Source organism: Camarhynchus parvulus, chromosome Z (assembly GCF_901933205.1).
Source record: "Camarhynchus parvulus chromosome Z, STF_HiC, whole genome shotgun sequence".
NCBI classification, from domain to species: Eukaryota; Metazoa; Chordata; class Aves; order Passeriformes; family Thraupidae; genus Camarhynchus; species Camarhynchus parvulus.
This window is the reverse complement of record NC_044601.1, coordinates 18,661,794-18,805,972: the sequence shown is the minus strand read 5'-3', so window position 1 is coordinate 18,805,972 and position 144,179 is coordinate 18,661,794. Positions and strand designations below refer to the sequence as shown.

Genomic DNA, 144,179 nt, shown 5'->3' with positions numbered 1-144,179 from the left:
CATTAAAGAAACTGTATGTAGCAAGGTTGGAGTTGGTGCCATACTTTATCCTGTGTAAGTCATTTTATTTAGAACAAACGAATGAAAATACACAAACCAAAATACTAGCTCCATGTTCTGTCTTTACTCATGTAAGGAAATAATAAGGATGGCAACTGGTCAAATCAAGCATCTGTCCAACAAGCAGAAGTTAGCATGAGGTGCTTCAGAGCAGGATACAGCAAACTTTAGCACCCTAGACCTTGTTACTGGCAATTCATGGACTGGAGCCTCTCATTGGAAGTTGAATCAAGATCCACCTTTTTAATAGTCACTGAGTAACCTAGTTCTGTGGTTTTGCTCAAATCTCTCCTTGAATTCCCTTATGCTCAAGGCTTCCACATTTCTCTGCAGCAATTAATAGGACAATGTTACTTATAATGGCATAGAGAAAAAAAAGTAATTTTTACTTCTCTTAAAGTTATTGCCTAGGATTTCCATTAAATGCTTCCTGTTCCTGGTATTACCAGAAAAGCAAGGATGCATTTCCTTTTTGCATTTTCAGTACTGTTTTTTATGTTACAGATGCCTGTTCATCTCATTGCTCCAGACTTGTCTCTTATCCCACAGAACCTTCCAAGTCAATTAAATTTCTGTGTTTAAAAATAGCTCCACATGCCTAAGAATCCCTTGTGACTCTTCCTGTGAAACCTCCTCAGACAAGGTGACCATATATATATTTAGGAATCAAGATTAGTGTTTTTAAGTGTATTCAAGGATTTATACAGTAGCATAATGCTATTTTTTGTTTTGCTCTCAGCTCTTCATATGCAAGCATTCCTTTTGCCCTGTTGGTGGTTCATCATGTTCATGTTCTGATTTGTTTTGGAAGTGTTGAGCTAATGCTGGCAGCAAGGCTAGAGCAACAGGGAAAGACTGCGTGAGTGGAATGTTCACCTTCCCAACACATGAGAGATGCCTAAGGGAACATCTGAGTGCCTGAGTTCCATCAGCTCCTGGGAGTTCTCCCCGGATAGCAGTGTCAGTAAAGCCAAATCCACAAAAGGGCTGTAAGTGATGAATAGTGGAAGAAGCCAGCAATGAAAATAAGGCACAGAAACCAAGCACCAATCTAGATCCAGGCTGCTTCAAGGCAGTTCAACTTAATTTGCTCCTCTTTCCCCCCTCGGATTTGTCAAAAGAAGATTTCATTGATGATTCAGTCTAAGCTGTTCTGTAGAATCTATGTCATGCAGAATGAACCAAGCACTAGCCTTTAGTATTTTCTCCTTTGTGAAAAAATGAAAATAATCCATTTTGTTTCTCTGTCATGGTTTTTATCTTTCTTTTCCACATCAATCATGTACTAGTTCCACAAGCTCTCTAGGCAGGTTTCTGATGCACTTAAAAGGCAAGAAAAGGCTTTTTTTTTTTTCTTTTGATAACTTACTTTTCAAAATCTTTTCTAGGTTTTTTTTTATTTTGGCTTCAGATTTGTCTTGTCAGGGCTAAGAATATTTTCTGGTTTTTTAATATATTTCTTCCACATTCTTTTTATGAAGGATATATTTTTAACTGCCTCTCTTATAACTTCCACTTTTACTTGTGAAAAAAATATTTTTAAAATATAATTTTAAAAATTATCTTGTGAGGCACTGCAACAGGTTATGCCTCATCCCTAAAAGTGAGCCAAAAAGTGAGACTGGACAGGGCTCTGACCAACCTAGGCCAGCGAGATGTGTCCCTGCCCATGGGGGGGGTTGGAACCTTTCCAACCCAAAACATTCTATGGTATTTTGGAAGAAGAAGAGTGTGGGTTTTTGTAATTGTAGTGTTCCTGAAAGCATGGAAATGGGGACACTGCAGCCTTCCTTTTCTCTAGCTTGAAACTCTTATTAGTTCTACTGGTTGACTTAATTTTAGGAGTTTTTAAGTCTTGATGTTGCTTGACCCAAAAGCATACCGTTAGCTGCTCTGTATGGTCTAAAGTATGCTTTAGACTATACACAGTCTAAAAATGAAAAAGAGAACCCTAGAGAGTCAGGTGAAAATAAACTTGAATTTAGTGAGGGTTCTCTGACAAATAGCCAAGACAAGAAGTTAGATAAATATAGGGGACTATCACTAGTTTTTGTTCTTAATTTTAGCACAGAAAGAAATGTTACAAATCAAGTATGATTTCTTTCAAAACAAAAGCATGCAAACCAAATAGTAGTAGTGGTAATAATCATAATAATAATGCAAAAATATAATAGAATATTCATTATTCAGCTTAGGCTGAGAAATACACTACATAAGTAGATCTATTTTCCTCCAGCAGATATGGTACACCTTTTTTTATGCAGTTTGCCAGCATACACTGACTACTGGGTTATTACTACTACTGTTACTGATTGCATGACATGGTTTATTTGGAATCCATCCTCACATTTTTGCCATACACACTTGCTAGTCCTATCAATCATTTCCAACATGAAAGACACATTGTCTAACTCCTGCCCAGCTGCTCAGATTTTCATGTTACTAATTTGAATTATTTACAGTGTATGACCTTACCCTAAGAACCATGCAATACAGTATATTGTTTCCCTCTTGGCAGTGTTTATAGCTATAAGAGAGGAGCTACTGTAATTTTTGAAAATTGACATAGTATCTTTTTATGATGTCTTGTTAGCACATGCTGAACCCATTTACACTATCACCTGCTTTTAAACTAGATACCATGAGCTGTGGAGAATTGTTGGCTGTTGCAGCATGTGAAGATGTAATTCAGCCTCATGCATCCTCTCTTCCAGGAGAGTTGAGCCAGAGAGAAATGCCCAAGAAATTCCATGCTGTTAAGCATGTCTCAGATTTGCTTTGTGAAAATCCCTGTCATGCACTAAACGAGGCATTGAATAAACCGTGAATAAAAATAGCTTTGTAATGCTTTTAGGTTTCTGGCATATCTCACCAAAATCTGGGGAGCTAAGGCAAAGTGGGTCTCCAATTTTAGGGAGATCTCCTACTGCTGACCAAGTAGCCGTAGCAGAAGTAGTGTTGTCTCATGGACCAAATTTTTATCACTGCATTATCCACTCTTTCTCAGAGCAGATGCTTGTTGATTTGTGCCAAAATGCACTACGTTCAAGCCAATGACATCCATATGAAACAGTTAATCTACTATACCACAGTTAATCTACTATACTGTGTGGTCACCTCTTTCTTGTGCTTTGAAGGGTGTCATTGCGTATGAGAACAAAATATTAGGTAATGCTGCTTCAAGAGCAACTGCAATGTAATTAAACCCCTATCACAGTGACAATCTACAAAAAACTATCTTACAGAGGGAAGGGGGGAAAAGTACAGGGCTTTTTTTTCCTAGTGAAAGCTGCTACGGGATTTCTCTCAGTGATACTCATTGTGTTAATATGTGGAGTAGCTTTTGCATCCATATTAATGTAACTGAATTTATAGAAACTGACTATGTCTGGTTAAACTTAGACAAGGCCTAGAGCAAATACCTTGTATTATTTATTTTTCTTCATCACTCATTTTAGCATTTCAGCAAATATCTGACATCTTTGTGTTTAGAAAATAATTTTGCCCAGCAAACAAAAAAGAAGTGTATGTAATACAATTGCTTAAAATGAGTCATTTGGGGGTTGATCCAAAGTCTTTTGAAGTCAATGAGAGGTTGCCATTGACATCAGTACCTTTTGTATCAGATCCTCCAAGGGACAGATATAATAAAAGCTGAAGACAGAGAATAAGGTAAAGCTAAAAGGTAGATAAAAGGAGATGAAAGGGGAGAAAATTGCCACACACCCAGTTTCATACCACTTGCAGTAAATCCATTAGGATATTTAACCACCTAAGATAAATAAGTTTCTCTTTACCATGGTCTATTAAGTGATAGGGAGAATAAACACACAATATCAGAGATTTTCCACCAATGCAGGCTACCAAATCACATCCAAAAGTAATGTCCAAAAAACGTTGCACTTAGAGAGGCTGTCATTGAGTCACAAGACAGTGCAGGCTGCAGTGGAGCACGTATGAGACATTCAGTGTCTTCCCATGGGTGGGGCTTTCTTCATCACCTCTCTTCACCCAGGCAGTGGAATGCCAAAGAGCTATAACATACCACAACTCAAATGCCTTTTCAAATATTATTCTCTTTTCATGGCTAGCTCTTTTCTTCTTGAAAGAGCCTTCTTCCAAATACTATCTTTAAGTACATTTTGCTTGTTTGTTTGTTTATTTGCGAATTTTGGTAGAAACCATGGTCTTTCATTTGTACCCTTCTTCAGCATCTATTCTTCAGCACTGTGTTTTAAGTATGTATTTTTCAGTTGGAACAAGCTGAAGTTTAAGCAAACATAAAATAATTTTTCTAGCTGTAGATGGCATTTTTAAATATTAATATGCATTTATGGAAATACATGCTGGTGAAAGGAATCTCATTAATATCAAGACAATCTCCATCAATGTAGTTTTGAGACACTGTTTTCTGAGCTATATGTTTTTATAACAGCATGCACACTTCCTGTAGCTCTTGCCTGTATTTTCTTGCTGTATATACATAGTCCAGCTGGGAAGAAATATGAGTGCCTCCGGCTGAAGGCAAAGTCAAATACTAGGCCTTCATGTATCTTTGAATTTATAATAAACAATCCCACATAGACAGCAACAGTCAAATACATGCAGATAGCTTTTAATATCTGATTCATTTAAATGCTCTTAATGTTCATATTTGTATCAACCTTGAACTTCATATTCAGCTCCTAAAAAACACTCTTATTTTACTTTCTTAATCAATATACCTTAAATGCCTTTCTACTGAGCCAATAAATATTTAACAGTTGTGTCTTTCATTAGATTTTTCTAATAGCTCTTTCAGAATTTTCAGATTTGAGTGTAAGTAACAGAACACAACCAGCTAGTTATGGTATGTTATAATCTGAGTAATGTGAGGTCAGGTTTATTTTGAAAGCTCACAATCTAGACTTTACTTTCATGATTTATTACATCACAGCTGCAAAAATTTGGCATTAAGTAGGACTAGGACTACTTTACACAGTGCCCTGTGAACACATGTACCTGAAATAAAGGAAATGACAAACACCTTCCCCGAGCAGTGCTAAATACCGCTGAAGATTTAGAGAGCAGAAGCACTGACCTATTTAGGATTGTCTGCTGGGGGACTGAGCAGGCTTCCCATCCCCGTGCCCTTAGATGGAAAGAAAGAATTTGACAGTGCCATATTGAAGTATTTAATATTTCTGAAAGGTTTATAATTTTTATCTAACCCTTATTAAGGCACTCTAAACAAAGGGAAATGGTATCAATCAATCAAGACTTTATTTTTGTGGATCAAGTTCCAGACAATCTGGCCTATGGTAACTAAAATTATCAGTAAGGGTCAAGTAATGCCTATTGGTAAATTTGGCACAAGTGTGGGAGCATCACTTTTGTTTGTACATAACTACAGAACCTCATGTTTTTAAGGAAGGTTTAATTGATTAATCAAGGGAACCCACACAGGTAAGGAGGAGCATGTATTAATGTAATTAAATATTTATGCAAATGAAAAATCTTGGGTATTTTTCCAAAGACTTAATGAACATGCTGAAAATTTTTACTCTGGTCTAAAGGTGAAAAAACATGTAAGTCAAATTTTTTCCCTCACTATGAGTTTTATTTTAAATGAGTTTCAACTTGTATGATAAAACTGGCTAAGTGGATAAGATTTCCTTTTAAATTTCTTGCAGTTTATACCTACATTCAGTTATCAAACTAAAATTTACAAAGTACAGTCATATTTTCTGAATCATAAGCATTCTGACAGAAATTCATACTGATAAGTATTAAAAACCATATTGACTCATTAAAAATGAATAAACTGTTTTTCATTGTGTTTCTAGAACAAATAGATATGTGCTTACACACCCTTATTCTCTGAAAATATACATTCTCAGCAGCATTTATAGATTATATATCAAGGATATAGTCAAATGAAGGAAGAAATAAAATAATATTTGGCCATCTTTTCTCTCTGTGACACTATCTACAAAGCCTTCAACAGATTAAAATTTGTTATTGTGCTAAAAGACCTCAAGTCAACATTATGAGCAGGGCAATGTGCATCAATAAAAGGGGACTTTTGAGATGCATGTTCAGTAATTTTTGGAATATTTTGGCTTTTGTTGTGTGCTGATTTTGGCTGGAATAGAATTAACTTTCCTTCACAGCGGCCGGTATGGGGCTATGTTTTGGATTTGTGCTGAACACAGGGTTGATAATACAGAGATGTTTTTGTTGTTGCTGAGCAGAGCTTACACAGAGCCAAGGCCTTTTCTACTGTTTGTACTTCCACACTGGTGAAGGAGTTGGGGCTCATGAGAGGTTGGGAGGACGCACAGCTGGGACAGGTGACCCAAACTGACCAAAGGGATTTCCAGACCATGTGACATCATGCTCAGTACATAAAGCTGAGGGGAAGAAATGTCATTTGTCTTCCCAAGTAAGTGTTATGCATGATGGGGCTCTGCTCTCCTGGAGATAGCTGAACACCTGCCTGCCAATGGGAAGCAGTGAATTCATTCTTTATTTTAATTTGTTTGTGTACATGGTTTTTGTTTTTTCTATTAAACTGTCTTTATCTCAATCCATAAATTTTCCAGCTTCTAGACCTCTCCCCAGTCCTGCTGGCGGAGGAGTGAGTGAGCAGCTGCCTGGAGCTTGGCTACTGGCTGGGGTTAGACCATGACATATCATTAGACAATAATGGCTTCTTTTGGTGGGGTTGGTTTGAGATTTTTTGCATTAATGGCTCTGGTTTTCTGAGGTCAATCAAGTACGTGATGTAACCTTACCATGCTGGAGTTGTGCAGTCTGTTATTTGCTGCTTTTTATTTTTTATGCTGAGCATGATTTTCTTTATGGCAAAGAAATAATTATAGAGTTGTCATTGTATCCCAATACCTTTCAGAAACCGTAAGAGGTAGACAGAGTAAATCTGGACTTTTCAAAACAGTAATAGCAGCTGAACGAAAATTATTATAAGGTTCACTCACATGACAGCTATTAGATAAGAAATGGTCTGAGTGCCAGAACTCCCCCCTGTGAATGTTTAGCAACTGCTAAGAAATTATAGTGATGCTTCTTAAAAGCTTTTCCATGATATTACATTTGAAACCAAAATATTATAGTGTCAAAATGTGAGGAAAAGACTTCTCTTCAAATGCTAAAGCTCTGCATCCCAAGTCACCACATATTTGTCATCTCAGGACAGCCAAGCATTCCTCACTGCATAGGCCAAGTGGCACCATGAGCTGGAAGCCCAGAGGCCATCTGGCTGCTGTGAGGAGGGTTCAGCAGTGTCTCTGGATGTCTCTGCTCATGATCCAGAACCTCCTGCATGTTCTTCTGGCCCACGTGATGGGGAGAGAGCCCAGCCTGAAGGTGCTGAGCTTCTGGAATGGGTCTCATATGCTTGCATGTCAGGGAAGGGATAGAGGGAGGTCAGATGCATTCCTGTTGGATCAGGCTGCTCAGGGCCAAGATCAGTTGGTTTTAACTCAGTTCCCTCCAGCTCTCACAGCATGCTGAATGCTGCAGCCCACTGATCACCCTGGTGGGCCCACATCTGTCACACTCTGAGGAACCAAAATAAGACAAGACCACACACATTCCAGATGTGGTCTCACAAGTGGAACCTCACAAGTGAAACACCCAGCAGCCCCAATCCCACTTTCTCCTTCCACACTGATGGAACTGCTTACAAGTCTGGGCATGAGTTCCACAGCCTACATACAAGTGCTGTTAAGAGATGTCCATGCCCAGACATGGACATGTGTCTGAGATATCCATTAGCTTTGTGCATAGGTGAAGTTCGGGAATCCTGTGGCTTTCTGGAGTGGCAGCTGGAAAACCATGCCCCTGACATCCTTGTACAGGCAGCTGAGTCTCTCCATCAGTGCTCTCTTGTAGAAAGACACTCTAGGAGATACTTAAATCCTGAATATTGGGAGATACCCTAACAACTTTCTCTGTCTCTTTCAAGGCAAAGGTGATGGCCTCAAAAAAATTCACCCTGTGGCACACACTGGGCCACCCACTTGATTAAGCATGTGCCTTTATCTGTGATTTTTATCAGTCTCTCCATCCTAAACACTCCTTGCCTGCACGAACTTCACTGCCAGCCCATTCTATATTTGTCCTCCCTGCCATGAACACCAAAATGTCATGATTTAGAGTCCTGGTTTACAGATATGCCAAATAGCTGTACTTAGCATAGGGTATGTGGGGGGGTATGTTGAGTGTTTGCTCTTGCATTTCTGAGGCATAAAACTGCCAGAAGGAAACTGAGAAGGGAAATTTGCAGGTAGAGTAATAAAGGAGGAAAAGACATGCTGTAATTCCACCAATTCCATTGAATTTAAAAGCAGAGTAGAAATCTAAGATAATAAAGCTCCTAGAACTGGTATGAATATCGGCAGTTGGGTAGAGGACAGAAGAACTCCCAGAGCCCGTGCAGAAGAAGGGGAAGAGTGGCTGCTCTCAGGCACAGCCAGCGCTGCCTGACAGCTGCTGCCTCCCCAGCAGCCAGCAGAGCGGCTCCGCAGCAGCCTTGCTCCCCTTGCAGAGGGGTCAGCAGAAGGATAGAGAGGCAGCACTGACTGTGTGGGTGGCACTGTGCAGGTTAAAGCATGCTGCTCTGTAGAAAAACTTGTTTCATTAGCTCTCATATTCAGCAAAAAGTATTTTTAATGAACAGCGGTAGCAGATCACCAGTAAGCTCATGGAACTAACAATAATGTGGTACTCGATTATTCTATTTGTCTAAACACCTTCACCTCTAGCCCTTGCTTTTCCTGCCAGTTTCGACTGATGTTTTTAGGGGCAGAACTTATCAGGCTGCAGGATCTTCACAATTATTAGGAATGTTTTCCTCGACAACTGTTCTTATTAATCATGAAAGTCCCACGTCATGACTCAAAATATATATACTGTTCAGTACAATTGACTGATTTGGAGCCCAAAATAACCCAGATGAGTAGGTGAGCTGTCAAAACTGGCTCAGCACCACAGATGTGTCGAAAAACAAACTGAATAAACAATGTGAACAGAAACCAATAAGGTATTAACACAGGGGCTGACAGCAGGTGTTGGACCTCACAGTTGGCCACATACAAATAAAATCTATGAAATGTTTGGAACTGCAATAGGCTAAAACAATTTAGGGATCAGTCCAGTAGTTTAGTTTTGGTTTGGGGTTTTTGTGGCAGAGAGGACATAGCTCACACCAAGCTCTGGAAAAAACTGGAGACTGTAGTTCTTTGTTTATGCAGACCTGTACTAAATGCCAAAGCTCATTTTCCAAGTAATATCTAGATTGTTTTCATCTGGTCCTTCTAAAACTCAAGCATAATCTCCTCCTGAACCCAGTGAGACTTAGGGAGAAGGACATTTCTCCATTTCCTTGTTCCCTGACTTGGCTTCAGAAAAATCTTCTCATGGCACACACTATGGAGATATCACACTATCCTTGTTTGGCTTTCTGACAACACTGAAACAGACACTCCTGTTTTCCTGATCAATGGTACTCGCCTCCAAGCAAGCTGTATTGCACTGTGAGCTGGTCTCTGTTGTAAAAATGCACACATGATGTATATAGATGCACACACATACATTCATTTATATTCCCAGCACAGCAGATGGAATAATTCTGCACCACGTATATTTTTGTGCTGTTAAGGTGCACTGTTGCCTTGCAAGCAAAACAGTAGATCTTTCATTTGCCAGTGACATTGCACAAAGTGCTTATAATTCAGTGTTAGTTTATCAGCCGTCCAATCTCCCACTCCAGGGAATGTGTCAACCATCAAAAGGAGTGGAGGAGGTGTGCTGAATCTTAATGGCTTCTATTTCATCAGACTCACTTTCTTAAGGGCATTTAATCAATGAGGACAAGTAGTAGGCAGATTTTTAAATAAATGTGTCACTTTAGGTTAATCCGCAGTACAGTTGAATGTATTTGTTTATGTGATTCCCTGAATATGTTCCTCTGCTGCTCAGCTGAATTGATAATCTGTAAATCAAAACATGTTACAAGTCGTTTTAAACTAGCCCTTGAGCAATGACTTCATTTGACCTACTGGTATCTAAACCATTCAGAAGTTTCAAATCCAAGGGTGTTTAATGTCAGTTTTGTGTTCAGCACAGTTTCAAGTAAGCTTTTTGGTTCAGTGAATCCAAATTGGGTTTTGGTCATTTCAGGCTTATAGGAATATTTTTGTATAGGGTTTTTATTTTTTAATGTGGCAGGTTTTTCTCTTTTTATTTCTTTTGTTTTTTCTTTTCCTTTTGAGAAGCAGTCTTTGGGGAAAAAGAAGATCACACCCATTTGCAATATTTAAGCATTGTGTCATTATTACTCATCGGTCTCATACAGCAGTTAATGCAACTGTACAATAGGATAAAACAAATAACTTTTTAGGGGTATATTTACTATTTTTTAAAAAGCAGTGAAAACAGAAAACCAGATAAAATTGATCAGATGGGTATGTAGATAAATTCATTTGAACTCATGCAGGTGAAAAGCAGCTACCCATGAGTTCTGATTTATGATGTTAACTCCCTGCTAATTAAAGCACTGAAACCATTTATCCTTCTCACTCGCATATGAGACAAAGATTAGTGAAAAATTCATGGAGGAAAAAAGGATCATGCATTAACGTAAATTAATCCTGTTTAGTCTATTGTAAAACATACCTCGATTACAATTATACCAATACATACCAGCGTTCAGAGAGAGGTAAACTGGCACACTAGTGGGAAGAAAAGCTAGCCCATCTTTACTTCAGACTTTCACTGATGCAAAACATTGGCAAGGTTGCTTTGTTTTACACTGATATGAGCAAGATTATAATCAAACCTAACAGCTAGATTGTATGCTATTTGTTCTACTCAGCTGTGATAACATATAAGGCCTGAATGTGCAGTCAAAATCCCCGTGGAGACCAATGCAAACTTCACCCAGACAATGACTACAGGGCTGTACTGTAATAGTGCAGAAATTATTCTGTGCTTTAGCAGAAAACTTGGAGTTACAGTCATTTTTTGGAGGTCTTTTGCAGAAATACTCTGTAGATTGAAGTGTCTGACATTGCAAAGGACATCTGTGATTATGAGAGGCTGCTTGTGTTATGTAATATAAATCATTTGAGCATGGTTATCCAACCAGAATATGACTTTCCAGTCCATGTGAGGAGTAATTAGATCTGTGAGAACACACCATGTGCAGAGTAGTGAAATGAAATAAAATAAAATGCATCAACAAATCTCACAGACAAAACAGGAAATAGGGCTGAGGAGGTGTTACAGGTGATCTCAGCAATATTGTCATGATTTTAAGGGTGATTTTTACATGACCTTAACCTTCACAAATTCTCTGTTTCAAAACTACGGAGCACTAGCTTATAAACATATATATATAATGAGTACTTTCATATCTGTATTTATCTACCAATTTGAATCCCAATTTCCCTTTTCTCCATTGAAGTTAAATTAAACTAATTCCTGTGCCTTCTACTAGTAATGTACATTTAGCTTCCTGAGGCTGCAATCTATTTTACTTTCCTACCTTGCAGAAGGGTTTGAAGACCCCAGGTAAAAAACACTGCATCACTTAGGGAAGGATCTTTAATATGGATCTGAATGCCATGTAAATCAAACCATTTGTAAACTATGTTCCAACCTCTTTAAACACATCTCCATGTTAGCTTTAACATCATTATGTCCCATTGTGATGAAAATGGACTTTCTGTATCCTGTGATAATGAAAATAGCCACTTTATGCAGTTTCTGTCTGCAATTATCCCAGCTTTTCTCAGACTCTAGAGGAATCTAAGCTAATTGCTTTGAGACTTTTGCTACATTTCCATAAATTCTTTGTTAATTTTTCATGAGAAACTGTTATTGCATTTGGCCTTAAAGTTCTCATTGTATTCAATAATGTAAAGAAGTCATTATGAAAACATAACCAATTCACTAGTGCCTCCATCAAAGCTCACTCTTTTATCTACATGTATTCTCAGGTGAGACTGAATGACTCATCCAAACCCTTCAATGGTGCTTTTTTTTTTTCTTTTTATATTTTGATACACACTTTTCTTCATTTGAGTTTACTCAAAGCAAATTTAAAAGTGGTTCTATGTGGTGCATAATCTTGTCATTATGGGACCTGAACTGAGCTTGTCTTATCTCAAGGCAAACTTCTCAATGCAAAAAGCAGCAGATTTGCATTCATTTTGGTGGCATCACGCCAGTTTACACTCCCTACAGCACCAACCTGAATGAGATTTGTGCTATAACAAAAACAGCAGCGCAGGCTGCTGAGATGCCACTTCAAAAAGTAAATAATATGAAACCTGCTTGGCCCCCTCTGAACCCTGAAAATCACTAATAGCAATGAAAGCACCTATGCATTTTAAGAGCTTATTGAATGTTACTGATTTTCACTTTTAGCTCTTTCTGTTGTGATCATAAAATACTGTCATTTTTGTAATCAGATACATCACACTGCCAGCTCTGAAGCTGCTAAGGCAATCTGCAGTGCAAGACACATTTTCACAATTATTTTCTCTTGAATGCTGCAACAGAAGAATACATAAACTACTGAGAAACAAAACAAAAGTACTAGCGTGAAAAAAAAATCACACTGAAAATTATGATAGGCCAGTATTTTTCTAATTAAAGAACCCCGCTTAGAGATATGGTTTATGAAAGCACAGGTTTTGCTGATATCAATAGAAGCCATTATAGATCAGAACTGAATCATTTAATGACCTATCTTTCTCTAAGGTCCTCTAAGGTCTGGTTGCTGAAAAAGGCAAGGGATTGGAAGCAAACCTCAGAAATCTCTAAGGTTTGACTCGGAAACTTGCTCAGAAATCCCACTGCTTATCCTAAGCCTTTCTAAACCTCTTTCGTGTGGTAATGAAGCAGATGATCATTGCATGATTGGATCCCTTATTCTTTTTTAGGTAGGTGGTCTAAAAGGAAAGAAAACCAATATTACTTGTGATATTTATCTTAATATTAAATTAAAATTTCTTAAATAAGTAAAATGTTAGTGCATTTTTGCTTTTTCACCAAAAAGATAAAGCTGGCTTCAATCTTGTCCACAGATTAAGTTTTTCACATTTGTTACTGATTTTCCAGTGCTGGAGACTAGCAATTCAAGACCTGTGCCCTTCCCATACCTCCTAGGAGGTGTGGTGCTTTATTCTCCAAGGAAGTGGCAGTTGCGAACAGCAATATTGACAGCATATGGCACCACTCAGGATGCCTGAAGTGGATGGCATGTTGCACTGGAGGGAGATTTACTCTGTTGCAGCTCTGGTTGTGCGTGCTCCCAAGCAGGCACATTCCGAGCCTCTCTCCAATGGCAGTTTTACTGCTGCTGCTTTTCAAGGATTTGCTTCCACTGATGCTAATAATGAGACAAGTAAAAGAAGTAGTACAGTAGCTACTAGAATGAGATTTTGCCTTATAAAGAGTCTCAACTACTGGGGTTTTCATCACTGTAGCAATACCAAAAATAGTGAGTGGTATTAGGATGCTAAGCCTGCCATGTGTATGATTTCAAAGCACTTCACTACTTCACCATCTCTGCTTTATCCAGAGCACTGGATATATAATTTTTTTCCCCAAGAGGTACATTCACTGTCTCTGCTGGTTTTCTTGCATACAAAATTGGGTTTGCTTTGAAAGAGAGAAATGATTGAAAGGCCTGTCATCATCCAAAAGTAACCTGTAAGAAGATGAATGGTCTTAGCTCGTCTGCCTTTCTTTTCACCATCTTCTCCAGCATCTGCTCCATGCAGCAAATTTGCCCCCATGCATTCAGAGTGAATCAGGGAGAAAAAATGGATCCACTGGCAGGTGGATTTCCCAATACATAAGGGATGTGCAATCATGTTTTTCGTCGCAGTAGCTGAGTGGACCAGAGGATACAGGATATTATTTGGGGTGGCTAAAGAAGATGTTAACTGAGAAGGGTGAAGCAAAGACTACAGAAGAGAGGTGCGGCATGAAGTGCTGGGAATGAAGAGATGTTTTTATGTCCTTTCTTATGTGTATAAGACATAAAAACACCTGCCTGAATGAATATGTGCGCACATCTGTCTACCCACAGAATTGAGCAGACAGATGTGCACACATAGATTGAAAGAAGGCAAAGAGGAATGGAAAGGTGCAAATAAAGGAAGCACTTCCAAGATTTTTGCTCAAGAGTACAGCAATGGCCGGTGTTTGTTGTACAAATGGTTGCAGCAGCACAGGAAAACAGACTTTGAACTTCTGGGGTATGTTTGGCTGCGCTTCCCTAAGCAAGTCATCATGCTTTGTTTGCACACAGTAATTGCAGCAGGCTTTAAGACTGTAGCTTCCTTACTGGCAACAAAAATTTCACTTGAGTAAATTCAGTCCAGCAGATCAGGTTTATTGCATCCTGAATATATTCACAGGTTTATAACAGGCTAGATGATTCCTTCTTTTGTAGCTGGGTTGTGTTGGAGGGGTTTTTTACATGTCAGTTTCTTTCTAGCTTGTTATTTTGTTGCTCTGATATTGCCTGGGCCAAGACTGCAAATGAAGTGATTACACGAGCCAGTGAATGTGACTTGGACTTTTTCCCTTTTCTTTGCTTTAGTATCCACTAAATTAATGAGAGAAAGATAGGTGTTTGAAATCTTGGAGGGGGGAAGCCAGAAACAAGAGCAAACACATACATTAAATAGCCTTGTTTTTTTCAAAATCCTTGGTGCTTAGTTTCAACCTATCAGGCACTAAAGATTATTTAGGGAAAATATACACAAGAAGAACATAAAAATTTCCCTGAATTGTTGACTAGCTGTAAGACTGGTCAGCAAAAGCAGCACCAAAAAAATAAAAAGAGCCCTTTCATTCTTACAACAATAATTGTTTTTCTATTAGCTGAATGTATGGAAATAATCCCTTGAAATATATATATTTATATATAGTACCTATTTTCATATAGGTGTGGAACCATCACGTTCCAGCTAGCCACAATGTGAGGACAATTGTTCATTGAAAGCTGTTGGAAAGATAAAGTTCACATGCTTTCAAAAAAAGTCTCAAAACAAAACAAAAAACGCCCTGAAAATTTTGACTGTTAAAGACTGACATTATCCATTGTGTTGTTCTCTACTTCAGTGGAGGATCTCGTAGAAATGCTGTTACAATAACAATGAGAAACACATTGCTTTACATGAAGTTTCATTTGCGAACTCCCTGTGGCTAGTGCATTTCTTTCCCAAACTGAAAGAAATGAAGTGTCATGTGTATCAGCTTGTTCTTCATTGCTCACATTCCTCTTTATGTTGATGAGAATTTTTCAGTACAAGCATTCAAGAATGGTACTTTACTAAAGGATACTGCCTTACAGTTAAGCAGACAGTATTGTCATTGTTTAGCAGCTATGGTAAACTGTGGAGGCAGTCCTGTTGATTTTATTAAAAAGAGGCTGTCAGGATCTATAAATCACACATCATTAACTGCTTCATTAAGACTACAGCAGCTTTGTGAGCCCTAAACTTGTAACAGTTGCATGACAATACAGGTAAATGCTCACTGGTCGAGACATGCAAGTATCTCCAGTGACTTGTTCACTGTATAATTAAAAGCCAGTACTGTTTTTTAGGACACACTTTTTTCGAACTACAAGCATAAATGCATAAAACATGTTCACTTAGAATTGATTTGATTTAAGTTAAAAGCATTACTTTGCAATGAGGTGTGCAATCTCACATCGTCAATCAAAAAAAGGCAATAACATACCAAAATGTACAGTCATTTAAGTATTTTCATACGGTTTGGGTTTTCTTTACTGGACTATGAAGCAGCCTATGTGCTGAAGCATTGTGAAGCAGAACTGTTACAGACATGAGCAATGTGAATCATATTTATTTAAGAATTCAGAATTAATGGAGTATTAATTATGCAGAGAAAATTTTCATTTTCCTATTATTTTTACTGAGTCCTGTCTTGGTATGAGACAAGTTAGAACGACATTTCCACTCTTGCTTTTCCCTCTTCTCCTTCAATAGACCTCTCCTTCCCTCTCTCCCTGATTATTTTGTTAAAGCTACCAGCTCAGATGCAAACATGGCATGGATTTTGAACTGGACTTTGGAGCCTGATAGACTTGAGTAGATTTGGAAACAAGCATAAAGATTTACACTTCATGAATTATGTGGCAGCCTTCTGGGTGGGATGCATGAGCAGTCCTCACAGCACCACCAAGCTTTTCCTCTCTCTTCTCCGTGACCTTTTTGCCCTCTTCCATTCATGGTCACCACTATTTGTACACCCCTGGGAAGAAGAAGTGGGAGCTGGTCCAGCAATTCATGCTGCTAGCTTTGGTTCAGCCACCTCTGATGCCTTATCCCTCAGAAGAGCTCTCTGACACCGGGAGACCACTCATGTTCTGCAAACACACGTTCGCTGGTGGGAAAGGTTTCCTTCTGTTGTTAGCCACCACAGATTTCCAGCCCTCCTCACCTTGTGAGCTGCAAGCACACAGTGCATGGGGTCCCTGCAGGGAAGATCCTGCCCACTACCCCAGTGGGTGCAACCTCCTCCCATAGCTCTTTCACCTGGAGCATCTCGATCCATTGGGACACCCCAAGAGCTCAGCCCCACAGCTGACCCTGGAACTGCCCTGGCTCAGGGCCACAGGGTTTTGGAGCAGTCCCTGGGCCGTGGCTGGAGGACGGATGCTGCAGCTCCTCATCACCAGTGATGCTCCAAGCCTGGGTGTCCCAACAGGTCTGTAGCAGCATTCCTGGGACCCAGCATCCTGCACAGACACATCCAGCAGCAGCAGCAGCCTGCACCCCTAAACCACTGCTCTGGCTACCTACAAGTGCTCCCTGACAATCATAAAACTGAAATCTGTTTTCTTTTCAAAGAGAACAAGAAAAGCTTTTCTGATGACCTGGCAGCCCTGTGTGAGTCCCAGTATGATATAGCTTTAGGGTTATGGTCAAGAGAGGAGCAAAGGCCAAAGCTACTGTAAGAGTCACACTTTTCTCATTTTTTATCATGGATCTTTTGGAGGCTGCTAAATAAAATAAATGCCATGGCATTGTATTCACTGTTATCAGTGTAGGAGCAATATGCAAGGCATAATTGGCTGAGGTTACGTCAATAGTTAATTTGAAATTTTCTAACTTAATTCCTTGAAGCTTTACTAACAATATAAATGCCACAGTTGTTGCCATAAATTATTTTTTTTGCCAGCAAACATACTGGACATTCCTTGGAGCCAGTACATGAACATCTATATGGACATTCTTGCAGGGAAATATTCAAATTATTATTTTCAAATTGTTTGTTTGTTTGTTTGTTCGTTTCTCCTCTGCATTTACCTAGAAAGATGTGCAGACAGATTTCTAGTCAGTCACGGTGTATTCTTTCAAGGTTAAATCCCAGATCTCATGGGGAATGTATTTTTCTCTCTGTAAGGTGTAAATGTTTCTAATAATGTTCTAATCAAGAAAAAAAATCTTACCAATAGCACAATGCTGACAGGTATTTTTGCTGAAGGACAGCATCTGTATAAGGGTCACCACTCACAACAGGCTTAGAATTTATAAGAATGTCTGGGCCAGAAAACTTTGGCTAGGTTATTCTTTCTATGTTTTGGTATACTAGCGATTACTGAGAAATAAGATCAGCTATAATTTCTCAGCCTTTGTCTTTAGTGCTGTTCAAAAGTGTCGAATGCAAAAGAACAAAGTTCCATGTCTTTTTCCTGTCATTATCACTAGTGAATAGTTGTGCTCTCAACAGTAAAAGCACTGGTTGGGAGATGGTGGATTTTGTGCAGACTGGAAGGGTAGTCACTGTGCCAACAATTACAGGACAATAGTTTTCACTTTGACCTTGCAATGACCTTTACCATGAAGTATAAACCTCTTTGCTGAAAGTAAAACATGAATTCCTTCTTGTCTCTCCAGGACAGATAACCTACGACATGGTACTAAATTCAGTATGCCCAAGGCCAATCTCTAGCCAACCTACACAGAACAGCACACATTCTTTCCTCTAAATTATACTATCATTCAAAACAAAGCAACCAAATCCAAACCTACACCTTGGGTATAGGCCCATCTCTTGCCCAGCAGATGCAGGAGCCCTGGCATTGTGTCAGTATGGATGGGTAAACCTAGTGCCCAGCATGGTCCCCAGGTCCCCTTAATTTAGCAGTACAGAAATAGCAGGAGGATTATTCTGATGCTTCTGAAACTCTTTGGGGAGTAAATCTACTCCTTCTCTGTTAATTTTACTTAGAAAACTTGCAGAAAATACGAGGAAGGTCAGTACATCAGCATCTGAGTAAGTCAAATCATATTTTACACATTTTTCCAGCTCAGCTAGCATATTCCTTTCACAGCCTTATGCTTTTCCTGCAACCTGTATCCAGTTATTAAGTTGAAAAAAAGAGATGAGAAAAATCCAATCAGTTCAGATACTCCTAGCTAACCTGATTGTGTGGAGAGCTGTTTGTGTCCAGAGCAGGATGACAAAAAGGTTGTATCTGTGGCAAATCAAGGAGCACTAAATGCTACAGAAAGTGAGCAAAACTTAATTAATTGCTCCTGCAAGGTACCATTGGGCAATTCAACGGTAAAATATTTTTCCTAAGAGATCATCCTACTTCAGAACAGCTGAAAACCCCAACAATCTCCAATTATGGACTGCAAACAAAAAACCATGGAACTCAGTATGTGTAAAACTTTGTGACAAATGATTGCAATTAAAAAAAAAACCCAAACAAACAAACTGGAAAAGAACAGAAATGTTTTTCCAATAGGTGCATAGCAAGCTAAAGTGAAACTGCCCTGTCCATCCCATGCAATTACAGAAACCTGCAGACAAAACAAAAAGATTCTATGGAAGCCGGAAGTTCATGCCCAACATTCTTGCCAACGCTTTCCTGGTAAGAGAGAATCATCATCATCATCATCATCATCATCATCATCATCATCATCATCATCATCATCATCATCATCATCATCATCATTTAGTGTACTAAAGAAACCCTGGTGTTTTCACATGCTTAAGTCATGCAAAACTAAAATGCCTCCATAGGAATATGTAGATATCACCATAACATTTTTAATATAGAGATATAAATATTTTATATTTATATATATATTTTTTATATATATTTTTAAATATATTTACAGTAGACATATGCTGGCTGGATCACATCATGAAATAGTCTTCAGAACTTACACCTTACACTTTAACAATAGTTCAAGAATCATCTATATATGATGGCTTATATGACCAGTATTTTGGCTGAGAAGAATTTTTATAAGACCCTCTAGGACAGTTTTTAACACTCTGCCTTTCTAAAGAGTAATGTAAACCTCCCTTGCTGGAACCTTATGCCTTAATTTCTTAGTCTTCCTATACAGCGATGAGGTAAAGTTGCTTTCCTATTTTGGAGGGTTTTTTCCTTTGTTTTAAGACTTCTGCCTCTGATCAGATTTTCTCAAAACTTCCATGTTTCTAGCAATTCCATTCTCCTCCAGACTTACTCTACTCAGACCATAGTTTGAAGTGTAAATGGCCAAAGGACTGGCAGGGTACAGAGCTGACTTCTCCCCACTGCTCAGTGGAGAGGGATTGTTAGTTAATGTGTTCCATGCTGTTTCATATCCCAGCATGATATGTTGATGTGTTCACAAGAGCATGACATTGTTGACATTGTTCACTTTGATCCATGATAAACCCCTACAGAGTCACTACCTAACCGCTACTCATACAAGTTTATTTTCCTCACCTATGCATGATATATTTCACATATCTTTTCCGCTGTACTTTTCCAGCTTGTGAAGATTATTCAGCAGTCCAGTCCTATTCCATTCCATTTTGGGAGGAATCATATCTTTTTAAAGAGTATATACCCTATTTCAATATGTAATTTATTGATTAATATATTGAAGTGTGGTCTCATAGCAGCTGAATAGGAGTCTCTTCTCAGTCCACACACTGGTTTGACCAAGAAGGTCAAGAAGTTATTTTCAAAATACAGACTACCAGTCACATTTGTTCCTACTTCACAACAGCTTAACAACACCACAATTCTGACACTTGTGTTGGGGAGTGTTGGGTAATACACAGCCAAATTATATATTGACATAGTTTGTCTCTCTTAACTACAGTCAAAAATAGGTATCATCTCATGTTATTGTCCCAACACCCTCTCAGAGAAGAAAATGTAGTTATTTTGAAATTATTTGTTCTCTCTTTGTTGACAGTTACACTACTCTTTGTGATGACTAATGATTTTTAGCTTTGTATATATTTTTAAAATATTTGTACCTTTGTAGATTTTTAATATATAGTTTTATGGTTTCTAGCACTTCTCCTGCCCTTTCTCCCAGTAAGCTAACCCTTACTATCACATTCTTGAAATTATGTTTAGTCTTATTCTTAAGAAGAGGACTTCTGACAAGACATCTTATTTTCCAACAGAACTTAAGAGACATAACAAAAAATGGGGCTAAGAAGCCCCTGGACCAACTCCATGGGGCTGGCCCAAGGGTGGGTGACTGGGACCACTGATCTCCTATTGGATGTACCTGCTAGATATATTAACTAATTAACCTTATGAAAATTGTAGAAATACTTTATCATGTGTGTGCAGAGCCACATTTGGGCCTCTGAAAGTTTTCATTAAAGAGTTGTTTTTTTTTATTATCACTATAATTCTAACAATAATCACTATATTATCACATATATATTGTCATTATTTATTATATTATTTATACATTTTTCTATTTGTTATTATTTTAACACCATTTGGAGAGTTTTTATTTCAGGCAACACTTGTTCCAAGTAATTACATACAGTGTGTTTTACTATTTGTTGTAGCATTATTCTGTGAATTTAAATATGAACTCACCTCCTAGCCTCAGCTAACAAGCTGCACTAGCCTGAATCCCATTTTCTTCACCATGCAAAGGTGGTGAAATTATTTCTCCACCATGGCACAAAAAAGAAAACCAACTAGTACAGTTTCCCATTTTGCTTTGACAAAGAATCCCTTTTTTCACACTTGCACAGGCACAAAATAAAAATTCAGAGACTTTTTAAGCACCTTGTGGGAAGTCAGAGGTTTCAAGACAAAATTTCTACCATAAGCAATTTACTCATCTCTGCTCTCACAGCATGTTTGGCACATAACTTCGGAACCATCATAACTTTCGAGGTTTGGAAAGAAAACAAAAATCAGGAAGTGCTGATAAAAGAAAGTGAAAAAAGCCTATCAGCAACTAAATAGGAGTCTCCTGGCATAAACAATTTCTCCCTTAAGGCCCTTGGCCTTCTTAAATTTCTTCTGATGTCAGGCTGAAAATTCTTGTAGCTCCTCAGCAAAAAGTTAAAACACCTGATAAGTTTCAAGGTGGAACTAGACTGTGGCTTCAATTTCATGACTGCTTTAAATAGGGTCATGATACTTCAGCAGATGCTGAAGCAAGTTAAACTGTTATCAAAGCAGGTATCAAGATCTTTCATCAAAGCCATAGAACAACTCTACATGGCACAAAATTCAATCACTTACAGGGTCCTTTTAGCTGTATGGAAACTTGAATCCCAAAGAAGTTCTGTTTTCATATTTATCATGCATTTCACATTCATCATGCATTATGTGTTTATTTATCAGGTGCTTAATATTTATGTTAGGTACATATCTTTAATCCTGGTAAAACACTACTTGAATCTAGATATAGGATAGCCTGAAAAAAGGACAAAATATCTACATGAATTGCTCTGCCACAGTGGCCTTACTAAGTGTCTGTCCAACATCACTGTGCTAACAGGAGTCTGAACAACTCATCAACATATCTCCAGTAATTTCTCAAATAAAAGAGCTTTCTCATTCTAACAGTATATTCACCATTAATAGTTAAAAAAACCTGCTGTAATCACACAAACATATAAAGATGGAATTCCTCAGAGTGCTTCTGAAGGCTAGAATCAATGGCAATTGCTATAATGCTATTTATACGTCTCCATTGTCAGGTCCCAGGCACAGCTGGGGTTTTTTGGGATCTGGTCCAGAGTTCTGATGTATTTCTGGGGACCTACAGCGTATACCAAATTTGTGTACATGGCCAGGATGTATGTGATACACAGAACATGCACACACTTCTCATGTGGCACTGTGAAAATACAAACCCCAACACACACAAAAGCCACAAGCTCCTTGGGTAGGCAGATGGCCTTTATCCACCAAGTACTTGTTATTGGTTTTCAGCTTAACATTAATTGAACCAAGCAAAACTTCATTTATAGATAAGCATGTTTTAAAGAAATTAAGTGGCGGTGGCTTTGCAAGTGCTTTTTCTATCATGGAAGTAATGTGTTAGAAAATGTATTAGAAAAAATGTATTAGAAAATGATCATCTCGCACTGATTAAGGATGGAACATTTTTCTCCACCAAAATGTGCTTTATGTCTGGGAGGCTGCAATGTGTCTTGCAAATGGCTTCAGTATTTCACACACAAATTATATATTTCTCACTTCCATGTGTTTTGTCACTAAGAGAATGGAGATGTCAGAAACTTCAGCTCAAAAAAATGTGCAGAGAATTTCTGTCCAAAGCAGTCGTTTCATTGCACTCCAACCTTTCTTCAAGGGCTTTAATCCATTTTGAGATGTTTCTCTTGTATTCCCATAGCAGGCTATGACACAGTTAGACAGACATGAGGAAACTTCAGCCCCGTGAACACTTGCTCAAGAGGGACATGTAATCCCTGGCAGTAGTGCTTAATCACATTCCTCAGTCAGGTGTCAAACAGAGCAAAAGCACAAACACACAAGCAAGTTTTGTTTAGAGGACCTCAAAAAACCAGCCAAGTGGCAAATTTGGACATCTGTGCTAGACTGTGGCTGTCCTGTTTTTTCAGTCTAATCTGTCAAGATAACCATTTCCCCATTCTCTTAAACAAACACAGACTTCCTTGTTTAAACACTGCAACAGTTCTAACAGAGCACAGGTTTTAATCATTCTCTGCTAAGTACACTAGCAAGAGGCTCAGAAAAGAAGCAAAACATCTTAAATGTAAGCTGCTGATTTTGCTGTGTGCAAAAGAGCAGGGCATGTGACCCTCAGATTTCAGATGAACTGTAAACAGTGGGCTTGTAAGAAAAAAAATGTGACTCAAAAGGAGACAAGTTTTTTTTTTTGGCCCCTTAATTAAAAGAGGCCAAATTAAATTCAATTCTACTCTGAAAAAATAATTAGAGTAATTAATCTGGGGAAAGGGTCACTTTTCCTATAGCATAACCTTTTCTACATCTTCCCTTTATTACCTAGATTACATTAATGTGCCAAAAAAAAAGCTATTCCATGAGCATTATAATGACAAAATGGGATAAATGCAGCACATAATTCTATAGATGGCCACTGATTTTAATATCAAAATCTCAGAATATATGCCTCTTACTGAAAGACTGTTAGATACAGACAATCAAATAAATACAATTAAAATCCATCATCTATTTTTCCTGAATATTGAGTCATTTTTTATTCTCTTCAGTCTTTTCCCCTCCTTTTCTCTTTTATTAGTTATGATTAATTTAATTCACATCTGTATTATTTATCTTAGATTTTTATTGTTCTGCATGTTGTTCTCTTGCCTCTCTTCAGTAACTATTTTTGTCTCTGAAAGGAGTGTTTCTTTTCCATTCATTCTTTAATGCTTTTATGCCTATCACCCTTTACTAACTCACACACTTCCTCTCCTTTTCCTGTGATCTTTCTTTTTTCTTTTGTCCAATTCTTTTCATTGCATTCCACTTTTCTTTTTTTTTTCCTACCACGTTAATTTTTCTTTATCCTTTATCCCCAAAGTCTCTTTTTTCTTGCCATTGAATCCCTTCCTTTATCTCTTTCTCATCAGGGGATTTCCCTAATCTTACATCTTTTCCTACCCAGCATATGGTGTCTCCCACCCTCCCATTCCTGATGGGGTCCTTTTTCCTGTAGTGCTTCAGAGGCTACATTTACATCGACAGAAATGCTATTCTCCCATCTTACCCTTTCACCTCTTACTTTATTTACACTACAGCACAGGCTGAGTCTTACCACATGCCTGGCAGTCAGTCTACCCAGGGTCTGGATCTTAGGATTTCTCTACAAATGATCCTGAATATTTTCTACTCGTGAGCCACCCATGTGTAATGAGGCTGCATGTTCTTTTTTGGGAGCCTCCTTCTTACTTGTGAACAGGGTCTTGAACAAGTCAGGGAAGAAGCCCTCCATCACAAAGTTTCCTTGGTAGTTCATATAACCTTCTAAGAGCTCTTCTTTCATGGCACTCTTGTCAAAAGTGTTTCTCCTTAGAAACCATTGTTAAAGAAAAGAACAAGGAAGGAATTTTTAAAACACTTTATTATTGGACAATAAAGGAATCACATCACAAACAAGAATACCTGTGTTTGTCTCTCACAGAGTTTATCCCTCCCACAGTGACTCTGCAGGCTCAATATCCAATTCACGCAGCTGTACTCCTTTCTTCTTCTTTGTTACTCTCATGTTTTCCAAGATCATCTTATCACTGAAGCAGGGACAAAGAGCAGGTAGGTCTGGAGAAGATACACATCTCCTCCTAGACTTTTGCTCACCTGTCATGTTACTCATCACTTTGTTACCCTGGTCAAGATGTTCATACCTAATTCTCAGAGACAGACTGAGACAACTGGCTTCCATTAGGCAGTCTAACTGCTCTTGGCAAAGACAGCAAATAAAACATCTTCTTCCACTTCTTAGATTCAGGCTAAAAATAATTAGGCATCTGGTATTATAGCACAAGCTGGATAAAACAATCCAGAAGGAAAGTGTCATGGATAGTGAATCTGAAACACAGCCTGAAATGAGGTACAGACAAAACATCATGTTTTCTTGCACAGTGATGTATAGACATTACTTCATGAGTGATGTACAGGCACTGGAAATAGCATGTCACATGCCTGAAAAATATTTCTCCGACCTACAAGGTGATCTCCTCAGACTAATATTTCAGTTTGAATAAAATAGTAACTCTTAAGTGTTCCAGTGACACAGCTGCTCTTTTTGCTCTCCTTGCTGAATAGTGCCAACTTTCAAGCTACCTTTCAGAAAACAGTAGCAGCTGAGGATCATAGGCAGTTCAGATATGGAAAAAAGTGTAAGGTGTGAATCAAAGTCCCAGCAGGCATAAATTCTCAAAACCCCCTGGAAACAAAAGACTGAAAATTCACCTGGAAAGTATGCCCATAGAAATATTGGTTATAGTCATGAGGCAAAAGTGAAAAACCAGCTCTGAACTGACTAATTGAGCGTGGGGGAAACAACAAAACAAAACAAAAGAAGCAAAACCTGGCTAGGGCCTGTGACCCAGGCTCTGGTTGTCTCCAGAGGTGAGTTCCCCTCACACCAATCTCAGCAAACCCAAACTGCAATTTGCTACAGTGGTTCTGAAAGTGCCACATGCAGAACAGCTGGTTGTCCACACTCCACATCTGAAAGCATCGATTTAAAGCTTTGCAAAGATTTCCAGCTGCACTTACACAGAAACCCTTTTGTTGCTGAAGAGTGTGAGCATACTTAGAAAATCACTGGCCTTAGAATTGACTTGAAACAGATTTTAGACATTTCTAAAATTGTACTGTAATACTCTGTGCTTACAAAGACATATCCATCTTTGGACCTTCTTTAGATGCTACTATCTTGATATTGTTAAAAATTTCATGCTTCACAATCATAAGTCCTGTTTTAGACTATTTCTTTGCTCGACTGTGTTGAGGTCATCTACACATCATTGCTCTGTGGAGTCACCCACTTACTGTTGGAAAGTTCTGCTGAGGGCTTTTATGTTTATGCAACATCATGATGCCTTCCATTAGTTCTGATAAGACGAGTAAATTCATGGAAGGATCACAGACTAGAGAAAAAAGATTCAGATATCCTTCCATGTATTCCTTGCAATCCTGCCCTACAAGGGGGTCAACTAAACAATTTCGTAATCCATCAAACATTTGGACATTCTGAAGTTATTAGTCACCTAGGGAAATGTACAGCTTGGGGGAAAGGGCATAGTTCCAACATGAATGCAAATATTAGTGAAGGCTGAGGTTATGAAGTTAAAGGATTTTCTCACAAAGGGAATATTGTCCTGAAGATTTAAATGTCAAAAGTATATGTGGGAAAATACCATCTCAGTGGAAAAACATGAGCTTTTCATAGAACTAGATGCAAAAAAGCATGAACTAAGGAATACAGAGGAAGACAGTAAAGTCCTGCAAGAGTCCAGAATTGGAATATAAACATCAGAAGCATCAGAAGCATCAGAATAGAACAAGTGATTAAAAAGGAGAAATCTGAGAATGAAGAAATAGTGTCCTGTCAGACACGGTATATGTGTCTGACTACACATATTTCAAACTGGTATGACAGCAAGCATAAAATTTGTCCTGATGCATCCCAGGACTACCTTGCCTTGCTGCTGAAGCACACCCCTAGCTCATGCTCAGATTGGTCGCCCACCAGGAACCAAAGGTCCTCTCCAGACAGATCTCAGCTTGTGCTTTTGCTTTGGATTACTGCATCCCAGGAGCAGGAATTCACGTTTCCCTTTGTTGAATCTTGCACATCTCTTTACAACCCAATCTCATCTCTCTGTACAATGGCTATTCCTTCCTGAGTATGTACAACTCTGCCTGTCATGTCACACACGAACCTGGAGCAGCAGGTACACTGAGTGCCATCATCAGGGCCAGTTATTTGGATGTTGAGCATGGCTGGTCCCAGCATTCACCCTGAGGAGCTCTGTTTATGAGTGGCAGACAATTTGAGCCACTGACTACCACCAGCCAGCCAGGCAGTTTTCCACACTCCTCATGGCTCGTAACATAATGGGTTGCCAGCCAGAACACAATGGCACAACTGCATCAAGCATGCTGCTAAACTCTAGGTAAGTGATATCCTCAGTTCTCTGCTCACCACTAAGCAAGTTGTTTCACCAGACATTGTGACAAGAGAGGTCAGGCACCATTTATCATTGGTAAATCTGTCTTGGCTTTCTCAGTCACGCTTTTGCCCTCCACGTGCCTGGATAAAATAGCTCGCAAGAGGACCTGTCCCATAATTTTCTCAGGGACAGTAGCAAAGCCTGTGACATCCTCTATCTGCACCTGCTTTCATCTCATTTTGATTTCCTGCAAGTGTTTTCAGTTTAACACCACATGTAGTGGACAGACACAAAGGAAGGGCCTCCAAAGTTTGTGTGTAGCACTCGGCAGGTCACACAAATTGGCACAGCAAAATCAGTTGCTCCTGTAACACCTAGGAAACTCTTTAGACATTTATTTGGGTCTTACAGCATTCTACAGGTGAGCTTGAGAAACAACTGGAAAGCTGTAGAGAGAAAGGGAAGGGAAGGGAAGGGAAGGGAAGGGAAGGGAAGGGAAGGGAAGGGAAGGGAAGGGAAGGGAAGGGAAGGGAAGGGAAGGGAAGGGAAGGGAAGGGAAGGGAAGGAAAGGGAAGGGAAGGGAAGGAAGGGAAGGGAAGGGAAGGGAAGGGAAGGAAGGAAAGGGAAGGGAAGGGAAGGGAAGGGAAGGGAAGGGAAGGGAAGGGAAGGGAAGGGAAGGGAAGGGAAGGGAAGGGAAGGGAAGGGAAGGGAAGGGAAGGGAAGGGAAGGGAAGGGAAGGGAAGGGAAGGGAAGGGAAGGGAAGAATCCTGTCTGAACTGTGAAGAATGTCTTCAGCCCATGTGTCAGGACAAGGACCAGTGATTGTGCCTCTCCCCTTTTCCCAGGAACTCCATACACTGTGCTGCTCCCTGCGAGGTCCTGCATGGCTGCAAAGTCAGCACCTTCACTAGCCTGCCCTCCATGAGAACACACTCACATCTCTTGGGGGCTCAGCTGCCTGGGAGGCTTTATTTATGCAGGCAGGGGGTACTGGCTGACACCTTAGGATGTCTCTGTTCATGAGCTGAATCTCTTGTCTGAGCACCTTAAAGACCCAGGGGGAAAGCTTGTTTGATAAATTTAATAGAACAGATACCTGGGTGCATTTTCTAAAGGACAAGACAAAAGAGGTCTTACAAAACAACAAAGCTGTATTTTGAACATATGCTAAAAGAAGAAATAGATTGGGTAGAACAACATAATAGCAAAGGAATTAAGTTTCGGCTAATATATTTCTATGTGGTACATTCCTGCCTTTACTTGTAGGCAAGGCTATTTCACCTTTTGCACTGTACAATTAGCTCATAAAGTCACAGCAAGGCTACATTCTTTTCCAGAGGAATGTAAATATTAGCTATTCAATAGTGAGATGGATTCAAGGCCTATGTTGGCACAATCGATACAGTTTATGAATACTTAGTTTATTAGTGTCATATATAATTAATTAGACTTCTTTAAAAAGCAATTTGCTAAGCTGTCCAACAATACAGCAAAAAAAAAAAAAAAAAAAGTACTTTGCTAAGAGGCATAATTTAAAAAAATACTAGTTACCAGATTAAAAATATGAGAAATACTTTTCTTCAGAACCTACAGTTCAATTGCAGCTTTGTCTTCACAAAAATTCACAACTATGTAAGGTGGAAAGACAAACAAAAAATGTTATTTTAAATAATAAAGGGTTTAAAAATGTAACATACTACAAGAGATATTTCCTAGTTAATAGAGGTGGTAAATGAATGCATTACTTAGTTCATAATGATTTAAATATTGCTTAATAATTAATGCGCCACTGTGCTAACGTGGCATTATAGAGAAGAACTAATTCAAAGGCAATTAGTAGTATTAGATGAAAGTTTTGCTTTGGGGACTTTTATTATTTAGAAGCTATTTTTTACCATCAGCTGAAACTCGATAGCTTACAGTTAAGCTTAGGCAGAGATGCATGTACTCGAGCTGGTGAGTCCTTGCAGCTCAGAAAGAACTGCTCCCTGAATTCAAGCTGTCCCACGGCTGTGCGAACATTTTTAACCCTGCCATCCCATCGGCGCTGTAGCTAAGATATAAGGGAAGAATGTAGCATCCTGGCATTGTCTTGCACTCCAGTACTATGGAGAGGCAAAGGTTAAGAATGAGGAAAATTAGGCAGACAGCCCTGTGTGGCCCAGAGAAAGGCTATTCTGTGGGGACCAACTCCCCTGACACAGACGGGAGAAAGCTCTGTGAATGAGATCACTTTGACTTCCTTTGCTTACATGCTAATGTGAGCTTTCTTCCTTAGAGCCGGACCAGTTCAGCCGTGCGAGTCGGGGCCAAGAGCCGCTCGCTCCCGCGGCCCCGGCACCGCGCTGTGCCCGCTCCGGGGCTTGGCCCGGCACCGCGCTCTGCCCGCTCGGGGGCGGGGGCTGGCTCCGGGGCTTGGCCCGCACCGCGCTCTGCCCGCTCCGGGGTCAGGACTGGGCCCGGCTCCGGGGTTCCGGGCCCGGCTCGGCCCACCCGGCTGGCGCCGCCAGGGCCTCCTGCGCCCGGGAACCCGCCACGCCGCTGCCTGCAAGAGCCCTGAAGACAGGCCCACAGGACCCAGGGGACGCGGGCTGGATTTCAGAGCACCTTTCAAGAATTTATGAAAACCACATTTGTGCACGCCAGCCCTCTTCCACAGCGTTCGCTTTGGACAAGAGGGCAGCACCCCAACATTTGGGATGCCAGGGATCACGTACTAGTCACCGTGACCATTTGCCAGACAGACAGTCTTTCTTCTGCTGTTTCTTTGGTGACTTTTTTTTTAATCCTTGGATTACTTTCCCGTCAAACTCTTTTATAGTTTGCTCACTGAATTATGTTCACTCCAGAGAAATGAATCCAGTTCCTTCTGTTCCCACAGTAATCATCAATTCAAGCTGAAGTGAAAGGGTCAAATTTAGAGGCAAGAAAACAGTGGTGTAAATTTCTCATTAGCAAATCAATGCAAATCTGTGAAATTCAGTGTCATTGAACCACAGTCAGCCCCGCTTTAAGTGTAAACAAATTCCATTAATTTCTATGGGAATAGAATATTTTTTACACTCCATTTTATCCACTGTGCCAAGTTGCCTCTATACCTTTGACACTGTTATGAATTTGAATTTATTGGGGAGGTCAGCATCTCTGGCACAGTGACTATAAATCTCTACAATTTACCTGCTGAGAGTGGAGTGGAGCTGAAGTAGCAAAAAGAAAGAGTCAGTATAAGAAAATAAAGTTAGCCACCATAACATTTTCACCATCCCTTTGAACCTTACTGGTGGTGGCAGCTTCTACCTTCTCAAAATATGCACTGCATTACCCTATCCAAACACTCAAGGAAATGATGAGCAGATGCCTGGGAGAGCAGGACATAAAGCACCCAAAAGGAGGCTGCGGTGCATAGCAAGAAAATGCCATTCCTGCTGTCCCAAACCCTGCCCTTGCCTGGCACTGTCCCTCCAGACTGAGCGATGCTTCTGAGGGAAGAAAAGCAGCAGGACCTCTCTGGAGTATTGGCTAACCATGTGCTGAAGGGCTCTATGTTATGTTACATGTATTAAAGTCCTCTAGAAAAATTAAATATACTGATGAATGAGGAGAACACAACACAGCCCCCAAAACCTAAAAAATGTGTTCCGATCAAATAAAGACTGACCTCACAGCTGTCCACAAGCCTGTGCTTCTCTGATCCTCTTCCCAGAGAATCCCTGTGCCTGGCGTGCCAGGGAGGGTGCAGGCCGTGCCACCCTCACTGCAGTGATGAGGGCATCCACTGCTCCTGCAGCATGAAGGGAAACCTGACACAGATGTCAGCCAGGGCTGGGGTGTACTCTGGGCTAGTGGTCAACAGCAGCTCATAACTTTTACATCCACATTCTTTCTCTGTTTAATTCAAAAGTAACTGACTTATTTCAAAAGCAGTCTTTAAAGCTTCTGCACTTAGGGGGAACTTAGTGAACTTTATTTCACTTATGTCTTTGAAAATATAATATTTAGACATATTTAGATGTCTGAAAGTCCATTTAGGTTTTACATATATATGTGCATGTATATATACTTAAATATCTATACACATAAAGTCTTAAAAGTAGACGTATATAATATGTATCTGTACATACAATATTAGAAATAAGAAAAACAGAGCAATAAGTACACTTGACTGAAATTTGGTTGAATTACAAACTTTTTTATGAGCCTTTTGTCATTTAAAGTTCACATCAGAGCCCATTTTCACCTCTTTTTCAAAAGATCTTACCAATAATACTCTGTCATATCACAAACCCACTTGTAAGAGACTTCGATTCTTGGGTTGGATGGATGCATCATTCAGACTGGGTCACATTCAGCAGTAATGTTGTCAAGGTCAGCCTTAGTTGCTCTTTTTTAATATTTGTTTTTCACATTGTCCAGATTTGACTGATATTGTTTTGCATTTTTAGCACTTTTATCTCTGAAAACCAAGATGAAGAACCTTTATACCAGATTCATCTTATCATCTCTGAAATAAATATGAACAAAGAAAAATGTGAAGCGTAAGCAGTTTGGAAACAATGCCATATTCAACACTGGAAGTATTTAGTGGATCAGATTCTAGTTGGTCCCTTTAGACAGAAGTGTTTCTTCTGCACACACACACACACACACACACACACACACATACACACATGCATCTCATACTAATATTTCATACTAATATTCTCTTAAAGGAGGTTTGTGTGCCCAGGAGCCTCACAAAACTTCTATCAAGGCTAAAATGAATTTGAGAAGAAACCAGAACGGGATGATAGCACCTAAAGGTGTCAAGGTCACCAAATTGTATGCCAAACACATAAGTACTCACCCACATTTCCTGCCATAGCTATCAATATATATTTAGGCAGACCTTCTAGTCTGGAGCAAGCATCTAGCTGCTGTTGTGCATCTGACTGCCAAACAAACCTAGAACTGGAGCTTGGTTTGTAATCTGCAGCATTGCTCCTCTTTTGACATTCACTAAATGCACTTTTCTGGAAATGGTTAAGATTTACAATAAATTTCAGAACTGCAGATGTGAGGACACAGCTGGAATAAAGTTATTGTCTCTGAATATTTTCAGTTTCAGACCTGGATTCCAATCTAAGGAGACAGTCAAGGTTGGATTTACTGCCGTCAGTGTCTTGTGAGTTGCCAATTGTATTTCCCATAAAAATAGCAGGAATTTTTTGGAAGCAGCTGTTGTGGAAAGATTTTTTTTTTTGCTGTCCTCCAGATTGATTTCAGCTGGTTTGCCTTTACCTACCCCATACTACACTCAGACTCCAGGAAATGTACTTCTGTGTGCTCTGTGGAGCAACTGAGAGATGAATCTGTATCACCAGCAGTCTGAAAAGACTCACCTTGCCACTTGGCTCTGTGGTAGGGTTATAGATGTGAAATAATGTAATGGCAGACAACTGAGTGGGATAGTACCTAACACAGAAACTCCCAGCACTATGGTGAAGGCTCTCTCTGCGTCCCTGCTGTACAGCTCCATCCCTTCTCCTGGGAACCACAGGACTATCAAGAGCAACACACACAGCTGCTGGATATTGTAAGACTCCAAGTATGCAAAGTAACTGCAAACATTCAGTTAAAACCTCATCTGGTCTTTGCAGATCTGCTCTGATGGAAATCACTTTAGTCTAAGCTGGAGCATTCTGCATTGCTTTAATTTCTAGTAGCTTTTGATGACCCCCTCTGGGGTGATTATTCTATTAGGATTTAACTTTGTAGTGCACATGCTCTCTGCCTTCATACGTACTGTACATATTACTACATTCAGCCAATGCTTCAGGAATTAATTAGTTGCTGACTTCTAGTGAAATTCTTTAGATCTAACCGCCTGTTTTTGAGGAACCTAATTAAAAAACTTGTTAAGGATTTATTCCAACTCTATGTGGGTAACATTTACATCCTGGTCCTGTCCCATTCATTATTTGGAACAAAAGCTGAAACATGCTGTTGCTGCTGGTGCTGTCAAACCAATGCATCAGGTCATAGTGGCTAAAAAAGATCTGAGCATGTTCAGCCCTGAGAAAGGAAGGAGGAAGGGAGCTTTGACTGCTGGCTACAGCTACGTGGTGAAAGGATGAGGAGAAATTGGAGCCAGACCCTTCCCAAAGCTAGACAAGGGAGGATGAAAAGAAAAAATATACAAGATGGAACATGGGGAATTTCAACTAGGTAATTTTCACCATTAAATACTGGAACAGAAGCCTAGAGAGGAGTGGGATTTCCATCTTTTAAGATAAATTTCTTCAGCACTGACCAATCTCTTCTAATCAAAACTTTTTTAAGCTAGATATTGGACTGTACACCTTCACAGGTGTCTTCCAGGAGAAATGATTCTGTGATTCTAAGAGCAAAATAAGGAGGTAGATTTAATAAAGTATGGCTGAGGGTATACATTTCTCATCTTCCTAAGTTGTTTCCTAAAAAGAACCTTAAGGACTCTGTGTCATCTGCTGTATTCCAAGTGTGTCTAAAATCCCAAGACAATTCACAGCATTAGATTAAAATGTCAAAGTGCCTCTAGCTCTAAGGGACTACTTCTCTTTCATGCTGGAAACATTTTAAGCTTGGTTCCTGCATACCATTTCTGACAAGGGAAGTCCTGCCTCACAAACCTGTTGACAGTCAGGGGACTCCTGTATATGAAAAAGCGTGATTAAAGCAGACTGCTCCTACATGGCTTTCCAGAAAGCTTTTGACAGGCACCTTCACCGTGCCTTTTAAAGATGTATAAAACACACATAGGAAAGACTACCCGGCTAAAATTAGGAAGTTAAAGGCAGGAATAAATGGGATGTTCTACAGCAGAAAGATAGATATTAATCCCTCCATCTTCAGAGGATATATTATAAATAGAAAAGTTTCCAACAAGAATGGCAAGGATGTTTAATAACTTCCATATAGGAAAAAGGGAAAAAAATTAGGGTGGGAGTCCTTAGTGTGGAACAGAGATGCTTTAAGGTGGAATTTGTCGGAGACTATAAAATCGTGGTAAGTATAGAGGGATGATGAGGAAAGAAGTTATTTCACTATTGCTTCCAGTATAAGAATCCTTGGTCATCAAAAAAAGGTAAGGACTGTTTCCAGGACACAGAGAGAGTCTTTCTGTGATTGGCAATGTACGTGGGAAAATCCTTTGCAAAGGAGAAACATTGTGAATATAAAAAGCTCATACTGAATTCAAGAGGAGATTGAAAAAGACCTTTGATGGCAAAGAAAGAAAAAATGTTTGTTAATTGTTGCATAGAGATGCTACACTAGAAACTCCCTGACTGAAAATTGTCAGAAGATAGAGGAACATTAGCATTGAAACATTCCCTACTCTTGCTCTTCTCCAGGCATTTAATCATGGCCATTTCTGATGACTGGACTAGCTGAAAAGTGTTGAGTTTATGTTCTCTGACCTTCCTTTGGCCAGGCAAGAGATCCATCAGAGATCCCAATGCCATGCCTGAGTGCAGCTGACTCACCCATGTTTCCTGACGAGCTCCCCAGGCAGCGCTCTGGATTCCTGGGATGGCTGAGGCACAGAGGCACATGTCACCTCCTGAACAGCCTAGGCATGTCCAGGGGTTGCTGAGGAGCCTTGGCCATCAGGATAGACATCAGCTCAACTGAGATGATGAGACTGGGAACGTGGAACTACTGGTGGCCTCCGCTACATGTTCTGAACCTTCCTACGGCAGGAGAAGGTGGATTTCCAGAAGAATTCAAGCTCTTTGCCAGAATCGCAAAACGTGCTTTTCAAGATAGTTACCAGATGCCTAGCTCCCCTTGACTGCAGAGTGATAGCACTTCTGAAAATACATGAGACACCTATCTACATCTTTAGGTGCTTAAATCTCTCCAGAGTGCTGACCCTGTGCCCTCCAGAACTTAAAAATAACTCTGCCTAATTGGGCTTCTACTTGACCCTGTGTGGTTTGAGGCCTGCTCCATCTGCATAGGCTGACAGGGCAAATGAAAATATATTAATCTGAAGTGAAAAGCACTTATTGCAGATGGAGTGGGATCCCTTGAGGTACATACCTGATCCCAAAGTTATGGACAGGCACAGCAATTTTAATATTAATGCTATGTTTTAAATAATAGAGAAGGTAAGACATTATCAATTTATGGCTTAACAAAATACAAATCACACTGTTTTACAGCAGATTAAAGGATTGCAGTCTACAACTTTTCACGATTCTCTATTAGAAGAGTACTTGTACTTGTAGTGGTAAATACTACAAGACAGGAAATTTCCATATGTGGGCTGTTTTTCCTTAACAAAACAAAGAGAAAGGAAAGAATGAAATTGTTTGGGACAGGCCTCTCCCTGCAAGTGTATTTGTTCAGCACTAAGCTGAGCAGGTTGGAAGCTGTGGTGGGCAGGATAAAATAATTTAAAGTCCAAACAAAAGAGTTCAGAAAGACAAAAGACTGAGCAGGAAGCATGTCAGAGAACAGAATTACACAAACTGTGTGTGCATGTGTGCCAAAGCTGTACCTGATCACCAGATGATCTCACATGTATGCATACTTTTCTAAGCATCTCACTATTTTTTTTCTCAGAGAGCACTTTTGTTATCAGACATTGGCATTCCCATGTTTGGCACACTCAGGACTTATTTCCATGCCTTTGGTATTTTTTTTTTCCCTTTCTTGTTTTCCATTTCAGTATAAGGCACTGTAACAACAATTTTTTTGGCTGGTGAATAGGCAGAGAGATCTTCTTGTCCAACCCAAGGATGCATTCCCTCGCATTTTCAAAGCAGATGATTAACTCTACTAGGCTTTGCCAAGACAGTGGGTGTTGCATAGCTATATCCTTGTGCAGGTCTTTGAAATTATTCTCTCTTGATAACTAATTGCAGCAGCTGACCTTCGCAGTTTCACATCCATCCACAGTTTCCCAGCAACAGTGCAATGCACCACCTACTATGCCAGTTATCCACTGACCATTATTTGCAAAACTGCACAAAAACCATTTACTTAGTACGCTGCTTTAAATTCAAAAGCAGGTGAATGGGCAGTGTTGTGATCCTGGATCTGATCCCTCTCATCTGACCTCAGTGGTGGCCCAGAGCTTTGGGATATTGCTACCACCAGCTACCCTCATTACCTTTTTAGAACACAAAAGCCATGTCTGTGTGAGCAGCAGCTGGGCAGGTGGTGTGGCTGTGCCCAGCCTGGCCCAGGAGGGGCAGTGCTAGCTCTGTGCCATGCTGCAGGACATGTCCCCAGCACAGCAGGCACATTCAGCCATGAGGCAAGCAGAGCACGTGTGACAGGAAAACTCCCCTGTTCTCCCCCAGCCTCAGCAGAGGTAGGCTGCAGTGCACTTGAAAGGCTTCTCTGGAGCACAGCAATTATCAGTGGAGTGTTTACTGGGTCACATCAAATGGAAACAGAATGTGTTCAGAAATACTACACAGGGCATTTGATTAGCAGTGGAGATGAACCTGTACCAGGAACTCGGATTCAGAGAATTCATGTTCAGCCTTTGTGGCTGTAACTGCTCAAGTCAGGATGCCCTCTTCCCCCAGCTATTTATTTAGCTGAAACACGTAATGTTCTTGTTAGTTCAGCTAGGGCTGGATATTTCTTTTTTCTCTGTTCCAAGAGAAGCATTGTTTTACAAAAGAACAGCTTGAGTCTAAAAGTAAATAGGTTAGAAAAATAACCCATGCCAATGGGCAACAGGAGCACTCTGGATGGTTAAGTAAGAAAATAAGGGTTTGATTTTAGGTACCCAACTTGGAAAGTATTTGCCTATGTTCCTCACTCAGTCCTCTCACACCCTAATTCAATTCATATTACCTTTTCTTTACAGCAGAATGGTGAATCCTAAAACTGTATGCTTGTAAACAAACTGGGGGGAAAAAAAATCACAGCTGCACCTTCAATGGTAGTTGTCTAAGCTCATGACAGTGGTGGAGACATGACATATTCTTTGCATGTATTTCCTTTGCATGGTGTTTCCTAACACTGAATATACAAGTGCATGAAAGCGAAAAATGATCCCCAGCAGCCGCGCCAACCTCATTTGAACATTAGATTATTCACTTTCCCAACTAATCAATAATTGTTATAATTAAAATTGATAGTTGCAAATAACATGACAGAGTGCTGCTGCCAGAATACTGATTGTGTATTTGGCTTGAAAAGATAGGCAGTAGCGTGGAACACTTATTTTCCAATTTGCTTTTAGCTGTGTGCAAATTGCTTGAGCTGTATCCAGCTGATTTAGACCTTGCCTGGAGGTACACTAGATTAATTGGGAGCCACACATTCATTGCTTACAGAATGGACTCTGTAATTGGTGAAATTTGTTAGTGCCAGTTATAAAATAACTATATAGTTCTGCTTTTTAGTCGTCTTTTCATTACTCTTTCAGGAAAAGGAAAAAACAATTAGAATCTTTCAGACGTCCAAAATTGCTTTTAAGTCTTTATGTAAAACCACCAGTGTGACTACAGTCAATATTTTATGCAAGCTAACATTAGTGTGAATATAGTATTGATTTTTTTTCAAAACTGAAAAGCTCTTCAGCATACATAAGAGGGATTTCTTTGTCCTTGTTGTGACTGAACTTTTAGATAATGAAACCATTATATGCTTAATACCCAGAGCTTTCAAAAATAACTTTGTTCTTTTTTTGTACCTTAACTAGCTTATTATTAACCTAGAAAAATTCATTGTTGTTTGCTGGCACCCAAAAGCATTAAAAGAGACTACAGCTTTTGTTAAATCCAGGCTCCTTTTTTGCCTATGTATATATTATAACAACACAAAAAGCCTATAGCTAAATACATAAATATAATGGACTACTTCCAAGTTATATATTCTCGTGATTATTGATGGATTTAAGACTCAATGCCATGACCTGGGCTTTTTTCAGTTTCCCTTTTTCATAACTTTACCCTAAGATGAAGTAAATTCTGAACAAGTTACTTTTGTTTACAACAGCTGTTAGGCCGCAGATGTTCTGCACCTTACTCGTGGTGCAGAGCATGGTGCAAGGCAGTGGGTGGAGTTATTCCACAGAAAGGGTCCTGGCCCTGAACACCTCCCATCTTTGTGAGGGGAAAAGATGCTCTCAAACACATTGCCACCTTTCAGCTTTGTAAGTGCTCAGGAGACACACGCAATAGGGCCATGCAGAGAAGACCCTTGCAAAGCTCTCATTTACAGTTCCTGTGACTACACCAAGCCTACAACCTTTCCCTAGCACAAAACATTTGAGCCATTGACCAGTTACAAATAAACTGCATACTCCAAAGACAGTCTCTACTTTGACAAGTATTGCTAAAAAAGGCAAAACAGAGATGGCCTGTTATTGGCCTCATGTAGGAAAAATTAAGCAGACCACGATTTATTAAATATCTGAGGGTCTGAAGAGAAAAGGGATCCACTGAAAAGTGGTCTTTATTAGCCTCACTGGTCACAGAACTATTTGTTGTTGTCTCCTTTCCTTAGTGATTAGCTAGCAATTTGCTTTTGATGGTGTCAGAAGATATGGGTAATTCAGCTGTTGATTTGAGTAGAGCATCTGACCTTGATGTTATCACTAGGGACTAATGGATAGCAAATTTAAGCAGCAACCCAGGGGCAAAGCATAATCTAAAAGGGGTGCGGGATTGTGAAAGGGAGATGGTGGTATGGTCTGTATCCCTAACTGCTCTTAGCCACCCTGATAAAGCCTCCTGAAATATGTCCCCTGTTTGCCTTGCAGATTAAAAATTGAGAAGGTTTTCAATTCATATCCTGCTGATCATTGTATACTAGTTAAATGAGTCTTAGCATGAGTCAGAGGGGTAATAATATTATTGCTAAATGTTGTCTTCATTAAATCAATGACTTATTTTGAAATTTACTTTCCCTGTCAGCTACCAAATCCTACGGAATCCTGAATGATTTGGGAATTAATTTTGTCCTTTTGAAAAAATGGGGTGGAAGGCCCCAAAATATCAAAGCTGAATTCCTGCAAGCCTCTTTTCCTCTTTCAATTCAGCAAGGTTTAAAACAAACACACAAACAAACAAACAAAACCACTACAAGGAACAAAACCACAAGACTGCAAAACATTATTAAATATATAGAGCACTTAATATGAAATTATAGTACCAATTTGGAGCTTAGGAACATATGGAATACTGCATCCTGAAGATTCAGCTGAACTCATCTAAGCTATACACTGAAGTGCTAATATTTAAAACTAGAGCAGCCAAAACAAAAGGAAGTACAAAAGCAAGGACAGCAACATATCCCATGATGGAAATATCCTTCTTACAGTGAAAAATACTCAAACTGACTTCTTAAACAAACATCAGCCTATTAATGAGGAGATATGGGCCCTTTACACTGGTGACTAGTAATCTAATACTGTCATTTAACGGAGCCCAAAAGAATGTAAGAATTGATAATGGTAACAAGCAATGAAAGAGAATCGCACCAAAGGTTTCAACTTACTGCCATGAGAGGAAGTGTAACTGGAGACACACACTTCTGGCTTGCCACATACAGTCCCTTGACTGATAATTTTCTACTCTGCAATGAAGTTCTCTTTCTCTATCATTTACTCCTGCCTTCAGATGGCAGACAGAGAAGGTGTATTCTTGCTGTATAGCAGCCCAAAGCAGGAGAAATCATGGCCTTTTGGGTGGCACTTCAGTAATGAGACAGGTGTAGTGCTCTCTAAAGACAACTTTTTGTTAAGGCCACGCTTGAACTTTAAGACTGACCCGTGCTTTATCCCATCTTATCCTCTGTAAGTTTCTCAGATGTATTAGGGTAACTCATCTCTCTTCAGACAGTAAACACCCTGTCCCTTGATGCTGCAGGCCTGTGCCACTGAGGAAAGCAGAGCACACAGAGAGGGCAGCTCATCAGCTCATAAGCTGCTGGCATGTAGCAAGCACTCAACAGCTCCAGAACAGTCAGATCTGCCCCGAGGGCCATTTGCTCCATGTTAACTCCACAGTGAAGGTCTGCCTGTCCAATGCCAGAGCTTTCTTTGCTAGGACTCACTGCAGTTTGTAGTGTCAGTGTCTGGGCACTCACCTGCTCCTGCTCAGTGACTTCTGTGACACCACTGCTCCTTGTGCTGCTTGGGTGACCTTGCTGGACCCACAACTCTCCAAAGCTCTGTATTTCACTACAGAGCACACACCAAAGTCTTTAGAACAGACTCAGAAGTTTTCTCCCAGGTCTCTTTTATGTCAATGCCTCCTGTCCTCCCTACATATCAGGGCTAGATTTAATTGTACCCTCCCCTTTCTGGGTGCACATTGAGCAAGTTGCCGGGCCAAAACACTGATGTACATGTCCTGCTCTCCTTTTATACAACTGGATTTTGGTGTATGTTCACTAACCCTTTAGAAGTAGGACAGGTTTTAAAAGCTTGTGATCTAGTGTGAAGTGCAGATATAAAACTCCAAAGCTGAGCAGTCATTGCTATTGGAGAGCTATTTTATTGCCAACGGGCTACAAAAGAAACCCCTAAGCAAACTGGTATCAAACCATGCATATGACATATATATGTGATCCTCTAATAAAGGGCAGAGTGAGTACATGAGCATCTGAGAGAGTACATGTGCATGCACTCAAGGAAGAAGGAAGGAGCTATACTGAACAGCAATTTTTACTTGCTCTGCCTCAAGGGACCAAATGCTTGTCTGAGTTGCAGAAGAGTCTGCCTAAGCCTAATGAGAGGTGTTCTAGCATAAAGAACTGGACTCTTGCTATTTTTAATCTTGCTATTTTTAGTGTTTCCTTTCTCTAGCAGTTTCTTCTACACTTTCTTTGGGGAAATAATCCAAACATGGGGACATACTCGTGACAGATCAAAGGGAAACTGGTCAATTGGTTTCATGAAAGCCACAAGTCATTTAGAGTTTAAGGATTTGGTGATTTCTCTGTTCAGGGAATCAGCTTCTTTTCAATCAGGAAGATAATGAATTAGGGCTGCAGATACTTGTGGCAAAGCTTGGTATTAAATTGTTATGTTCCAATGCACGGTATGGAACATGTTGTCATTGACATTTTAATGACCTTTTCTGTCTGGAGCTCTACTTGAAAATCAGTGGCTTGATGAGGCTCATCACTGCAAATACTTAAGCTGACTTAGTGACAGAGTGGGGAAAGGTATGAACAAAAGGAAATTATAAAAAGCAAGCCTTGCTCTGGCTTTTATAAGCAAAGGAAGAGCAGAAATTTCCGCTGCTTTTGCAGTCCATGTAGCCCTTGATGTGGTTCCTCCCACTCTCTTCTGCGGAACAGAACCCCAAAGGAAGAAGGCAGTCAGCTTGCTGAAGCAGGCAGCAGAGCTGACCACTGCTGAATAGGGAGCTCATTGATGAGAAACATGTTCTGGATACAGAAGGTGCCCAGTTTGAATACATGTATTAAGAGCCAGCTCCTTTTACAGCTAATTGTACCTTTCAGTCACTCTCGCTGGAAGGAGAGAGGGAAAAAATGCTCCTGTATCCTCAAGTTATTTTTATTGTCACTTGGACTCTCAAATAAAAATTTATACTGTTGAGGAAACAAGGATTAAAAAATAAGGTAAAAAAAAGGACTGTTTTCTCATGGTGGCTGTTAACTATGCAGGGGGCTCTTCAATCTGGGGCTTTTTATTCCACACCTCATTTCCACTGTTTCATTTGAAACAGATAAAGACAAAATTCCTCTTTAACCTTATATTTGTCTATTTTAAAAAATATTAGCAGAGGTCTTACTGAAGGCCTTTCCCGACATAGCATTCTTTAAGAAACAGCCTAAACACAAATCCCTTAAGAGCAGAAATGGCACATTCTTAGTCATTCTAAAGATGTGGCCAGGGCTGGGGGCTCCTGGAGGCTGGCAGGTCCCACCCCGCTGACCCCAGCAAAGGGGAAAGACTGCTGGGGTACAGCTGTAGCCCAAGGCATCCGTATCCCTGAGCCAGAGATGAACAGCCGGGACTGAAATGGGAGTCCTGGGCTACTGAGAAGGGGCGGGGAGCTCTGTGGGAGGCTGGGCAGGGAGAGCAAGGCTTGGTAATACCCTCAGGCCTTGGAAACAATTAAAAGAACCGAAGTCATTTACTTGTCAAGATGGATGCTTTAAAATTAGTCTCCTGTATTAAGGGTTTAAAGAGGCTTTCAGAGAGCCTTTGCCTACTGATCTAATTCTACTTTTTATCAGGCATTGCTGCACTATTTCATGAGGAAATCCTGTAGCATTACTGCCCAAAGCAGTAAGCAAGCACTATCCTATCGTCAGGGAACTCAAATGATAGATATAATTAATTAACATGCATCTTTGTACCATTCAAAATGGCCATGGAATACTGCTGAAACATCTATGAGGCTACTGGAACTGAATTACAGGTATCAGCTGGGTCTGCTGGAATTCTTTGTTTGGAACAAAATCTACACTTTCATAGCCTTAGAACATTTTTCTATCGTGTTAAAGTGAAGATTAAGTTTTCTTCATGACAAATATTTCTAGGCTGCAAGTAATAATTACCTTTGCTAAACCTTTAAGTTTGCTAATTTATCAGTCCAGATGAGAAATTTCAGAGTTGCAACTGAAGTTGAAAGCTGTATTTAGTGTATGTTGCACAGAAATTACTAACAGCCAGTGTAAGAATTTTAATGGTGTCTGTCTCCCCACCACTGGAACATACACAGCCTCAGCTGATGTCTCCTCTCCTTAATAAAATCCTCTTGTATTTCTTGGTAAAGGTAAGATTCGACCCCCTCCAAAAGAAAAGAAAAAAGAAAGAATGACAAAAAAGAGGGAAAAAAGAGAGGAAAAAAAAGAGCCAACCTTGGCAAAAAGGCTAAAGCTATGAGAACTTAGGAAATACTGACCTAGAAAAAAGAAATCTTCCCGAGGGAGAAGTATAGTTCACAGTAATGCTATAGGGTGTTTAGTGTAGGGAGCTACATGAAGTGCTAAAAGTGAAACCGGAGCTCTTTTCTAAAGCAGAACAAAGCTGGCATATTAAGTAATGACTGTATGTCTCCAGTTCCCTCTGATTCAGGGAGATAAAGGCTCAGACTTCCTATGTGGGCTTCGTATCATTCACAATTTCGAGTCATTGGATGGTTTCAAAATATCTTTGAAAACTGTAACATTTTTTGTCAGTTACCTTAGGCTCCTTGTTAACCAGTGCTCTGTCCTAGCTATTCATGGCATCTTGTGTTATCACCTGTGAGGGGCTGTTGCTGTTATTAAGAGGTAGCTATAATTATGAACTGCACTGTATGAATTTGGAGTGAAATATGTTCTCTGTCCCAAACACTGTAGGCTAAAGAGAGGCAGGATACATTAACACAGTCCAAGATAAAGGTGCAGGTCAACAGACAAATTGTGATAAAAGGAAAGAGAGAGAACTAATCAAGGGTCAAGCTCACAGATGTATGCAGAAAGCTTTTAGATGTGCAAATAGAGTTTTGATGGTGTCAGATGGATGTAAGAGGGCTTCTTAAGCTGGCAAGTCGCACAGAGAGGGGAGAGGAGCAAAGAGAGAGAGAGTGGTAAGCAAACACTGGAGTGAGATTTTGAGACAGAAACATGAGGACAGTACTTCTGTCAGTTGTGACAGTGACAAGACTCTGATACCAGGAATGAAATATGAATTAGACTCCCTGCCTGACCCTCACTGGTTCTCTGAGAAGAGCCAGGGTGGAGAGTTGTTCAAGGGCACTGTAGTGTCCTTTGTTTATGCCAATATCAACGTGTGTGTTTTAGGATGAATTCAAGGATTCTCTAAATTCATGTCCTTTGGGAGTCCTTGTCCTGACAGCAGAGTGACAAGTGTAACTCAAGACCAAATGGTTAAGCCCAACCAGTGCACCTACCAGAAGCAAGGATGGGATGTGTGGCACAGAATTAGCTTTGTGACTTCTCAGGTGTTCCCCAAAGCCACAGGGAATTCTAAAATTACAAAACTGAAATTATGTTTCTCTTAGCTCCCATTTTCACCTGCTCTAGGCTAGTCCTGGTAGCCAGCCAGCTCAGTTGGTTAGACCCATGTCCTGTTTCAGCCCCTAGAGCTATGTGATGGCTCAGAAAGCACCCCGCCCTCCTTTACTGTTCACATCCATTTTTCTCCCCCTGCAAGCCTTACAGGCAGTAGCTCCCTCGCTGGGTTTTTGAGTCTGTGTGATGTGCTTGTACTGACAGACTTTTCATTTCTCCAGCTGCATTTACATGGACAGACTTAGAAACTCAAATGAGTGTACTGCATAAGTCCTGTTTCACCTTTGCAAGACATCTAGCAACATCTGGATGAAAGACTGAAGCAAGGTCACTGTTAGCTGCTGCTGGAAGGGCAGGGTGGTAGAGGTCAGCTAGAGGTAGCAAAAACTGTAATCCTATCCTGTGGAAAACAGAGTGCAAATGTATCTGTATCATGATGATTCTGCTGCCCCTTTTCAGTGACCAGCCTCTGCAGCTCTTAGTTCCCAGTGTTTAAATTGTCTTCCTTGTATTGCTGCTTCAGTTTGCTCTTCCTTTGGATGCTCACACAGTGGTGAAATGACCCTGGCAGCTGCACATCAGTGCTCAGACGTGTGGGTGAGCACCCTGTGGGGAGTGCTGAACCAGAGAGTGACACTGTGGCACAGCCTTTGGGGAGGTCAGCATGATGAGTGTTAAACCAAAAAGAAGGCTATGAAGCTAGATGGAAGACATAATCTTAAGTGGAGGAAGACAAAAAATGGCAAGAGATGTTAGCCACTCTTACAGACTTCAAGAATACAGTAAAACTATAACAGTAACTGTAATTTCAACTGTTGCTTACCCTGTATCAATCAGACTAATTCATTCCAGTTACTTATGACACTCAAACCACACTAAAAATCACCAATAGTGTGAATTTATAAGATCTGCTTTACTGTGGTAGCATTAATGGTTTAGGCGGAAAAAAACAAAAGTCAATGGTATGTTTCAACACAAAAGCCATCTGAGCCTTTACTATAGAAGTAATAAGGCATTTATTATTTCAGGAGCCCTGCATTCACAATATCCCCTTTTTCAAAGAAAACACCCCTTCCTTCCCATTTTTTAATGAGGCTAACTTGTAGTATGTCACCACTGTGAGACTTCTGAATGTGTTCAGAACAAGACAATAATAGTAAGCCACAGATGAATGATGCGTAGTAAAAATCAATAAACCTTATAACTATTCACTAAGGGAACTGATTTTATGCCTATAAAAATAAAACAATTATAGCAATATTAATGGCAGATTCATCATAGTAATATAAAAGTCCAAGTGTGCTTGTCTGTTGGGAATCTTTAATTCATCCTTCTGTATTAAGTATTCACAAGGTAGAAGAAATGGAACCAACTCCAAGAACAATCTTTAACTTGCAGTAATTCACCCTGTCAAAAAAAACCCCAACAAACACAAAACAAAAACAACCAGTAAAACTTTAAAAAACAGTTTTGACAATCAATGCAACTGGGATATGCAGAAAAAGAAAAAAGTTAAAGCCTCAAAAACCTGACCAGTAAATTTGATTTTTTTCACATCACGATTACTGATTTCATGTTACTGTGTACTGTATTAACTGCATTGTAACAAAACAGGTGGTATAGCCACATAAAATATTTATCTTGTGGTAATGCAGTTAGACACAGCAAAGGAATTTTTCTTTTTAATTGACAGGTCCTCTGTTTTCAGGCATCTATTCATTTTTTGGGGGAAGGGCAATACAGATATAATAGGAAAAAATTTACCTATAATTTATAGCATACAGAGCTGCTCTAAAACAGGTATTAGAGACTTCAGTTCCACTAATACCATCCAAAGTGTTACCACGGGCCTTTTTTGAGCCTATCAGGGTCAACAGAAAGAGGTCCATCTGCCATCTGGCTTGGACCCTGCGTTGCCCACTGGGAGAGGACACTGGCACAGGCCCAGCAGGAGCACAACTAGGAGCTGTGCCATTGCTGCACCCTCTGCTATCTACAGCTATGACACATCTTTCAAAGTGGCTCAAGAACACCCAGAAATAAAATTAAAAAAAATTTTAAAAATCAAAGTTTTTTCATTATTCTGATTGCCAAATTATTTAAGGCAAGTAAAAAAATGAAAGCATTTGATATAGGTTTTACATAAAATAAACTAGGTTACAGCATAAAACAAGTAAACAGGTAATGGCATTAAAGTCTCTCCTCTAAATCTGGGTAATTGTAAACATTAAAAAAAAGACTGCAGGACTATTCAAGTAATAGAACAATCACAGATGTCTTCTCATATGCAGGCTATTAGGTTATCTGCCATTCAAGATTATCAAAAAAGACATTTCATTATTCACAGATGCTCATTATCTCCATTTAAAATCTATACATTATATACAACACAGTTTTTGTGGTACTAGAATCCCCATGCCTTCCAAAGGTATATTTTTCACAATACACAATTACAATGAAACAGTGAGTACAGTAACATTTTACACTGATGCATCTTAATAGGAACCACCAAATAGACATCTACATTGTACCAAAGTGTCATCACAGTTAGCCTCTCTGAGAGCTTGTGGGAAATACCAGAAGGGTATGCAAGGTTCAGGCACACTGATACATAACATTATTTATTTACAATTGGAAAGGAAAAAAGAGAGAAGAAAAAGGAAAGGAAGAAGAAGAAGAAGAAGAAGGAGGAGAGAAAGGAAACAAACAGCCTTTTGTGGTTAACGCCTTCTAACCATGACAAGTACATATCTCCATTTAGTGTGTGGTTCGCAACTTAGCAGCAGACCCTGTGTGCGAGCCTTGGTACTGATACAAAAAAAGTAAAGAATATATATATATTTTTATATATATATGTATATATATATATACGCATATATATATATATAAAAACAGAAGTCTAATTACAGCAACATTTGTTACTCTGTGATAAAATCTGCAATTTACAAAAATGAAATGACTGGTTTTTGCCTGCCATTAAGGCATTTCAAATTAACACCATGGAACTGATGTCTGTAATAAAGCGCTTCCTCATGTGATCCAGTCACATGACAATGTTCATCCCCAAATTCATCATTCTCTGAAAAGAGAAAAAAGAAGGTTTTAGTAAGCAGAATCCTTTCCTCACACTTTTTTTCCTGCACCTTAAATGCATCATGAAATGAAATCTGTACAAGTATTCTCAAACCCAAGGAGAAAAGACAGCAAGCCCTGTCTTCTTCCCTCCCCTGCCAGAAACAACACCCTGAGAAGTAACCTGTGTCAGGATTTTTTTTCTGTGTTCTGGTTCCCTATCATCCATCAGCTCTTCCAGGGTTACAAACATTTCTTACTCAAGTAATTCTAGCTAATGTTTGCCTGTTTTAGCATCAGCTTTCAGACAGACACCTGTAACATGGAACTTCATGGTTCTATTTGATGCATTAAACTCTAAGTCTTAACATGGCGACAGTGAATGAAACCCTAATGTTAAAAGATGCTTTGGAATTTTCACTTGATATGGAACCATCATAATACAGTAGCTTTCCTCTTGACAACCTAGTAAATAACTGAGAGGCTTTCAGGCACATAAATGTATGACATGGGTGTGCAACTTAAATACGAAACCATCTCTAATGGGCTCCCAAACAAAACACCCTAAAAGCAAGAGCAGCAAGCCAGGGAGCCTTGCAGAATAGATAAAATCCTAAGTTCTTCTGGTCATGCATGGAACCAATTGAACATTAATTTTAAACTCATTTTATTAAAAATTTGGATCTTATATTTCACGATCTCTTGTTTTATCTTAATACCAGTGCTTAAAACACTCTATGGAAAATCTCAGAAGACAGACTACTTGTTCTTTCTTAATGACCTATGTTACAATTAAAGAACACAACTAAGGACAAAATGTCATTCTAAGGAGAACAAAATTGCAATTAATCCAAACTACCAAGTTTTTCCTCAACTTTAAAAACTTGTGTCATACAAGGAAATGCACACCAGCAGGCTAAAAAAAATCTGTGATTTACTTTCTCCTCTCTATGTTACAATATATAATTTATTGGCTATTTACCTTCTTTGTGCAGGAAACATACCAGATGCAGATGCCTGTGCAGCCACCTGCTGAGTGGCAACAAGGGCAGCAGAGGTCAATCCTGCAAGACAGAAGAAACAAAGGAATGTTGATGTACCTCTGGTTTTAATGGATTTTTGTGGTCAGAGTAATGGCAGGAAGGATCTCTAAGGCAAACAACCAGAAAATGTAGGGGGTTATCACTACATAAATAACAAATATTGCAGGCAACATTGTTAACACAGTCTGCCTAGTATAATCAATATAGCTTTCTGTAATAAAGTGAACTGTCTTTGATAGATATTCTACAAGAAATTACAGCATTTCTACTTACTGCATTCGTTTCGAAATACTGCACTGCATGATGCTAAGTGGGTTGTATGAGAGTTCATGAATAGGAAGCTCGGTAGAAATAATAGGTATCAGGAAACAACAAGAATCAAAAGTCGCAGTGAATTACAGAAACGGCATGCCAGCTGCTCAGGATACAATACTTTCATAATAACTTACCATTTTTACAGTTTTGCTACTGAACAAGCATAATGCATCCCAAAAGGCATACGGAATCACTGAATCACACTGAGAAATGTCAAGACTTTTACACAGGAAAAATAAATGCTGAGGCACCAAGTCAATGGAAAGAAGAAATGTCATTTAGCCACCAATTGTGGTAGCACATATTTTGCTGCATGGGAGGAAACCTCCTTTTAATTCAGCTAGAGTCCATGGCTAGAGAAAAAAACATTCAAAGACCGGTATAAAACCTAGGGAGAATAAATTGTATCTCACTGTGCTGCTTTTTCCCTGACTGCAACTTTGTGCATGGCATTTGCCAAAATACAAAGAGTCCTCTTTCAAACAGTCGAATTATAACAAGCACAAACCCTTGTGACTGCAATGCCTTGTACATAAAATATGTTCAGTATAAAAAGCTTTTGTCTTTGCTACACTTCCTCCATTGCTTACACAACCCTAATTATACAAAAAGGAGGTTGTTTGGTTTGGATATTTTACTGCCTTTCAGCCAGTTAATGTCAGTTTGCAGGAGGAATCAAAACATTCATGTGGATGACAGCCTAACTGGTACATCTTTAATAACGCTCTGACACCCAGTTTTGGAAACAAAACTTGGTATTTCTCAGACATGAAGCTATTAATTTATTGCTAGTACATGCTGTGAATTTTCAAGCCTTCGCCCTAAACGTAAAGCACTTCTGTTCTAACACTGCAATCTCTATTCAAAATGCTTCATGTAAGCATAATTTCCAGTGTCAAGGCAACAATTCCATGAGGCAAGCTAATCCCACCCATGGACAATTTTCTGCTCACCTTGAAATGGGTCATACTGTCCAGGTATAAGGGGGTAGCCCATTCCAACGTGTGTATGGTGGTGGGTATGGAGATGCCGCTGGCTGAAAGGAGAATGGCGGTCTCGCTCCCTCTCTGCTTCCCGCTCACGCTCAGCTGGTGATTTTTCCACAGGCTAGTAACAGAAAGTGAAAGAAAACTGATGTAAGAACTTTAAAAGGGATGAAATCGCAATAAAACCATGTGCTACTACCTGTCAAAAACTTTTTGAATACAAATAACTGAAGCTCACTTTTTCTGAAGCAGTATCTCTACTGGAGTATTTGCACTTGATTCTAATCTCAAGCTAATCTTTCTGGATAATAGAAGATTTCCCAAGGCAAAAGGTTTTGAGGCAACACACTGCATCTTGAAGACACCATGGTGACTTCTAGTTTTGGGCTTCCTGAAGTTCAGCTGGCTTGCCAATGCCTGAACAACCTAGGTGAGCCGCTGAAAATGCTCAATGTTCTAAAGCTCACTGGGGATCAAGTCTGACTGAATAGCAGAAAAACTATTTTTAGAAAATAGAATGAGAGCCAGTGACTTGCTCACAATTAAAACCAGCAACAACTTATCTGAAAGTGAAATAACAGTAATTGTTCCAACTTTGTAAATCTCATTTGTAAATCTTCAGAAATTGGGGATGGTAATCAGCTACTTGGAAGATGTGAATTCTTGGCAAATACAAGGAGGGGATATTATCACATCCTATAGCCCAACCTCTCATTTCATTATGTTTCTGAACAGGAGGTTCCTGTTTAACTGCAAAAATCTGTGCACCAGGAGGTATCTCTGAATCTGTATTTCTACATTAGTCTATTCAAGACAGGAAACCTCAGCACAGAACTGTGCTTGATGTGTTACTTCCAGTTTATGCCACAGAAGCATTCTGACTATAATCTGCTTTTATTATAAGCCGTACTATAAAGAAGAATCATGCACTCATAGCTTGATGCCAGATTGTGTGCTTCCCACAGTTATGTTCCTCCTCTCCCCCTTCCTGTATGTGACACTCTCCAGTAAGAACAGACAAAGCCTTACAACAGGTGACTTGCTGCGATACTGGTTGGCATGCTGCTGGAGCAAATCCAGTGCTTTGGACTCAGTGGTTGATTTTGCACTGATGCTTGGGCTGGTATTGACCTTTTCTGCCTCTTCTCTCCCTGACATCTTCCCATAAACTGGATAATGAAATCCTGGAGAGAGATAGGCCCCTGTGGGTAAACAATAAATACCACATCAAGTTACTGGTTTTACATTTTGATTATATCAAGGTAGGAGGAGACAATATCAGGACTGACAATTACATCAAAAGTAGATCACATGACTACCAAATGGCACGACTGCTCTTCAATTTCATCACCTAATTTACCCTGATGAATGGAGGTTATAAAGAGGGTTGAGTTGATAACCATTTCAGACATTTATGGGTCCTATTTAAGTAAAAGGAATAGTAACTATAATGGTTCTGACAGTAAGTGCTTAGAATATTTTTATAGTCAATAAACTATCTGTCAGTCTAACAGCAACAGCAGACTGTCAAGTGTTGAGAAACTTGAGAGTTCATAAAAGGAACATCTTGTATTAAACCAGTTTCATCTACAGAACATTCCCCAGTGGAAGCACAAGCAACACAACGTCATCCACGAAGCTTTTAATTTAGCCTAGCTACTAACAGAAATATTAAAATGCAGGCTTTACTGAACCTGAGGATGCAAATCTTAACTAGCACACATGGCAGGTTTTGGAATACATACCAGGATAGCTGTGCATTAGGACAGGAGAGACTGCGCGATAGGCTGGATGGTTGGGATCGTACATCTGCGGATACGGGTAAGCATGCAAGTACTGGATGTATGACTGATGCTGACTCATTGGTGAGGAAACCGCTACTCTAGCACCCCGAGAGTCCTTCCAATTTACAGGAGTCTTTTGATCATCGTTTTTTATCTTGCTCTCATCCACTGATTGAGAATCGGAACGCTTGACCTCTTTGGGCTCCTCTTTAATGCTTGCTAATGAGACAGGAAGGTTAGGCAGGGAACTTTCCTTGTTAGGTGTTTTTCTAGGGCTGTCTTCTTTTAACTTTTTCTCACGATCAAGTTCTTCTGATTTTTGCTGATCAAGGTATTTGGGCTGATAGACATAATGATGCCATGTTCGTGAATCTGGATCCTAATAAAGAGGAGAAAAAAATTGTTCTGAACTTAGAGGTAGAACTAAGTTTGTTATTGATATTTCCCACATTTCAGTTAATGTATTTTCAATACCATATCCCCATTACATAGAGGAGAGGTTTGCTTGCCACAAAGTGCCTTGAGCTCAAAGTCAAACCAATATTCCCATGAAGAAGCAAGAGTCTATTATCAAAATTTAATTCAATTGCTTCATCTTATATCCTTCTTCATGCCTTTAACTAGTTTAATCATGAAATACATGTGCAATGTAATGAAGTTCTGAGACTATGTTATTCATAAAACATTTTAATTAAAGCACATGAAAAGCTGATCTAGCTGGCAAGATTCTAATGCTACCTCTGGTATTACAAACATCCAGGAATCAGTGGAAGTCAAACATTAAAGCAGACTTTTTCAGCTGACAATCTTATTTTAAGTTTGTAAAGTTACAGGTATGCAAGTATTTATTGGATCAGGAACACATGGTTTAAAGAACATGTACTGGGCACTGTAAATACTTTTAAAAATAATGTATTACACAGACCAGTTTATAAACATGTTACAGAACTGGAGAGGGGAGATCTTCACAACACTACACCAAATCGCTACGGAGAAGTAACAGGAAGACTTCTTTTTCTGGTACAGGATATGCAAGAGCTAATTGTCAACATTTTCTCCAACTGACAGACATTTATGGCACATGCCACAGAAATATAAGCACGCAACTAAATGCTTGGACAGAATGGCTCAAATACTCACTTGAATCAGCAGAAATCTTCTCCTACTTAGGGCTGTACCATCCCACTTCCTTTAGAGCTCTCTACTCCCACTCCCCTGATCCCACTATACCTTGAAAGACAGCTTGTAAGGGTGAAGTCTGGGATGTACCATATGCCAGAACATGAAAGTATCAAGCATTGAGGCTCTAGTTCAGAGCACGAAGACAGTTGCATTGCCTCAAATGAAGGCAATGTGACATCTACGAGGGTCAGCATGAAGCCACTGGATAATATTCTGGTCCCACTGAAGTCAATGGCAAAACTACCACTGACTTCAATGGAGAGAGGATTTCATCCATTGTGTAGGTCTGTAGGGGCTTGAGGTTGGTTGAGGAGAGAAGGGGAACTTAACTGCTTCAGAAAGGTCACCTTGGGTTAAGATAAAGAGCTGTGCTTTAAGCCAACTCTTCAAAGAACCAGCTCACCCATCTTTAGTAAATGCCAACTGTTATTTAACAAAAAAAAGAAATACTTCAAACCATGTTTCAAATCTACTTAAAGTCCTCTCACAATGAAAGCTGCTTATTTTGCTTGAAATTTCTCATTTCTGAACTAAGCAAACTGCTTACCATCTACATCTAAAAGAGAAATCTAATTCTACTTTATTCATGCATATAATTTAAAATTGTCTGTTCAGGTCGTAAGCCTGTGCTCTGTCACCACCTTACTAGACTTTATAATTTTTTTTTTTGTTCTTTTCAAACAGCTCAACTGGAAGGTTTATTGGTCTATTCACAGACTACAATACAATCCAGCATGAAAAAATGATGGTGGAGCTTGTTTGGCTGCAGAGGTAAAAAAATGTAGCAGAAAGTAAATCTCACGACTTAAAAGATAAACCAAGACACTCTTGTTCCATTTCCTGTGATCTCACCTGTTTAAATCTTGTGGTTGGATCTACTCCTGTTTGCTTCATTGAGTCCATAACAGATTTCATCTCCACAGCCTCCTTTATAAGCTGGTGGTTTTCCATTTGTTTGGCTTTGAAAGTGTCAGACTGAAGCTGCTGCTGGTGATTGGAAAGGATCTGTGATTTGCTTGTCTCCTCACCTTTGTTAGGAACTGATGACCCTATTTTAGTGTTATTTTTGCTGGACTCTGGAGTTGAAGGGGCCTTTGAAATAGTGGCAGATGGAATATTCTTCTGCTTGTTGTCATCCTTCCCAATCTCTTTCAAGGGAGGGTCATTCTTCCTTTCACAGTCCCTCCCACTTTGTGCCATTTTCTGTTCTGCTAGTCTCTGGTCCTCATAGTATTTTTCATACTGCTGCCTGTAAGCAGGGTTGGAGGCCATTAAGGACTTTTGGTCCATATAGAGCCCATAAGCATACTGTCCATAATAAAGTGACTGAGCAAGTGCAGGGTGTCTTTGAGTTATTACTGACTGATGTTGCGGCTGCAAATTAGAGGAAGTGCTTTCGCTTTTCTTGGCATCTGACGATTCTGCCTTCTCTTTCTTTTCAGCCTCTTCCTCAGCCTCTTTTTTAATCTTCAGCCCCTGTGGGGTACCGCTGTTCCCGGCTGCTGGGGCACTGACCTGTCCAGAGTGCAAGTAACTTGGGGAATAGTAAGGATCGTAGCCATGGTAATAGGGAGAATGAGACTCTTTTGCTTGAGCTGATTGTGCTGTGGTCGAAGAATGCCCTTTTACAACACCATCTTTATTAGAAATAATATCTGATGGAGAGCTGGCCTTTGACCTCATGCCCTCTGACCTGCTGTCAGAGCCACCATCATCAGCTGCATCAGAAATATCTGAGTAAGCAGGGCTGTTGGTTTTAGCGGCCGTGCTGTCTGCACCATTCTGTGTCAACACGTGCAGTGGGGCCATGGCAGATTGTCCATTCACCAAAGTGCTGCATTCCATCCTGGAGGCACTCCCTATGGAAGGGCTGGGCGCATTGTCTGTGAATGTGTAAACTTTATCAGCTTCAGCCTTAATACTTGCCATCCTGCTCTCTTGAGATTCTGACAGTCCATTAGCTAGCACTTCATTCTTGTTGAGATGGTCCTTTAAAAAATGTCCAGATAAGTCTTTTCCAGACCCTTTTGAATCCTCCAGCTTCCCCAGCTTAGAATCCATCTTGGGGCTGCCCGTCTCTTTGCTTTCTTTGTCCTTCAGCTTTCGCTTCTCCTTTTTCTTTTTGTCTTTGAGTGATGTGAGAGCTGGGTTTACAGTGCTTGGCTCTCCCATAATTGTGGGCTTTGGTTGAATGGGTTTCAGTGGAGGGCTCTTTGGTGTAGCCTGAACAATAGTAGTTGTTAGAGAGGGCAGTCCTGGTATTGTCCCTGTAGTGGTGGTTGTAAAGGCTGTAGTAGGTATAGCTATTAACTGGGGAGGAGTTGGTGCTGGTGCTGGGGCAATGGGCCTGGCCGTTTTCAGCTTGGAAAGATTTTTATCCACTTTGCAATTGTTTGATTTCTTACCTTTATCACCTAAACTCTTCTTGTCAATTAATCCTTCAGCCTCCAGTTTCGGCATTTCAGTTTGCAAATTGCCATCTGCTACTGAGCAATTATCCAGTGTGGCTGCCATGTTAGAAATTACTGGAAGGCTGTTCAATTCACTGTTCAGAGCCTTCTTTTTGCCAGAACTCTTGCCAGTTTTGGAACTGATAACTGAACCAGGGCCATTGCTGGTCAGTTCCCTCTTTCCCTTGGGGGTCCCTGGGGTAGCAATGGAGGAAGGAGATGTCGGTGCTTTTAGTGGATCAAAGCCTGGCAAATTTGTGCTTTGCTCACTGCATTCAAGTGCCACATTACTCAGTGCTTCCTCGCAGTCTGAAATTTTGTCTTCACTGTCAGGCTCAAACTCCAGTTTGTTTTCTGGGTCTAAGTGTGCATGAGCCTGATGGTAACGCAATCCATTAATGTGCTTGTACTTCTTGTTGCAGTTGGGGTGAGGACAGTCAATCAGCACTGGGGAAGAGCAGCCTTGGTCCAAAAAAGTAGTCTCAGGTTTCCCCTGTGGCGTGGTGGGAGTGCTTCTAGAGTTAGTTCGAATGCGTTTTCCAGACTTATTGTCCTCTGAGCTGGAGTTCAAATCCAGCTCCATAGGAGGCTTAGTTTTCCTCTTGTTTGTGGACGAGGGGCTGGCTTTGACTTCATCCATGGTGCAGTTTGGGGGTGTTCTACGCCCACTTGAGTTAAGGCTGCCCCTCCTCCCCTTCCCATTGGCACCACCTCGATTTTTATTCTGAAGTCCTCGGGACTCTGCGAAACTCGCATCATTCCCAGGTACAGCTGCAGCTGCAGCGGACCTTGCCCGCTTTCCCCTGCCCCGTCCTCCGCGCATTTCCAGGTCACTTGTTGGTGATTCACAAAACCTGTACAAACAATAGATTCCATCAGCAGGAGCCATGAACTGAAAAAATAACAACCACCACCATGTCCCGTAAAAGAACCTTCACACATGTTAAAGGAAAGATGTCTTTCTGACAAGTGAGAATGTTACAGTGTCAAAGGCAAAGTCATTTAAAAAGGACAAAAATGGTAAGGACATATCCACCTGGTGAGAACAATGAAGCAAAACATTTTCCTAACTTAAAGAAATGCATTTTTAAATTAACTGCTCTCTAACTGAATCCCATGTATTTCCTCTTCCCTCTCAAAAATACTAAAGTAAAATAAAGAAGAGCTTCCACTCCACGTTTCACTCTGGAAGATAGAACTACTTGTTTCACTCGTGCATGTTTTCAATTATAACCCGCTGTGCTTTATTAATCTCTGTACGGTCTCTTGCCTGAGACTGGGGGTTAAAATACAGCAGAGGAAAAACAGACTCAGAATGTTTGCCTACCTTGGAGGGGCCCAGTCATGCTTTGTGCAGTCCAACAGTGTTCCCACGTAAGTCTTGTTCCTCCATGTAACATTTACCACCAGGACACCTGTCAGTGAGCAAAAAATAAAGTATTATCACACATAACAACAATAACTGGGATAGGCTTTTTGTTTTGCTCTTTTGTTTTTTCTTTTTCCTGTCCTCTCCTCACAAAGTAAGACATTTACTCTCATTTGCTTTCAAACACTCTGGTCTATATTCTTCCTCTTTTCTGGTTTCAGTGACCTCAAGTTAAAACCCATAGGAAAGACTGCAAACGACAAAGAACAAGAATGAGTGCACCCGTGTGTGTGTGCAAGACAGCTTGCCTGTGTGACGGCGTGTGTGTAATCAAGATACAGCTGACAGAAGGAAATGGGTTTTGCCATGTCCTGCTGTAAAACAGCAACACTCACCTCTTAATTTTGCTATTATTGCACATAATTGCTTTCCCTTGGCAGCCAGCCAGCATAAACTAAGCACCAGTTACAGTGTTTAAATCAGAAGGTGACTGAGAAGAATAATCTGCTTTGCTTTGAACAATATGATAATGATGCTTCTATTTTGAAATTACTCATATCCAAACATACAAACATATACACGTATGCACTGCAAGTTTTGTTCAGCAGATATAGCTCAAAAAAATGTATTATTTGCCTTGCTTTTGCTTCTGTGGAAAGTGAGGGACTAGATATGAAACTTCAACCATACCACAGTTAAGGTAGGAGTAATTGCAATATATATTTATATAGGAAAAGGGATCCTTCAAAAAACCTACTGTAATTTAATTGCTTTTCCACTTGTGATTCCACTTTTATTAAATGCAAATTTGCCTGCCTAAAGCAGAATTCTAATTTTGTTTTATTTGAATTATCCCTGTAAAATTTATGAATGATAAGGTTATTGTAAGTAACAAGAAAATAAATGTAGGGGATGTCATTCAAATGTTTTCAGGTTGCCCTCAAACGCTTCTTCACATAATTTATCATCATGTTTATGGACTAGCCAGCATAATGACCCCTTTAATTCATTAACTGCCACAGATAAACAGAAGGTAGTATTATTGAGCCAGACATCTCTTCTTATTAGAACACACACTGAAATAAGAAATACATTTTATCTAACAAAGAAAGGCACACTACAAAATGTTCCAAATTTATGAGAGGCGTGAAGACACCAACTCGCAGCTGATAGCCTTGTTTTTCCTCTGCACTTCCCTTATTCTATCTGCAGCGTCTCTATAATAGAAATGATTATGGCATTGTGCCAGAATGTTTCCAGCCCATCTTTTTCCTTTGTCTTACCAGTGCAATTTCTAATTTTGCACTAAAACCATCCCTCTCTGCTGCACTGAGGCGAAGTTAACACACAAGCACAAGCAGCAGCTTATTTCCTCAGGGGTCTTTTTGCAGCAGGGAAGTATTTTAAATGTTGTTGGCAGAGGTACCAAGGAAGAAAGGATTTCCTTGAAAATTCTCTGTAAGAGATTTGAAATTTATCCCCCATATGGTTTTTCACTGCAATTAGGCAACTGGAATTTTGCACACTGGAATGAACTGGTCTGAAGCATGAAAGACAAACTGCACTTCCAGCCAGTGTCAGTCAGGTCCTAGAAGGACCATGGTGAAGATGTTTAAGGAGAGACTTGATGTGGCACTTAGTCCCATGGTCTACTTGACAGGGTGGTGTTGGGTCATAGGTTGTAATGATGATCTCAGACATCCTTCCCAGCCTAACTGATTCTGTGATCAGGGTCAAAATGCCATGCTGTATTTTTATGACCTATGCAAACTAAGCAGCCTGCAAAGACACCAAGGCTGCTTTATGTTGCCCCTTGCTTAGGCATGGAGACAGCCAGGAAGTGCTGGGGTCCAGGGAGAAGGAGGAGGAAGAGGAGAACAACCCAGTACATCCAAGAGGAAATATCTGTTGGTAGGAATGGGGTTTCTTACAATGAGCAGCTCTATGTTCCCACTTGCCATTCACAGCCTAGAGAAAAGAGATTGTATAGGTGTTTCTCTGGCAGCCTTGATGCCTTTCTTCCACTACAACAGCTTGTCATCTGTGACTCTGTAAGGCTCCAAGTGAAAACCTTGAGTATTTTCCACTGGTAAACTGTATTATGGCAGGCAGCCCATCTATGTGCACACAGCACAGTTGATCCCTCAACCCCTCATACCAGCATTTATCCAGTCTCCTAAAACTACCAAGCAAAGAGAGCTCTCTGACATCCCATGGAATATTACTGAAGAACTAACTTTGTCATTTATTCTTCTGCAGCTAATTAATTTTTATCCTTTTTTTAAAAAGTAGTTGTTACTTTGTGGGGATTTTTGTAGTTTGGATTATTATTTTTTTTAAGGGGGCTGGTTGGTTTGTTTTGTTTTGGGTTTTTTTGGGGGGATGTGTTAATAAAGGTTTATTCTTACCTATCTTCCTTGATATTTGTAATCTTGCCTATCTCTGTGTGCACTTTATTAATTTATTTATGTACCAGACCTAGGGATAGTTGTTACCTATTGACACAAAAGAGGGCAAGGTAGAAGGCATAGAATAGTGAAAATAATAAAAGCCCCTGAAATCAATACATATTTCAATAATTCTATGAAGACATTTAAATGACCTTCCCATGTAAGAAAGTCTGTATTTCAAAAGCAAACACAAGTAAGCTCCTCCCTTAAATCTGCTACATATAGCATCTCATTAAATTTGTTAGGCTTAGCAAAGGTCCCGTGCAAGTAATCTCCATGTTGTGTTAGCTGTGGCAAGGAATACATTTCCTTTCCTTAATGGACAGCACATTGCTCAGCCACACGAAAGTCTCCACAAAACTGGCAGGGAAGGTAACTCATTTACTCTTCCAAGATTGGTAACTCGTTTACTCTTCCAAGATTATCACAGAAATGGGTGAGGAGAATAAAAGTAACATGGGAGGTAGGGATCTAAGGAAATGTGCAACTGGGAGAGGCTTATTAGGCCAAGGCACCAGAACATGAAAATGGAGATGACTGAGCTGGTAATCCACACAATGTACTCAATGCAGTGCTAAAGAGAAAGGATTATTCTTCTAAATCAGGGTGTGCTGTTTGTCCTGGCACAGCGTTCAAGCTCAAAGCAAGAACCTCTGCTGCGCCTGCTCTGTCTCAGGGGCTAGAGCAGTGCCCGGCTCACTCCCAGTATCACCTCTGAATACACTGGCCATGCACTCAGGGATGCAGTAGCCCTTCTCTGGGTCATTCCAGCTCCTCTCTGTGCACCTGTGTGCCCATGTACCCCCTTCATCTTGTGAAGGAACACACCACACACAGGACCAAACCTCTTGGGGGCTGTGCCAAATCATAAGAAGTTCCTGTAATGAGACTTCCTATTACATCAGACTACATATAATTTAGCAATAACCTATTGAACATTGCCTGAACAAGAGAGAAAATGCAAAGACAGTCTGAAGAACCAACAGGTTTCATACTATCTGAAACAAGAGATGCATTTTCACCTTATAAAAAGCCCAAGAGGCTAAACTTTTTAAAATACCCCTCACTGAAGAATGGGGGGAAAAAAATCAGGTTTGTAATGAAATGTACCTGAGGATATTTGGACTCTCTAAGATTCTAATTCAGGAGGAAATTTAGCCAAATGTCTAATTCTGTTCTTGTGAGGTTGGATCAAAAACAGTGAATATATACTACACACAAATGCTTCTTTGAGAAACTAGGGGTGTCATCTTAAAGAGTTTGACCAGAGCACAGTTCACAAGAATTGAATGTAACAAAGAAAAACTTATCTCCCCAAAATACAGATATAAATTTCTTGGTTTAATTTGGTTGATCATTCCATTTCCAAACTATATAACTATTCACAGTTACAGTATATCTGAAATTAACAATACTTTCTGTAGCCTTCCGTGTCATGTCCTACATTAAAGCAAAAAAAGAATATGAGAATTAAATGTTCTTAAGTTACCATCCATGCTACTCTTTATCATTAAAGAGTAAACACAGTAAGTACAGAATGTTTTATGTGTGGGAATTACAAAATGGTGTTATAATGTAAGAAAATGGGGTAATGTTACCCAGAAGTTTTAGAGTTCACCTACTGTAGTTTTTCTGTCAAAATCCATTATTAGGCAAGGCAGGATCATAGGCAAAAGCATTAATGTATGACAATGGCACATCCAGGATGTCATCTGGTGCCCACCACCGTCAATAGAAGCTCCTCCTTTAACATCAAATGTTGTCAGCCTTTTAGGAACAAGACAAGATTCTGTATTTTGCTGTTTTCCTTCACAGTATGTGTACCATTATGAGCTCTTTTTCTTTACTCATCATAATCATAACAACAATGTTAATGGCAAAAATTTTCAGGCAGGTAAAACTAATGCATGCCTATAGGAGCACAAAGCCATTTTACATAAGCACTTCTGATAGGTAACGTACAAAACAACTGTGATAATTTCTACTTGAATTTTCTTATGGAATGAAAAGTCACATGTCACTAAAGTAGTATATAACAAAGTAATTTCAGAAATCTACAGCAAAAACCTCACTTTTTATAAGTTCTGTGGATATGATGCCTCTCTTCTTCCCCTGTCCCTTCTTCCTCCTTTTCAGTGACTGCCTAACAAAGGCCAGAACCAAAATTTGCTATTTACTATTAACTATATCTCGTAGAATGAAATATGTCATTACAAGTTGGAAATGAAGTAAATAACCCTGTTGCTAAGAAATGCAGATGTGCTATTTTGACATAAAAACATCAGAATCAAAGGCATTTTCAGTACCAAGTAAGGGTATTGTTCATATGGATTACTCTGGCACTGCACATTTAGCAGACACATCTACACTCTTGCAGACGTTCCTTCATTTAAAGACAAAAAACCCCTGAAGTACCTAGTCTAAAAAAATTCTAATTTCTTTGTTTTCTTGACTCTGTTTTCTGCAATGATCATAAGCCAAGAATGTTTATGTTTGTATCCAAAACTTTGAAAATGAGATCATGTGATGAGGAATCAAATTATCACATCACTACCTTAAATATGGGCGCCAGCTTGTAAAAATACTGGCTTTAGAAAACAAACATGTTCAAATTCCAATACAAGTAGGCGCTACTCAATTAATCAGATTGGAAAGCCTGACTTAATTTTTACAGCATAGGCTGCTTTTTTGTTCAGATCCCAGCAAATGCTACAAAATCCTGGTTTAGTGCAAACTGATTATTTCACCAGGGAGCTCAGCAGACCAGTTATCTGAGAGGGTAAGCCTTCATTTTTGCAAAAGGCGCTGCTCCCTCTGCTCTTAGTAGACAATCTGGCCAAAAGCATCTGTAAAATTCTGGAGAAACCAGATCTGCACAAAGTCTTTCTGAACACTTCTTTGTTGAAGAATATTTATATGATCTTTCAAAACTAGGAATGATTTGTCTACTTTTCACAGTCATCAGAAGTGATGTATATTTAAAAAGTCACATATATTTTAAAAGTCACATAAGTCACTTACCCTTAAACATAAGTGGAAGCCTCTGTTGTCAAAATTCCAAAATTAAGTTCTGCCTACTACCTTTACTATCCTGAGTATCATTTTAAAACAATTTTTCCTGATGCCAGAGGAAGATCTCTAAAGTAAACTACATTTTCCAGAATTATTTTAGTAAGATTACTTTAAAAGGTTATTATGATAAATTCTTGTAGCAAACATGTCTGTGGCACAGTAGTTCTTCAAGGCTGAGATGCAATCCTGGTATAGAGAAGCATCACAGCATTACTTGATTACTGTTACAAGTATTACTTGTAACACTACAGCATAATCAATTCCTTGTATTTTCATGATTAGTGAATCCACAAATATGTTTGCAAGTCAAATTTGATTTGCCTCTTGTCCTTGCCATGCCAAATACAGATAATACAGACATACCTGGGATAGCCAAACCATGGCATATCTGTCATCAGTGAGTACACCACCCCCACCGATTAAACATGTTTTATTGCACATCTGGCACTGCAATTTTTCTGGTCCCACACGTATCTATTTGACATCACTCCCTAACAATAGCTAAAATATATGAAATGCAAAAAGCTGCAAGATGAAAATCTATATTCTTAGTATTATCTCAAGATTTTTTGTTGCCACTGGCTTAGTAAAAGCAGTACAACTCATTTGCCTCACAACCACCATATCTGCCACATCATCATCAATCCCACATCCACATCCACACCTGCAATTCAACCAGGCATAAAAAACAGAGAACAATTTTTATATTAGACTTGCAATGCAAATGCCTTATTCCTCCCTGATTGCTTCCATCAAGAAAGTAATCTAAAATGATCAGTAAACAATCTCCGTATGAAGCCACATCTTATAGACTGAATGCTGATCTGGGAGATGTACAGTTTATATACTACTTTAATCACACTCTCTGTCTAGCATGGCACAAGAACTTAACTACATCTACAGCAGGTGCACATGTAACCGGCATCAACATCAGCCAGCCTGAGGATGTAATGATTGTCAGGTGGCCTGGAAATGCAAGATTGGTGGACTGGTGGGTTTGCTTTCTTTTGTTTTGGTTTTTGCTGGTGGGATTTTTGGGCCTTTTTTTTTTTTTTTTCTTCCCCAAGAGCCCTGTTGCAGTACAGAATGTTTGAAAAGTCACTTTAACCACATCCTGTAATCAGACCATCTGGAGCACAGATCTGCAATTAGTCATCCTGGGCACTGGACTTTATCTGAACAAATACTGTACAGCAATGAAGATGAGAAGATTGGATAGCATCAAGGAAAAGAAGCATAATGAAATACTGCTGTTGTAGTCATAAACCACTGAGGCGCTTAGCAGTAGTGTTAATTCTGCATTCTGTACTTTATGAAAGCATAGCAAGTTTAAAGGTTAGAGGGCTGAGAAGCTAAACCCTGCTATATTAGTTAATGTTGCCCCGCTGCTGGCTAAAGCTGGACTACAAACTACAGTGTCTTCTGCAGCAGCCTAACAGACTAAGATCACATCTGTGTGATTTCCAGTAAGTTCTGAGTAATGACAACCTACATTTCATGGATATTTTATTTGAATGTCATACCCTTTCTTTTCTTTTCATTTTGAAGTAATTGGTAAAATAAAGGTAATATTGAAAGTAGGAATTACCACCTTGGTTTAAAAATAGCTGTTTTATAGAACCTATTCCCTGAACTGTCATTACATACTCCCATTTGGATTCAAAAAAGAAGCAGCAATTATACAGTGAGAAGTAGCTCTTGGAAACATGGAGCTGGGCCATCAAGCAGACAACTTTGTAATCCCACCTAATAATTACTGTAATAGATTTTCTTAATCTAGAAGTTTATCCCAGTGCATATAAAAGAATAAACACTCCAATAACTGAGGAAATCCTGTTTCCCCATGAGCCCATGTGCTTAATACACAAAAGAACACAAGCTACTTCCATCACTGTCATGTCTCCCGCATCCTTTGTTCTGAAGCCTCATGGGCTGTATTGATTTGGGAAAATCATTGAACTTCTTGGAAAACTAGACTCTAGCTTATTCACCACCATCTATTTCTTTCTCATGAAGACAGCTGGTCAATATTCAGTTGAACAGTCAGCTAAAAGAAGTTCTGGTTTCATTTCTTTTTCCTGCCTCCCTAGCAACATTACCCTTTTCCAGCTTTAGTATAAAAAAAACCAAGCATGTTAGGAAGACACGTAGCTGAGGTTAGCTGAAATGACAGTTTCTCTGGGCAAAGCTATAACTGAATTGCTGGGGGCAGGTTAGTTCTGGAAGATAGGACAGCATCTAATCTATGAGCTCATGTCCCTTATTAGTTATAATGATAATTTACATTTTTTTCAGTACATATATTTCTTCTAAAGCTAGTCTGCCTAACAAATAACCAGTGACCAAGATCTAAATACAAATCGAAAGCCAAAAGAAATATGAATGGTCCTAATCAAATATAAGGCTAAATTTCACACTCATTAAAAGACCAATAAAAGTCTCAAGGAAAGCTGGGTAGTACCCCAGAAATTACATCAGATTGGGTCCCAAATGGCTTGTTGATTTATCGTCAACTAAATAGTTCTACTAAAATATGAGCTACTTAGAGTGGTGATTTTGAAAACTATGAAGCCACAGCAATCCACATAATTTTATCCTGCCAGATTTTTATCAAAGCGATTAGAATTTGGCAGGATTAGGAAAACTTTTGGATAAAATGCTGTTAACCTCTTGAATGTCAGACCACATGATTGCAGTGTTTACAAGAAAATGTGCGCTTAATCTTATTATAAACTAACCATAGGCTTCTACCTTTGGAGTACAACTAAAGAGCTAGTTATTGTGCAGCCCTTACCTTTTCTTTGGCCAGAGTAACTGAACAACTTTACTGTTTCACTTCAGCTTAAGAATAAAACTGCAGTCTTATTTTGTTTCAGCTGATACTAAAAATGCAATTTGAAAATAATTTAACATCTGTGTGTTCTGAAGAAAACTGTATCTGTTTCAGAAATAAAGTATTCAATTTCTAGCAGATTTTTTTTCCTTTTTTACTTCAGTAATCATAACTGTGATTCACATAGCCTGACACTGAAAAGTGTCACAGTCTCAATTTTAGAAGAAGGAAATGCTGTTCTGTAATCCCCTGAGCTTCCCACTCACTTCTCAAGGAGTGTTATTTCAGCTCCTATGTTGCTGGCCTGTTGAACACATGGACACTCTTCTGACTTCTTGTGGAGCAAAAGAACAAGAAGCCCCACAATCCGCTGCCATTGCTCATACTCTAGGACCATATGTCACTTGAGATAAGCAACAGAATACAGGGCTTTTCAACTAATCTGTCACACTTGCTTCCTGCACTTTATATTAATTACAGGAACTCTTCAGCTACTTACTTCTCTCCCAAACTCTTTCTCCCTTAAGAGCAAGTAAATAGCAAAGCAAAACAATTCTGGAGCATGGTGGAAAGAGCTATTGTTTCAGTACAAGAAGTAGGGCCAAAAAAAGGGAAAACCAAAACAATTTTTTCTCACCCAGACAAGCATTCAGGAGTTCCTTTTAAGAATTATCTGCCTCATTTCCATTCTTCTTCTCAGACACCAGACCACAGAAATACTGTTTTCATCAGCAGACTGTTGAGAAACAGCTGCAGAAATGGGGAAGCTGGTATAAATTTATGTGTGTATGCATGTGTGTGTGTATCTATAAAAAAAAAAATCTGACAAAACCCCCAAAACCTCTTAAGGAGCTCAGACCTTTTTTTTTCTTCCTAAGGCAAGTATTAGGGCATCTTTTCTTCCTAAGGCAAGTATTAGGGCAGTAGATGTTTGTCTCCCAACTCTGAACTCTGCTACTGTAGGAACTCGATGAGTAAATCCCAAGCAAGTAACAGATGCCAAAATGCACATATAAACCTTCAGGTGTCTTTGATGATTTGTTTCCCTGCGCTGTACATTATGATAAAGAACTGCCAGGTGCAAACACTGTTACAATTATTTATCAAACAGTAGAGTAGCTAATGAAACATAAAGAAATGGAAGACAGAAGAGAGACAATTTATGGAAAAGAAACAGCATGAATATAGAAACAATTCCAATCCCAAACCATGAAAATTCTTCCAAATCTGTAGACTGCAGATAGCAGAATTGCAGTCGAGCCAGACAGACAATTCTGCTCAACCTCAAAGAGCTGCTGCTGATCCATGTACCTCACTGGGACTGAGAAGCAGAGCCCCTTATAAATTATGATGCTTTATTTAAAGTCAAAGCATTTATTTGCTTTTGTGCCAGCTTTGGATCCTTTTCATCTCTAGCTTCCAGGCCCAAGAGAGACCACACTCCTGTAGCTCTGCTGGCAGCCAGCTGTGGGCCTCAGTAAATCATAAAGCCTCCTAACAAGCCATTCTTTACAAAGGCCAACTGCAGTTAGTAGACATGATAACTTCTCTATTATTCCACTCACTAGAATTTAATACAGCAATTTAAAGCAATGGCTGAAAACATTGAAATCTACTGAACTGCATTTTACATCTTTCTCTCTTTGTATTAAGCTTCACTGATTTAATGAAGACTTCATGTCTTCAGCCTGGGAAAAGGGTAAGTAAACACCTACAACAGACACATCCAAGACAAAGGGGAGGGAAATAAAAACATCTGGGATTTCATCTGCAGACCTCCCTCAGGTTTTCTTGCAACAGCTAATGGGAGACAAATAACTCTTCTTTCATTTAGTTTGTGGGACTCACAGGGACACATCCTTTGTATTTGGGGATATAAAACATGTTAAGATCTTAATACAGTAATATGCCACTAAGAAACCTCATGGCAAAATACGAAAAGATGAAAGTGGTGCATAGGCAAGCAGTACACAGGAGTTCTATGAAAATTGCAAGTGTGAATGATGAATTCTCTTTCTTCTAACTTTTTCCCACTGATGCACCAAAAAGGAATCAGATTGGCGTGGCAAGGCCCAGCACTCCCATTTTTCCTCTGTACAAAAAAGAGAAAATAAAGAACCTCAAAAATCTGGGGCTCTTCCTACATAGTTGCTATGGTTTAGGATTTGGTGTAACCTAATTTCAGGGTCTTCTGTTACTATAGCTAACAGATTATAAACCAAACTACGCTTGAAACTTCACCTTCTAGGTTTGAAAACTTGAAACTACATAATTTTTTGCATTTCTTATACCACAAACCAGTTATTTTCTTTGAAAAATAGTAGGCAATGCTATCCTTCCCATTCCTTGCAGCTTTGTGGTGGAAAAGATAACCCCAGCAGTCAGAAGTGTTTCAGTTACACACTTAAGATACCAGTTCAGTTTTGTAAACAAGCCTAATGAACTGTGACAAATAGTGTTCTCCTTGAGCAGAAGTAAGGTAAAAGGGCTTTTGTTAGCATCTACTGAAGTGAAGTAGTAATTTTGCTGGGACAGAACAAAAGTGAACTACTTGTCAGCTAACCTATTTCAGTGGTGTCAAAATTCTGCAGAGAAGTTCACCATGATTTTCTTTCCTATGTTTTAAATTATCTTCCAAATGGGCAAACTAGTAAAGCATCTAGTTAACCAGCTGGCTTACTCCAGGTGCTTGACAATACTGATGCAATGCAAAGGCAAGCTACCAGCAAAATGAGTACCCACTAGAGATGAGTATACTTTCTGTGAGACTTTCCTTCTCGTGTCAGCAACTGGTTCAACAATTTCCCATGCACATCCTTTGTGCATGCTGTCCCAGTTTCTCCACTTATTAATAGCAGCTTGGATAGTTTAATCAGGCCTGCTGTGATGTATGTCTCTACTACAGTTTCTCTGGGCTTTTTCATGCACTGGAGCTGATCAACCTTTGACCCTCAGAGGTTTAGAAACAAAACCATTTAGACACAGAAGACAGCCCAGTGTTGCATAAAATGTAGGCAAAGACTTAGGACGCTAGGAAACCTAATATAATCAGCTAAAAAATCTCTGTTTCTTTTGGCATAGTAACATCCCATAAAGGATTATCATAGGCATGCTCTCCCTCATCAAAAGTACAACCAGCACATGACAGAAACACATATTTCTACACTGGGAGTTTTTTTTCCCATGTCACGAAGGCGCGCGGGGAAGGATTGGGCTTTCAGACATAACTTAATTATTTCTTTGATCAGACAAACAGTTTCAAGATAAAGCTTGCTTTACTCCAGAATCTATACACAAATTTCTGTATAAATTATTGACTGTACTTTGGCCTCATCTGAAATGTTGGCCCCTGAGGCTGATAAGCTCTGACCCCAGGTGACACATCCAGCCCTCTCACAAGAGGCAGGAACATTATTGCTTTGCACTGAGGACTGCAGCCCAAGAGCCAATCAATCAAGCTCCCTGACAGCTTTTACAGCCTTCTCACATTAGGCCTAAGTCAAACTCCAGGGCTCCTATTGTTCACATTATTCTTTTCTTCCTCTGCTCTGATGAAGTTAGAGCAAGTCCAAGGCTTCAATGAGAAAGAAGGGCTATTATGAGCAGCTCAGATTTTATTGACTCTGAGCTGTACAACAATGGCCCCAAAGCCTTTTTCTTGAAAGCAATATATTACTAATTGCTAATAATCATAGATAACAAAGATCAGTCCTTAGACTCAGACTTACGTGAAAGAAAGGTGTAACACTGAAAGAGACAGAATTGTCATCTTTACATAATAAGAAAGATTTTGGAAGGTAATTCTATGCACACCAAGAAGAATAACCTTTCAGTCACACAGAACTGTCATACACATGTTGTCATGTACCATAATATAGCTTGTGTATTAGAAAACCAGTGACCATAACAGATTTGATTAAAAATACCCCTAGTGGAGTTGTGCCATGCTAACTGTGGACAAATGGATATTTTCTTCTTTAGTCACCCTATAGTATTTCAAGATCAATATCACATTGTGCTCAAAATGGAAAAACGCTTTCAGAACTAATCATGATGTCATCTTTCCTAGTGTTGTTTCGAGGGGTCTGAAGATCATTTAAGTGGGACTTCTACATGTGTGATGTGGAAGAACACTGATTTGTCTTTGAAAACATTTACCCTTCATTATTACTCTTAATTTTAAACAACTCTGTGTGATTTCAGCTGCATGCATAAATCTTAATGCCACCAACAGGTGCTGTTGCCACATTCACAAAAACCTTTTTCCTATAAGAATTTCAACAATTGTGTAACATGATTAGATTTTGCAGTTGGCAACGTCTTCCTTCTCTTTTTGGGCTGTTTGCGGGGGGTTATTTGTTGTGTTGGCTTTTTTTGTTTGGTTGGTTTTTTGTTTGTTTGCTTTGTTTTGTTTTTTGTTGTTTGCAGGGGGTGGTGTGGTGGTAGGACTTTTTAAATAAACTTAGCTGTAGCCTTAGATGATTCTGCCATTGTAACTTCAGCTTTTAGGAAAGGATCATCTCAAATTACTGACAAGAAACTGGTAGCCATAAGTGAAGAATTATTTACTTTCTTAAATCTGAACACCAGTACTAAGGTAGTGAAATGTATTTTCAATTAAACTGTTTCATCCACATATTTTTAGTGCTCTGACTTCACAAGTGCACTGAACTGGTATAAGACCCAGAGAGCTTTCTGGGAAGGTGCTGGCTGAAAGAACAGCAGTTTCCTTCTGCTAAATCCTCTGACACAGCAGCTTGCCTTTTCAGCTGTCATTCAGTCCAATGTGGCTTTTCATACAAAACCAGAGGAGATCAAGTGCAGACTAAAAGCTTGTTTCAAATGAAGGATTCCACTCCCTCTCTGGCTTTCAGCTGAAAGCATATCTACGCCCTGAAGAATGAGAAGAACTCATAATTCACAGTCCATCAAATAGCTTGTTTTCAGATTGTGGGGAAAATGAAGTTTCACAGTTATTTTGGTGGACATCTGAATAAACAGAGCAGTAAGTATTGGTAGTGCTGGAATAGCACAATAAAAAGTAAAAATATAGCGGGCCTTTCAATTTATTTATGTAGACACTGTGGATCAAACAGTCATAGTATTAGTAACTCAGGTTTTTATCTTTACAAATGTTCTTTTATTTCCTATCTCTTAAATAGTACTGACATTAAATTTCTTGTCCCTAGAGGAACATAAAACATAACTGAAAAAAACAACCAAGTAGTGTGAAAACGTAAGCACTGCAGCATCTGGGACTGTACAGGACTTGTAGTGTGCAAGGATTCCTATTTACAGTGCTATCAATTAGCTCTCACTCCCAGGCACTGTGTTAGGCTCGAGTGGTTTTTTTTAAGGGAAATAAATGTAATGCTATTCTTGTCAACTTACAAAGCCAACAAGTAATGCTGCTATATTTAAGCTAAATGCTGTTTTTCATGGGTACTCTGAATGATATCTAATTTGGAAAAATGACAGTGATTTTGCTGAGCTTTCCAAAATCAACACCCATTTTAGCTGAACAAAACAAAAGGCTGCTGAAGCACATTTATCTCCCTGATGATGTATATTCACTAAATACAGGCCATAACCTACCTACTCAGAGCAGCTCGCCTCACCTACAGATCCTTACCATTTAATGAACAATTATAGCCAACAAATCTTTTACCAATAGCCTGACGGCTGTTCTTCATTCATACTCTGGGCCCAAAAGAGAAATTTGTCACCTTAGATAAATTTTACAGATGTAATAGGTAAATGCAATAAAGAAAACAGGGCTTTTTTAAAACAAAAACCGACAGAGCAGAAAGCTGTTCCTCAAGACTGTGCGCAGGCGCACGGGGCTTCTGCTGAAGTGAAATAGACAATGAAGGTTAGGAAGCATGAAATGACAGCCTTCTTTGCTTTTCAGGGAACGTAAATTTTATTCACAGAACGTAAATCTCAAAGTCATGGTTTTCAATCTGCATGCATGAACACACAAGATTGATTTCAAGGAGATTTGGAAGTATTTAACTCATTGCTCAGAGATGCAAATCCCGTCTTGTACAATCATTATTGTAAAAATAAGAGAAAAAAGATGGGTGACATTTCAAGGGCTCTGCCTATACATTTTCATTTTTCAGATAGTCACAGATCATTAAGCTTCCATTTCAAATATGGACATACCTGTATTGAAGCACCCAAATAAAGCTGTGTAAATTCTGCATGTATTAGGGCAGCTTAAAACCATTAATGAATAATACAGCTTAAATGACAGACAATCCTGAATGTGTTTGCCGCAACATAAGATGCCCATGACTGAACAGCCCTCCCTAAACGAGCAGGAAAACATAGTTCAAATGCTTCAATAAACATGTCAACAGACCTAATGTGGATGCAGTGCTGAAAAATTTTTGGAAATGCAGATAAATATTTTTTGACTTTGGCACATCTGTTGTTGCTCAGAGTGGTTTTCTTATTATTCAGTACCTCTTTCATGATACTTCACTGCTTATCATAAAACCAATCAGGCAGAAAAAACTGTTGTTGCTAAATTAAAAATCCCAAACCACAGATTCTTAAACATGGTGTGTCAAGTTAATACAATATACCATTAACGAATTCTCTGAAGTGCAGCCTTTTCTAACAGAAAACAGATCTATTCTCGAACACAGATGAGCTTCCCCTGTGTCAAAAAACACAAACTGATTCTGTTTAAAACAGAGGAAACTGGTCAATTTCTATCTCAATAAAATTTATAAAGCAATAAAAGCTTTGTAGTACAAGCTGTGTAGTTTGTTTCACTTCCTTGTCACAGGAATTAATGAGGAAAATCCTTCCCTTCATTCTGTTATGCAGATTTGTGCTGGAGAGCACACCATACACTGACCAAAAGCCCCAAGGGCCTAATTCTGATTTCCACACCTCACCTGCTACTTCTTCTGAATTTTGGTAAAAAAACATTTTCATTTCCCATCTTTGTAATGACAGTGCTTGTAAACTCAATCACCACTACACTGTGAGTGCTTAGTAATGCAGTAAAATTGATGGGGGAGGGGGGGGGAAGGAAAGGAACGTCATGTCTGAACTAGGGTCATACTAGTATTATCCTTCATTCTCTATTTCTGATACTGAAAATATCAACAAATTTGAATTTTTGCAACCCCTGCCTAGTAGCAAGAGGGAGGGGGAAATGAACTGAATGCCTGAAAATATATGCCTGTAACAGCAGGAGCAGAAAAGACTGATAAAGATTTTATGTACAGCATTCAGTCAGATTAAGTACAACTCCTCACTCCATGTTTTATTGTCATTTATGTTCTTTCTGGCCACACGAAGAAAGCTGCTTCTGACAGGCCACAAAAGCAAGGCTTCTGGGAGTGTTTTGTTCTTTCTCTTCAAATCCTCTGATGCATTAGTTTTCTGATCTCTCTCCTAATATAAAACTACAGCTCACTCCTTACATGATCGTCCTTGTCAGAACAACTTCCACTCAGACAGCAGCTAATCCACTACAGCTAATGGTTTCTGTCAGGATGGAAGCAAGGGAAATGATGCCATCATTTACTACATGGAATAATCTGCATATCTCAAATGGACCTCCTCTTTCACGAAATGCCAGTGTGATGTGTCAAATCCTTATAAAATCTACCTCCCTCAGTCCTATGTGAATGTGGTTTCATAAGTACATTTAACCAATGCATTTTTTCTTATACCCCTGAAGATTGTGGGGGTTCAATGGGGTATTCACCCTCCTACTGGCTGGGAGGCAACTGCATGGTAAGACTGCTCTTCTCCTTTTGGCTCTCCATGCTATTTATAGAGTTAGGATCTTTCAACACACCTACCTGCCTTACGAAGAGGAGTCTAGTATTTCAGAAGACAAGGTTGCCTGAAGAGATTGGTAATCACCCACCTTAAAAAGTTGAACAAGGAAAAGTGTTGGATCCTGCATCTGGGACAGGACAGTCCTGGATATACAGACAGACAGGAATGAGAGCTGACAGAAGAAATGAGTGCAGGAAGGGTCCTGCATCTGGGGGTCCTGGTCAGTGACAAGGTGAACATGAGCCCGCAGTGCCCTGGCAGCCAGAAGGGCCAACATTGTCCTGGGGTGCATCAGGCACAGCATGGCCATCTGGGGAAGGGAGGGGATTGTCCTGCTCTGCTCTGCTCTGCACTGGGGCAGCCTCACCTTCAGTGCTGGGGGCAGTTCTGAGTGCCACAACACAAGAAAGACATTGAGCTGTTAGAGAGGGTCCAAAGGAGGCCATGAGGATGGTGAAGGGCCTTGGGGTGAAGCGTGTGATGCGTGGCTGAGGTCACTTGGTCTGTTCAGCCTGGAGAAGAGGAGACTGAGGAGAGACCTCACTGCAGTTACAGCTTCCTTGGGAGGGGAAGAGGAGGGGCAGGCACTGATCTCTTCTCTGTGGTGTCAGTGACAGAACATGATGGAGTGGCCTGAAGTTGTTTCAGGGGAGGTTTAAGTTCAGTATTAGAAAAAATACCCAGAGGGTGATTGGGCACTGGAACAGGCTCCCCAGGGAGGAGGTCACAGTACCACCCTGACAGAGTTCAAGAAATATTTGGACAATGCTCTCTGGCATGTGGTGTGACTCTTGGGGTTCTTGCATAAGGCCAGGAGTTGGACTTGATGATCCCTGTGGGTCCCTTCCAACTCAGCATATTCTATGATTTTATGAAGATGACCATCTGAAACCACAAAAGTAATCAGCAAAAACTGATACTGTACTTGCATTTTGTTCTTTTATGCTTCCCGTGCAATATTCACCATCAGATTAAGGGCACTTAAAAGAAAGGGTAAAGTAGAATCTCTCAGATTCAGGGCATTTCATCAGGTAAAAAAAAAAAAACAGCACTGACAAAGGAAGGGTGGCAGTGGGGAAAAAAAGTCTGACCTCCATATGTCTCCACCCATGAGCTCCCTGTTGATGAACCACATCTCTAAGCAGTAGACAACCAAATGCAGTAACAACAGATGCCACAACAAGAAGTTTGTAACACTTCAGGAAGGTGTGAAAGGAATGACAGTTGGCTGCCTTTTTCAAATCTCTGGCAGAAGCCTCTCTCGTCACCCAGAAGGCAGCCAAGGCTGTGGCACCTTTTCCTCGCAGTTTCATTGTGTTCAGAGGTTCTCTCAATGAACTTTGAGTGTTTTATTCAAATAATTGCTTAGAGGCTGCATTTCTTCTAGCAGACTTCCCCCTGTGATCTAGACAGAGAAGAGTACTAGAGATCAATCTAAAGGCCACACATTTGTTTCAACTCTTTAGGGATGCAAGAATATAGATGTCTTTTGCCTCTTTTGGGAGCTGAACAAAATTAGGACCGGTGTCCACTGGTAAAGGGATGTTTTCTCCTGGAACACCTTTCCAGTTCTGGTTGAAAATCTTCCATAAATGTCATTTTGTGAAAGAAAATGACAATTATCTATGAAAACTATAAGGAAGGAAGAAACTTGCCTTTGAAACAAGGGACACTAGTGAAGATTTGAAGACTGCAGATTTAATAACAGGAACTGATATATTCTTGTAAACAAAGATCTGAAACTACATAAAATGGCTAGCAAACTACTTAAAAAAAAAACCAAAACAAAAAAACTAGGATTTTAATATGTTCATGGAATAGATTTGTAGAGGGTTTGTCTTTTTCCCTTCATCAATCACATTAGTTCAAATCTAGTTAGCATCTTACTTTTGAGAAGCCTTTTTTCATTTTGCATAGGCCCATGCACAATCAGAAACATTTGCTTTTTAGTAGGAAACCTTTTGCAGATAGACAGATAAAAAGACTGCTTGGTGAACGGAATCAGATTCCAAGGAAGAAGGCTGGAGGACAAGAGCTACACCAAAAGAAATCCACATCAAGTTTTTGTGATCTCTTTCCAGTTGAGGATTGGTAAGCTGGTAGAAAACTGCTACCTTTACCCTTCATTTGGATGTTTTTAAAATAGCAGAATTCCATCAAAAAACCTCTAGGGCAAAGATTCTCTGTTGCTCAACAGATGCATTCTAACTTTCCCGTAAGATTTGCAAGGTTATATTACTTTGAGCTTCTGTCCTCTGAAAAAGCCCTTTTCTCCCTTAATAAAACTCCCAAGTGACTAAGAACTATTTCTAAGAACACCAGAATCTGCATTTGTTCCATTAGAAATGCAAACTTGACCAAAGAGTTCATAAGGACTATATGTACATTGTTTACACTGATACGATCCTGAAGCTATAAGCATGCTCATGAAACCATCTGTATTTCATAAATATCAATTTAGCAACTATTCCTTTTAAAAAGTTTTGTGTACTTTTTCTGAATTTTTCAATTATTTTTAATCACCTATAGACTAGTTCAAAGACTTGACTCTACTTCAGACAAAAAAGACAAAAGGCAAATCTGGTAAACTTGAAAGACTGGCAACTGTAAATAAAACATCCTTAAACCAAAAGACTGCAAAGAGATTATTTCAGTAGCTAGACTAAGGTAGTTCAGAAATGATTCCATGTAAAATTACATCCACTGACTATATTACAATTACTTTTAAATTTCCCAAGTCAACAGCCAGTGCTTTAGAAAAGTAAGACCTATTTTTTTCTCTGATATGTCTTAAGGGGTTTAATATACCCACTCTCAGTATCTTTGGGAATTGCTGAAAATGAGCCCATAGACCTCCAAGGATGGGGGGCTGTACTTTACAGAAGGCTATCAGAGACACTCGGAGAGTAAAAAGATAATTTATTGTCCCCCATCATTTAACCATCACATGACAGTCAAGAAAGAACACTTCTAGTAAGATTTAATCCAATTTCGGTATTTGTGTTTGAAAGCAAAGGCATTTCCTAAAGAACCTTCCAAATTTATCTGGATTTCAGAGATTCACAATGATCATAAGGATCATTGAGATATAAAGGATGAAACTGTGTCTAGATTCTAAACAGCTTTAAACTTACTTTTCTGACTCTACATTTCACCTGTCCTGCCTAGAGAATGTAGCAGGCACAAGCAAATGTTATTTGCTTATTGGTTAAAGATTTTTTTCTTAAAGGTCTTTGCAATGGGAGATTAATAAATTATCTGCCTACATGATTAGAGAAGTACGAGGCTTTTTCTTTATGTCTGTGAGATAACATCCTCCTTTAGAGAGACTGGACAGAGAGAAAGGTAAAGCATTTGTAAGCTAGTTGCTCACTGCCAAGGAGATTCATGGTTAGATAACGAAATGTCTAATGACAGCTCTTTGACAAAACTATATGGCTGACCAACTGAGAAATTAATGAGATACTTAGACTTCCTAAAACTTCAGGAGTGTAAGGGAAGACTGTGGAAAAAACCCTAATGAAGGATGAATCAAAAAGAACATTAGTGGTTGTCTTATGTTGTAATGCAAGATGTGGCTGGGGCTGCGTATTCTATTACCATTTGTTAGAGGTGGGGCAGTTATTTTCTGTTAATTGGGCAGTTTTCTTTATCTCTTCCACAAATACATCCTCCCTCCAGAAAATATCTTCTGTTAATGGGCCACTGAGTCTCACTGCATGACTGATAAAATTACATCATCCCACTGGGAGATGCTCCACCCAGGGAGAGGAGCCAAGTCAGGATTCCTACCTGCATATAATCAGAGATTTGGTACACCAGGAGAGCCTTTTCCCACTGGATTCCCTGAGGACGACCAGGCCCATCTTACACCACCACTGGAACCTTCAGAGGAGAACTGCACCCTTCTACAGGATCACTGCTCCAACGGAACCACACCGGTCACTCCAGGAGGGCTGAAGCCACCATCTAATCGGACTGCTATCAACACCCTGACCCACAGGGTGTCAGGTCGTATTCTGACTCTGTCAGTGTTGCTTTGCATTACTGCATTTTTATTTTTTCCTAATAAAGAACTGTTATTCCTATTCCCATATCTTTGCCTGAGAGCCCCATAATTTCAAAATTATAATAATTTAGAGGGAGGAGGTTTACATTTTCCATTTCAAGAGAGGCTCTTGCCCTCTTTGAAAAGACATCTGTCTTTTCAAATGAAGACAGTGGTAAAGCCCACTATTACTCTTTTTCTGCCACAGGGAAATCAGCTACAAGGAAAACAACACAAAATAGGAAAACATTAAATACTATTACCATTGGATGGTAGGAAGAATGAGAAAAGTGGGAAGATTAAGAGTTAAACTCTGTCTCTGAAGGCTATCTGCCAACTATCTAATGGATAGCATAAATAAAATAGACCTAGCCATGTCTTTGAGACCTTGAAGAGTTGGGTTTTTTTAGCTCTCTCTGAGTAAAACTCAGCCTCAGCACACGACCAATAGCACTCGAAGAAACAAACAAAAATGCTAATGAAGAATGAAATGTTTTACTGCTGGAAAACATTCCATTGAAAATCGTTTGATAAACTGAAGAAGAGCAGTATATCCTCATTGCTCTTCCAACTGAAACCAGTGGAAGATTAGTGTTATTTACGTGCCTCCCTCAGACTTGATGGCATTCTTGTATCTCAATATGCTGTACTATGTTCACAACACTGCCTTCCCTCACTCCTCCTAAGACAGCTTTGAAAAATTATGTTGCAAAACGCAAAGTTACTGGAGAAGCGTTCTTCAAAATGATGAGGTATTTACTCGTTAGGTACTGGTATGAAAAACTAAAGCTGAAGCCAAGCGCAAGGGTAACTTCCCAGCAAAGAGTACCTGCACTCTCTCCTTATTCTTCCTTTAGCTGTGGGGATTCAACGGTTGGTCTTCATTAGGCTGTCCATAAGAGAGTTGTTATCTGTTTCATATTTGGTTCCCATGAGCCCTTGATTAATAGCTGTCTGCTATAATTTATATATAGTCCTTGTTTAGGCAGTACAATTTCTTTATTATGGCCTTTTTAAAATATTTCACTAATGCTGTTCAACTAATTTTTAATCTAAGGGAAAAAAAAAAACGGAGGAAGATGGCACACTATGTCCTAATTTCCTAGGAAATCTCCATGTGAGAAGCAAAAAAACCCAAACCAAAACAATAAAATGAAACAAAAACCTAAAACAAAAACTAGGTCCAAAAGTATCCTGCTCTCAGAATTGGACTACAGAGCAAAGAGGACTTCAGGGGTTGCCCAGTCCACCCCCCTCCTACTTCTGAAGCAGTATCAGCATCTATCCTGAAAAATGTTCATGTAGGTTTTCCTTTAATGGAAGACTCCACAAGCTGCTAGACAACCTATTCCACAGCTTCATTATCCTTGATGTATCTCACTTGAATCTCTCTTGTCAATACTTAAGATCATTGTTTCCTGTCCTTTCTGCCATGGTCAGAAAGAACAGACCAACCTGTGATAAACAAGACCTCATCTGGCTTCATCTTCTCTTCAAACCAACTAAAAAAACTCCCAAAACAACAAAACCCCCCAAAACAACAAAAAAACAAGACATGAAAGAAAAAAATCCCATGCCAATAAATATTGTGATATGTGTTCTAACCTATGCTGTGGGGTTTTATTCTAGCCTTTTCCAGTCAAGATTTGAGCTTGAATAGAGCTGAGGGCAAAATCAAACTTATTAAATCCTGTGATTAGGAACATAATGATATTTACTAGTCTATTTCCACTAAACCATAAATGCACTGTGGCTGACCCAGGCATTCTGTCATAAACACTTTATACTACAGCAGCAGTTAAATATTACATATTTTCCAAAAATAATTTCAAGGAATGTGTGTGGAGGGTAGGGGCATTTTTAAGGACCAACTAGGAAAGACTGTTTTGCATTGCTTTTGATAGAAACCTCTTGTGAGGTCTTCTAAAACAACAATTCAGCAAAAAGTGAATGTGAAGCCACTGAGTCAGCCGCTATAAGCCTTTTTTTTTTAAAGGCAGCTTTCAATGAATCCATTTTAAATGTTTCTCATTCCCCTTCCCCAGTTATTCTCATATAAAAAATCTGCCTCCCAACCCTTTCTCTTTGGAAATTTGGTAACCATAGTTTCTGTGTCCTGCTGAGACTTGCTATGTAGAGCTGTATTATACCTGCTATTTAGCTGCTGATAGCAGTGTTTCTGTTGCAATTTATGAGAAATGTCAGTCGAAGGCAGAAAGTATTGTACACACTATATTTTCCCAGCTGGATATCTCCGTGAGCAGAAAGCAAAAACATGAATACACATGCACCATACATTTGGGGGAGGGTGGGAAGGAGACTGAGGGGAAAAAAGGCTGCAGGTTAGATGTGATGTTGGGTGGTCCAAAGAAAATGAGCTTGTCAATGGGAAGGTACATCTAATATTATTAGAGAACACCAGAGGTTTTTAACGCAGTCCGTAGTGCTATAGCAGTAATACAAAGACGCCACTGTTGACTCTGCAGATGCCTTTTTCCTTTACACATGGAAGTTGTACTGTGGCATTTTGAAAACTGTCACATTCAACTATCTGCCTCTCTAACTCAGGTCTGCAGGTTCTTGTGTAATGTTTAGCACAAGGACATTTTAATCCTGAATACAGTTTAGCCACTTTAACAATATTTATACCTGAGGGTGTTTTTGGGTCTCCCCAGAGAGAAATGAAAACCAAGTCACCAAGCACAGGAAATACAATTGTGTCTCATCGTGTTCTTCAGCAGTACTTACTACGATGATAGTGATATCATATAGCAATATGTTCCCTTGGGAAAGTGTTTTTCCTGGATAACAATGATAGCAATTTTCATGCTGCTTCATTGCACTGACAGCTGAAAGTCGTAAGGCTTCACAAGAGAGGAAGTCCAGTTCAGCGAAGAGAGAGATTAAAGCAAAATGTTGGCTCTGTCTCCAAAGAAATGATGTAAAAATAATTTTTTCTTCACCAGAAAGTATTGAAGATTACCGTAGAAGGTATACACCAGAGCTTCCTAGTCATCAAGCACTGCCTCTCTGAAGATCAGCACTTCATGACCATGACATTTTCTTGAGAGTGTACTATATTAAACCAAAGGTTTCCAGGCAAATAGTTTTAAAAATCCCCTGATTTATGTATACTTCACAGTCCACACTATACAGAAACATGACTCTGTCAGTAAGGAAGTACTCTAGAAGCAAAAGTCACCAGTAAAGAAAGGACAAATTTTTAGGGCAGCAAAATCATTCATTTTGGAGCACATATTGCTTAAACAGTCTAAGTGACTTCATAAACTCTAGTCACTAGCAACTAGCTTACAAATTTACAATTAATCTTTGTCATTGCCCAGATCACCTCCTCCATTAGAAGCACAGAACTGAAAATAATGAAAATCCCAAGTCTGCTGAAGTTAAAATACTCACAGTAGAACAGAGGATAGATCCAATTACCATTTAAATAACAACATGAAACTCTTTGAAGGAAAGGCCTTTTGACCTCAAAGATCCAAATGCTGAGTGAGCAGTAAAAAACTCCGTTCTTAAAATTTCCAGGGAAAAAGTGACAAAAAAAAAAAAGGACTATGACCCAGGCTGTCAGTCATGTGCTTAAATTTCTAGCATTTTTTACTGTTAAATGTAGCCCTCTTGGTGTGTAATTAGTGGCTACATCATCAATACCACAGTTAATAAAAGCTTTAGTAACTTTTTCTTGCAGGTTGTTCTGGTGAGGAGGTGCCAAGAGCAGCATGAAGTGGTGAGGGACAGACCAAAGGTGAATCATGGGTTGTATTTTTCTTCTTTCTCCCTTGTAACTTTAAATTTAGGATATCCAAGTTTTGATCACCTAACACGTGGTTATTACTACAGATTTTGAAAATATAAATGTCTTGTTAATTTCAAATACAAAGTAGTGCAAGGTCAAATGGTATTAAAAATCTCATTTGGGCAGAATTACAAGCCCTGTGCCTTTTGAATGGCAAAGAAAAACAATAAAATTGTACTGAACTGCAGTTCAAATTTCTGTCATTTTTTAATTCTTTCTCTGGAGAGCTGTGAATGAACGATGCTTTGAAAAGTGCTTTAGCCTTTGACAGTCTATGGAGTTTGCTGATGTCACATTTCCTAATTGACACAACACAGGGTCTGCATGGCACACTGCTACAACATTTGTTTTACAAGTGCACGTTTCACAGGAAGCCAGTGATTAATTTCCCAAAGACTTACAGACATACATTTCTAAAAAGGGAAAAATGAAACTGTTACATATCCATACAAATCAAAATTTACAGAATCGTGGCAGCCAGCCAGCAAAACCACTTCAGGTCTGCTTCCCCATCTGTTTGGCCTGTTAGCTGAAAGAAAATAAAATCAAATTGCTCCTTCTGTAACTAATTCTCAGAACTCCCAAAAAAACCCAACTTCCATGACACAATATTAATAACTCAGAATGCCCTACAACAACCAGTAAACCTTGTAAGCACCGTGTAATGTAGACACAATAGTTCAGGAAGAGATACTGAGACAAGGAGAGTTCAATCCTCCCCAGCATTGAAAAGGTGCCATGCCAAGACATTACTGCTGGTCACGAAAGGGACCTTTTGACCCTTCCAGCAAATGGTGCCCTCCTGCAGACCAACGTGGCGAAATCCTGGCATAGGGAATGCCACACCCTCCCGTACATCAGCGCCTGCCCTCGCTTGAGGCTCTGGACCTTGAAACAGGGAAGGTAGAAATAAATGTGTGTCAAATGGTAGAAGAAATGGAAGGTAGAAATAAATGTGTGTCAGCTCCTTGGTCACCTGCAATCACAGCATTAATGTAAATGAAACTCGTGCTGGCTTAGGCAGGTCTGTGAACTTGCTGGCACAGGGAGCACGCACAGTCCCTGCTGCTGCCTCTGCTACACGGGAGGCAACTCACACTGATCAACTGGCTGAGCAGCTGAGGTCAACAACGCCTTCAGCTATTTGTCTCCTGGAGCCCTGACAAATGATTTTCATTTTATGGCAATGTACCATGTCAAAATCATTACTTTTTCCTTTTAATCTTTAATTTATAAATTAAAAACCCGTCATAAAAACTCTCACAGCTTTTTTCTGTCTACCATTGGAATGGTATAAAGTAATTAATATACTACAGGTTTCTACTTTACAGATTAAAAAATAATTTGACTAGGAGCACTTTCAACAGCTGCCCATAAATCAGCCCACTCTCAAGAGTTCAACTTAAGAGTTATTGTGTCTATTGTGCATCTTAAGGTTCAAAGACAGATTATTCATGCATTCATTCATAGCCAAGAATGTATCCCAGCAATGAAATTTACCCTTCAAAGCTGACCCAAGCTTAACCACAGGATTGACTAAATAATTTAATTGCACAATGATGTGCTACATCCCTTTACTGAAGACTGTCGTTTTAGTGAATTGAGCTAGTTTTAAACCAGTGGTATATTAATGGCACATATTCCAAAAGTGTAAACAGCTGCTGCCCACTAACAATACCAAACTGAATAATAGGAATGCAAACAAATCTTCTGGTGCACACTTAGCTTTTTTTTGCAGTACTTAAAAATTGTAGTGTTACAAAATTACTTCTGTGAAAGAAAGAGGCAGAAAATAGATGAAAGCAAAGCTGTTATTTACAGAGAGCCGCTAATAGCTGAGTAATGTTGCCAGTACAAGAACATTAGTTCTGTCACCTCCCTTTCATACCCCACAATTTATTTTCCATTCTGCTTAAAAGGGTTTCTACCACGAGATGCAATGATGAAAAGAACAGCCAGTGTTCTTCTCTCATACTACAAAGTCAAGAGTGCTGAAATAACTTCTCCTCACCTGTTAGGGTAAGCTATCTGGTGCAGCTAATTCAGTGAACATTCCAGTCCTCTCCTAGCCACATTAAGCCAATGCATCTAGACTGAAGATTAAGGGGAAAGGAGACAATTACATTGTGTGTTACTGCCAAATATCTAAATCCCTCTGAAGCTGAAAACAAATTAGCAGCTTTGCCTGCATCAAGCTGTCTGTCCAAATGAAGGTTCCTTTTCACAACAGCATTACTACCTGGGCTTCTCAAAGATAATGCTTTGGGGATACAAAAACATTTTCGCTAAGTTATTTCCTGTCACTTGCTTGTCTAGACCAACAGAATAATTTGTAATGCAATCACCACCTACTGCCTTGAAGCAAAATCAACTACAGATTTACTCCTGCCCCTCAAGAGCCCCTCTTCCCCCTCATTTATACTAATTTCATGTGGCACTTGTGTGGGAAGAATCAAAGTAAAAAGAAATGGCATTAGCCTATCCATTCATATTTCATATGAAAATGCATCAGTTACTAAATCTGAACCTCTGTGCTGCCTTTAAACTTTATCTGAGGTAGAAAGGGGCTATCAGTTCTTGCAGAAGAACCTTCAGTGAGTAGCATCAAATAAATTACTAAAATGTTACACAACTTCACCTCCACTGTCAACAGGAAGGTGTTTGCAGGGGAGGTGCAGTCATTCAAAACCCATCTCAAGTCAGCCGGCACCTACAGTTTCCCTGTTCAGCAAGTGGCACTACATTGGTACAACAGCGCAGCAGCTGAGGCCCACAGAAGTGCTGGAACAAAGAAAGTTCAAGGAAACCAGTCTGTCCAGCTTTTGAGATACATACATTACCCCCCCAAAAAACCATCAAAAAACCCAAAACAACAACAAAACCAAAGCAAGCAAACAAACAAACAAAAACTAAACAAAAAAACCCCACCACCAGCACAAATATATGTATGTATGTATGTATCTCTAGCAACACTTCCACCACCACCACTGTTGCCACCTTTTCTCCCACCCTTGAAGTATGTTTGGACATTTTCCCAGACAAATCTGCTTTTAACCAACCTTGACTAGGCAGTTTAATGAAAAATCAACTTCTATGTAATTATGTTTCAGACCCCAGATCTTTCACTCCCATCTTAAGTAACCTGCACCCTGAAAGAAATCGGGGCCGGGGGTGGGGGGGGGGAGGGCTGCAAAAAGTTGATGAAGTTGAAAAATCTCAGAAATTAGATACTGTCAAACAACTAAATAATTTTTCCATTGAAGAGTCACATGTGCTTAAAAATGCTGAATTTTAAATTTTTATAAGAATATCAAGGAAATTTTTTTCTTTCTTTCACACAACAGCAGAAAAATGAAAGACTTTTTCAAATGTGTGAAACTATATGGGGATGTCATCCTCTACAGCATTCAGCAAAAAGCAATCTTATCTTCATTAAAAAAATGAACGTTAGTAGCATCTATTGGCCTTCCGTCTGGTTATATCACTTCTAAATAAAGGCGTCTGGCTGGAAATTGCTGGAACCCATGAGCCATTTTTTGGTTTTGGTTTTTTTTTTAACATTTTTTAATTGCTCAGGCTTGTAACCAGTGATTCTTCCTAGTCTGAAGCTTTATGAATTCTATTAACAGCTAGTGATTCTTCTGGATGAAATTGGCCTGGATGCAGACGAATTTGTACTGCCTTCACTGTCAAAGGTGACAGTGACATGCGAACAAAATCCCTCAAACTCAATTTATTGCAAAACTTTCTCCACAGAACCTACAGTCTTAACTTTTAGGACTTTCAGAACATTGTAGAGAATAACCTAAAAAGTAAGCTTCTTTTTAAAATCTGTAACACACTATAAGTCATACTCTGCTAAAAGCTGACATCAGTTTCTCTCTTCCCTAAGGGAAACAGCTCTTTTAGTGAAACCTGAGACTCTTCTTACTGTTTCCAAATCCCAGCTAGAGTGGGTCACATAGCCTCAGGGCTTTCAAAGATCCACAAAAGCCAGCTCAATATGAATGCAAGGTTAAGAAGTACAGGTTCGGTCACTGCAGGGGAAAGTAAACAGGCAGTAAAACATAATTACTTGCTTCAACCGACTTAAATGAAGAAGTTTTAACTGATGGGGAAAAAGAAAACCCACCACCTCTAGATTAATTGAAAATTGATTTGGAACTGCCCCCGCTTGAAACTGATTTTCCACAACACTTATCCTCAGTGTTAGGGACTGGCGACAGAATTGCCATCGCCTAACAACTAATGTCAGTTCCATTTTATTAACGGAGATCATCATACTGTTAGCTAAATTACTACAGAAACAGCAAATAGCCTGATCTTCTTCTAACACTCAAACGGAAACAACAAAACTCAAACAAAACAAAATCACTTAAACACACGAAATATTGACCCAAGTGTAGGCCTAGTAAACATCCCAAATAAACTTAACGGACATCTTAAACCAGAGGGAAAAGAAAATAGTAGGGGGAAAGAAGGTTCTTAAGGCTTTTCTTGAATATTATTCTTGATTCTGATTAAATCTTTAACAAGGATGGTAAAAAAAAATCTGCCCTTAAAAATTAATTCTACAGTCTTTTATTTCCATAGCTGTATCCCCTTTAGGTTCTATTAAGATTTAAATTTACAGCTAGTATACTCAAACCAGTGCTAATTTTGATGGATGTGTAAGTGTTTTGCTTTAGTTGATACTCCTTAAAAAAAAAAAAAAACACAAAAAAAACCACCAACCCCGAAAACCGAAATTAAAGCAAAATGCTCTAATACTGGTCTTTTGTTTTTCATCCCAGATGTTTCTAGGGGATTTTATTACCCTAAATTTCATAGCACTTGAGGATATAAAATTGATGAACTTCAATTGTGCTTTCCATTGCAACACCAGCTTTTGTAAATCCAGACCTACTTTTTCAGACTAAATCAAGAAAGCTTTTTCCCTTAAGCTTTTCTTTTTTACATATATTCTTTTTCTTCTCCCTCACCCTCTACATTTTCGACCTCTGTGTTTTCTGCCTCCCTCTTCTAGAACAAAAACATAAGCAGTAATCTTTTATTAACCCTGAAGGTCAAAGGGCTGTTTTCACTGTTCAAAATTTTTAATTGAGTTTTTCCTTCTGCTTTTTGGATTGCTAATTGCCACCAAAAACTCAAGATTAGTAGCTAGATACTACTACATCAGTAGCAACTAGAAAGAATTACAAATATGCCTCAGGATACCAAAATTTAACTGTCCACTCTTTCTTTTAAAAAAATGAAAAGCTGCTGATCTGATACTGGAAAATTAGTCCCGATGCCAAAAGCAGCTTTTCATGACATAGCCTCAAACAGTGGAGAAAAAGGATTATTTTTTAAATTTATATTAATCTATATTAGTACAAACATACAGCCTTATCAACTGAGAGAACCTCTCATTCACCACTGTACAAGATTGGTGCCAATTAGGAGAGTAGAAAAACTGGAATACAACAGCTTGTTCTAACTATTTAAATTACGTATAAAATTAATACTGACCAAGAGAACATCTTTAAATAAGTGGGTTAATCCCTGAAGCACACCAGTTAAAGATGCCATTACAGTTGTGCTTTCATTCCTTACTCCAATGGTATTTATTCAGTAAGGAAACACTTGGATGCATACACACTTCATTAGCAGCCATCTCTCCCCCTGCTATCTACAAATCCAAACATCACATGTTCCAAGTATTTCCTACTGAAACAGTCTCACTTCTAAGCAATCTGCTGCTACTGAGATTTTGCTTTTGAGCAATAAATGCTCAAAACTGTTGCTTTTCTTGAAGAAGCTCCAGTGTTCATAACCTCACTGCTTGAGCAGGCTCAGTTTCACATTCAAATAGCTCCAAGCAAATGTTTCCAATCTCAATTATCCTCCTTCCTTTTTCTAGGCACCCTCCCTGCCCCCATATGCTTGTTTGTAAAAGGGATAATTTTCTATGTATGTACAAGAAGCGCAGGGAGTCTTCCTCTGTAGGAGTCTGGCAATATGCAGAGTTTTATGTAAGCACTGTCTGGAATTTGTTAAGTTTTTTCATTCTCTGCTTTGGGTTATACCAAGAGAATTACACCCAGATCCTCACTCAGTTGCAAAATGTAGCATATGCCAGGTCCCTTTACATAAGCTGTCTGTTAGTACCCAGGCTAAATAAGACACATCTGATGTTTTTGGCCAGTTATTGGGACTGCATTGTGGCTACACTTTGCTTAGCATTACATCAGTATATTAAGAGTGGACCAACAAGAGAAGCATTAGGCAGTACAGAAATCACACATTCCTCCATGCAACAGAGACGTACAGCCTCTCTAAACAAATCTGTAGGACTAGCACTGGCTAGACCCTGTGGGGTGTTTATGTTCAAGGAGGAATGCTGACATTTAAATACCAAATTTAACGTTTAACAGCACAAATTTCCTAAGTGCTTTTCTTCCAGTGTTGGTCTGCAGTTTCCAAAAATCTGAAGCAATGGTATTGGGAAGAAATGGAAAGGGTGATGAGCTCGCTTAACTTCTCTCCTGTACTTAGAAAGACTGGAAATTAATAAAGGTTCTGTTTTCACCCCTTTTTTTTTTTTTTTTTTTTTTTACAGCTCTTCACTAATCTGTGGTGCTTTACATCACTTTTACATCAAACTGCTTCAAACTTAAATTTATGTTTATATGAATGACTAATTGAAATTTTTGGGAAAAGGAGCTCTTTGCAACAGAATCAAAATTAAAACTCAAGAAAGTCAAAAATATTTTCCATCTCCCTTCCTCTGCCAGCAGGGACCATCCATAACCTATTTTGAATTTCTGCTTCACTGATGTTCATACTGACATGATTTATGTACTGTTTGCTGAGAACAAAGAGCCTGAAAAGGTTTGGTTATTGTGACCCAGCTGATTCAGGGCAACTCACTGAAGCCACATCACAACCATGTGCACCTGGTTCATAAAGTCAGTCCCAATGGTTTAAAACCAATCGAGAGGCTTTTGTGGATACTCTAAAATAACTATTTTCTTCATTTATTTTAGATGAAAATGGCATAAAACAGGCTACAAGTAGTAGGCACTCCTTGGCTCTAGCACTGGCCAGCACTCTATGTTTCAAGGAAATACACAAGAAACAGTGTAGAAGTCAGAAGACAATGCCTGAATTTATGTCCCTAAACAAGTGCATACTCTGACAAGGTCACACAAACAGCTGAGATTATCAAAATGGCCCCTTCAGACATGAGAAATCTTGGTTTAACTACAGCTAAATCCATCCTGTGGTCTGAATCCTACAATTCTTAAAACTTGTTTCAGACAGTATGTGTACATCCCAGATTCCTTCTGTAAAGTAGGTAGAGCTCCCACAAACCACAAACATTTTTATGCAAGAATGTGGCTTTCCATTGTGAGATGCAAAGCATATCTCTTCTGCTACAGGTTTCTATGTAACACATAATACACGTCAGACTCCAAGTGCCTGAGATAATACAATGAGACAGCTGGAAGTCTATAAAAAAAATCACATATTTAAGCCTTCCTTAAATCCACCGATTTACTGGGTCTGGCATCACGTACAGTCAAAAGAGCAAAAATTAAACATAGTGTGTAAAAATATAAATACATGTAAAGGCTTTTTCTTGACAGAGGGCATTTTGATAGTGGGTGATATTCATACTAGGTCAGCAGACAACCCATGCAGCAGGAGAAAACAACTGGATTTTAGGTGTTCTGTTAATGTAGGTAGCCAAAAGCCCTACTTATCTCCACAGACCACTTCTCTGTAATGTGGACATAACACAGCCTAATTTTTGAGCAGTAGTTATCTTTATGCTTCTGTTGTATAAATAGACAATTCTGAAATAAATATAGTGGTTAACAATACCCAACCCCTGTACCCAGCGAGTCAATGGTCTACATCACACAGAAATGTAAATGCACCCAGTATAAAAGCAAACTTGTTACAAACCTGTAAACCTGATACAACTGTATCACTTGGTTTAATAAAGCCTATTGCCTCTCTCAATAAACGTTGCTTGAGTTCAAGACAAAAATGTGATTTAACATGTTTCTCTAAATTTCTACGAATTGTTGTAATGTTCTTTGATAAAAATCTCCAACATCTACATTTATTTCCTTACACATTTGACATGGCTTTCACCATTACAAGTTTCATTGTTTGATCACGCCTCTGTATTTGTGAAAGTAAGTAAGTTTTTAAACCACAAAAATTGCTAACAGGGAAAACAGACAGCCAGACTATTCATTCTTCTAATTCTATTTCTGTTGACACATACACACCCTTACTTACACACACATGCACAAACACGTATCTAAACAAAGATATTTAAAACAGACTGTTGTTTTAAAGTAGTCTTTGCAAAACTAAGACCACATAGTAAGGCAGAGAGGAATCCACATCAGCTCTGTGCAACAGATAACATTTTCAAAACAAACCATCCATATTAGTTGCGAAAGTGGCAGGCTGGAAAACTGTACACACAACAAATACCAGCATACCTCTTTGTCATCTAAGCCTTCTCCTTTCTACTAAATTTCTCTAAAAATTCTGCAAAATAGTGTCAGAACTGATGCTGTGACAAATTTGGAATACCCTATCAATGGTCTCAGGTTTTTGAGATCCAACAGATTCCTGTTTCTTCTATTTGGCAACCAGTCTCAGGTCATAAAGACCAACAAGCTAACACTGATTAAAAAACACAAGTCATTTCCCCATTATTTGTTACTGTACAACAGCAGGTTGCACCTCTTCTGCACAAAGAGGAAGAATCTCACCACATGTAGACAGCTTGTTCTGCACACAAAGGCTGCAAGGGCTGTCTCCTACGCAGTTTTCAGTAAAAAAAAGACATCATCAGAACAACTGGTTCCCACCTAAAGGCAGACTCTACTACTAGATGCAGAACTAAAACCAGGACGTGACCTGACTGCGTGTGAGAAGCCGAAGAAAAACGAGAGCTCTAAGCAATTTAGAAAGTTGGTTGGTGGTTTCCCTTTTTTTCTGGGTCATTTTTATTTCCTCCAGGCAGTAAGAAGCAATTATTGCTCACTTAGAAATTGTTTTCCCAGAAGATAATCACACAATTTAGCAAGTACCTGATTCAAGATAAACTTTTTTTCTCAGTATAGCAATAGAGATTTTTAGCAACTGTTTCCCAGAACATCAGAATAATCAAACAAACCAAAACACACACTCCAGTTAACACTACCAAGCTGCTCTCCGTGAAGGACTTTTACTGCAGATAGCTTCTGGTGTCAAATATCCACATCAGGTGCCAGTTTCAGGTTGACTTGCCCACGTAATAATTTCTCTTTCCTCTCCCACAGGATAGCCTCAGACAGTCCCTTCAGTGCTCTGTTTCACAGCAATTACCACCATTTTGGACACATTATCAAGTTATATCCAAACAAGGCTGTTATGCAGATGACAATGCCTATGGCATACATACTAGCAATTAAACACTACACAGCTTAGTGGAGCAACTGAGAAATGCCCATGTGAAAACCATGTGAAAACTCAGTCATTTAAGAGTAACCACCTATGGTTTGTTACCACACCCTGTAATTAAATGTCACAGACTTCAGATGCCAGCTGCCCTCTACACCTCTAAAGATTAAAACACGCTGGGAAAAATGGTCTGTCTGATTTATTAAATCAAGTCAACTAAATAAAGTGGTGTGGAAGTAATGAAAAGAGCTGTAACAATGCCCCTTTTGATCTTTCAGAATTTTGTCTGAAATCAAGATTGCTTTCTTCCCTTGCCCCCTACCCTTGAAGAGATTATCTTAAAAATATGACTCATAAGCCTGAACATTATCCTTTTTCTGACCTCAAAGAACAAATGCAAGAGATTGCAGCAACTTGCTCAACATACATAAAAGAAAACTGGTTACTTCAGATGGCTTCATAACAGGAATTCTCAGTATATACCTTCTCTTTTATGAAGTATGTTTTACATTTATGCTAATAATGAGTTCTGCATAAACTATTTGATTTTATCTTTCTCCACTCAGCTACTATTCTTGTTGTGATAACTGTGATTCACCACATCCTTTCTGTATTTGCATTCCCACAACTAGTTGGTGCAGCACACAAAGGCTGCTCAGCAGCACACTTGGTTCCTATGAGTATGCAGCCAGCCTACAAGCCTATCCTTATCACATCATAACTCATTTTACAGAGTGGCTAAACTAGATTCAAAATAATTCAAATATCTCAAAACACAAGCCAGGATTAGAAATTTTCATACCTTCCTTAGCTTGTTCAAATTGTTTTATGTTAAGAAACTATAAGATATATAGACAGCCAGAGAAATGGCAGTTTGCATGGGTGTTTTTATTTACTTTTGGAAAGCAGTAAAGGGAGTGAAAACTAAAGAAACACATAAAAATCACCAAAAAAATTTGTATGTCATCATGAATGTCCAGACGGTTTTAGATGTGCCTAGTTACAAAGACTTTGGTTAAAGTTAAGTTAAAGGTGGATTTACATCAGTTCAGGAAAGGCTGTGCTCTGCCCTAAAGTCAAAATCAGAACTTGAGAAAATTAGTATCAGATAATATTTTTTTCTATTAAAGGTAAAAAGAAGACCCATCTGTATGCTGTTTCCTAGAATTTGTCAGAAATGGCCCCATGCAAGCTTTTATACATCTGCTTTCCTGAACATGTCATAAAGCTTGTCATAAATGCTTGTCAAAAAACATGTCATAAAACACATAAATATATACTTATATGTGTGCTCCAAACATCAAAACTTAATTAAAATGCAAAAAACATCATTAGGAACTCATTTTTCTTAATACAGTGTTGATTGCGGACTCTGGGATAAAACAGTCAAATTTGTATTATTTTCTTCAGTCAGCAGGGTCTGAAACACTCAAACAGAGCATGGTACAAACCACACAAAATGATATCACATCAACTATCTTCAGTCTCTTAATCTACACTCTAGCTATATTTCTAGAGTATTTTTGAATCCCATTTTATCTATATTTGTAGTCACTCATAGCTGTAGTGTACACAAAGAGTGTCTGTAAAGCTATGAAAACACACACACTCATAACAGTTTCACTCAAACAGTCACTACTGAATTGAGTTGTTTCACAAAATTGTTTCAGACAAAACTAGGAAAAGGCTAAGGGAGTTCATTTCCATTAACTAACAAGAGTTTTTAAACCATTAGAGTGCTGAGATACTGGTAAATGGAATGTCACCCTGACCAGAATGCACTTTTTTTAATACTTCATTTCTAGTGCCAAACCTTTCGCAAGGAAGGCCTCTTAAATTCAGTGGGGGTCAGAAGTTTAGTTTATTCAGCAAGAATAACACTATTAACAGCTACTGCTCTTTCATGTCAACACAGTTAACACCCACACATTCCAACTCTGGTTAATACAGGCCAGCCAAGAAAGATTGGAGTTGCTAAGGGCAGTCATCTCTGCAGGGATATTTTAAACCAGAATTTATACTGTGCTTTAAAAACAATCTAAAAGGATCAATCTACCTTATGAATCTGCTGTAGACATACACAGAGAGAAAGATGGATGGATGAAAGCATATAAAAGCAAGTAAATCTGACTCTCTCTATTGATTTTTGAGAGGACAGCGTAGAGCACTTTGGTGAGGTCTTATATATCACTGCAAAGGACAAAATGCCATTGTGCATACGGTCTGAAGCATGTCAGGATTTATCATGAAGTGCTGCATCGCTGTATTCTGTCATTATATCATTTTGTAAACAATCTTGTTTTCACTGTTGAGGGAGGTAGATCACTAAAAATTAAATAATCCTCAAAAGAAAGATTTTCACACAGCTATAAATGAAAACATCTGCTATTATTAAATGAAAAATTGCAGAAGTTTAGTGTACACATGCAGTATTTTTAGCAGGAGAAAGCTGGAATTTTAATAATGAGTTTTTGAAATCCAAAATGGAAAAATCTGCATATCACATCATAATCCTCTTCCTACTTACTTTGCTCTAAATCATAGCAAATCATAGCAAATCAATGTTTAGTGTTCCCCAAAGCTCTTCAGCACTCCTACTCGGACAAATGTCTTCAAAGGATATTAAAGAAATCAATCTGGTTTTGATAGCACTTCTTCACCACATGGAATGCTTTTCTTCAAAGCTGAAAGCTTTCCTCTTAAAGCATATTTTAGATAACCAAAAAGCAAAAATAATCACATCAAACTGAATTTTTGCAGGGTCTCTGGGGCCTCTATTATTATGTAATCATGGCATTTCTTATCAGCTGAAATATTCAGCTAAGTTTTCATCTAAACTATTCTTATATCCACTCCCATCACATAAACACCCCCTCATGATGTTCATTTAAATAGGACATTTATGCTATTCTATTAGTAATTTCTTCATATGCTTTTCTTAATTTAGCAAGAGGAAACAATTCTATTATTAGCTAGGGTTACACAGTAGGTCATTTGGAAAACACAGCTGCTTTAAATAATAAAAAGACCTGCCATTTGTTTTTAAAACAAAAGCTCACTAACTGAACTGTAAAGCTGTGACTGCCATAGCATTAATGGTGCCCCAACAGACTACCCAGCCTTTAGCCAGCACCTAGGCAGATACAGCATACACATCGCCAACACATCTCAGAGACAAACCTATTGGAAAAAACAATTTACCTTCTTCAGTTTCATGCCACACAATTCCTTCCAAGTTCACGCTGGTCCCAGGCTCACAGGGTCCAAGGCATTCGGGTTCTGTTACTACTCCAACCTCGCAAGTATTTACACCCACTGACCGTGTCCGTACCAAAAGCTGCTCGACTGGTGCTGCAATATTGGATGAAGATGGGGAAAAGTAGGAAGGCAGAATCTGAGGTGTGATACTGCTGGAAATCGGAGGTGGAGGTGCAGGCACTGTAAACAGGGGATCAACCTGAAAACAACAGACAAACTTACTATAATGGTGCTGTGAGAGATAAAAAAATAAAAATAAAATAAACTGATATGAAATAAAATACATAAATGTTTCTTTTAAAAAAAGTAATAGAAAGTCCATTTTGCCAAGATTGCACTTCTTTATGTAGGGATTTGGTGTATCACAGGTAATTTTAGTCTTATGAGTTCAAATTTTTTGGCATTAGCCCAAATGCCGCACATGAAAAATTAAGTACATAAATATCTATTATACATGCTAAACAAGGCAACTTGCTAAGTTTCTACTAGACTATTCCCTGTCATCATAGACTATTAGTATGAAATAATAATAAATTTTTAAAACAAGGATTAAGTTAACTTTTATTCTTGGCACCGACAGAGACTGATTTCTGGATGGAAATTAATTTTGTGAACTGGGAACTTCATTTTCTATTTACAGAAAAAAATTATAAAGACAGGTACAAAGACACAAATGGTATTCTTTCATAGAGAAATTAGTAGTTGGAACAATTCTAATATCCATATAGCAGCAAATGCAATCTCTTGTCATCTGATAATTTAAAACACATTAGGATGACCCACCTAGTACATTACAGATAACATTTAGATCTTTCTACTTGGAATAACAGAGAAGACTTTTACAAGAATCAAGCCAAACCATCTAATTTCTCAGGGTTTCCAAAATGCGTATTTAGAAGAATGCATCTTGCCAGACAATCAGTCTGAACACAAGACAATTCACAGAGACAATATCAACGTATGAACTGAAGAAGTTATCTCTCCCATACGACTTCCAATCTACTCAGGAGCAGATTCTCTATATGAAGATCTGGCTGAGGGTTTTCAATATTTCACTCTGGCTCTAAGGTCCCTTGTCCCATAAAAAACAGCTAGATGAGGATATGAGAGTGCCCAGTCAACTAGCTAAACCCCCTGGAAGTTACGTTCATTTGGCCCATTGGATCACAGATATCATGCAAAGAAATCACTCTTCAACCTAATGATTTTTTAAAAGTAGCTGCTTTTTAGCTGCATTGAAATAGAGGACCAAATGTCTTCATGACCATGCTGTTTTTAATTTTGGACCTCATAGGAAGACTCAACAGAGAAGACATAATGACTCACTGTACATCATCTAGGTTTTGCTCAAATGTATATTAACACAGAACAAAGTTAATTTTCCTGCTCGTAAAGCAAAATGGGGATACAAATAAAAGGACAGACTAAAAGGTATTACATATGTATCACAGATCAGCCCACTTCATCAGATGGACACTTTTTGTAATGAGAACATAAAATGACAAATTAGGAAGAATTTTTTTAAAATTGTAACAATTGTTATCATTGGCCTTTGTAACGATTCTGGGTTTTTTAGCATTATTCATAGAAGCAAACTAAGTACCAAGGCTTTTAATCATGTGTGCAAGCCTTATGCATGCTAAATAATTCTCAACTTCAATATTTTCAACTTTGTGAAAATATTTTGCATGATCTTTGTATGACCAGCCTAGGTTCTGACCTCAACTACATTAGAATTAAGCAGGAGAGGGGAAGGACCTATAACCACAGTCTTCTCCAAAGTATTCCTCATTAGAGGGGATTCTTTTTATTGAGAATAAAACCTTCAGGTTAGAGGTAAGTAAAAAAACAAACAAACCCAATAAACCGAAAAAAAACTAGAACAAATGAACAAAACAACAAAAACCCAAAAAATTTTATAACCACAAACAAACAACCAACCACAAAACCCCACAACACCAAAACCAAAACAAAACATAAATACTGGAAGTGTCCCTAAGGAGTAAAAACCTACTAATACCATCAAAATTCTACTGGTTAAAGCAGAGTTCCTGTGACATAGAACAATGCACTCAAGCAATGATGTCTTTATTCTTCTCTTTATGCCAAGAGAGTTGCAGAGTTAAAGCACAGGCAGAAAGCTTTGCAGAGCAGACTTGAATGCACACAGGAAAGTCAAATATCAACTGACCCACAGCAGCAGCTGTTACTTGCAGTATCTAATAGCACACATCACACAAAACCACAACTGTGGATGCTGTGCGTGGGCAGACACTGATCCTGCGCTCTGCAGCTCCTGCTGCCTGAAGCCAAGTGGAGGCATCACACGTTTGGATGGCATGGAGCCCTGCTCTCTGGCACTGGCTGTGTACTGGTGCTCTGTCAGTGGAACCAGGTCAGGGCATACCCTCGCATCATTTAGGGGTTCTTAACATACCTTACTTCAAACCAGAAGAGAACTAGGCTCAGTAGCTGGTAGGTAAATGGAGCCTAGCACTTAGGAAAAGCTAAACCACATCCCATTATAAACCCAAAAAATGCTGATGAATAGCCTCTTTGATAGTTTACATGGTGTTCTGTAAAGCTGTGCAAAACCTCCTACTACACATGCAACATAATTCTTCCATAAAATAGAGTTATCACAAAACCAGAGGAAGAAAATTCCTAAGTGTTTTCTGTGGTCATACTAAACTAGCCAATGTTTTAAATTAATGTAGGCTAAATTGACAGATGTGTTTCCCATTTTTGACTATTATAAACAGTGAGGGGGAGCTAACGAAAGCATGGATCTGACAGTGTATCCCATTAAGTTCTTTGTTACAAATATTTGTGCTCAGTTCTGATTTATTTAGACCTGCTAATAAATGTTCATGTTTTCCACTAGAAACATTCACTCAGGACAAGGCCAAATAGGGGCATCTGCACTAAATGGGACTGCTTCTCTGTGAATTAAAACACTAAACCTTTGGCTGAGAAATAAGTGGACACTTACTGTCTCTGAGATACAGGTTCATTGCACAAGTATGTCCTTAGCCACAAAAAAAAAGCTTAAACATTGCTCCAGATTTCCATGTTTTAAAATTAACCCATCTTGTTTGATAATCATAACAGCACTGTTAAGTGGTGGTTCTTAGAGATCATTGTGGTGACACAATTGTTTTCATGAATTCTCCAAAGGGCACTGAGGTAAGCTATTAGAGGCAAAGAGAGGCAGGAAGGCCGCCATCTCCAGTGGAGAAAAAGGCACATAAGATTAACATCTGGTGGTGGCAGTCTGTCAAACTGAGGAAAGTTAATGTCAAGAACAGATGCTCTGCAGTTTCTCACTGTTATTTTTTCGTTATTATTCCCAGGTGTTGGCGCATACTGAGCAGCAGCCTTGCTGTTTATCGCACAAGAGATTCCAATATGAGATTGAAAATCTGAATCTGAAGAAGGCTATTTACATAGATGCTCTCTTTAGACACACAACCAAAGGAGTACAAAAAGATAAAAATATTCAAGCAATATTTTCTTCACCTAATTCCAAGAGCTTTTGAGAGCTGATTGGTGACAAAGGCTACAAAGCTGCAGTGTTATTCATGGCAGTTTTCCACTGCCAAGTGTTTGATCGTATCAGGGAGCTATGATGCTTAGTAGCAGAAAGCTCACAGAAAATGAAGACTGCCTGCCAGGCAATGTAGTCACTGCTCCTTGGAGCAATCCTTTATCTGAATATTTACAAAAAAAAAAAAAAAAAAGTCTATTTTGGTGTTTTGGTGACTGCATAACATTCATCAGTAGGAGGCAAGACTTTCTAAAAAGCAAAGTTGCCATTCAGTTACTCAGGCACTTTACATGCTGGAATCAAGTTCTGTGTATCAAAACTCACCTTCTTGATTTAAAGAAGGTGTGTCTTTGAAGATATATCTCAATGATAACATAGTTTACCTATCTAAGACCAAAGTGGGTCATACACTATTGCAGTGTCATGCACCAGGTGATTTTGAAATGTACATGCCAAAAAAGCCATTTAATCCATCCACCAACACAGCCAGGAGAAAGGCAGAGGAGCAGGCTTCAGGCTAAGTACAAGCTCTTCCCAGAAACCACTACTTTTTAAATGGTGAAAAAAAGAAAAATCTACTGTAAGCACTCCCAGTGGGAATGTCTGCCCTAATAGAAAGAGTATGAAAGGAAGATCTGAATCCTATTATAGGATCTAACTAAAAAACCAAGCCCGGCCCTTTGCAAACCTAAATCCTCCCTCTAGAAGACAGCAACATAAATGCAGAAAGGACTAAGAAACTTCCAGCCTTGAAAATTACATTGACAAGTTCTTTAGAGTTATGAATTAATACATCACAGAATTACTATGTCTGGAAAAGAAAACAGAAATAAAGGAATTCAGCCTTATCTGGAAGTTTTGAATCCTACAAATTGCTTTCTTTAGATTTTAAGGTGAAAAGAAGACAAGCTTGTTTATACATAACGTATACTTGCCTCTATCTTAATTTTCTAAAGCAACATGATTCCAGAAGACCTCATTGTAGTCTCATGCACATCATCACAAATCAGAAGCCATTTTAATGAAATTAACCTAACTGCTTTGGAAGAGAACAAATACGGGAGAATGTGACATGAGAAAAATGTCTGTGTGTTCAGAAGCATGTCTGCACTTCCAGATAACTCTCCTCACGCTACAGATCTTGCCCCAGAGAATTTACATATTCAAAACCAAAAGCTATTCCTTCATAGTCTACCATGTAACAGGAATTACCACGTGAAGAATCTCCATTTTGTCTCAAAGATCTCATTTGCATCTCAGTTCAGTATTTCTTGCCTGTAAATCATATCAGAGGCCAACTCAGAAGCATTGTGACATCATGCTTAACAGAACTGATATTTTGTTCTCTTCAAATATTCTGCATCAAACTGTTGGGGGGAAAAAAGGTCAGTCCCATAAAGGACAGCACAGAAAAAAATAAATACTGTAAGACATGGATGTAGAAAGAAATTTCTGCCATAGGACAGACATATCTATTACATACTTTACATTCAAAGCTCAGGAAGGTCAGAGGTACTAAGAAAATTACTTCTTTTGGTGAACTTAGTTGAGAATCACAAGAGCTTAAATATAAAAGAATTACAAAGGTGATTCAAACTGCCTAAATTTCATCCAAATATCACACTTTGAAACCTTGGTTTGAGAATAATCTTTTTCTTAAAAAATATTTGTGCTTTACAAATATTGTTCCGCAAGCAAGAAATCTGATGTGTAATTGAGTTGAACTGAGTAACACCAGTAGCATCTACTTGCAGTTTCCAAGTATTTCCCACTCTTAAAATTAACTTCTTCACTTCAATCAGCTGAGTAGTTGGAGAGTGCAAAAAGACATTAGTAGAACTGTCACTTTTTTTCCTAGTAAAGCAGCAAATCACTCACATCTGGAATGATTTCAATATTCTGAACAGTTGCTATTAAGTGAAAAAAAAAAACCCAAAACAAAACAAAACAAGCTACTTAAAACTTATTCTGCTACTAAGCTTTCAATACAGGGAACAAGGAAGAATAGCCCTCCTTGTACCAAAGATATTCTCTGTCACTCGCATCAGCCACATTAACCAGCACAAACTCTGCAAACTCATCTTTTGACAGTTGCATGTTCTTTTCATATGGTGACCTCCAGACCTCCTCAGACTCTAGGTGACTACGTGACATTATGGATTTGCAGCACCTCCACAGACATGATAATGCTAGTATTTTATTTTTAGAACAGTATTAATGAAGACTATGATGAAAAGTCAAAGTTCTGAGCAGGGTCTGGTCTAATGCAGCATAACAGTGCTGTACAACAGGCAAGGAAACTTCCTTGTCCTCTCTTGGATCCTCTCTTGGATCTCCTGTTCTAGCTCAGATGAGCGGGATTTCCCAAGCCATTCACCTATTTTACTGTGAGAGAGATTAGCATTTGACAGCTGCCAATGATAGCCTTTTGCCAAGGCTGAGTCTGTGAAAAATTGTATGTCAACTCTAATGCTTGGCAGAGTTCTGGGAGGATGCCCAGATCACCACCTGCACATTTCTTGTAGAGACATTTCTCCTCATTCAGCCTATGTAAATCACATTCGTTGAGATAATTGTCTCTAGAACACCTTACTGCATTGAATCTTGATTTCTCCTGGTCAGTCTGCACTTCCAAACTTTTCTTCAGTCAGCCACTAAGATTTGCATTAATACAAAAAGAAATAAGTACTAAAATTCAATCAGGATATCTATCCTGTATAGAGAGGTACACTATTCTACAATCAAGAAAGGAATTTATTCTGAACAGTAAAGGAAGAAATTTCTCTGTATTGTCTGAGGTTAGTTAGAAACTGTATAATGATGTCCAGTATCTGTCATTGTCATGCAACTGAATATGGTAAAAAACAAGGCATGTCCACTTGATGCTGAAGGTTAGATACTGCTTTATGAAGTTATATGAGCTTTTAGAAGCTTTTCATTTTAACAATGACAATAACTTCTTTTTATTCCAAAGTTTCTGCTACGCTCAAACTTTCAGGGTTCTGAGCCTGAAAATAGACACGGTATTTGCTTAATAGGTCTCATAGCATTATAAATAAATATTTTCCTCAGTTTTCCTATGTTTATTTCTAATACATGAGAGACTTCCAACCTGAGAAAAGAAGAATGGTTGGTCCATGACAAATCAAGACTACAAGAGACCAAGGAAAATTTTCTCATTCTCAATTGTATATAGGAAGATAATGGTTAACTTGATGGCATTATCATTTAATTGCTCCACTGCAAATTTTCATTCCTAATGTCCAAACAAATAATGACCTATGACTCCAAAGCAGAAGTTCTCCACTGATGGTTTCAGTTACTTGATGATGCAACCACAGTCTGGTGGAAGAGTGGCCATTTCAGCCATTCTGGAATACAGAAGACATTTAATAAAACATTGTAAGTTTTTCCAGGACTCCAGCACAATATATAATAAAGTGGCAACAAAACTCAGGAGAGAAATGGCTTATTTGTACTTTTTTTTTACTTTCTGCATGTCAACAGCCCACTGTTGCCTTTTACCCATTTGCTGACCACTCACTTAGCCAGTGAGGAGTTGCACACATTACGACTGAGGCGATTCCTTCCTGCATTCAATAATTTTTTGTTAAGAAAAATTGTCTAAATTAGTCATTTCTCTTCCAAAAGGCTATGAAGGACCTTCTGTAATCCTCCAAAACAGAACTGAAGTTCCTTGATGACCTATGTATACCAAAAGCTTTAATGGGCCTGCCCACATTCTTATGTATTGCATTTTTAGCATGTTCCAAAAATTGACCATTTGACTTAATGGCCCCATATTTATTTCTATCTACAGACCTTAAATTTTTTAATTTAAAAAGCCCTTAGGCTTTTTAGACAAGACATATGGTTCTCTGACAAATATATTCCTGTATTATTGCCTCAGAAGTCTCTTTCTTGTGCTTTTTGATATGGTGTAGGAGGCATATCAGTTAGGTTTTCTTCTGTATTCATTAGACCTTAAATATTCACAGTATGAGCTACAAACACTACCAAGTGTAGGATATTGTGTCCTAGTTTTATTTAAAGAAGACAGTATTATTACTTTCAAAATTTGCTTACCTACTTGCCTCAATTCTGAGGCCATTCAGTTTGGGCAGGGAAGAGAAACCCAGATTTAGTGTTCCCTTAGTTCTTTTTCATGACAGCATCTACACTATCGGCACCAAAGTTATCTGATTAGAGGTTACCTAACAGACAGACAAATCTTGTCCTTTCAGTGGCTCAGAATTCAGGTCATCTTGAGATCTCTCTTTGCATGTCCCTATCTCAACATTTTTACCAGTTGATTTTGCCTTAGTACCTCAAGATCCTCATTAGCTTGCTTTCTAGGAGGGCAAAAAGAGACAGAAGTTTGTATTTTAAGACTTTTAGTAAGGATTTTTCATTCTTATGCTGCTGAAAAAGAAGGGAGGCATGCAAAGTACCTCATTTCATCCAGAAAATCCCAGACGCCATTGTTGAAATGCCTTGTGTTTGCCTGTGTCTTTTCTTACACTGTCATAGACTATTTTTATAGTGTACCAGCATGATCAACACATACTACAAAGCTCCCTTTCTGTTCAAATAGAGCAAAATAAATTGCCAGTCCAACTATTCTGCTTTTCATGTGATATTTTCTCCCGTTATTTGCATCTTCTAGGATGATCTGCCCTAACTGTGCATATCCTTTCTATTCTACCCACTGCATAACAAAACAAAGACAAACAGAAAGAAACATTTTTGAATGCTTGGTAGAAATTCAAATATCTTGCTCATAAAAATAAGCCTAATCTAAGCTGTCATGAAATCATGAAATGGCTCTGGCAGTTGTATCAAACTATATAGACATGTACAGACCTTTGAAGAAATGAAACTGCACTTTATCAAGTGTGATTTATAAGCAACACTGATTTAGCTGGGAGATAACACTGCTGTCTAATCATTAGTAGTCAGACAACAGCCATTTGAACACATCAGTTATGGGCCACTGCCAAAAGCCCTTGAGATCCCAGAGATTAACAGCCAATCCTCTGTTTTACAAGCTCACATCAAAAAGAATATTAATAAGAGGAGGGGCGATGTGAAAGCTTGTCAGAGTAATTCATGCACTAAAACAAGGCATTTTTCCCTTTGCTCTGCCTTGAACTGGTCCATGAAAAAAGCTGGCATTAGCTACAAAGCATGAAGCTGCCAATTTCTCAGAAAATGTTTTTCATTAACATATGTGAAGTTGTGAAAGGCTGGAAAAGCTCTATTTGGTGGACAAAGGAGACAAGTTCTGTGTCTTGCTTTCCTGAATGTATCAATCCTGCAACTATTATTCAGATAATCGGAAATGAACATCCGTACACAGAAGTGTTTGATGACTTTTCTCATCCTCAAAACCAGATCTATTTACCATTACATACATATTAGCCAGACTGCATTACTCTGTATTGCTAATGATTTTGAAAAACTGAAGTAGAACTACTACCAAGTCATTTTCAGGTTTTATGTGTGTCTTCAAATGTGCAGGGGGAAAAAAATCCACAATTATGCCTTTCTTACTGACTTCTATGGAGTGTGGTTGACTAGAGGTTTACTCTTCTTGCATATAAATGAATGGAAACAAGCCAGAAATGTAACTCCAAAGGGAGCAGTTATTCCTCTGTACAAAAGTAAACATACCTATAAAGATGGACCTCAAACAACTTGCTGCTGACATTTTAAATATAGCACTTTTAGCTGGATGGTTTAGTCCCTTCACTGTCCTCCCTCTCTGGACTCTACTCAAGGGTCTAAATATAGACAGGTTTCACAGCATGGCTGCGAACAACCTGAATCTGATCCGCCAATACTGTGTATTTAAGGGAGAGAGAATTTATTTATGGGGATTTTCCAGAGCTACCTTTATAAAAGCTATCTCAGTTACTGCCAGTAATTAACCTCTGAGCAAAGAGGGAGCAAGAAGCGGGAGCCTTTTAGACTCTTCACTGTCCCAGAGCCAGTAGCTTTAGGCACAGCTCCAGAATATATACTCTGTTCTGACATGAACCAGTTTTAAAAGTTCCCACTTTGCTGTGGTCTTCCAGACAATCATTCCCTTCATGTTTCTTACATGGAGTACCAAACATCTCATATCCTACATCAGGATGGCATATTTTTAAGTAAAATTGACACAGCTAAGAGGGTCTTAACTACTCGAGGAAGCACGTAAAGGCACCAAGTATGTCAATAAACAGATTGATATTGTGGAACTCCTCCTTTGGTAAACAGCTGGACTAAGGAGGTATCAGTCCCAGACTGTTCGTTCAGGCAGCCATGGCAATACTGGCTTCCACAGTTTTACTGCCCAGGGACACCTGTAATGACAATTTTAACTAAGGGTACAGTCTTGTATCTTGCAGGATCTGACCTAAATCCCACAGCTCATCTCATACTTTTGGTGGTATTCATCTTGACGTGCCAGTTCATTGCACAAGGTCCATGAGAAAGTGTGGCAGTGACAACTCAGTCTGAAATCAGCTTCTGCAGAGGTGGAACCACAGTCCCCTCGTAAGCCTTACACCAAAGGGCACAGAACTCTCTCCCACAATCATTCTGTCAGCACATGCAGATGGCAAATCTGCTAAAGAAATAGAACATCCTAAACTCACTTGATTAAGCATCAGTGAGCTTAATCACATAGCTTAAAACGTTGTAGGAGTCCCCTTGTTCACTCAGGTTTATACTTATTTTCCCATAGCAAAAGCAATGTCTCAAACAAAACAGGCCCCTTAAGGGCCTGATGGATCACCTGTAGCTTAATGGCTGACACAATTTTAGAAAAATATTTTTTCTTGTCCTAGATGTGTTTTTGAAACAGATCTGTTTTAAAAATGAGCTCTGAAATGTATGGGAAAAAGAACATCATGCTATGAGCTTCACCCTAAAATATCTCAAGATTTTAATTTCAGCGTATTCCCTCTTTCTGTCATTCTATGATGTGATCTTGCAATTCAATTGCTTAAAAGCTAACCTGAGGAAACACTAATCAGGCAGACCTCTTCCGAAGCAGTAACTTTGTAAGGACAGCATTAAAACAAGAAAGTGATTCAACCACTGTATAACTGCTAATTTCCAGAAAAAAAAAATCTGATTCAAAGAAGTTAAATTTATTAAGAGGTCATGTTTTTGTTAAGCTGGCTGACACAGTAAATTTGTTTTCCAGGTGTCCTCTAACATTGTCTTCAAATTTGAATAATGAACTAATACAAACCAATACCAAATGTTGAAGTTAATGCACCAAGTGACATGAGGTTAGTTTCACAGGGGTGGCCTGCCCATATCTGGCAAATTAAAAAGATAATGTTTATCTATTTTTAGACTCTTTCAAAAGGGGCCAAGACTTTCTAAATTTCCAGCTAAAATACATCATTTTCAGAAAGAAGTCCATGAACAGTCTTTGTACAAAAATATGGGAATTTTCAGATTAGATCTCTTAAATCATCACCGAAAATGTTAAGAGCATAAACAACTAACACAGCATCTGGATCAATAAGATTCTACCAGAAAAGCAGACTTTAGGTGACCACAATGACTCTTATATTGGCTCAAACTATGCTGCCTAAGTCACTACTAATAAACGCAGGACAAAAGAGTAAGTGAAAAGAAACCCTTTTATAAAGTGGAGGGCAGTACTTAAATCAATTTTAGTTATTTTTGTGGCAGTCCTGTACAAAGTGCTCTGCAGGTTCTACCCAGCACCACTCTCAAGGAAGTGTCAAAACAGTATAGACAGGAGTGCTGTGAAACAGGGAATGCATTAGAATGGAATAATTGGATGACAGCCCTAATACAGAGCTCCTGATGATGCACAGCAGCACAATCTTTGCTCCAAGCAACACTGGTTACTTTTCAAATTTACTATTAGAAAGGTTTTCAGCACTAACTGTGTCAAGCTCTAAACACTTATTTGCTTTAAGATAGTGTTAATGAGTTGGCTAATCACACAATTTTATAGTTCTATAATGTACTGTGCTGTAAAAATTAAATCAGTGTTTATTACACCTCTGCTGCCTTTGCTTTCCTTCTCATTGGACTGCCTCTTGGATGGATTAAATGGATTAAAGCAGGAATATAAAAAGTGCACCAGTTGACAACACTTCTTGGTATGTATGTAAACAGTATTTTAGTTCAAAGCCTACCTGTGAACAAAGTAATTCAAATACTACTTTCAGATACTGAAATTGAGGACGTTTATTTTTCAGTTCTGAGGGAGCTGTTTAGTTTTTTATTTGCTTCTGGAATTTCCTTCCTCTTGGACATTAAAACCAGCCTGCTCAGTTTTCCTTTCCCTATCTCAAATATAAAAGGCAACATATAACTGAGTTTATATTTTTGCAAAATTACACGTTTTTGCGAATTCTTTGATGTCAACAGTGTTTCTGTGACAGACCTTGATGCTGAACTGTTAAAACTGCATTGGGAACAAAGTTTCCTTTAACACTAGAGAATCAATATGACTAATGGCCAACCACAAAAGACTGGATCAAAGATACATGAAGATGCATTGCTTGTTTGAGGAGAGAGAAAGAAGGCACGCATATACAGACACTGGAAAAATCATACAGCCAAGATGCAGAGGTAGAATTAGTGGATCTACAAAGAACTTCGTAGACATTCTTATATTTCAACCTAACTTTTCTATAAAGAAAAAAATAGCAAAAAGAATTGGATAAACACAACCCTCTCTGATTTTGATAGGCATGATATAGAAAGTTCTCCTCTCTTACACAGCAAAGAAATATATATTTAAGCTATCCTAGACTGGATTAATTTGAATATTTCCTGAAGACTGACCACTTGCTTTCGGTATTGTTTATAATTAGAAGAGAATGATCATGTGTTTTATTAAAATTAGTGTCACAGCACTTGAATTCTGATGAGTATTTGTTTACTGCTCCACAGAACAAACAAAGTATCTGTTGTTCTGCCCCCAAACAACTGAAAACTATTTTGTATTCCCAAATCATGGTAAAGAGTCTGATGGTAATACAGGAATAGATACAATCATGTATTGCACTATGGCATGGCATGGCTAATTTGCATGCCCTAATGTCAGAACTTCTTTGTGGTCTTAAAACCTAGGAATTCTGAGATCACAGACACATTTGGTTTGTAGGCACATTTGGTTTGTATGTAGGCACTAAAAGCCACTTTTGAAGGAAATATTCAGTATCAAAATATATTGACCATTTTCAATAACTCTATGGTCTCGCCATCTCAATTCCACTGAAAACAAAATGAAGATAGTTTCTTTCCCCCTTCTTCCTTTCCTCAGTGTATTGCAAAGCTTATGGCCAGACGGTGTACTTTATTTAATTAGAACTTAAACCCCAGAACTGATGCCAGATTTTCAAGATAGCTCACAAATCAAAACAAGGCGCCAGATGTTCCAAAGGGCAAAGCACATTGGGTACATGAGCTTTCCCTCAGATCCTCATAATGACAAAAGGAGGTGCTAGCCTGTTCAAAAAAATCTTGCCAAAGTTGTAGGTGTTAACCACATTAAAAACCTGTCCTTCATAAATGAAGTCATAATGCTTCCAAATGCAATCTGGTCCTTGGAAGACGAGTGAAATCACCATGCATCGAAATATTTAGACCAAATTCCACTTTTCATTCCAAAAAAAAAGAATGTTGTGCTTAATTTTCCCTCTGTTTGAGGGTAATTTTAGGGGCAAGAAAGAGACTGTTTCTTGACTTTTTTTTCCTTAGTATCACACAGAAAATTTTCATGTGTCTTTTGTTCCGCTTGGTTTTTGCACATGTTTGTTCTATACAAAATAAAGACAACTAAAACTGGAATAGGATAGGATGCCAGTGGATAACTGATAAATTATGCTGTGTTTCCTTTTGCCTCACACAAGCCTTCAGCTTAGTCCAATACATCACACAAGCACAAGAGAGAAGGATGTATTGGATTTTTCTGCTACACTCACATTTGCATGAAAAGGAGCAGTCAAACGAAAATTAAGCACTTAAACAGCTTAAAAAAAGCACTGGTTCAGAATACTGTACTTCAATAAAACATTCATTGTTATTCAATGCTTGGCAAATGACATTGCCATCACATACTAGTAGAAGAACCGTGAAGAATAAATGCTGTCTGAAAAAGAGGCTTGTACTTATGCAGCGCTAATGACCATCTAAAAGAGCGATTCTGCATGGTTACATCCTCTTTGAGATTCACAGCTGCAGCTTCACAAGAGCAGTCATACATCATAATCTGCAGCCATTTTAGGCTACCCCTGTGCTTTGGAGTGCAATATGGGAACTAAGGAAGCGCTAATCTGTAAAGTTACGATCAAAAACAACTTTATTCAGCGGTGATGAGCAAGTGTGATGACCCACCTTCCCCTTAAGGGTGGGTCATCACACTGAGGAGGAGGTGGTATTTAAATTTTAATACTGATAACACCCTTGACTGTAACAGCAGTGACACACAGGGAAAAGAGCTCCACATTTAGTTTCACTAGAGAGAAAACATACTCATTATTAGATTTTGATTTCTAATTCAATATAACAGTGGCACAGAGTAGCACACAAGCCGTTCTTTCAAAAGGTCAGATAACTGCATTTTAAGATTATAACACTCACATTTTAATTAATGTGAAGGATTTGCTTATTGAACAATATGCTGATCCTATAAACATCATTAATTAACTGAGATGCAGTGACTTTTCAGAAAGTTAACAGCTTGGGAACAAACAGTACGTCACGTACTTTGAAACTGATAATCAAAGGCTATATTATTATCCCCTAGATTAACCACAGATTTTGCAGGCAAACCAGAGACAGCCTCCCTTTCTCTACGCTCAAAACTCGCAGCCACCCCATCCCACGAAAATCTTTCCTGGAATTATGCACACTTCTTTAGGCTTAGTTTTATGTAAGTAACTGTGGCTCTCAGCACAATACACGGCGTGTAAAACAACTCTCTGAATCTTTAATTAGGCTAGACAAAAGAGAACCGTCTGGAAGCTGCTGTCATTACTAGGCTTGTTTGCCTCATGCATTAAATACCTTTGTCTCTACAACTGCTTTAAAGCGCATTTCTCAGATCAGGTCAATCAAGCTACCCCTCCACTGCCCTGTAAATGGCATCTGTCGTCATCCTAGTAATTCCCACATATCTATATGTACAAATTTGGATAAGGAAGCACTGGAAGAAATGGGGCTGGTGCCAGTTTGAGTAGTTAAGAGTTCAACCAGAGGTTAACTATAGCTAGGAAAGAAAGATAATGTTTTGATTTCAGCCCTCAGTACTTATATAGCCAATACACATCTCTTGTGTTTCTTAGGCTTCTCTTGAGTAAAGTGGCTGGAAATCCAAGTAATTACACCCGTAAGCATCTATATGCTGGCATACTGAAGGAAAAACTAACTCTTCAGCAATTAGTGCCATAGCTTTTTCTGCACTGTGAAAGCACATCTAACAGGAAGGAACTTACAAATGTTTGTTGATTTATAATCGTTACTGAGAAGCTACATTTCAGCATTTAACACAGCACCATCAATAGTATCTGGCCTAGGCCACAGAGAGAAATAAGGCAAGAGTCACTTTTGTGCTCTTGCACAAGATGGGCAACACAGTCAGCGGACTTGCTTCCTATTCCTTTACAAAGAGGTGATTTTTAATTTCCTCATCGCTGAATACCTTATGGAAAGCTACCCAACATGTATTAAATGCAGAGGAAAAGAATGTCACACCTGGAGCCTGCAGTTCCTTGTGCTAGTAACTGTATGCTTACCTATTTCCATAGGTTATCATAAATTAATTCATTGGCTACACAAGACAGACCAATGAAGGAGCAACAGACTGTTAAACTTAAAGATGAGGCTGTTCCTATCTCGAGCCAGCTACAGCAAATGTTTTCCAGAGTCTGGTGATATGAAAACAGTGGCCAGAAAACAAAAACAGAACAAAACCACAACAACAAAACAAACAACAACCAAAAAACAACAAAAAAAATCCCAAACTCCTCATGACCAGATGTTCAATCTCTCCCACCCCCCAAAAAAAAAAAAGGTTCCCCTGAAGAACTTAGTGTGAATTTTCATCTAAGTGAGCTTCATTTATATCAAGTGACTCAAGTGACTCAGTTACAGCTCCAGCCATTATGCCCAAAAAATCTGTCCTTATCGCCATCTGTGGTATTCTTCCTAGTTATATCCAGAGCACCTAGCCATCAGACAGCCAGATAAGAATTTCAAATGTTGCTAAAGAGATGATGCTAAAGAAATGGAGAGTTCCAAAGCAGGACAGCAAACAGAGACAGGGATTTCAGCAATTGGGTTTCTACAAGCACTGTCCCTGCAGATTAATGAAAGCTTTTAAAAAAGGAAAGCCCTGACAAAGTGTTCCAGATACACAACTTACCCTCAAGACTTCGGTACATTTTTGTGGTTTCACAACACACTTTCCTATTAATTTGGAAATACTTTTCTCAGTAACCAGCTGATAAGTTCACAGAAACAACAGGGGAAACAGACAGAGTACAACATGGAACCAGAGACTTCCCTCCATATACAACCTGTCAAATGAACAGGGGAGTCTTTGAATGTAGAATAAGATAGGAAAAATATTAAAAAGCACTACAATGTGCAAGGAAAAAAAGTATCTCACAAATTCAAGAAAAAGTCCAAATAATCATTTATCTTGTGGGAAAGAGGAGAAAGAATTATACATAAAGTAGAGATGCCTTTCATGAAGAAAGCATGCAATGTAATGCTTACTTTTTAGTAAATTTCTTGTTATTCAGGAGATCCCAAACCTCTGTCTAAATGCCCAAATAAACTCAATAGACTTAAGTTGCAGTCACATATCCTTTAACAGCTGATGTAAATAGAAGTGAGGGTATCAAAGCTAGGTACTCATCACCAGCCCCACCACACCTATTCTGGAGATCACTGCCTTTCCCTTCACATTGTCTGTGTACCCTCCCCTTTCACCACAGTCAATGTGGACACTAGGTTAGAAAAAGCACACTACTTGTGGATCACCTGGACCTTTTCTTGAAGTAGTCTAGGGAATGTTCCACCTTGTAGAAATACTCCTAAGTGATATGCATTGGTAGTATTCTGGGAAGATGCTGTTAGAGCCCCACATGGGCTTACAGCTCATGTTTCATTTTCAGAAACCTAACAAAACTGTTCCACTGATACCTGCAGGCTGAGGCTCTGATCATCAGCTTCCAGTTTTGTCCTGGCACTGCTCCATTTCTACCCATGCCACAGATACAGCTTCACTGCTTAGCCAGATGCAAACACTAAGGTACAGCCAAGATCAGTGCAGACACTCTCGCATGAGCACTGTGCAAAACCTTTTGTGGGAGCACTGAGCAAAACCACGATTTTTGTGTCCAGAACTGAAGAAAACAAGATTTACTATAACCCACTTTCAAAGAGGAAAAGCCAGACTGAAGAACTTCTGTAGTGCTGTAAGAGGAGTTAGTCTTGGATATACTGGTTCCTCTGAGTGCAGCCTAACTTAGATCAAACCAAAGGAAATATGTTTTTTTACTCTAAAGACATGTAATGATGCTTTGCTCTCACTCCAAACCAACAAATGCAGTAATTCAACTCTAAAGTGGGCTACAAGCTGGATTTTAAATAAAGCTGCAATTTAAAAGGTGATTAATTTGACTTCTAAGTAATATTTCCTCTCTGCTCATAGCCTGATCTGTTAGCAAAAGCTTTACAAATTTAGTAACGACTAAAATAAATTAGCCTAATTACTTGACAAACCTGCTACACTGACTTGAAGCTCCCACATCAAGTGACCTTCTCTAAGTCAAAACACTGAAAATACTGAAAGTACAGGAATGAACAACAGAAGTCTCACACTCCTCATCCACGGAGCTGATTTTTATTCACAAAAGCAAACACAGTGACTTATTGTGCAACAATGGCAAGCCAAACAGGACAGAGAAAACGCTGCTCTGACCTCTACACTTAAACATAGCAAAGGCTTGTTCCCTACAAAATACGGAAATCTGATAGTGCAAATTACACCACTCACTGCCTATTCAATTTTGAAAGTAATATTGTATTAACGTGGCTCTTCCAAAAATAATTAAAAGTTGATAAACATAATTATAAGAAAGATGAGGTCTTATGACACCATAAATATTATCCAGAGCTATTGTTATCCTAATGAGCTAAAGTGTCAGCAACTCCTTTTTACCAGCTCCTTGGCTTCCAGTACAAGACCAACAATGGAAAAATTAAAACGAATTTCTATCAAATTTCTCCAAATCCTAAGATTTCTTTGTCTAATTGTTGATTTAGAATGCAAATTTCCTTTTGAATTTACTAAGATTCACATTCAGGGCAACATTGCTTAATCATTGGTTTAATTAATAAACTTGTTTTACTCTGCCAAGGATACAAACAAGTTTATTAAGTCTATCAAGCACTTGGTAAGGTACTACTGATAAAGAAAAATATGGTTCTACTTCACTACATTGATCAAAATTTAAAGACTTACCCTGGAGTGAATTAATCTACTGGTAGTTAAGCCTTGCATACATACACACACACACAAAAAAGAGTACTTTTGTTTTGAAAATTTATGAAATTTCATTTGTTATCTCAATGTCATAATTTTTAACTTGCAGTCTGAAGACCAACAGTGTATCTATTAGAAGCAATAATAATAAGGAAATTATATATGTGTAAGTAGATGCAAAAATTACTACCATTTTGCCTTAAATTTTCCTACAGAAAATTTCTTATTACAAACTGGTTTTATAGTTCTGGCAGTCACATTATACAGGTTTTAAAGTACAGTGTGAACAAAATCACAGTACCATGCACATAATGTAAAGTTCTTTAATAGTCACTAAGAACACTGCTTTCAATCACTTCAAATATGTCAATGCTCATTTTACCAAACAGATATCAGGTAACAGCCTGGTTTAATGTTCCCACAGACAGAGTCATTTCAGAGCCCAGGGAATATCCAAAGGGGTGTAAACATACACAAATATGTTTATAATTAATACATTGCATATAAAAGACACAATTCTTACATAACCTCCACAGCAGCATTCTTCTTGCAGAGATGTCAGTGCTCATGTTGCTGCTCATTTTAAAGCTATCGGCCTCTATGCCTAAAAATGAAGTGGCCTGCTAGTAGGGAATGCAGCTAGGAACACTTTTCCGTGCACTATCTCTCATTCTTGTGATCAGGAAATGCAAGAGAAACTAAATCTGAAACAAGAAATGCTATTAAGAATACTTTCCTGCAGGTTGCTACTGAGTAGACTCTAGTTTGAGGGAGATATATTCTTAATAGCACAACTACCGCCAACACACTCTGCATTTGTTTATACATAAGCAGAGTGCAACATTTTATATCACATCAGTGACTTTCAATCAATCAATATGTAAAGAAACAAGGCACAGCGTTGCCAAGCACTTAAAAAGGTCACACCTCAAACTCATTAACTTTTTCCTTGTCCCCTTACAAAAATTACGCAGTATAATTACACATTAACAACTCTCCTGTTCTTATACTAGATTTCAAATAAGAACTAAAAAAAAATTTTTTACGCATCTTCTGATTTTTCTTTACACAAACTTTCTACTAGCCAAAGGAAAAACATGTCCATTTTATTTTAAGTTTTTTTTTATTATAAGTTAAGTCAAACTAAAAATGTATTTTACTACTAGAGATGACCAGACACAACTTACCAAACTCAGCTATATCTACTCTTTTTCCCATGCAAATTACTACAGCCACTGAAGACAAAAAATTGAATAGTTGTTTTACATAGGCCAAATATAATCTTCAGATGGTTTATAATCAGATCAAATTAAAGCCTATTTCCACACAAATAATCATTACTTGTTTTCTCAGAAGGCATTGCCAACCGAGATACCAACAGCAGGGATATTCTGTAAAATAAAATGTTTTCTTTTCCATGACCTATGGACCTATTTCCTTATTTTAACTCTGTAAATTCATTTTCACAGCAGTGATGAAGAGAAGAAGTCATAGAAAATTCAACTTAGAAGGTAAGAATTTTGAAAGGCTATAAATTACTGAAAAAGTGAGTTTTAACTGAAGAAGCTTAAACAACATTTACTGCAGAGGTTACTCCATTTCTGCTATAATGCTTTCTTGGCTTTGATCTTTAAACCAATGACTCATGAAAATGATATCTTCAAATTTACAGGCCACCAGTAAGTGGGTCTTTAAGAAAATGTTGTACAACAATAAAGCAGGAACCACAAGCACTTCTTAACCATTTGAACTGTCAACTAATTAATTATGATACTGAAACAAAGGCCTATTAAAAAAACTTGCTCTTGAAAAGGAGAGAGGAGAAAAAGCAAGTCAGAAAAAAGGGGTGTAGGCAGTTCTAGTGAGCAAACCAAACGGCACACTGGGGAGAGACGTTCAAGAAAATGTATTATATTTGCTCAAATTAAGAGAAGCATTTCTCCCCCACACCATTCAAAAGGAAAACAAAATAGGGCAGCTCTCTTGCCACAGACTGATGCCCCTTAGCTGGAAGCAGCTCCAGTTGTCATGTTCCTGTCAGCACGTAAGTGCACCAACACTTCCCTTCTCCCACTCTTTTGCTCCTACTTAATATGTGTGGTTTGTTCAGTCTTTGCTGTTAAACAATTCATTTTTTCCTTGCCTCCTCTGCTTCAGGAGGAGGCAAAAATAGCAAGACTTAGGCACAAAATATAAAGCTCATTTCCTGTACCTTAGTGCCTCATTCTTTCACCTCCTTGTCCATAGGATTTAGCTACCAAATAGGTCTTAATCTGTAAACAAATTATTTGCTCTACAATTAAGCCATTCACTGCTTTTTTTCTTTCCCTCCCTCTCTTTCTTTGGCTGCTTGGCTGCTGTCCAACGTGGAGGCTCATAGGTTCTTCTATTATTTAGTGCTGGTTAAAAGGCAATAAGCTCATTCAGAGTTTATAAAACTATAAGCTATCAACAAAAGCATTTAATGCTTCTCTGAAGCACTGTGATTTTTGCCTGAAAAATTAATAATGTGTGGTTCCATGTTTGTATGTGTGTACACATACATGTGGAAGATGTGTAGGGGTGGTTTTTTATGCACTGGCCTGGTAATTCACTCGGCATGCCTTTAAAAAGTCAGTTATTGTAAGCTACAAATACATATATTTCACTCGAATTTTAATTGACCATGTACTTTTTTTATCAACTACTGGCAATCACAGGAACTGTGATTCACCATGGTTACAAAGCTGAACCTCAAATACTTTGATGTTGTATGAGAAAAAAAAATGCCATGCTACTGTGGCATTTCACAATGTTTGCAAATATAGTTTCTTTATAGAATGATGTTGTGATTCACAGGAGTCTACTAGAGTAAGTGAAAGCTTCAGAGAAGTAGCATGTTAGCTTTGTCATCACTGCAGTTAAAAGTCACTGATGACTCAAGAGAAAATAACATCGAGATAATTTTCATTTACCTCTATTTTTAAGTTTTTATTCTTTCTGGAAAATACATTCTCAGGTTAAAACCAGAACACAACGTGTATATGTTTGTCTTCATGGAGATGTTTCTATATACAACACAGGATTAGCAGGCTGCCGCCTCAACGCGTGACAGTAAAGACAATTAAATATTTTTTTAAAAAACATGTCTGTATGTTTTCAATACTTAATACGTTAAATAAGTAAAGTATTGTAAGTGGATAGATAAATTTACAGGTGTAAATATCATTTAGAAATGACAGGTACTTAGCCATTTCAATTTCAGCAATATACTTCCAATGAAATTCTGCAAGCCTATTTAAAGTCTATTACGGCTGCTGACATCAATCTGCCAGGCTTTAGAGTGCTAATCTCTACTAAAGATTTTCACCTACAAGTTTAGCCACTGGTATATTTGAATTAAATACTCAGTGTTTCTCTGTATAGGCAACTACAGACATAAGGCATTAGAGGTGGATAGGCAATGAGGCAGAATTGACACAGAGCACCTAATGCACTGTATTGCCTGAATAACGAATGAAGTTCCAACTCCCTTTACATTCCAGTCCTCTCCTCAGGGTTTTAGTCCTGATTTCCACACTTTCCACTCAAAATCTCACTTCTTCCCCACTGAATATAACATATTCCTACTGTAGCTGCTCCTACGAGAACGAACACTACAGGAAAACCCTCTTAATTTAAGGTATCTTATTTTAAATGTACACCCATGCACTCATGAATATGGATGCATACACAAGCACAGGTCCATACAAAAGGACACACAAAAAGATTTTAATGAGCTGCACCTATTAACACTCACCAGAGATCAAATGAGTCTCCGTCCCCACCCCCCCAGCCAAATGACAACTTCTGAAGTTGCAGATAAGAGGTGGCAGCCAGACAGGTGTCAGGTATGCATGCTCATCCTGAAAAACTACTTAAAGGTTCCAAAAAAAATTGTGCTAACCCTGCAGAAAAGAAATGCCTCTTGTCCTGAACTGACACAGCAGTCACATCCATATTTAAATGCTAATTATGTGTATTGTTAACTTGTTTAATTTATCGCAATACAATGTACCCTCAATAATTACCAACCAGTTGAAAAGGGTTTGTGAAAATGAAGCAGTAAGAGGCATTTGAAATCTTTAAGAAATATTTCACTTTCAGAAAAAATATAAATCTTGGATGTAGTTTGAATGTAGTTGGCAACTTTTCCACCTAGAGTAAATCTGAAGGCTCAAAAATTAATATTCAAGAGCATTAATTTGTTTCTAGATGTGTGCGTGCAAGTAAAACAGCAGCCATAATGTGGAAATTTGAGTCACATTTTGCAACTAATTGGAAGCAGATTAGAATTCTGCCTCAGGGGAACATTGTCAAACTAGAAGCTGGAGCAAATGAAGAAAGAGGTGAAAGCATCGTGAAGAGCTGACAGATTTACAGTGCTCAAGGCAATAAACGGGTACTAGATGAAAATGAATGTGCTTCACTGTACTGCATGCAGTTTTCAGTCATATCTCAGCAATAAGAGCATACAGCCATGAAACAATTATTTTCAGAGAGATGGTGAAGGAAAGAGCAAGAATGAACAAAACACTACTCAGGTGGCGTGCAAAAAAACCTATAAATCATACAGTGGCTCAAGTTGTTACAAGAATAATATAATTGGTCATAGTAGGTACTGTTCTGCAACCTGGACTCATCTCAAGTAAGGGGTTACAGAGACATAACACAAGGAACTCCTTACTTGAGTTGAAAAAGGACAGTAAGCCCTTGCTCAGTGTGAGTAAGAGTCAAAGCATTAAGCTCTTAGGGAAAAAAAAAAAAAAAACCACACAGATTTTACATTTTTAAAGCTAAGAAAAACACAGAACACTGCAGACAGATAAATCAGAGGCAGAAGGGGAAAAGTCTTTTTAGGGGGTGATTAGGAAAAGGTTGGAGGAGATCATAAAATGAAAATACAGTGCAGAGGCTAATGTACCAATGCTGTAATGGAAACAGCTGCTAGCTTTCTCCTTCAGTGCTTGGCATCCGTTGCAGCATCACAGGAAAGACTGTTAAAAGATCTGGACATGAAATGTAAATAAAACTATTAGCCAAAACTCAGTTGCTGTATTTGCTGTATTTATAAAACAGTAGCAGCTCTTTTTTCTTGTATATGTACGTACATGTATGTGTGTGTGTGTGTATATATATATACACACACACACATATATATACACCTCCAGCATATATATGTGAATATTTATATTGATATATATGGACACATGCATGTGTTTGCATAACCCTCTCCTTAAACAGCAACTAGTAACACTATTACATAATATTGCACCTTACTATTGGCTGAAGTGGACAAGAACATCAATTTATGTTTTCAGTAAAACTGGGTGTGGAACAACCACCTTCATTGTTCTCAAAACACAGCAGTATTTTTCCTTCAAAATCCAGAACTCCAGTGCAATACTGGAGTTCTGGAGCACATATAGTGCCTAACATTAAACCCAGAGCAAAAATTAACTATCAAAACTTTATGTCAAATATGTTCATTATATCCATAAATACTCCTGGAATATTAGATCCTTGTAGTCAGGGCAAGCTAGCTAAACAAATGCCTCAAAATTTACTAAATCAGATTTAAAACTCCTACCTGCAAAACAAAGTTCAATGAAGTAACGAGGTCCATTTCTAATTGTATTTGCTTCTAACTATTACCTTTTGTTGAAGAGATACAGATCTAGTTTCATTTCCCTCCTTCAAAAAGAAAAGAATTGGCAAGAACATGAAACCCTGAAACATGCAAATACTGCCATTACTTCACTGCTACAAGCCTATAATGAAGCACAGATTTGATAGTACTATCCGTGTAGTGTGGCGAACCACACTCAAATAAACAGTTCTCCATGAAGAATGAAAACCCAAAGACCAAACCCTTCCAATTCAAACATTATTGTTGCTTTTAACATAAGCCATCCACAGAAATCAGCCAAGGAGGTGACAGGAAATCCAAAAATAATTTGGTTTGGCCCTGCACACTATGAGAAAGGAGATTACAGTTTGCTTTTCACTCTTACTGGTTGAGGGAAGCGGTGAAAACTATGAAGGCTATGCTTACGTAACAAGCAACGATGGTACCCACAGACCTATTTCTACCAGAGTTCAGCACAGCATCACAGAAATTCATCAATAAAGGTGGCACTTGAATAGCATGAACTTGTGTTGCAGGGGGGATGGGCTTAACAAAACCCCTGAATTAATTCAATGGATAATGCAAATGACTAAATGTGTGCAAAATCAAACTGTCTAGTGAACACAGTTAAAGAGGCCAGATGTGCCTCAAAATTTCCTGGGAAACACAGCCTAAACTTAGCACTTTCTTTTATCAGAATGAAGAAAGCAAGCTCTCAGAGTTTACCAAAGTGTGACCAATTGGAGCTTAGTCTTCTGTTGCTAATTGAAGCATGGAAAAAAAAAAAAAAGCCAGTTTCTGAGGGCAAACTACAAACATATACTTTTTATATTCCAGTGCCACGTGATAAAAAACAGAATTAAGCTGACTGGTAGAAATTTGACTGGCAACCAAAGACCAACCTATTATTTCAAACTGTTATGGGAATGCAACAAAATTGCTACCAGGTTTCCTCATGTTACTCTTCAATAAAAAGAAGCCATTGGGGAAATAAGAGGAAAAGAAAACATATCAAAACCTCTAAAGTTTCTTTAAGTAAAAGTACACTTTTGTGGTGTTATGCCATCTGCTTCTTGGTTAACATGACAAGACAACTCAACAACTAGAATGCTGGTGGTTTTGAAAACATCAAGTAACCACAATCAATAGATTTTAGTTTGCTCTTTTGACTGCAAAAACTGCACTCACATGCCACTACTGGCATATGCTTCGAACATCCTCATGAGCTTATTTCCCTTCCAGTATTATTTGGTGGAGTTTCTCTGGAGACAAACACCTCAAACTGCGTTTATGCACAAAAGTGAGATTTAGGCTAAGAAGAATCAGAAGCTGTGAGAAGATAAAGGAACCAAAAGTTTGGTACATTTTTCTGAAGATCCGCTGAGGAAGACTTATCATAAAGGATATACAACTGAATGTAGCACAATTTCACTTCAAAATTAGTGAAACAATGAGCTTCACATTTAATTCCTAATAGGTATTACAGGCAGAAGTTAGAGAAGTTGATCCTTTCACCTGAAGTTTTAGCAGTATTTGTCAACTGACCATACAAGCAGACATATTACAAATGTCTGTCACTAAATGCAACTTTCTCACTTGCAGTGTTGGCTTCAGATTTCAGAACAACACCATAGTAGCCCTAGAGCTGGAAAGCCTATCTATACAGACATGATTCCTACTTCACTGTATGCAACTTCCCCTGAACACTCAATTGAACTGTTTAATCAAGTAGTGTTACACATATATAAGCATATATATTATGGAAGCATGAATTTACATGGGGCGGGTGTCAGAGCAAGCTACCTATTCCACTCCTTGATGTTTCTCTCAGCTTTTTCAAAAAGGAAAAAAAAATTACAAAGAACGTGCTTGTCAGTCAAGTCGCTCTGAATAGTTTTACAACCTTTCATTCAAATGTAAGGGCTTTGTTCCAATTGCCAAGACCATTTTGTAAGAGTTAAAAGAGAAAGTGCAACAGAGGGTGCTTACTGAAACCCTACCGCACAACCAAAAGTCATTCTCTGACCTTCCTCTTTGTCCCAATGGCTACTCATTGCCTTCAGTAAATTGTCGTATTAAATCAAGAATGTAATAATAATTTTTTAAAATCATGATTTAAAATCTCACTTAAGAAAATCTCTCAAATCCTGTTATAACAACTGGAAATTATATTTATTAAAATTATCACATTTCAAACATATTTTTAAGCAAATTAAAAAATGATAGTTTGTGTTACTGTTCACTCTGATGAAAGGCTGCCTGAAAAAAGCCACAATGGGCAGAAATAGCGCTACAAAAAGAGAAAAAGAAAGAAGTTTATGAAACAGAATATATTTATATATAGTGTGTATATATATATAGTGTATATATATATTATATATTAATTATATACATTTTATTTATATATATATAATTTTTTTATTTTTTAGAAAAGTATTTACTTTCTGCAATTATGACATCATCAGAAATTTTCATGAAAGACTGCTTTGCCTTCTTTCACCCAACAGGAAATCTTATGTACAGACCATGTTTTTTTTTTAAATATCCATATATATTCTGTGATTGTTAAGAAATGAAAATAACTCCTTGATATGTAACTACACTAAAACAAACTCTAGTTTTTAGCAAAAAAACATGGCCAGCCCTTCAACTGAACCCAATCCACAGATCCACAGGTGCCTATATGAGGACTGGGGCAAGATGTATTTCTGTTGTAAAAAATGAAGGACACTTAAGAAGTCAGGCAATCCTCAGCCATTCAGGGAACATTGCAATATATCATCACATGAATTAGAACATCATACAAGGTACAATGTTAAGAATACTATAAAAACAATAACGTGGTTGCTGGATCATTTGTACAAAGTATCTTAGCTCAGACCACAGTAGACTGGTTACATTCAGCAATTCCAACTGTATACCATGCAACAAATCTGGAACATGCTACTCACAAAGTGAATTCTGTATTTGAGAAATATGGACCATGTGGCAGTAGCACAAAACGGCCTGAACTGCTGCAGAAGAAATCCAACCTTTTTCAAGGATGGGTAACAGAAATCAAAAATATAAGTATATCCTTATCCAAAATGGAAGTAAAGGTGAAGGATAGCTGAAATGTTAGTACTTCCGCAACAATACTCCTGATGAAGCTTGAGAAACATGCTCAATATCACAAGTATCAGTAAGAGTGTAAGATGTGAAGAAAAACAGGGTTTTTTTTTATTCTTTTAGAAATGCAAATAGCCTGGATAACACAGGGCACATAAAGGGAAACCTGCATTCAAAGTGCAAAGGATGTGTCCATTTAACAGAAAGCAGACCCCAGGCCCTCCCACTAATGTCAGTACTATGGAGATAACCCATTTCTTATACGGTGGAGAAAAAAAGGCACTAGTTTGAGCACGCAGAAAAACCTTCAGATTTCAGATTTGTGATTTACGTTGTTGTCGATAAAATAGCTTTCCAATTATGAAGGAATGCATTCTGTGTTAATGATTACAACCAGGGGTCCAAGCTTTACTCTTTTGTCAGAACTACAGCAGATCCTCCCCGCAGCTTCGCCATTAACATGTCTGTTTCCTGTCAGACCACTCAGAGATAATGTCATTTATCTCAGGGCGGCACAAGACCAGTCATTAGCTTCAGTAAAAGACCTCAAACAAAGGCCGGATGGCGTTTTATCCAGGGCTCATAGGCTACAGCCAAGAATCTCATTGCCTAACAGTTTAGAACAACTTATCTTTAAAAGAGTGATTTTCTCCCTATCAAGAATTCTAGAACACTTCTCTGAAGAGCAGTAAAGTCTGCGTGGAAAATTTTAGTCAATGGTTTTATCATATGCAATTAGGTGCCTGATAAGAGCTTGCTAAAGTTATCCTTTGAGAGGCTGGGGTGGGGTTTTTTGGTTGTTGTTGTTGGGAGGTTGTGGGGGGTTTTTTTCCCCCCTTCGTTCTACTTCGTAAGGAAAGACAGAGTAAATCAGGTTCTACCTCAATAGCAAGACCTTTGAAGAATTGACCCTTATTGTGTTTGCCTGCAGGAGGTGATTCACTATTATAAATTCTTCAATGACTGAGCTTCTGGAAACCTCTTTAAATGAAAGTGGAACTGGTTAACTGTATGTACGAACATGTGTTTTCACAGTCTCTCCTGTATTATTGCATTTCAGAAAGCTTCTATAAAGTGCCAGGTGAACTTTTTAAAATAATGATAATAATAATTAAAAAAAGAAAGAGAGTTGGGAAAATACGAGCAAATCTCAGCTTTTCAATTCCTGGGCTTATTCTGAAAACTAGAAACAGATGGTACTTTCCATGTTACTTGAATCTGGTTATTGAACACCTCTATGGTTACGGGAGATTTTGCTTAGCACTTTTAACATACATTTCATTTATTGGACTATAAAATGCTACTTTGGAAAAACAAGTCTTTATATAGCTATAATTAAAACAGTCTTGCAGGAAAGCCCTTTAACATGGAGAACACGGTTAAACTCATGACATCTGGACAATCAATCCTTTCCTCTTTACTGGGTATTTATGAAGTTATTAAAATTGTAAAATTACTAATGCCCAAAGTGAAATATCTTTCCTGTAGTTCCGAATATGGTTATCAACTTCCCTGCTTTGTTTGATAGATGCTTTAGACCAGCCTCCATTGTGCTACACTAACTCTTGCTTTGCACAGGAATTCAATAGAAGATCTGGTCATACATATTGGCAGAGGTCAGCAGGTTCACACGGAAAGCTTTCCTCGGCCAAAGGGCAACACCTCTTCACCCAGCTCAAAAAGCACCGTCACACTACTAGACAGCACTACAGAACTTTAAGAACCTTGAGCTGTGCTTATTGTTAGACACCCATACTTATCAATGTTTTTAACAGCTAAATCCCTTATGTAGCTTTCAAAACAGTTTGCTGTCAAACAACAATAGACTTTGTTCTTTAATTACAGCAAGTGACCTCCCTGCCCTTTTATTTCACAGTGAATAAACTACACACAAGGCCAGCAAGAAAAGTACATGAAGAGCATATCTCCATAACATCATTAATCAAAGCATGTACTTAAATTATTTACATCAATAGGTAAAATTCACCCAGAGATTCCTGATGGCATATAAAACACTATCAAATCCTAACACACACTAAAACACAACAAGGAAAGTGAAGATAAAATAAATAATACTAGCCAACATGCTAATTTGCTAAAGACAACTTTCGAATGTGAAATGCAGTCTTAATAAGAAGCACTAAGCTACAAAAAAGAGAAAAATTCCATCCTGGAGTATCACTAGACTGATACATTTAGAACTGTAACTAAACCCTTCTGATTACAGCTTTGTATCTTCTGCATTAATTCCATGTAAACATACTGTTTTTCACATACCAAATGAAGTTTTCCTGCATCTCAAAGTAAATTATGACTGAATTAATTCCAAAATCTCCTCACAATGCATACAAAGCAAATTTTGTAGCTATTCTGAACACTTTTCAATGTAACAGCTGTTAAAAAACAAAAAAACTTAGCTGGAACAGATGAAGAGCTCATGCTGACAAACAGTCAGCAACTGTGCTAAAAACAGTATGGATAAGAAATGGAAAATGGAGACAGGTTTTAACACCAAAAATCTTAGGAGTGGTTAGCCTACCTGTCAAAGCTACTTATTCAGATATGTCACTGTTGGCTTAGCCACAAAATGGACTGCACAAATATAGCTCAAACATTTTAGAATTACAGCACACTTTGACTTTATCCGCATATTAGGGGAGTGGTGACTTTTACAACATACTTGTGGTTTCTGCATAAAAGAGCCAGCAGAACACAGTCATTGATTTAATTAGGCTTCGTAAGATCCAATTTATCATGTTTTACATGACTTTCTGCAGCAAGGAAACATAATAAATAGACTAAAAATAGAATGAAGTATGCTGTGAAAGCTAAACAGTGACTACAACTCCTGGGAATCTGCTCCAAGCTTTTCACAAATAGTAAACAAATGCAGCATTATATTCCACACCACATATAAAAATGTAGATTTTTAATCAGCAGTCATGAACTCATCTTACTCTAAAAGGAAACTTCCAAATTCATGAGGCATGTCTTGCACAACAGTAAGATAACTGAACATTGATTTCAACATGCAGGCTGCAAATTATGTATTTATCTACTGATACAAGTTGCTTCGTGCAATTATGACATATATGTTCTAGCATATAAACAGTCAAAGCAATAACACTTCAACCATCTAAAACCTTTACAGAATTCTTTTCAATGATGATTAATCATTTGGGGAAAAAAAAAAAAAAAAGCAGAATAACAAACATAAAACACTCGAATGTTGCTAATGTTGCCACTGGCTGGACTTAAAAAATATCAACCATTATCAGCAACAAGAAACACTATTATTATTATTATTATTATTGGGAACATTCTTGGCTAAGAAAAACGCTAAGGGACTTTACTTGAGATAGCAAGCAAGCACACCATTGTGCCAGACAATGGCCAAGGCTGCACGACTCTGGTGTGCAGAGCCTGTATTAAAGTCGGTGTGTGCCAACAGTAGCGGCTGTTGCTGGAAATGCAAGCTCCAGACCTCCTCCTGGAGCGACATCTACAACACACAGAGTGTGCCACTGACGCTGAACTCCTCCATACGTGTTTGCTCTGAATTTGCATGCCATCCCATTTACATTGCACATAAGATTACTCGCACGTATATAGATTCTTCATACAATTTCCTGTGTGACTAGAGAGTTGAAAGAACACAAAAACGGGAGAAACCACACCACTCTCTAATCTCCGTTGCCATGGCAGCAGCCTTTGAGATACTGAAATGTTCAGATTGCCAGCTAAACAAAATTGTTGAATGTGAACATTTGGCTGAGAGATTAAAAGGCTAAGGGGGTTGCAAAAGGGCAGTACCTCCCACATTCCAGGCAGCCACTGAATCCAATCAAATGGCTCTGACTCTTTAACCACAGCCATTGTGAAGACCGGATTAGGGCAATTTATCTAGATAGTTAAAACAGATTAGAGAACTGCAATTTGAAGACTATTGGCAACAGAAGTAAATGCCTACTGTACTAAGATAATAAAGAGACCATGAGATTTTTGGACACCTTTCTGCCATGAACAGCACTTTTCATAAATCAAAATGCAAACATATACACATGAATTACGCAGCAATCTGGTTTTCTCATCTGCATTTAGACAAGGTCATAAGGCTCATTCAAATTCATCCACAGATATGCTATCTTAAAAGCAATAATATGCATACAATATAAAATTTAATTTGTTCCTTGCCTTGAACAAATCCCTTGGAATTATCTTCCAGTACTAACAAATATCTGCTATCACAAACACCCAAATCTAATCCTCCAGTCGACTTCGTATTACAAAAATTTCATGACTGAAATACAAAAAGCTGGTAGCCAGTCGTAAGAAGAGATAACTTCCCGCTCCCTGAGACCTTCAGCCCTCCCAGACGCTTGCAGACCGTACAGTTAACACCTTCCCGAAAGTCTCCCCGTTGCAATGTTCAGTCGGGGAAGTTGTAAAAGCAGGTCATTTAGGACAAACAGCTGACAATACAGTAACAATACTAACACCCTGAGATTGTTCATCTGGAGGGTATTGGTTTGCTTTATTTTTCAAGCGGAGCAGGTTCCCTTTGTTTAACAACCTGTAGAATTTACCATACTTGTAATCCTGGGCCAACACTCACCCTCTGGCCCCCTAGAAGATGGCTTCTGCCCTAGGGACGAGACAGAACTCCCACCAACACCAGAACATCCTTGAACCAGCAGTTGACAAAGACAACAATGTCTCACTCCACCTTTCCCAAATAATAGAGTAGCGGCCATCTATTCATACAGAAAGCATCCGAAATTGAAAGGAATAAAACCACACACTCCCATCTGATTTCTCTGACATCATTTCAACCTCTCAACAAACAAGCACTTCAAATCCAAGAGCCAGCATTGCTCAGAGAGGAAAACTCCTCCAGACAGGAGATAAACTGCTCCACTCTATTCCAAAAGCTGTTTTGCACACAATTCTCAGCACAAGGTGCATTTCCCTCCTCCCAGCATCCTCCTTCCAGGAAGACAAGAGGCACTGCCTGTCTGCTGGCTCCTTCCTCCCAGTCGCTATACCAGCTTCTGGAGCCTCTGGGCTACAGTGCCACGGAAGCTCCCAACACAATAAGCATCCTGCGTCTCCACGAAGCGCAACGGCAGAGCCCCGGCCTCTGCTCACAGCTCCTGTTTCCTCCCCAAGCACAATCCCAGCTCTAGGCAGAGGGTCAGAGAAAGGGAGAGGGGTTCCTTTAGACTTTGGGAGAGGAATGGCCATGAATGCCTGCTGATGTTGTGGAAGAGCCAGCACCTACAAGACCTGCTGCACCTGGAGCCTGAGCTCTGCAGCCCCAGCCTGCGAACACATGCCATCCCACTGGTACTGCTGCTCTCTGCTAAAATTGGGGACAGCTCAGTCAGAAAAACAGAAAGGTTCTCCAGGTCTGATGACAGGAAAGGAAATCACAAGGAAGTGCAGCACACTGGAAACATGGTATCTTCCATGTAGGGAAGAGGTCTCTGGGTTGGTTTGGTTTTTTTTTTAAGGGAAGGAGGAAGGACATACGCATGTCACAAATACACAGCAGAGGACAGAGGAGCCAGACATACACTCATGGAACACTTATTATAGGGATGGGGAAACACAGAAGAGGTGGAGAGGAGCTTTGTCCTACCTTTTCTGTTTTCAATTTCTTGATTCGCCTGTGGCTCTCGTCTTCCTCCTCTTCCTTCTTTACCAAAACAGAGTTTCCCATTAACCCTGAATCCGGGGTACTTTTGCTCACCTCCCCCACAGCAGAGGAGCTGCAGTGGAAGGGGCTGCTGCTTCCACCATTGCCTCCCTTGGCCCCGAAGCCATAGAGGTGCCCAGAGGAAATTTGGCTATTGCCACCCCCACCGCCATTGGGGTGGCCCTGCTGCAGGTCATGCTGCTTGTCCTTCCTGGATTTTCCTGCATCCTTATCCCGCTTGGAGCCTCTGCTGCCTGGGGCTTTACCTGGTTTCTCCTCTTTGTTTTTCCCACAAGAGGTAACGGTGGTGGTGTTGCTGGTGTTGCTATTATTGCCGTTTGGGTTACTGCTCACACTTTGACCCAGTGCTGAATTCATGCCAGTTGCCTCTCCAGGGCGCCCTTGGACTTCCTGCCTTTTGCCAGCACTGCTGATCTCAGGAATCCCATACAAGGCAGCAGAAGGCAGAGATTTATTAGCATCCTTAGAAGTTTTACTCCTTTTCACTTTTGATTTGCTAGTCTCTTTGTGAGAGGAATTCCCCTGGGGAGCAGAGGGCTGAACAGAAGCAAATTTTAGGCCATCAGCTAAGGCTGAGGTAGCATTAAGCCCACTGGAAGCCAGACCCCCACAATCCTTGGAGCTGGTGTTGCTGCTGGTGGTGGTATTAGAATTATTCATCTCAAATTTCTGTCTGTCCTTCTCTAAGTCGGCGTCCAAATCGATTATTAAATTCCCAACACCGATTTCCCAATCATCGCCACTGTCATAAGTGTCAACTGCGTTTGGATCCACACCTTTTCCTGCAGTGGAAGTGTTCAATGACATCCTGAAGATAAGATCTCTAGAGTAAAAATCCGATGAACTTTTCTTTGGAGATGTGGGGACATTCGTTTATCTCCGTTGGGCTCTCTCTTAAGTTCAACTCTTCTTGTCTTCCTCCCCTAGGTGTGTCTAGGCTTACAACCTGCAGTCCACATCCACGTTGTCCTGTGAGGAGGGAAACAGTCAAGTATTTCTTGTCTGGGTGTTACCACAATATAACGTCACTCAATAAAGAGGGGGCAAGGTAGGGGGGAGCAAAAACATTCAGCATTGCCACGTTCTAAGTTTGTTAAGCCAGAATCAGTGGCTGTGGTGTTTTTATAATGAGCACTTTTAATCTACTTGTATACCAACATCCACAACCTCTCTTTAAGAGCCATGTCCATAAAAAAGAAGAAAAAAAAAGGAAGGAAAAAAAAGGAAGAAAAAATTTATCTACATTATTTAAATCCACAAAGTTTAGGAAATACAGTCAGAGAAGTGGTGCCTAGCTGTTGGAGCACATGTTGTAATCTAACCCCTTGGACCACCACCTAGGCACGAAAAGGAGAAAAGGAAGGACACGGATTCACTCTTCAGTGCATTCCATGGATTTTGTGGCTTTTTTTAAACCAGACCCTTGAAGTTTTGTGACTCTCCTGTATTATCTTTTACCCCCCAATTCCACTTAATCTCTTGGGGGGGTGGAGGAGGAGAGTGCTAAGGGAAGTGGGAAACCTCATTTTCCCTGCCACAATACACCTTCTGTTAAAAAAAAAAACAACCTACAAACTCAAATGTTTACTGGAAAATATTAAAATCCATAGGTTAAAATTAAAAAAAAAAGTGAGAAGAAATAAAAATTCTCATTCCTTTAAAAAAATATCCTTAAGATAACAGTTCTAAAAGCAGCTCTAATGTATTCCTAGGTCACACAATTGTTAAGTCTGTTAAATATAGTATTACTGACTGTACAGGAAACTGATTAAGACATACACTTTAAGTGATCTGCACCAAGGTGGCCTCAGTGACCGCAAATGAGTGTGTGTTTGACAAAGCTTAGTTAAAACGATTTTTAAAGGGATCTCTCCCTTTTACAGTCAACTGCCGAAATATTTATACATACATACGCATAATGCTTACCTTTAATCCTTTATCATTTTTAATTAAACCAGCAAATCAAAATGCTGTTCCCACTCGTCTCAGCAACAACTCTGTGCCTCATTTTACTTAAAGAGCAAGTGATCAAGAAGTAGAAAGCAAGTATCATCTCAGCCAGTATAAACAGGTCAATAACATATCTCCCCCTACTTTGGCACACGGATCAGAAGTCCATTTTTTTGTTTGTTTGTCTAGGTTTTTTTCGTCCTTGCTTAAAGAATAAAAGAAGCAAAAAAGGAAAAAAAAATGCTGTGCCTCACAACTTTACGAGCTGGGAGGTAATATTTCACATTCAGAAGTGAAGCATCAAGGACCAGATTTTTGTTTGTTTGCTTTTCCTGAATAAGCACCGAGAGGTAATAAACACCACAGTAATATTAAAAAGGAAAAAAAAAAGAAAAAAGAAGAAGAAGAAAAAGAACCAAAAAAAAAAGAAAGAAAAAAAATGTTTCCCCAACTTCACACTCCGTCTTCAGCCCCGGACCTGGGAGCCATCCCGATCAGTAAGTAATGATCCCACGAAACAAACCTACAGGCGCCCGGGTGTTACAAGACAGAATGTGCTAACATCGGGATAAATTAGTGAAAAGGAGGAAGGAAAAAAAGAAGAAAGGACTGAAAATCTGGGCTGGATTCCGCCTGTTAGTTGGGAAGTGGCATTTTTTTCGCCCGTCCTGACAGATCTGATTTCTTGAAGTAACTTGAGGGGAAACGGGCGGGGGAGGCGGGGGGAGGGGGAAGAGGGGGGGCGAGGAAGAGGAGGAGGAGCGGGAGGGGGGAATCACTGATCTGATAAACCGGTTATCAAAACATTTTGTGGGAGTGGAGGAAGGACTGCGTGCTCTCAAACGAACTAAATTTTCCCAGGGGTAAGATTTCGGGGAGGGGGGTGCCTGTCCCCGTCCGTTCGTCTCTCCGTCCCTCCCCCACGAGCCTTAGACCAGCGCTTTTTAAAAATAGGAATTAGGAAAGAAAAAAAAAAAAGCAAACCACCAGCATAGGCACGTATCAGTTTCGAATGGCTGTCTCGGGGGGAAAAAAAATAATAACAACGAAAAACCCGTGAGCTTGGGCCAGTCAGTCATGCGGTAAGTAATTCAGTAATTAGAGTCCGAGGAAATAAAGCAGACGACCTTTTTGTCAGGACAGATCGCTCCCACCTTATTGTCTCAGCAAACCTCGCAGTCTACCGTTATCACCCCCTCCCCCTTCCCTATCCCTCCCTCCCCCCTCCCAAGTCAGACGGTCTCGGAGCTTTAGCTTAGTATTTTTAATTAGCCGGCGATGGGAAGCTAAAAGCCGTAATGAATTGCCGGTGGCGGGAGGGCGGGGGGAGGGGGAGGCGCGGCGGGCCCGCCGCCCGCGTCACGTGACGCCGCCGGGCGCCATTGGCCGCCGCCGCCGCCGAGCGGGGCCGGGGCCGCCCCTCACACACCCGGTGGGGCGGGCCGCGCCCTGCCCCGGCCCCGCGCCGCCGGCCCGCCGCCTCGGCTGGAGTCCCGGAGTGCCCCCCAGGAACGCCTCGCCGAGCCCTCCGCCACCTCCCCGGGTGGGGGGGGCCCGTTTACCTCAGGGCTTTCCCTTCGCTGCGCCTCAGGGCCGGCAGAACCGAGACGGCGATGGAAGCGGGCAGCCGCCGAGGGACGATCCCACCCCCGCCCCCCGGCTCCAGCCTCGCGTTTCTGGTGCCTCGGTGTGACATGCGAGGTGCCTCCCGGTCTGTCGGTGCCCCATCGCTCCTGCTAACTAGCGCAGTGCTCTCGGGGCCCGGGGGGGCGGGGAAGCAATGCAGACTTGGCTGTAATGGTGTCACTTTTATTCCCCCTCCTCCCCCACCCTGGGTTAGTTAAAACCCAAAAAAGGCACTACGCTTTAACGCCCCCCAAGTGCACCGTCAAGTATGATTTGTGTGGCTACAGTGCTTTCACCCTCTTCCTTCCCTCAAATAACTCACCCTGTTTGTGGGATTGTTTTGGGGTTTTCTTCCTCCTTTAAAAATCCCCAAGAACCCTAGTTATTTCAACTCCCAAAACTCTTTAACACTCCCGTTTGCAGAGAAAAAAAAAGAAAATCCCCTCTAAGTGCTATAGACACACCACGCAACCGTACTTACGGTCTGTATTGGATCGAGTTGACCTTTTCCTTCTAACTGCATTGAGTGTGTTTTTGTTGCAGCCGCTTTTTATTTTAGGAAAAAAAAATCTAATGTCTTCAACAGATTTATTGTGTTTGGAGGAAGAGAGCACCAGATATCATGAACCTTCCTTTCTTTCTTTCTAGAAACAAAATTAAAACAACGACAAAAAATAAAAAAGAAAATAAACGAAAATAAAATAAAAACTGGGCAGAAAGGCAAACCCGGCATGCGTGTCTGTCCCCTCACAGGCTGACACACAGGCACAGGGGACAGGGGCGCTGCCCCCACAGCAGCGGCCGAGGCGGGGGAGTGGGAGCCTCGCTCCGCGCGGTACCTGAGAGGGACTTTTCTTTGTTCGCGATGCCCTTTCCCTGCCGGCCAATCAGCACCCAGCTTTTATGAAACCGGGCCCTGCCATTGGCCCGCCGCTCCTCCTGCCTGCCGGCGAGGGCGAGAGACACAAACACGCACCCGCTCGCTCGCTCGCTCACTCACACCCCCGGCACCCGCTCGCACTCGCGCCTCGCGGCCCCGCACACGCTGCACCCCCGCACCCCCGCCCGGTACCCTCGCACCAGCCCACCCCCACCTCCGCACACATTGTACGCTCACTCACACGTTCTGCACCCGCACGCACGCACACGCACGCAGCCCCCCGCTCTGCAGCCCGCAGCCTACACCGAGCCTCCTTGCTGCAGCCAGATACAAAATCGTGTTTCCCATTTCAATTATCCTACATAACATTTAAAGCTGAGGGAGAGGAAAATAAATGAGGGAAGGGAAAGAAAAAAGAAGAAAAGAGAGGGGGAGGAGGGGAAGGAAAAAAATAGAAAACCAAGGTGGAGTGTAGCTCTGCCAAGACTCACACGTCGGGAGGAAGACTCCCTCATTTCATTTTAATTTAATTTCAGGGCAGTTTTCGAAGCCATGATGAATGATTTTTCTGTGCCGGTTTCAAAGAGGCAATTTAGAATCTCAGTCATAATTTTTTAAATGCCCCCTCATTCAAAATTATAACAGCTTGAAGCCAGGGAGAGAGGGTTGCTGATACACATGTGGGATTATTTGCGTGCTTAGTGGAGGAGAAAAGCAAACAGTGTCTGGAGGAAGGGGCTGAGAGGAGGTTCAGGGTAGGGCAGCACCCCCAGCTCTGCTTGGGGGTCACCGGGGCGCTGCTCCGCTCTCCGATCAGCCCTCTTTCTTGCATTAATTTTTACAGCTTCTCATGTATTTTATTACATGTTCATTTTTACAATATGGCTTAAGTTAGGTCGGGTTTTATTCATTTTTTCTTCCTTTTTTTTTCTGCCTCTTTTTCGGAAGGAAGGGGAGCAGAAAATAACCCTTTTGTTTCCAGACTGCTGATTTACTGCCGCACGCACTGAAGTGTGAATGCCAGCGACCCTATAACTACCACGTGAACATCCTTTCACAGGAATTAGTAACACAAATCTTCCCTATCGGGCTTTGTGTAGCTCGAAAATATCCCCCTTAATCATTCCTTTTGTTTACGTTGGGAGCCATTATGCTACACCACTGCGTTAAATTGCGTTTAACCCTTCGCGGACGGCGGGGGTGGAATGGGGGCGGCGGCGGTGGCCGCCGCCCGCGGGCACGGGAGGGTCGGGAGGTAGGGGGCACTAGCCCCGCAGACACCCTGTTCCTTTTAATATCCTTAAGGACGATCTACTCTTTTTTTTTTTTCCCCTCTCTTTGACTTTTTTCCCCCCTTTCTTCTTCCCCTTGATCTCGCTGGGACTGATCTCCCTGTGAAAATCGATACGGGATGTTTTTCTTGCCAAACGTACGCATCGCCCAAGTCAAGATTTCCGGCAAGAAGTCAAAGCGCGGCATTTACGATGTCCTGCACACCCATGACAGGGTGACAGAACACCTCTTTGGATTTCGTCCAGCTGAGCAAATCACGCGCGTCAGCTTGCCCGCGTTGCAGGCTTCTCAATGAAAGGGAAGATTAGCGGAGAGGTACCAGAGGAGCAAAGCCCCCAGACCTAGAAACAAGACTAGTGGGGGTAAAAACCGCCCGTAGCGTGGCACTCTACCGCGCTATGGCCACCCGGTCACCGTGACCAGGGGCCCCAGAAGAAAAGGCTGCCCCTCCAGGTCCTGTGAGCCCCTCACACTGCGGACATTGGGGTCACCAACACAGGCTACCTTGGGAGGCCTTGGGGCTGCCCAGTCTGAGACTGCTCCTTTTCTCCTGTGTAAAAATACTTACCCTTCAAGGGCTGATAATGAAGGGTTTATTAGCAGGGATATGTTCATTGTTCAAGTGATCAAGGCCCTTGATCACATTAAATGTTTAAGCCATTACAAAGGGGGGGAAGGAAGCCAAAAAAAAATAAAAATCACAAAAAAACCCCAAAACAAACAAACAAACAAAAAACCCACAAAAAAACAACAACAAAAAAAAAACCACAAAAAAACCCCCACCAAATGGCATGTGTGCAGCACAAACAAGAAATGCTGTGGTGTGAACAGTGAACACATCCCTGCCTCCCGCCCTGGTGTTGGGACAACGCAGGGATAATCGCAAGGAGGACCAGTGAGCGGCCACTTCGCAGCCGGTGTGACAGCGGACACGGCTGGAGACACTGGCACCCTCCCCCAGGGAGGGGACACTTATACCCAGCATGAGCAATTTGTGGAGGAGTGGGCATGCATAATGTCGTAAGGCACCGAAAATCACAGTTTCCCCGGGGGTAGCTCTTGAGTGATGTCACTCACTGGTTAGCAAAATTTTAAGATCAGCAACACCAAGCTTTTGGTCTACTTAGTCGTGGATCACTATTCCTGTTTCCTTACAGTATGTATTTTTCAGATTTAGGTAATGGCCCTGAATTTTTCAGTATCGACCTCTGTTTAGACACGTTTCACTTTGGGCTGCTTCTCGTCTGCAAAATTACAGTCATTTTCACATTATTATACAGTGAGTAGGAGACGGTTTGTATTTAGCGTTGGGTGGGGGAAGGGGTATTATGGGAAGTGATCTGCTACGGTCAGCACATAATTTCAGCCCAAAGAAAATTGCTTCTGAATAGATGGTCTGTTAACTAGCCAAGAACAGTCACTGGTAGAGATTACAAAAATGCCTCTGCTTTATCTGCCTTACACCATCATTTTAATTTTCGAAAGCAACAGTCAGGGGAAGAGCCAGCCGCAGAGGGTTACTAACTACACAGGCCAACTGATGGGTAAAGTATCCTTAAAAACCTCCTTAAATCACAAATTTCGGAGGGGAGCCTCCCCTCTGCCCCATTCCCTCCTGGCATTTGTGTATGTGTCTATAGGGAAGGAGCCTGCCCAGCGTACCACATGGTTGACAAAGCAGGGTTTTATTTACCCATTTCTGTGGCAGAAATTAGAGCAAGACTGCTTACCGGCCCGTGGGTAAGGGTTATTTTCTGCAGCAGCCGATTCCCATGAGCGGATGCAAAAGGACCACTGAACTCACATTGTCTTGTCAGATTAAGAACGTCGGTATTTCAAAAAGCGGCCAGGGCCCGCTGTGTGATTTTTCCGCCTTATTTTCTACCTGCTCTCCAAATTAGATTACAACTTTGTATTTCTGCGCATTTTACAAGACAGACAACAGACCAATAAATTAGTGATGATTGTCTAAAATAGGAAATCCGTACTTAATTGGTGCAGCTGTGGACCGCTAATAATACCAAGAGATCACCATTCACCCATCCTGGTCCCTGTCCGATTTTTTGTTTTGTTTTTTTTGGGGAGGGTTGTTCGTTTTTTGTCGGTTTTGTTTTGTTTTGTTTTAACCTTGCCAGACATATGCATCCCACACGCTACGAAAATCGCCGTCGAAGGTCTCTTTGTTTGGCGGAGGGCCCGCGCTGCCGGTCCCGCTGCCCCGGGCGGGCCGCAGCCGCGAGGGGAGAGAGGCGCCTTCCCGCCCCTCCCGCGGCCGCGGGCCCCGCGCGCTGCCCGCTCCCCGAGCGCTGAGCGGGCGGCGCCCAATCAGCGCGCGAAAAATCGCTTTCGCGGCTTGCCATTGGCCGGCGGCGCGCGGGGCGCGGGCCCCAGGGGAGCGGCGGCCCCGCGCCTGAGGGGAGCGGGGCGGGCGCTCTCCGGCCCGGCGCCGCTGACAACGCCGGGTTAAAGTTGCCGAGATAAACTGCAGTAATGCCACCTAGGCCTACCGTCATTAGCAGCAAAGCCATAATTGCCTCCCCCCATTCAGTCTCTCTCCACTTCTTCCTTTCTTCCCGTGTTCGGTGTTGCAGGAGCACGGGTACGGGTCCGTACCTCCGATCTCGGCATTATTGGCAGCGTCTCTGCAAAGATAAACCCATCGTTCTCTTTCTCTTCAACTTGCATCAAAGAGAGGGCAAAAATCCATTTCTCATCAGCACTCACTTGTCAGACTAATTACGTAAACAATGAGTGGCGTTTCTCTCCTGTACAACGTTTAGCGCATAAAAGTTTTCTCATAAGATTTGAAAGCAGTGCACTGGAAATTGTATTGATTCGAAAATTTTGGGTTAGCGCATCCTTAGAACCCTCAGAACATCCCACAGCATTATGGACAAACTTTCAGTTGATGTGCACAAGCTATTGGCTCTGCAGATTAGTTGTGGGTAATTTATTACAGCATTGCTGACTGCCAGTGATCCATAGACCAGAGTGTGGGAACTGATGATACAAACTACAGAGGAGTCATTATACACTTGGTAAATACTTCTATTAGATACCATTTGTTTTTTCCAGAGGCAATCCTGGCAATGTTTCCTTCTTCTTTAAGCAGTCCATAAACTCTTTTACATTTTATCTGCATATTCACAAGGAGTCTCAGTTTGATACCTAATCTAGAGGTCAGTGTCTCTGACGTTTCAGCATACAAATATAGTTTCTATATGGAAGCAAAGTGCTGCTATGTTGTTTATTGAAGAGCAACAAAGATGACCTAACAACTAGATGGAATGATATATGAAAGAGCCTCTATGTGCGTATGTATATTTATTTGGGAGTACAGAGAGAGTGTAAAAAGTAAACAGGATTAAAACTATCTTTCTGAGAGCAGAAGAAAAGAAAAGAAAAGAAAAGAAAAGAAAAGAAAAGAAAAGAAAAGAAAAGAAAAGAAAAGAAAAGAAAAGAAAAGAAAAGAAAAGAAAAGAAAAGAAAAGAAAAGAAAAGAAAAGAAAAGAAAAGAAAAGAAAAAAAAAAAGAAAAAGAAAAAGAAAAAGAAAAAGAAAAAGAAAAAGAAAGGAAACAAAAGAGAACAAAACTGAAAAAAAGGGGGGAGTGGGGGGAAATGTAGAAGAAGAAAAAAAAAAGAAAGGAAAATATAAAAATAGAAGAGGAAAAGAGAAAAGCAACCGTTGAAAATAAATAAATATCGTACCAGTGTAATGTGCTAATCAGTGAAATAAATACAGAAGGAATAAATGAGAAGTTCCCAAGTCCTGTGGCATAGAACTTAAAAATTAGGCTGGAAAAAGTACTAAAAATAAATAAGACGGGTAATTACTCCATGTTGGCAATAGAGTGGACTGAATGACCTAGTAAGTCTTTTCTATTCTGTAAATTAACAGCTCTCCAAGGTTCTGCTGTAGAATTAGAATTACAAACCTTTTACCTAGACATGAGTATAGCCTTCAGTCATTGTATAGATGGTCAAATTTTCAAGTAATTTAAACAGCATATTTATTTATGTAGTGCTTTGTGTAAATATTCAGATAATGTTAAAAGCATTTTTTCTTTCATAATAAATAGTGTGTTCTGAGAAACAAGCAATACATGTTGAAATCTGTTACAGTCTTGTCATAGCCTAAGCTTAATGTTTCATAGTCCATTATAATTTGTAATAGAAATGATAGATGCAGTTTCTGTATTTTAGTAGGACAGCGTGTCCACGTTCTAGTCTTGCTAAGGTGAAAAATGTACAAAAGGCCAGTGGCTAGGTACAGTACTTCACATTTTCAGAGAGAACAAATGAGCATGGGGAAATGAAACTGAGGCTTAGTGAATAGGATTGGATTGGTTTCATAGAGGAAAGGCTAGGAGTCATAGGCCAGGGAGAGGAAAGATGAGTCTTGAAATGGAATTTGCAGAGGAGTAGCCAGTTAGGCTTAAGGAGTCTGCAGCAGAAGCGGGTTTTAGAGGGACTTTCCCAACGTGAAAGGAGAGCAAGAAGCATGATGTTGAATAAGCAGAAGGAATAGGCCAGATACAAGATCAGATAGCATATACCAGGAATAAGATAAAGGTGACTAACAGTCAGAGTGTGCACTGTCTGGTAAAGTGAGGAATGACTCCGAAAGTTTTCAAAGCCAAGGTTGGGTATATCATCCTCGCGGGAACAGTGAGGAAAACATGCTGCTACATTTTTGACAGAAAGGAGCTTGAAGATGAATGACCCTTGAAAACCCACGAGAGAAGAATAAGAGTCTGTTTGGGTGTAGGTTTGAACCCAGTAGTTTTAAAAACTGCAGAGGTATGAAGGAGAAAACCTATGCTCTGGGACAAGACAAATACCAAAGATTTTGATAATCAGGATGAGAAGCATTTAAACACATTAAATATGTTAGCTGCTAGAGCTGCAAGTGAAGAGAATAACCCTAAGAACGTCTCTATGTGTACCAGAGCAAGCAACTGTGACCTCTTGCTTTCCTGACTGTCCTTGTTGCTCTTTTGTTGTTTCCTTTGCTGTATTGGGGCAGGAGAGAAACACAAAGAAAGCTTTGTACCCTCAGCTACACAAGAAGGGACTTGCTCTAAAAGCAGCATGAGGAAACAGGAGTGAGACAGTAGGAGAGAAGGAGAGGGGATGATGAGACCAAGAGAGGGAGGCAGTAAAGGCACAGTGTAAATACAAAAAGGGAAGATTAGTACAGAAGTTGAAGAACTGGCGCAGTCTGGTCTCAGCTGTCTCACAATCATTATGTGACAACTTCTGTGATTTGGCAATCTTGCCTTGAAATAGTAACTAAAGCAACAAATTAATGTAGAAACATCAATGATTCCTTCAGCCAAAAGTAACACAGCTATGTTTTTTAGTGGATGATGAAACACAATCAGGTGAGACATTACTCATTTCAAGGTTTACATTCTCCATGCAGGTACCTGAAACATTGCTGAATTGCACTATTGACATTTGAGGAGAAGACCCATCCAGATTTTAGACATTTTCTTCAGCAGTATGACTCCAAATGTTTAATTTTAAAAGAAGCCTGGTAAATAAAAGAGAAAATTAAAAAACAAAACAACAACAGCAAACAACAACAAACAACAAAACAAACCAAACAAAACCAAAAACAAACCCCCAAAACTGAAAAAAAACCTCAAAGAACAACAAACCAAAACTCCAGGGAATGCACCAAGTGACATAATCATATCTGCTTGATCATTCTTCGTATTAATGGAAGCAAGTTGTGACTGTAGCCATACTGAACTCCTCACATCTGTCTGTTTTAGAGCAGTGGTGTGAGCTAAACCTAGCACCGTTTGTGTCAGACAAGAGGGCAGAGGTGGTCTCTTTAGCTGATAAGCCTCTGCACAATCTGGACTTTGAAATCTGCAGGTCTTCTCATCACAAATCTTCTGCTTCCTCACTTGTAATTTCGGGTAACAGTGATTACTTACCTTACAGGGTGCCCTGAGGACTGTGTTTGTTAAGCATATTGAGATCAAGTGTAATGTGATTAAGAACATCTGCATTAGATTTAGACCTGTATTGCAAATAGCTGCTATTAAAGCAGACTTTCCAGTGACTGCAACTGCTCTCTTCTTTGGGACCAGAGAAAACAAGTCCCAAGAATCACACAGGGGTGTCAGTTTTATTTGCCTTATGTAAAGATCCTCTGTGGTTTCAAACCCTTAAGCTGGGATGTAAGCAGACTTTTTGTCCAGTTCTCTGAACTTCCACTGGGGATGTGGAAAAAAGAAAAACCTGGTGTGCTTTTTGTAATTGTCATGAAAGAAGTCTTGAGTCCTTAGGAGATGTTTAGGAATTGTTCTGGAGCCTAAGCCTGTGGTGTCCCAGAGCCGGAAGTGCTGTTTCAAATATCTTCCCACAGTTGTACTATAAAAGACCTGGAAGAAATTCTGTGAGGATCACTGCTTCTACAGAGCGTATTCTAGTGCATATTCATCAAGAATGCCCAGAAGATTTCTTGTATTTAAACAACAAGGATACTTACGAATTGTTCCATGCTCTGGACCACGGAATATTGTTTTGCAGACCAAATACCTCTCCTTCCTTTTGTCCCAGTTTGAAATTTAGGAATAAATTATATTATTTTTATTATAAAATTTTACTTTTCCATTTTACACTTCTGTAATTTTAAGGGCACAAATGTAATGCTCTCAAAATTAAAAAAAAAAGCCCAAATCAAAGTTGTATATTATTTAAACAGATTTGTTCAGTTTTAATTTTAATGGTAATATAAAAAGATATCTGCAAGTGTATCAATATTAATCAGGTGTATTAAAATGCAGCGGTTTTTTATTTGGAGAAATGAGTTTATGTGAAAAGTTTCTGGCTCTAAATCTTTTTATCTAGCACTTTGTATTTTGCTGGTTAAAAGCATTCCTCTGAGGTCAAATAAAAAATTGTAATCAAATGCAGACCAACTCTCTCATACTGCTGTTCCAAATGGTGAACTAGTTCTGAAATATACTCTGTTAGCATATTGTTAATGAAAACATTTAGCACCGAGGTCAAGGCTTTTTGGGGGAGGGGGAAAAAAAGGAAAATACACTTTTTTTTACCCAGAGAATATTTGCTGTCAAGCTTTCTTAGTTGTTCTTTATAAAAATACATGGATTATGGTTTAGGAAAAATATTGTTGTGAGCAATGCATTGCAAATGCACAAAATCAGTGGGTAATTGCTTTTACATGATTACTTTGCAAGGAATAAGTATGAGAACTGTCCTGGTGTTGAGCACTGCCTTTATTGTATCTTTAGGCTTTAGGATGATGAAGAATGCCAGTGTGACCTTAAGCAGAAAATATGAAGCCCTAAGTCGTAGTGCCCAAAATTTGAATATGTTCACATACTTCATAGTGATCAGAAACTTTCATGAATAGTTTGCTATATTCACACAGTGTCCCAACAACTCAGAATACAGATGATTGTTCCTAAGTTCAGTTACCCAGAAGGTATTTATAGAAAGAGCTTTGAGGAAAATGTGATTGTGTTCCTTTTACTTCTCTCTATTTTAGCCTTATTAAAAGGAGAAATTATGCATCTGAAAAGAAAAACATGAAGAGGAGACCCCATTGCCATTACTTTGGAGAGCTGAGATGTGGAGAATGAAAAAGCCATTGGTCTCAGTTTTACTACCACAATGGCCTTTTATGAGAGGGATTAGATACGCCTAGAGCTGGTGCAGCATTCACTGCTGCCCTGGACAACAATCTGGAAAGAAAGACGATAAAAATCAGTTTGTCATAAGGTTAAATCACTACAGACTAGCTAGATTGGCTTTTCAGATTGTTTTTCATTTGGGGAAACAAGAAAAAAAAAAAAAACAGAAGAAAGAGAGAAATATGGCTTTAAAGCTGCTTGGGTTGTCTTTTTTTTTTTTCCCTTCTCTCCTTTTTTTTCTTTCCTGCAAGATGTAGCATTCAGAAAACATGTTGAGCGAGTTGAGGCATTAAAAAGATCAGTCTTTCCTTGCTGAATGAAAGACTGTTGTGCGTGTGACTCACATACTAAACAGAAATCTGCCTTCAAAGCCTATTTTACTGCCTAATTATATATACACAAAATGTAGCTGTCTGTTTCAATCAAATCCTAGGAAAAAGAATAAAACTCCTCTTAAGATGCAATTTTCATGGTTTTTCATAACCTTAGAACACATACTGCTAATGCAAAAGGGGGAAGTACAGCTGGAAGGTCCAGATAAGCCGCCAGTCATTGTTTTGTATTTTTTTTAAGTTATTACTTTATAAAGACATTATACCTCCTACTCAGAATGAGTAAAATTAGTGTCCTCTCATTATTTTTTCTCTTTATGGGTTGAGTTTTTTTCCTTGAAATCTTGTTATGCATTTCAGGAGCAGCCAGTACCTCTGGAAAAGGCTTTTTTTTAAAGCAATCTCTGTTAGTAGTAGCAAGCTTTGAAGAGAAATCTAGGAATTCCAAACCTATACAAACCTTTGTACTGCACTGAGCACTCCATATGAGCAAAACCAAATACAGAGTGAAAGAATGCATCATAAAACAAAATAATTGCTGGCAATCAGCTCTCTTGGAAACTTTCAAACCAGTCAACATGTGTGAACCATTTCTTTTGTGAGAGACAAAAAATAGTTGGTTTTAGCTCTTTCTGTAGTAATATAAGTGTGAGACTATATGTATATCCATTTATATATACACATATACATATATATACACACACACATATATATATATAATGGGGTTTTTTAACACCTACTATTCAGGAATCTTTTAAAATAACTTCAATTGTAAGGTTTGATAAGCCATTACTAATTTATGTCCTTGCAGATACAAATCATTAAAATGAAATAATGTTTTAATGGTTTATCCAATGTATGTCTAAATGCACCTTAAAAGTTTCTTACTCTGAAGATATCCCTGTTGTCTCCCTGGGAGACTGCAGCAGTAGAGATAAACAATGTACTCCGCAAATAGCTGTGCCAACGAAGATGTACAGCTCATCTTCTGCCTGGGGACAGTACATCATATTCCCTCCACCTGAGCACTCTCCAGATCATTTCAACCAAAATGAGGCAAATTAGCAAAACTATTTTCCCCACTGCTTAAGTAGTCGAACCCATTTCACCAGAAGTGATTTAGAGGGGGCACTTCCTGGAAGAGATGCTATTTAGTTACTTCTGGGAAGAGACATGGAAGTGCAATGATAAACAAGTCACAATAGACGTAGAAAATAACTCTATTTCATCTGCAATGGTTGTTTACAGCCCAGTAGTCATATCCTGGAGCTGCCTCTATTGTTGTTAAGCCATTGATTCTTGTAGAATATTCTTGCTAATTACTGAAGGGAATAGGTTAAAACTGGTCACTGAACATTTAATTCAAACCCACATTTTCTGTCCCAGTCACTGGCATTACTTGCGTTCACAAAAAGGCTGATCTCTCCAAAACAGGGCAATGTCTGTTAATTACAGAATTAGATGAGGGGCCCGACATGTTCTGCTGTGCAATGTATGTGCATTCAGCCAGAAAAGTTTTCTGGCAAACCTTTCTCCCACCTAATCAATGTCTAGTAATTTGAACTCTGACATAATGCAGCGATGGGGTGAATGGGTAAGATTTAGGGTTTCTGGTTGGTGTGGTGAGCTTGCAGGTTTTCTGTATTTCTGAATATCCTGGCAAATGGGTATCCCGGTCACGTGGATTGTGTCTTCTCTCTCCCAGACTCGTTACAATGAAGGCTTGTTGAACATAATGACTGTACTTTAGACAGACAATAGGTATGCTAAGGGGATTAGCTGAAGCTACTTCCCTTACCTGCCTGCAGGGAGGGAATTTGGAGAACAAACACAGAACAAAAGAGTTACAGCTCAAGTGAAGTTACTGCAAAGTATGCAGGGGTGTGACTTTACAGCACACTACAGCACTCTTTCTCCTATGGGCATCCTTTGTGCACGGTGAGGGTGCAGTTCAGACAGACACTTCAGCTGCTCTAACAGCTTGCTGCTGCCAAGAGAGGAAGTTCCTTTCTCTAAGGCCCGGGTTTCCCACTTTTTCTCCAGCCCTTCAAGTTGTGTGGTCTCATCCTCTCCATTGCACAGATGTGGCAGTCATTTGACCCCTAAGTGAGTCGCTGGAGTTTGTTAAGCCAACAAAAACTGTTGACTGTTTTGTGGGGTTAGTTTGCTGCTGGCTCAGTGAGTTGAATGAGTGCACTCTGCAGTCAGAGAGGAGCAGATGTGTCACCTCTTAAGGGGCTCAGTGTAGCGTACAGTTTAGGTGGGAGTGAGGGTGAGGAAACTGAGGCCTGAACAGCGCAAGACAATCCCTTTTAATTGCAGTAAACCATGAAATTGGGTTATACCATTTAATTCGACCGCACCATAAGGACAGATACCTACCATCAGCAGATCTGTGGGTTGAATTGCAAAAAAAAAAAAGCCCCAAAACAACCACATTTTAGACGTAATCCGCTCTCATTCATTTTCCAAGAGCAGGATAAGACATACTCGTGAAAGCACCTCATTCAGAGGAATAGCTAGACAGTTTTGGTACCTAGGGATCCCTTCCTCTGGCACAGCTGCAGTAAAAAGATATGATCTGCCTCTGTCCTTAGAGCATCAGCATTGTGAGGGATTTAGTGCAGAAGAATTACTGTATTATAAATTCACAACAGTATACTTTGCAGGAACTTTCTCAGTGAAAAGAATATATCAAAGAAATCAAGGTGGAACTCACAGAGACACATGGGAAATCCTAAGCAAATGGAGGGAAGAAATAAACCTGCTTTCATAGCAGACTAAGGAGATTTGGCTGTGAGATCAATGTATGCAACAGATGATGAGCTGAGCTGAAGGCAGCAAATGGTTTGGAAGACAAATTATTTGGAAAAGTCAGAGAGAATATTCAGGCTGTTGACTACAAAATAATCTTCCAAATTTGTAAGAAATCTTAGAAATTCAAAGTAAATCTTGTGTGACTTCTTTCAGGTACATGGGCTCAATGCAAAGTGACCTGATTTCTTGCTATGTTATACCCACTGGCTTTTTCCAGGTCTTTTGTTCAGGCTATTTACCTGTTAATCAGACTTACCCATGAGGAATATTTTGTGTGGTTCATCCCTTGGCATTCAGTGCGTCTGTCTGGGAAACATTTACTACACACACATGAAGCCACAGTTTCATATTTTTTTTCCACAAAAGATTTCAACAGTCTTATCTTTGTTGTGATTAATTTAACTAACCTAGGACCATTTAGTGGCATTGTTGAAAGATTAATTTTGTCTCTTTAGCTCTAAAGTTGAGCACAGATAATTATCTCTAAGAGGCATCCCTATTTTTAGGATTGGCATAGATTTTCTATTCATGCCAAATCAGTAATAGGATATCAGGAATTCATTCAATCTGTCAATCAATCAATCAATGAATTGACAAATAAACAAAACCAACCAACCAACCCACAAAAAACCAAACAACAAAAACAATAGCAGCAGCAAGCTGCTAAAAACAAAACAAGCCAAAAACAACAACAAAAACCCAAACAACCTCCCTCCCAAAAAATAGCAACCAAAAAGAAACCAAACCCAAAACCATGAAACAAAACAAAACAAAAAAGACTCAGGAAAACAATGTCAAGTTGTTATGGTGTTGAAACTTTAACTGTCTTAATTCTTTTACTCTAACATAATATTATGGCATCACCTAAGGCTGATTGCACAGGTACTGGTACAATGGAGGTCCTGATTGATGACCAGGTGAACATGAGCCAGCAGTGCCCTGGCAGCCGGGAGCGCCCCGTGTCCTGGGGTGCATCAGGCACAGCATGGCCATCTGTGCCTCATGCAAGGGACAATCCCCAAGGGAGGGGATTGTGCTGCTCTGCTCTGAGGCAGCCTCACCTCGAGTGCTGGGGGCAGTTCTGGGTGCCACAACACAAAAAAGACATTGAGCTGTTAGAGAGGGTCCAAAGGAGGGTAACAAGGATGGTGAAGGGCGTTGGGGTGAAGCCGTGTGAGGAGTGGCTGATGTCACTTGGTCTGTTTGGCCTGGAGAAGAGGACACTGAGGGGAGACCCCACAACGGTTACAGCTCTTGGGAAGGGAAGAGGAGGAGCAGGCACTGATCTCTTCTCTGTGGTGACAGTGACAGGACCTGAGGGAAGGGCGTGAAGTTGTGTTAGGAGAGGTTTAGGCTCGATGTCAGGAAAATTCCTCACCCAGAGGGTGGTTGGGCACTGTAACAGTCTCACCAGGAGAGTGGTCACAGCACTAAGCCTGACAGAGATCAAGAAGGGTTTGGACAATGATCTGAGGCTCATGGTGTGACTCTTGGGGTGTCCTGTATAAGACCAGGAGCTAAATGCAATGATCCTTGTGGCTTTCTTCTACTTCAGCATATTCTGTGAGTCTATGAATTTGGTCTTGAATAAAGCCAGTGGTAAACTGATTTCCAGGGAAAACATACGCAGTTTGATAAACAGCAGACATGTGAGACCCTTTCAGTTTACTTTTAACTTGCATTAATAAAGTTTTTTGGAGCAAAAGGCAAAAAAAGAGACACAAGCACTTCTCTTTTATGTTGCCTTTCGGATTGTTTTTTTAAAGTTATCTTAACTTTTATTTTCTACAAAGAGTTAAAAAGAAACCTGAGAAGGTGAGTTTATTTCTCATAAATACTCTTTTAGGATATGAAGCAGAAGCAAAAATATTACAGACACTTAGTAGACAAACTGCTAGATAGACAGGTAGTATAGGAGAAGAACAAGATTGAATGTCACGCATCACCTCTGTGGCAAAACAGTCAAAATCACTGAATCCTTAGAATATGGATTTGGAGAGGACACTGTGAAAGAAATTGTAATCCCTGCCACTGCAGAAAACCTTGCAATAAGTATTTTAGGAGGTTCACAGAATATATATTCTACATGCTAT

General features: G+C 39.4%; 1 protein-coding gene across 5 annotated transcripts; it reads right to left on the bottom strand.

Moving 5' to 3' along the window:
* Positions 1–43,658: 43,658 nt before the first annotated feature.
* ZNF608 (zinc finger protein 608) lies at positions 43,659–129,958 on the bottom strand. 5 transcript variants are annotated; one of them, XM_030969169.1, is made up of 10 exons: positions 129,569–129,958; positions 125,434–126,480; positions 92,895–93,150; positions 56,170–56,257; positions 53,245–55,696; positions 51,172–51,589; positions 50,456–50,628; positions 49,394–49,547; positions 48,065–48,146; positions 43,659–47,089 (listed from the first exon to the last, which is right to left on the bottom strand). In XM_030969169.1, exons 2-10 carry the CDS (start codon positions 126,316–126,318, stop codon positions 47,083–47,085), a joined length of 4,515 nt encoding a protein of 1,504 aa, XP_030825029.1. In that variant the 5' UTR covers positions 126,319–126,480; positions 129,569–129,958; the 3' UTR covers positions 43,659–47,082. The 5 variants fall into 5 exon arrangements, with proteins under 5 accessions (XP_030825029.1, XP_030825030.1, XP_030825031.1 ...); XM_030969170.1 differs by lacking the exon at positions 129,569–129,958 and adding an exon at positions 129,024–129,525; XM_030969171.1 differs by lacking the exon at positions 129,569–129,958 and adding an exon at positions 128,616–128,638.
* Between the last annotated feature and the right edge of the window lie 14,221 nt (positions 129,959–144,179).

Excerpts from the sequence above, each read along its gene's own strand:
- ZNF608 (XM_030969169.1), bottom strand. The coding sequence starts at position 126,318 with ATGTCATTGAACACTTCCACTGCAGGAAAAGGTGTGGATCCAAACGCA. Across the intron at positions 93,151-125,433 it reads AGAAATTGAAAACAGAAAAG|GTTGATCCCCTGTTTACAGT; the intron begins GTAGGACAAAGC and ends TGTTGTTTTCAG. Across the intron at positions 49,548-50,455 it reads ATCGCAGCAAGTCACCTGTT|CCTGTGGAAAAATCACCAGC; the intron begins GTAAGGCTTTGT and ends TTCTGTTACTAG.